Source organism: Myodes glareolus, chromosome X (assembly GCF_982192425.1).
Source record: "Myodes glareolus chromosome X, mMyoGla1.1, whole genome shotgun sequence".
Classification (NCBI taxonomy): Eukaryota; Metazoa; Chordata; class Mammalia; order Rodentia; family Cricetidae; genus Myodes; species Myodes glareolus.
Window position 1 is genome coordinate 136146515 of NC_142053.1, and position 144179 is coordinate 136290693.

A 144179-nucleotide genomic window follows, 5' to 3' on the forward strand; every position below is an offset into this window, starting at 1 on the left:
GTGGGGAGGACTGAACTGAATGCTGGGAGAAAGAAGGGCAGAGTCAAGAGACGTAATGGATCCACCGCTGGAGATAGACGTGCTGAAACTTTGCTGGTAGGCCATGATCTCATGGTGATATACAGATTAATGGAGATGGGTTAAATTAATATGTAAGAGTTAGCCAGTGAGAAGTTAGAGCAAATGGTCCAAGCAGTGATTAAATTAAAAAATAATTTCTTTAGTCTTTTATGTGTATGAATAGTTTGCCTATATGTCTGTCTGTGTACCACATGCATGCCAGGTTGCTCAAGGAGGTCAGAAGAAGGCAGTGCAGTTTCCTGAAACTGAATTTACATGTGCTTGTGCGTCATCACATGGGCACTGGGAATCAAACCTGGGTCCTCTGCAAGATCAGCCAATGCTCTTAACCACTGAGCCATCTCACCAGCCCCCCAACTCCACCCCAGTTCCTCTTTTAAGAAGGGGGATTTGATATTTTCTTTGGTGCTATACAGACATTTATAACCTGGAGAAGGTAGATGTTAAAGCAATTTGCTTTAAAAAATACACTTATTTATGGGGAAGTGGGCATGCTCTGATGCCCGAGTGAAAGTTAGAGGACCATTTGTAGAAGTCAGTTTCCATCTGTGGGGTCTGGGATTGAACTTGGCTCATACAGGCTTGTCAGATAGAGTCCTTACCCACTGTCTTAGTTAGGGTTCCTATTGCTGTGAAGAGACACCATGACCATGGCAACTCTTAAAAAGGAACATATTTCATTGGGGCTGGCTTCCACTTAAGAGGTTCAGTCCATTCTCATTACGGTAGGTGGCATGGCGTCATGCAGGCAGACATGGTGTTGGGGAAGGAGCTGAGAGTTCTACTCTTGATCTACAGGCTGCAGAAGCAATTGTGTGTCACACTGAGTGTAGCTTGAGCAAAAGAGACCTCAAAGCCCAACCCCATAGTGACACACTTCCTCCAACAAGGCCACACCTATTCCAACAGGGCCCTACCTCCTAAATAGTGCTTCTCCTTTTGGGGGCCATTTTATTTCAAACCACCACACCTACTAAGTCATCTTTCCAGCCCTCCTATTATGATTTGAATATAAACCCCTAATGCAGGGGTTATGTATACACACAGGCTTATGTATTTGAACACTTGATTCCAGTGGGTTGCACTGTTTGAGGTGGGTGGAGAACTTTGGGGACTGTGACTTAGCAAGCAGAAGTAGATCACAAGGGATGAGGCCTTGAAGGTAAATCTGTTCCTGGCTTCTAGTGGGAGTTCTCTATTGCCTGTCTGTTTCATAGATGTGAAGGTCCCTAGCCACAAGCTCCTGCTGCCAGGGACTCCACCGTGCCTTCCCCACGGTGGACTGGGATTTCTGAAACTGAGCCACAATAATGTTCACTTACATTAAGCTGTTCTGTTCTATGATCAGGCAGTAACTAACAGATTTACTCACTCCCACCCAGATGTCACAATCCCTGAGTGTCACCGCTTTATTTAACATGAATGTTGTCTTCTGTCAAAGTGTTCCCATACCTAAGGGGGACCATGCTTGGGGATCTTAAACAGGCCGTGTTCATCTCTATAAGAATGAGTATGCTTATGGGTACACAAAGGGAATATTGGAACCTGAGACTGACCCAGGACACTGAGGCCTGCTGCATCCCTGCCCTAACCTTGGCTCTGACTTGCCGGTGACTGCTATCACTGTTGTGTCTGTCCTGCTTGGAGTCCTCTTGGTCTGAACCCTCTCCACCCTTCCTGAGGAAGAGGCAGGGCTACTACTCCTGATAAACAGGGGAGGAGATTAGGACTGGCAGGAATTAGGCTTCTCAAAGCAATCAGGCTGAAGATAAAACAGAGATTTAATGAAAATTGAAAATACAATCCATATTACGTAGCCATTAAAAATGATGTTTACCAGGAATTTGTAATAGTATGAAAAATGCTTGTATCACCACATTGAGCAAATTACCAAACTGTGTGTATGGTTGATCACAATTATGTTTTAAAAGATTCGGAGTCAAAAGACTGGAGCTAAATACGTCGTGATGCCTGCTTTCGGTGGGAGGTGCCCCTCCCCCATCCTCAACTTTAATCTCTGTCTTCCAAGCAGTTTCTAGAATGCCTGTGTACATCTAATTTAAATTAATATTAAAACTCAGAAAACAGAATGTCTGGACTTCATTTTGAAGATACAGTTTGGGGGCACCGGTATCATACGCGTGGCTGAGCTGATGTGTTCATATCTATCATGCGCATAATCAAACCATCGCTGATCCTCCCTGAGCTCCGGTGGCGAAACCTGCAGGGCTTCCCTCCCCCATCTCAGGCACAAAGTCAAAGCTTGCACTGCGGTGGCGGTGAAGCAGTGCTTCACCAACTCCCAAGGGCAAGCTCAAGGATCTGACACAGGCAGGGCTGATAAACCAGCTTCCTTTAGGCGACTCCGCGGAAACAGACTTCCTATCGTGATAACAAGCTCTGGGCCCAAAGATCCCAGTTTCAATCCTCTCTCGTACTCTGGCAGGCCCCTGTGATTCCTGTCCAGCCCTGGAGCCCATCGAACCTCTATCCTTTTGTATCTGGTGGCACACTCTTTTCTCCCCCAGCTTCTCCTGATTGACAGAGTCCAGCTGTCAATCATGGGCCCTGTTCAGTGGCCTTTGAGGACTTAATGCGGCCCCTTGGCCTGCATGCTGGAGTTAATGCCTGCCTTCCTTGCCATGGGCATTCTTCTGTTCAGGGCTAAGACCTCTCCCAGCCTCCCTGCCATGCCCCCACAGTGTCCTGCAGGCCTTACACAATGCCTGGATGCCTTCATTAGCCCTGTGGGTTTTTTGGGCCTCTTCCCAGTGCAAGGCCCCATTCACGCTGCTCCCCACCCCCAAATTCAGTGTTCGGCCACCTGACCTCTGTCGGGGGCAATTTCTGTGACAAGACCCAGTGTGGGAAAGGCCAGTGACACTCTTTCTAGAAGGAGCAGATCCCATGCGGCCTCCTTTGACCCTGTACCTCTCTCTTTGCCGCTTTCTGCTGCAGAGGCCAAGATTGCAAGTGCATATTCAACTGGGACTGCTCTCAAATTCTGGGTCCTCAGAGAACATTCCGGAAAGAGTAGCATCACTTGGGAAAAAGGTAAATAGAGGAAAATCTAATAAGGAGAGGCAGGTATTGTGTGGAATACACGACAGTCATGAGTCTGAACTCCGAGGGAGAGAACAGACGTTTCTGGAGGTCCCAGGTACCCAGGGACATCCTGCAGGGTCAGCCACACTGTGTTCTAGTCATTACAGTGAGTTACCAGGCCACCTGAGATTCCAGGGCAGAGGGCATGCTTGCCACCTCTCAATGGGAAAGGGGTCAAAGGATCCATACACAGACTTGTTTAAATCTGCTCCGGGCCCATGTCTCCTGTCATAACTATTCCTCTATTACACCAGAGGCTTTGTCTTGACTATGAAAAAGAAACGAATTTGGTGGTAGATGCCTGTAATCCCCAGCACTTGGAAGGCTGAGGTAAGAGGACTGTGAGTCTGACACCAACCTGGGCTGCATAGCAAGCTCCGGGCCAGCCTGGGCTATGTGGTGAGACCTTGTCTGAAAAAACAAGCAAAGGTGAGAGTGTAGGTCAGGTCAGTGGGAGAACACATGTCTAGCATGTTAGACATGTTAGGCCCTGAGTTCTGATGCTCAGCACTGAACCACCTTTTCCTGTAAGAACTCCTAATTGCTTAGCGTTTATTGTAGGAAAAACCTAAATTCATACATTATTTAAAGGACAGCGTGAAGCAGAAGAGCTACAGCCAGAGGTCTCTACAGAAGAAGCTAATGCGCATCACTCAGATTGCGTGTCTGTTCCAGGTTATGATGGGAACAACAAGCCCAGAGGGTTTGCAAGAGAGAAGGGGGTGGGGAGTGCAGAGCCAAAGGAGAGATGAGGGATGCATGTCACTGAGTAGAAGCATGAAGTACTTGTCATCCTTCAGGGTCAGAAATGGCTCCAGTTTTCAATTGGCCCAGCCCCACAACTTTGGAAAGGTCACTTGGGTTTGCTGGCCTCTCCACTGGAAGGTGAGGGGGTCAGATGAAGGGCTTTGAGCCCAGCCCCAGTACAAGGACTAGGCAATTTTGAATCTAGCTCAACAATGCTTTGCCAAGCCCACCTGGGCCTGTGCAGGCAGTGGGCAGAGGCTCTCAGTCTGGGATCAACATTGCCAGGAGTCAGCACCATGGCTTCACTCATGGCCATGGTGAAAAGCTATAGGCCAGGCTGCTGCTAACTGATATTAAAAAGAAGGAAAGGAAAGGAAAGGGAAGGGAAGGGAAGGAAAGGAAAGGAAAGGAAAGGAAAGGAAAGGAAAGGAAAGGAAAGGAAAGGAAAGGAAAGGAAAGGAAAGGAAAGGAAAGGAAAGGAAAGGAAAGGAAAGGAGAGATAAATCCTTGGGTAAGAGCACCAGCTGCTCTTCCAGGGGACCTGGACTCAGTTGCCAGCGCCCACATGGTGACTGACAACCTTCTGTAACTGCCGTTCCAGAGGATTTGATGCCTTTTCTGAGGCAAAATATTCATACAAATAAAATAAATCTAAAAGAGAAAGGAAGGAAGGAAGGAAGGAAGGAAGGAAGGAAGGAGGGAAAGTCCAGAAGTCCTAGATTTCTCTGCACTTGGGGTACCGTGGAGAACGGGACAGTTTGGTATTTACTCTAAGCTGGTACAAAGGCCAAATGGCAGATGTTCAAAATTCTGATGGCTCAGTGGCTAAGAGCATCTGCTATGAAAACTTGAGTTCAAGTCCCTGGCACTCATGTACAAAACCCGACATGGCTGCATGGGCCTGCAATTTTGGCATTGGGACAGGCAGCAGGCAGTCAACTAACTTAGCTGAAAAGGCAGCCTTCAGATTTGGGAAGAGACACTAAACTAAGACAATAAAGTGTAAGGCAATGAAGACAGACACCTGACACCCTGCCCTGGTCTCCAAAGGCATGTGCAACACACACACTCACCTGAATGTGCCACACACCCACAATTAAAATAAAATAAATTTCCGAATGCAGCTCTAAATAACCCTCCCAGAATCCTTGCCACAGGTTTCTTCCACAGCAGAATCGTCAGGTTCAGGACCAAAGCCACACGTGTGCATCCTGGAAGAGGTATAAAAATGTCCCCATGTTTAATGTAGGGAGAGGGTGGTTGGGTAACCACCCAGTGCACATGGATGGAACTATGACCCAAGTTCAATCCTCAGAAATCACACTTAAAAAGCTGGGCATTAGCCAGGCAGTGGTGGCACATACCTCTAATCCCAGCACTCAAAAAGCAGAGAAGGGGGAACTCCGTAAGTTCGAGGCCAGCCTGATCTACAGAGTGAGTTCCGGGACAGGCTCCAAAGCTACAGAGAAACTCTGTCTTGAAAAACAAACAAGAAGAAAGAAAGAAAGAAAGAAAGAGAGAGAGAGAGAGAGAGAGAGAGAGAGAGAGAGAGAAGGAAGGAAGGAAGGAAAGAAAGAAAGAAAGAAAGAAAGAAAGAAAGAAAGAAAGAAAGAAAGAAAGAAAGAAAGAAAGAAGGAAAGCAAGCAGGCTGGGCATGGCAGTGCACCCTTGTACTCCCAGTGTTGAAACAAGTAGAGGGTACCTGAGGCACAGCACCAAAGGTTGTCCTTTGGCCTCTACATTCTTGTGCACACATGTCTACTTTCACATACAAGTGTGCCCAGATATGCATCCATACTCAGTAGTAATACAATAATAATAATCAAAAAGACCTAAGAAAAATCTTAGGGCTGAAAAGTGGGGGGCTCAGTGATAAAACACTTGCCTAGCTCATGTGAGAACCTTGGTTCTATCCCTTCCCTCCACCAAAAAAGTAAACAAGTTCATAGAAGAGAAAGTGGGAAACATACTTGAACACATTGGCGCTGGAGACCACTTCTTAAATATAACCCCAGTAGCACAGACACTGAGAGAAACAATTAATAAATGGGACCTCCTGAAACTGAAAAGCTTCTGTAAAGCAATACCAGACGGCAACCTACAGATTGGGAAAAGATCTTCAACCCCACATCGGACAGAGGGCTGATCTTCAAAATATACAAAGAACTCAAGAAATTGGCCACCAAAAGAACAAATAATTCATTAAAAAAATGGGGTACAGATCTAAACAGAGAGCTCTCAACAGATGAATCTAAAATGGCTGAAAGACACTTAAGGAAATGTTCAACATCCTTAGTCATCAGAGAAATGCAAATCAAAACAACTCTGAGATTCCATCTTACACCTGTAAGAATGGCCAATATCAAAAACATTGATGACAACTTATGCTGGAGAGGTTGTGGGGAAAAGGGAACACTTCTGCATTGCTGGTGGGAATGCAAGCTGGTACAATCCTTGGATGTCAGTGTGGTGATTTTTCTAGGAAACAACCTTCCTCAAGACCCAGTAATACCACTTTTGGGGATATATCCAAAGGATGCTCAATCGTACCACAAGGACATGTGCTCAACTATGTTCATAGCAGCTTTGTTTGTCATAGCCAGAACGTGGAAACAATTTAAATGCCCCTCAACTGAAGAATGGATAAGGAATGTGGTACATTTACATAATGGAGTACTACATAGCAGAAAAAAATAACAATATCTTGAAATTTGCAGGCAAATGGATGGAGCTAGAAAACATCATATTGAGTGAGGTAACCCAAACCCAGAAAGACAAACATCATATGTACTCACTCATAAGTGGCTTTTAGACATAAAACAAAGAAAACCAGCCTATAATTCATAATCTCAGAGAACCTAGACAACAAAGAGGACCCTAAGAGAGACCTACATGAATCTAATCTACATGAGAAGTAGAAAAAGACAAGATCTCCTCTTGAGTAAATTGGGGGTATGGGGATCATGGAAGAGGGTAGAAGTGGAAGGGGGAGGAAGGGAAGGGAGCGGAGAAAAATATATAGCTCAATAAAAACATTTTAAAAAATATGTTTAAAAAGCCAACAAGTAAAATAGGTGGGGAATGGGGATTTTGTTCTAACTAGGTTGGGGAGAGAAACACTTCCCAGAGTTTTCCTGTAGCCACCCAGCTTCTCTGCAGAAGGTGATGCTTCCCAATGAAGGCCATGAAGCAAGTTTCCACCCACCCACTTCTATAGCATGTCAAGTGGGATCTATCTGCGTGTCCAGCTCCTTGAATGTGATGACTTGGGACTCTTTCTTTCTTTCTTTCTTCCTTCCTTCCTTCCTTCCTTCCTTCCTTCCTTCCTTCCTTCCTTCCTTCCTTTCTTTCTTTCTTTCTTTCTTTCTTTCTTTCTTTCTTTCTTTCTTTCTTTCTTTCAGACAGGGTTTCTCTGTAGCTTTGGAGCCTGTCCTGAAACTCACTATGTAGATCAGGCTGACCTCTAACTCGCAGAGATCCCACCTGCTTCTGCCTCCCAAGTGCTGAGATTAAAGGCGTGCACCACCCCCACCTAGTCACAGATTGTAGCAAGTTTCCTCCTGTTCTTTCTTCTGAATTTCAGTCCTAGAAGCTGGTGAGCATGCTATGAGGAAGTCCAAGACATGTGAAGAGGCCTACAGGTAGATATTCCGAGGAAGAGCCACAGCCAAAGTCCTCATCAATAGCTAGCACCCACTACTGACTGTGCGACCAAAGGAATTTTCAGAGAAGTATAGCCTCTAGCCCTCATATCTTCCCAACTGAGGTTCCAGACATTACATAGTTTCTTTCCAAATTTCCAACAGGCTCCATAAACAGAGTGAAATGATGGTTAGGAGATCTGCGACTATTTGTCACACAGCAATAGTGACAAATGCACCTCAAATCGAGTGCAAAACCCTATTCCCCAAGCCTACAACAGAATAGGGGAAGAAGTTGTTAAAAATGCAAGTCCTGGGCTAGAGACATGGTTCGGTAGTTAACACTATTGCTCTTGCAGAAGACTCAAGTTCAGTTCCTAGCACCCATATCAAGTGGTTCAGAACACCTGTAAATACAGCTCTACGGGATCCAATGCCCTCTTCTGGCCTCCTTAGGCACCAGCACTCATGTGCACATGCCTACAAACAGAAACATAGACACATGTGTCTGTAATTAAAAAAAAAATTGAAAATAAGTCTGATTCCAACTGCAGACACAAGGAATCAGAATTTCCAAAAACTTAATGTTTTAAGTAAATACCTCCATATGATTCATAGCTATAGTAAAATGGACAACACCCTTAGTGCAGGCTTAAGAAATGATCTTGAGGGGCTGGAGAGATGGCTCAGAGGATAAGAGCATTGCCTGCCCTTCCAAAGGTCTTGAGTTCAATTCCCAGCAACCACATGGTGGCTCACAACCATCTGTAATGGGGTCTGGTGCCCTCTTCTGGCCTGCAGGCATACATACAGACAGAATATTGTATATATAATAAATAAATATTAAAAAATATTTTAAAAAAGAAATAATCTTGATTGCGAGTCTTGATCATGACTTTAGCTGCAAGTTATGAAAATGTCTCTAGGTAACTTACGTGCAAATAAGACTTTATTGTTTGTCTTCAGTTCTGGAAATTAAACTCAGGGCTTTGTGCATGTAAAACAAGCACTCCACCTCTGAGCTATAGCCCTAGCCCCAAATCAGACGTTCGGAGTGAGAAGAGACTTAGAACACCCCGCCTCTCTTGAGTCCCTTATCTTAGTTAATTTTATTTTGCTATTTAAAAATGTTTCTTTCACTGGAAAAGTAACTTGGTTGTAGAGTTCTTGCCTAGCCTACAGGAGGCCCTGTGTTTCATCCCCTACACAGAAGTGAAAAAAAAAAAAGAAGGAAGGAAGAAATCCCAAAACTGGATTGCTTATTTATTGGGACAGGGTTTCATTATGTAACCCTGACTGATCTGGAACTCCTTCTATAGACCTGTGTTGTGGGAAGCTGCTTATTTGTTTCCGGCTGCTGAACCCTGAAATAATCACTTAGAAACTATAGTATTTGCAATACTGTTTGGCCAATAGCTTAAGCATATTTCTTGCTAATTCTTATATCTTAAACTAACCCATTTCTGTTAATCTGTGTATCAACACATGGCTGTGGCTTACTGGCAAGGTTCCAGCTGGTGGCTTGCGTCTTTCTCCTCTGGTGGCTCTATGGCATCTTGTGACTCTGCCTTCTTTCTCCCAGCATATAGTTTAGTTATCCCCCCCCCACCTTGCTCTACTCTGCCCTATCACAGGCCAAGCCAGCTTCTTTATTTATTAACCAATAAAAGCAACACATATACAGAAAGACTTTCCACACAATTTCCCCTTTTCTGTTTAAATAAAAAGGAAGGTTTTAACTTTAACATAGTAAAATTACATATAACAGGTATCAAGCAAGAATTAGTTACAATATTTCTATTTATTTATCTTTTGTCATAACTAAGGAAAACTATAACTATCTATCTATTCTTCAACTCCATCAAAGACTCCAGAAAGATATAATATTACCTAAGTAAACCGGAACTGCATTGTAAGCAACTTCCAAAACTCTAGAAATGACAGAGACATTTCACTGCCTGGACAGTCACCCAAAGTTCTTTTGTAACGCTGTGGGCACTCATCTTCAGCCTACTGGCCCATTGTATCCAGCAGACTTTCCCATGAAGCAGGAAATTTCAAAGATAGTTCTGCCTATATTGGCAGTTTGTCAGTAACTTTCTTTTGTGTCCTGCAGAATGTCTGGCAGACTCTTTCATGAAGCAGGAACCTCGAAGGGTTGTCTCACCTTCTTTAGGCAACTTCAGAAGTCATTTCTCTGTGGACCCTGCATGTCCAATTCACACAGCATAGCATCAAACAGTCCAGCCAAGAGCAGTTTCTTGCCCAAATGGCTAACCAACGCTATAAGGAGCCTCTTCAGTGCCCATCATCCTCTTGAAGTAGATTGGTGCTGCCAGGGGAAGATGTGTCTCACTGTCATGAAAAATCCTCAGTTTTTTAAAATATTTTAAATGTCATATTCTGAAGGTCTCTGAAAGATTTGAAGAATAGCTACCTAACTGAAATATATCTCTACATATCTAGAAGACCTAACATGCCTACAAGCTTGACTATTATAGATGATTATCTATTAACTTAATTTTCTTAATTACACATTACATTTTAAAATAAGCTGCACAAATATAATACCTTAATCAAGATCAGAAATATACATATAACAAAATTGACTTTAAATTTGTATCAATAGACCAAGATCCATACCAATGCAAAGTATTGATTTCTATATCATATCCCCCTTTAAATGTAAACAAATATTTATAAACAGTCATTTAGGAAATTTGGGCATAGTTCTCTCCAAACTGCTTCCTGATTTCTGTTGGGTGAAGTATTTTTTGAGATCTTCATGGAGACTTTTTGGGGTCTCTTGGTACATCAAACCACATTATCCTGGAAGGGATCCATAGGTTTTCTTCTTCAGTGGAAACAAAAGCAGAACCTCTTTTCCAAAGCAACAAATCCTTAGATCCAAATTTTGGAATCAAGATACCTTTAAAATATATATGCTGGTTTAGCTTAGCAGCCCATACAATGAAATGTCTCTCTGTACTTAGTGTTGAGAGCTGTGAACCCCCAGATCCTGAATTTCTTGTAAGCAACTTGTTTTCCCCTGATCTGAGTGCCTACAGCTACTCTGAGCATGAGACCCTCAGGAGTTCCTGATGGCAGGGGAGTGATTTCTGGTGCATTTAGCTGGGGCATGGCTATCCCTATATAGGCTGCCCCTGAACACGATAAAGGGGGCATTCTTGGGGCATTCCTGTTTCAAGGGTGACCCATGTGTCTCTCTGTCTGTGAGTCTTTGTATGTTTCAGTCTCCAGCCCCTTGCCTGGTTCATGAACTGTATGGTAGCACATAGAGGGCAGATGGGCATGGTGCACCGCAAGTGGAGGTCCCATCAAGATTTGAACTCAGATCACTGGATTCAGAGACCCTCAGGAGGAAAACAAGTTGTTTACAAAAAATTCAGGATTTGGGGATTTACTGCTCCCAACACTTAGCTTCTTTACCGTCACAAACACTCAAAGAAAACACAATATACATAATCCAGACTCTCTGTGTATATTCCATCTTTATGTGGCTTATTTTTATTACTCTATTACTTTTTCTACAAGTTTAATATTTATTTTATTACCTTTACTCCCTTAATCTATGACTGTCTGTACTCTTTTATATTACATTTACTGTCTCTTTACTCTTTTTCTTCCCTCTCCCAAGCCTACGTACATTTTTTAAACACACTGTGACCCATTTAGAAGCCGTTTTTATCTGAATATGTCTTTATTGTGTATCTGTAACCCTTTTCTTACCAGGACTGCTTCTTAAAATGGAAAGCCGCATTGCTAGGACTAACGATGCTTTGCCTTTTGGCTCTGCCCAGTCCAACATGTTGGAGGTTTATTCATTGCCTCTGAGAGCCATTCTCTCCACCCCAGGATCAGGTCACAGCAGGTCTGTTGTTGACATTAAGCAAGTTGTAGCACTCTGTTCACAAACCCCATTTAAATGCTCCATAGCTGGACCTCCTGAAAAAATTAGAGTTCGTGCTTGCAGCATGGCCCAGGAAGCCACCACACATTTTTGTTTGTTTTTCTGCTACCGCTGAATCAGGAAAACCTCTCTTAAAGGAGTCACGGCATTAAGCCGTGGTTAACTCTCTTGTTCTGTGTCTAGAATTCCTTTAAGCTTTGTCAGGTTTTCCGTGGATATAGTCAACCATGTTGGAGCACCAGACCAGGGTGGCCTTGAACTCACAGATATCCACCTGCCTCTGCCTCCTGAGTGCTGAGATTAAAGGCATGTGCCACCACACCTGGCTTATTTTAAGTCTTCACTGCATGTGTTTGTTTTGAGATAGGGTCTCTCTATATATCTCTGGATGTCCTAGAAACTCATCATGTAGACTAGGTTGGCCATGAACTCACAGAAATTCGACCACCTCTGTCTCTGGAGTACTGGAATTAAAGACATGCATTGCCACATTTACCACTACTCTCTCTCTCTCTCTCTCTCTCTCTCTCTCTCTCTCTCTCTCTCTGTGTGTGTGTGTGTGTGTGTGTGTGTGTGTGTGTGTGTGTGTGCCTGTCCTGATACATGTGTAAAAGTCAGAGGACCTACAGGAATTGGATCTCTCCTTCCATAATGTGGGTCCCATTAATGCAACTCAGGTTCTCAGGCTTGACAGAAATCACCTTTGTCCACTGAGCCACCTTGCTAGCTCTGGATAACTTAATTTTAAGATTTATTTTGTCCACTGTCTAAGATTGAGGGCCTTTGTTGGATCATAATGTGGAAGAGAGCAAAAGAACAAGAAAGCCCCTGGAAAAAGACAGGAACAAGGGACTGGACTCCTGGCAAACTGCTCTCTTGAGAATGAACATTTTGTGTGTATGTGCCTGGGTGCAGGAATGTGCACCATGTGTATGCATTGCCCAAGGAGTCCAGAAGAGGGCACCAGATTCCCTGGAAGCGGAGTTACAGGAAGGCTGGGAGCTGCCAGAAGTGGATGCTATGTCCTCAAGACAGAAAGTATTCTTAATCTCTGAGTCATCTCTTTAGCACATTATTTTAAAGTTTTGTTTGTTTCCTTGCTTTTAAAGATTTAGATTTTTTTTGGCAAGATCTTCCTGTAGCTTAGGTTGCTGTTGAACTCACTTTGGTGTCAAGGATGATTTTAAACTCCAGATCCTCCTACCTCTAGCTCCCAAATGCTGGGATGTCAGGTACCACAACATCCAACATCTAAAGATCTTTCCACAAGCCATAGGGCTATTGGAAATCTTGAGGACATGCTCTCTCTTGGCTCTCAACTCTGAAGGGAGTCAGATACCCTCTAAGAAATGCAGTCAGCTAGGTTCTCTGGACCCAGGAGATATTGAGAACTGGAGTGGAGTGCTGTGAACTTAGCTTCAAACTTAGGTTTGTGGCAAATGTTTCATCAGGACTAAACTTTTGTCTAATTACTCCATATTTACTCATTATGTTAGATGCTGATATGCTAAGTGGAGTGCTCACTGCTTAGATAGTGGACTGTATTGGGTTTCAAAGCAAATAATAAGATCTGGAAGAAGTGAGGACTGGGGAGGTGGGTCTGTTAGTGAAGGGTTTGGCTTGCAAGCATGAAGACAGAGCCATGTTTTTGTTTTTAAACACTGGGCAGAGTGACTCTGGCTGGAGTCTGTAATCCCAGACCTGGGGAGGCAGAGATAGCAGAGTCCCTGGGATGTTTTGATCAATTAGTCTAGTCTAATCAGCAAGCCCCATGTCTCAGTGACAGATCCTGTGTCAAAATACAAGGTGGACTGTTCCTGAGGAGCAACATCTGAGGCTATCTTACGGCCTCCCCATGCATGTGTGACACTCAGATTCTCTCCCCTGCCCCATGGAGGAAGGGAGGGAGGGAGAGAGAGAGGGAGGAAGGGAGGGAGGGAGGGAGAGAGAGAGAGAGAGAGAGAGAGAGAGATCAAAGAGATATCAAGTTCACAGGGTTAACAAGTGCCAATGTTGGGACTTAGGCCCAAGTTCCAATGACTCCAAAGCCCAGTGGTAAAACATCTGGGCGATTTTTTAAAAACCAAATCTTTCTTCCATTCACTTCGAGTTAGGTCTTTGAGTTGACACACCTTCCTCTCCCAGGAGGCAGAAACCTGGGACACTCCCAGAGAGTTGGCAACTTCTGTTTTGGCAAGGATCTTTAGCATGGCTATGGAAGATAAAAAAGAACATGCCAGAACAGGCTCTGGCAAGTGGGCAATGCCCCTGGAAGGGATTGGTAAAGGATTGTGGGTCCAGGGCTAGGAGAGGTCTGGAGATAATGTGCTATTATTGGTCCAAAGCCACAGAAGCCACCTATGAAAGCAAGTCAGGTGTGCTTCATTCTTAATGGAGCTCATCTGACCAGGGTGACTGTCAGATTTCCTTACCCTTAACAAGGAATGATCATGAATTACTCATTCCAGACAGCTAGAAGGCCCTGTATACCTTCACCTTGACCTTCACCCCACTCTCCTCTTAAACTTTCTGACTTGCAAACCACCAATTAGGAAGCAACAGAAACTACTAGCTGTTAATTAATCCTAATTAACAGACTACTTAAAGTAAATGCTATTTAAAAAGCCAAGAGTGGTTCCCTATTCCCCTAGTTAAGCTGAGAGGGCCATGTGAAGGTCACTCAACTGTCCTGTTGTCTCCTTCCCATTACCTTTCTTTTTAGACTCTTCCTTCACCCCTGACCACTGATGCTACTGTGGAAAGCACATTTAAAAAGTGTTCTATTTATTTATTTTGTATATGTGTGTGTGAATGCATGCAGCCTTGTGGGGGTCGGAAGAGGGCCACGTGCTGGAGTTGGTTCTCTCCTTCCACCACATGGGGTCCCGGGGATCAAACTCAGGTCATCGGGCTTAGTGTGATCTTTCTCTATGGCCAGTGTGTGTGTGTGTGTGTGTGTGTGTGTGTATGCGCATGTGAATGTGTGTGGCGTATATGTATGTGTGTTTATGTGTGTGTGATGTATGTGCATTTGAGTGTGTGTGTTTATGTTTGTGTTGTGAATGTGCACATGTGTGTGCACATACCTGAGTGTGGAGGCCAGAAGTTGAGTGTCTTGGTCTATCACTCTTCACCTATTCACTTAAGGCAAGGTCTCTCCCTGACCCATGAACTAACTCACCTTTGCTAGACTGGCTGACTCAGCAGCGGGGTTACAGGTCTTTACATGAGTGCTGGGAACTCAAACTTAGGCCCTCATGTTTTCATACTAACCTCTCTTACCCTCTGAGCTCTCTACCCAACCTAACCCTGCCTTCTTGATTGTTGCTTATCAGCCTTGTTCTTCATCATATTTGGGATGATGCTCTCTCTAGTGGAGGCAGGGGACATCCCAGTGAGGAATGTTTGTGTGTCCAGAACCTTTGCAGGGTCCTCTGAAGGCGATCTCAGGGCTCTGGGTTTGGACATCTAGACTGGGCCCCCTCCTATGCATCCATGCTCTGTGGAGGTCAAATCAGAGTGGTCCACCAATGGTCCCCAGCTTTCTGCTCCCAAACACATGGCAGAATTGCATTTCTCGGCCTCCTGTGAGCACCAGATACCCTAACCCCAAATGTGTGTTGCCGGGGGGGGGTGGGGAGAGAGGAAGAGAGAGGAGGAGTAGGGGAGAGAGGAAGAGAGAGAGCGAGCGAGAGAGCAGTCTTTGTTAAGTTAAATCACTAAGGAACATTTTTTGTTTGTTTGTTTCTTTGTTTTAAACTGGACTAGTCTAGCACTCACCACAGTACTAGTTAACCTCTCGGTTTGGGGGCAACTTTCCAAATGGGGAACTCTTGTCGATAATTGAATGGGTTAAAAGTCTCATACAACACTAGGCAAGTTGACAGTGTGCTTAAGTCATTGCCTACAGCAGGTTCTGAATAAATTCTCTGCACCATTGCACAGTTCTTAGTACCCATAGTGCTGGAGAAGCCCATCAACCCCAGAGGTTAGAGCTGGCTCGCTGGGTGCCACAGCTCTTTCCCATGCTTCTAAATGCAATGCCTCACTTGTTCAGAACAATGCCAGGTCTGACATGCCATCAGCACAGTCTTGTCCTGGATGGTGACTCAGTTATCACCTGGGAACTCACCTCCATGCACCAGTGGCCTCTCAGGACACTCCCAGGCAAGCTAACCTAGAAATCCCAGAAGAGAAAGTCGGGAGAGAAAAATCTTGATGGCTGTGGGCAAAATTGATTGAAAGCGTCACACGCTGGAGATAGGAACCAGCAGGTAGAAACACAGAGGCTGAATCCTGGGGCAGAATGTAATCCCTGCTTCCCTCTGCTGCAGCTGTCTGCCTCCCCACTGAGTGTGTCCATGACGTCAGTGCTGACGTCTGAAGTCTGCGGATGTTTGGAAGATGCCTCTGGCCAACAGCGCACATGAGCTCTGTGGGAGGGATGCAGGAGGAACGAGACTGCGTGGCCACAGCTGTACATGGTCAACCGAGGAGCAGCCAGGGATGCTATCTGTATTTCTCGGGGGCACATGGCGGTAGAATGAGTGTCACCAGTGGGGTGGGGTGGGATGGGTATTGAGTGCCTCCTAGGCCTCATGTTTATTTAGTTCATCATGAATATTTAATGCCTCAGGTGTCTTAAATACATTGGTGCCTCGTGAATATTTGGTGACTCTGGAGTATATTTAGTACCTCATGAATACTAGGGCTCTCCTGAGTCTCCCACCCCTATCAGTGTTTACACATAGGCTCTTCCATGTAGGCCTGGCATTCTCCTAGGGAACTAATGTATTTATTGATGACAATATTTAGCAGCTTCACTAGTCTTCTTGGTTTCTATGACAGAATCAAACATACACAGTACTGGGAATGTGCACTGATTTTGTCACTTGAAACAAAACTGGAACAGGACATTGTTGGCCTTGATTTCCTGCACTGCTGGACTCCATGCTGGACTATTTCCAGGAGTCCTGCACAGCAGCCTGAGACAGACCAGCCAGCCTTCCTTCTTTCTTCCTCCTTCCTTGCTTCCTCCCTTCTTCCTCCTTCTCCCTCCTTCCTTCCTCTCTCTCTTTCACTTTCTCCTTTTCATCCCTCTCTCCCTTGTCCCTCTTTCTTTCATGCTCTTTCTCCCTCTCTCCTCTACTTTCTTACTTGTTTTTGAAACAGGGTCTCACCATGTATCCCAAACTGGCCTGGAGCCCACTCTCCACGCTCAACCTCCTGCATGCTGGGACGGTAGGTGTGTGTTGCTCCTCCTGTTATCCTTTACTTTTTATACGAGGACAGCAAAATGCAGAGAGGCTTAGAACTGGCCGCAGCCCATACAGATACATGCTAAGAAGCATGGTCAGGGTTTGAAGTCAGACCTGGTTTTAGGTCTCCATTATGTCATGTTTGCTGGCTCTGTCCCCACTGGGAAGTGAGTGACATTTTGCATCAGCTTAGTGCCTCCCATAGTTTCTACTCCGCTGTAAGAGGTAGAGCCATTTGCCTGGACTGCTGCACTACCCACTTCAGCCTCTTCCTCCACTAATCCAGAAATCTGATCACACTTAAACCCCCCAGTGGGGCTTGTGGACGTAGCTTACCTAGAGCACTTGCTTAGCATGTATGACGCGCTGGACCAAAGAGATAAAAGTAAGAAATAGGCTTTCCGGAGGACATCCTTTGCTCCTTATATAAAGACGTAAATCCTCACTAGAACTACAACTGCCCATCAGTCTGTCATCTGTTGACAACCCTAGCCTGTCTCCTCAGTGTCATCTGGCACACGGTTGGTTCCCACACCAAAACTCTTCAGTCACTCCTCAATATGCCACGCTGCCTCCTGCCGCCGCATGCTCGCACAGACCCGTCCTTCCGACTGCATTCTTTCCCCTTCTTTCCTCACACAGCTAATGCCTATTCATTTTACAACTAAGTTTCAGGGTCCCCTCCCCTGACTCTCCACGCTTCTAGTGCCATTTTTCTAGTTTGCGGAGCTCTGGGATCTTCTTGGAATCTTACCCACAGTGCTGTAAATATTTACCAACCCCTTCAGTGACCCATAAATGCTCTGAGGTCCAGTCCTTTGCTGCCCTTGAAAACTACGCAACTCTTGTGGGTTCTCCCTAAGAGTCTTTGTCATTATAGATTCCTTTCCTAAGGAAGTTGCTAGAACCTCTGCACCAGGAACACCCTTGCCTCTTCTCCCTTGCTTCTCTCCTCTCTTTCCCTCTCTCTCTCTTCCTCCCCCACCCCTGCTTGCCTTGCCTTGCCCAGAACTAAAACTGATTGCTACTTGTGTATGTGGCCCCAAACATACCCTTCCTCCCATGGCTCTGCTAGGAAATTTTCCCATGACAAAAATCATCCCCTTAGGATAGACTCTCCCATGAAAATGCAAGTCCTCTTTGAAAGGCTTTTGACAACTCCATTGCTTGGTTAGAATCAGATTGCAGTCACACACACATATTAAACACTGCGGTGGTTTATAATGTGAACTGTCCCCTACTCTCGGAGAAGATTTGGTCTCCAGCTGGCAGCACTGTTTTGCAAGGATGTGAATCCTTTCAAAGGTGAGGCCTTGCTGCAGGTGAATAACTAACCGGAGGCAGGGCTCTGAGGCTTGCTAGCCCAGGCCCACTTCCTTTTCCCTTTCTGATTTCTCACTGTGGCCTCCACGTAAACAGCCATCTCCTGCTCCTGTCACCGTATCTTCCCATAGGCTGCTTCTCAGCAGGTATTTGGTGACAACAGCCAGAGAAGTGACCACCAGAACCCTGCAGGGTCCCGGGGACAGTGCAAGTCTTTGCTGCCCACAGGCATTAGCTGTTTTATCACACTGTACCATTTAGCGCCAGACTCAGCAGCTTAGGAAACACATGTTTGTCTGCCGTTTCCCACTTTTCTTGGGTCAGGAGTCTAGGTGAGGATTAGCTGTCTCTCAGAGTGTGGGATCACAGCCGCCATCATTCACACACCTGCTGTTAGCAGGCAACATCCGCTTTTTTTTTTTTTAAGACAGTGTTTCTCTGTGTATCCTTGGCTTTCCTGGAACTCTCTTCGTAGACCAGACTGGCCTCGAATGCACGGAAATCTGCTTCCTTCATCCTCCTGAGTGCTGGGATTGAGGCATGTGCCACTGCTGCCTGGCTGAGACACCTGCTTTTTGCCTCATGAATCCTCCATAGGGCAGTTCACAGGAAGGCTCTGCTTCCCTCAGAGCCACTGACCAAGAGAGCAAGACAAGGTCGACAAGATTAACAGGACGCCTCACATCCTGGAAGTGACACACTGTCCCTTCTGTCTGCTTTCTACTCATTGAAAGTGAGTCATTCAGCCTAATCCACACTGATGAGGAAGTGCAGGCAGCTGCAGGTGGCCTCTATTACTCTGTGGCAGCCTTGGGAGAGCAAGGCTGATTCAGAGAGGCCGAGTGAGTTTCCCGACTCCCACATGGCCCTTTGGCTGGGCTGCAGAGCCCAGCTGTGTGTTCCAACACTTCTCTAGACTGTGTGGGTGAGGCACTTTATGTCTGTCCTTTTTATCTATAGGCAATTGACCTGTTCTGAGAGACCATCCTTCAGAATGTGGGTGAGCCTCGTCTGAGCACCTCAAAGCCTTGCCCAGAGAAGAAAAAGTTCTCTCTCAAGACTAACTTCTAAGTCATGACTGAGTTGCCGGCCTGCGGATCGAGGCAAGAGTACAACCTAGAACACACAGCGAGACACTCTCTTAACTTCGGTTTGAGTCTCCAAGCTGCGCTATGAACTTGAGACTTAACGCTGCAGCATCGACGCCTGTCTGAGTTCCTAGGCTACAGCTTGCCCAGACAACTTCAAGCTTGCCAGACCCCATAACCACATGCGTCTTTTTTCAAATACATATTTATGCATGTGAACTTGTGTGCATGTGTGTGTGCCAGTGCCCTCAGAGGCTACAAGAGCTTGTTGGGTCCCCTGGAGCTGAAGTTGCAGGAGGCTGTGAGACACCAACATGGGTGCTAGGATCCAAACTCGGGGACCAAACTCGGAGCAGCTTGTGTTTTTAACTGCCGAGCCTTCTCTCCAGTCCCAAGTACATATTTCTCAGGAGGATTTAGCATTTGCAAGCACAATATGCTGCCCTGGTACAGTATTTAAGTTGAGACAGGTCAATTGCAGGAAAGACACTGAGCTCTTTTTGTTTCCTTAAAGCAAGTCAGAAGACCCTCATGTGGGAGATGCCCCCTCCCATCACCCAGGATACGACCCCCTCCATCTCTCAAGATGGAGGGTCATCCAGGGGAATCCAGAGCAACAGGACTTGCTGTATCCCCTGGTCTACCCACAGTTCACACTGCTTTGTTCTAACACATTTTCTCACCATTTTCCAACCTACATCAAGCCTAATATAAAATCCTAGTTTTAACATTTTCTTTGGATCTTCATTTCTTCATGAAGGCTCCTATGTTGTGGTAAACATTTTTACACTTTTCTTTTGTAACTTGGTTTTTTTTTAAAAAAAATAATCTAAAACTTATTTTTGAGGGAAGACGCTCTTCAGAGGATAACTCGCAGGAATTGATTCTCTCTTTCTAACATATGGTCCTAGGGGCTGAACTCAGTTCTTCAGTTAGCATCTTTATGTGGTCTAAATGCCATCTCAGCAGCCCAAAATATTGTCAGGTCCATCTGTAGAACTCATTTCTGCTACTTTTAATTTGCTTTTATTTTTTATTATGGAAGGGTACATACTCCACAGCACACAGGTAGAGACCAGAGGACAACTTTGTGGGGTCAGTTCTCACTTTCCACCTTTACGCATGTTACAGGGATCAAACCAAGCTCCCCAGATTTATACATGGGAAGTGCTTTAACCACTAGGCCATCCTCTTAATTTGCTAAGCCACTTCATGTTAATCTCATTTATAAGACTACAGTCAGAGAATCTAGAAGAATAGAGTAAAATCTCTGATTAACTTTCCCCAACACACACACATACACATACACCCTGGAAAATCTTGACTGCTAAGTCTCCTAAGTCATGTCATTGATAAATGGCAAAGCAGAGAGTTGGAGAAAGACTGTGAGTGTAATGTAGACCTTCAGTCAGTAAGCACACACTGAGTAACACAGCAGATAGTACTTCCAAAGATAGGGGCCACAGTACATCCCAATCCACACGCTTTTCTTATTATGTGACCTTAAGGGCTTTTCCACCAGGAGGTGGAGAGGTCTGTTTTCTCTCCCCTTGAGCATGGTTGTGTGTATGACAGCAACATAAGTGATACTATTTAACACTATTGTAACTCTGTGATAGTTTGAATGTGAAGTGTTCCCCGCAGGCTCATGTGCTTGAACACTCCTTCTCCACCTGGTGGCACTGTTTGGGGAAGTTTGTGAAACTTTTATGAAGAGGGCTTACATGGAGGAAACAGGTTGCTGGGCAGCTGCCCTTGAGTTTTACAGCCTGGCCTCACTTCCTGTTCCTTCTCTGTGTCCTGTTCTGTCCTAGATAGGCATGGAGTGGAACTGAGTGCTACTCAAACCATCAGCTACAGTCAGCCCTTCTTCCTTTATGTTCTTTCTGCTCATAGCAAGAAGAAAACAATGGCTACAATTGCCAAGTCTTGGGTTTAGAGCTAAGCCACAACTTAGTGGTACCGAGGCAGGAAAACGACAGGGGAAACTAAGGGACACAGGAAGAGAAAGGGTCCCCTTATTCTGGGATCTCGATTTGAGTCAGAAGCTCCAATGCAAATGACCAAGTCAAAGTTGCCCATAGACACTATCCCAAAGCCATCTCGAATAAGGTTAAAAAACAGCAGATGCACAAAGCTTAAACACTTAGGGCCAGAATGGCTAAGATCTTGATCATAACTGTATTAGCATTCTTCTCTCATTCCTAAACTCAAACACCTTCTACAAGCACCTTTCAATAAGAAGTATGGCAGGAGAGATTGCTCAATGGGTAAGGGTGCTCGCTGCCAAGTCTAAAAAGTTAATCCCAGGAGCTACAGACACCTGGAAGTTGTCCTCTGACCTCCACAGGAGTGCATGGGCACTCCTGCACCCGTATGCATACATACTAAGTAAATGTAATTTTTTTCCCTTAAATTTCAAGAAAAATGAGTGGGGCTGGAGGCTCATTGGTTAAGAACATGCACTACTCCTCCAGACGACCTGTGTTTGATTTCCAGCGCCCATGTCAGGTGACTCACAACCACCTGGAACTCTTGCTTCAGGTGCATCCAGCTCTTCTGGCCTCTGTGGGCACCTACACTCAGGTGTACATACGTAGAAACAAATATATACACACAATTAAAAAATCAAATCTTTAAACTATATTATAAGTTTCATCCCTTGAGCAATAACTTTAATAAAAGCCACAGATTTGCTGGGCAGTGGTGGTGCACACCTTTACTCCCAGCACTCGGGAGGCAGAGGCAGGCAGATCTCTGAGTTCGAGGCCAATCTGGTCTACAGAGTGAGTTCCAGGACAGCCAGGAGTGTTACACAGAGAGACCCTGCCATGAAAAAACAAACAAACTAAAAGACCCAGATTCAGATGCCCAGCCGTTACAAAGACATCGAAGCCTGCCACTCTCCTGAGAAGCCTACATCTTGGAGGTGTGTGCTGTCCCTTCATATGTCTATCTCTCTAAACACTCATGCTGAGATCTGAACTGTGCCCTGTCTCTTATCTCTCCCTAGCAAACTTGCTTGCTGCTTCACTCTGCTCCACTGAAACTCTTCTATGTGGTGTAGTCAAGGACCCGGGATTACCTGAGGGGAAGTTCCTCTGCTTCAGAGCCCTGCACTTAAAGCATAGGAGGCACTCTGTTCCGTCTTCAGCACGGCAGGAAAGAAACAGGAAGTAGTTGGATTTTTCTCTGGGCTGCCAGCTCACAAATGACGACACAGAGATTTATTATTAATTATGAAAGCTCGGCCTTAGCTTAGGCTTGTCCCATTAGCTCTTATAACTCAAACTAACCAATCTTTATTAAACTACATTCTGCCACGTGGCTTGGTTACCTCTACTCTGTACCATATGTCCGGCCTCTTCAGTGTTTCCCTGGTGTCTCACTGTTGTAATCTGAGCACCTAGATTCATCCCTCTAACTTCCTCTCTCTCTCTCCGGAAGTCCCACCTATTCTCTCTTGCCTAGCCATTGGCCATTCATCTTTTTCTCTTACACCAATCACAGCAACACATCTTCACACAGTGTAAACAAATATTCTGCAACACTAAGGTTTCTATTTCTTTTGCGATATCCACACTTGGAGCTCAGCAGCCATGCGGTGAGGCAGGCCTCACTAGCCTGTGTGAAGAGGTCATCTGTAGGTGTGCTAGTGGATGGCTAGCATCAATCACTAAATTGGCAAGTGTGCAAACCCCCAGATTATTTCCGCAACATCTTTGGCATCAGGCTGCTTCCCGGACCTTGTCCAAGTGTAGAACGTGCTATAACTCAATGATGCTGTTTAAAGTCACTAGATTTGGGGGTGATTGTTTGCACAACATTCACTCTCTAAACAGTCTAGTCAAACGGATACAATGGTGAGCAAGATGGATATGGTTTAATGCTGTTTGGGGTTACTCCACTGAGGCTGTAACAAAATATCATAGACCAATATGTTTAACCAACAGCAAGGCATTTCTCACATTTCTAGGGTAAGAGCCGAAGCTCAAGATGCTGGCAGAGTGAGTTCACAATGGGGATATGTTAGTTTCGGTTTCTATTGCTGTAAGGGGACACAATGGCCATGACAATTCTTGTGAACGAAACATTAAATTGGCTGACTTAAGTTCCAGAGATTTAGTCCTTGTCATCGTCCCAGTGGGACATGGCAGTGTGCAGGTAGACACGGTGCTGGAGAAAGCTGATAATTCTACACCTTGCAGGAAACAGGAAATGAACTGAACTGGGCATGGCCTGGGCATATTTGAGACCTCAAAGCCCACCCCCACAGTGACACACTTCCTCCAACAAGGTCACACCTACTCCAACAGGGCCACACCTCCTAATAGTGCCACTTCCTTTGGGGGGCATTTTCTTTCAAACCACCTCATTTCTGACTTGCAAATGACTATCTTCTCCATGTGCTCTTGCGCGCACACACACACACACACACACACACACACACACACACACACAGAGACAGCTCCTATCTTATAAGGTCACTGAAGTCCTTCACCACCGACCTAACCTCACAACAGCCAGCTCCACTTGGCTAATAAACTCTCAGCTTTTTGGGCTTTTTGCTACAGTATTCACTGGAAGCCCTCCCAACTCTGTCTCTTGTTTTATTTCTTTCCTCAATCCACACTCCTCTGGAATATACAGACCCACCAGACCCGACAGATGGTGCTTCTACCTGGGACCCCAACAGCTTAGAAAAGAGCCCAGAAAAAGCCAGTCTGTTTTGCAGTTAAGGCCGGGCTGCATTTGGTCAAGGTGACACGGTAGGCGTGGGAGATGACAAGGGCCAGGGAGACGTCTAAATCCTCTTCATGCAGTCTCCCGACTTCCAGCCTCCTGAGTTCTGGGCTCCCGGACCTTTCTGCTTGCATTTTACATCCCCACTCTCTTGGGCAAGTCAGGCTGGAAATGTTTCAAGGAAGGAACTTGCTCCTCGAAGGTCCTGCTTGGAGACTGAGAGAACTTCATTCCTTGACTCCAGGGTGTTCAGACACATACCTTCAACCTGCACACTCCCATCCTGAACAGGCAGATCACTCATTGTGGTAGAATCACACAATGGACTCCCACACAGTGATGAAAAAGAAGGAACAACAGACCTCTTTTCTAGACACCTTATCCAGGGAGAGAAGACAGACGTGACAATGTAAAAACACTGGATTCTATTTACTTAAAGTTCAAGAGCACCTTTTTGTTGGGTTTGAAAAGGATTTTATTTTATTTTCAAATTTGTATATATATGTGAATGTCTCTGTGTGGAAATGTGCCTATAAGTGAGGGGCCAGAAGAGACCAGAAGAGGCTCCTTGGATCCCCTGGAGCGGGGGTCCCAGGCACTTGGGAGGGCCTGCTGTGGGTGTTGGGAGTCAAACTTGGGTGCCCTGGAAGAGTAGTACAGACCCTTAACTGCTCAGCCATCTTGCCTGCGTACATTTGCTGTTGTAATTGACGTTGGTATAGGAATTTTGTGAGGTATTGTTGAGTTTAATGGAAGACTTTTCTGTCTCCTTAGCTTGGGCTAAGATTCTGGAAAACTCAACAACCACCAAAGAAAGCTACCTTGAGCCAATGGCTTTTCAGTTTCCTCAAGAATTCAGAGAATTTAACTCATAGACCACAAAGGGCTATTTTAGAAGGGTTTTTTTTGTTTTTGTTTTTTTTTTTTTTTCCTTTGGTAGATTCATTAGCAGGAGCTTAACCGAGAGAAGACAGGTTAATGTAGCAGGAATGGGGTACAGCCTAGCTGATAGTTTGGGGCATTTTAAAGGACTTAAGGCAGAAACTGGGTGATACATGGAGAGGGGCATGAGCTGGTCAGTCTGGTTGGCAGAAGCACAAGGTGGGCAGCTCCCTCCTCTCACTTCCAGTCAGCCATCAAGTAGAGCTTCCAGAGGTAACATGGAGCCAAGAACTAGAACTTTCTTCTGGTGTCCTGGCCTTGGGTAAAGACATTCTTGGAGCTAGCTGATGTTTTGGGGTGCTTGCAGCACCTGACCAGTTTCTTGCTCCCGTTCTCATCAATTTGACTATTTTTTTTGTTTGTACCTCTGACATCCTTCCTCCTTGAATTAAATGCCCCCCTTGCATATAACTCACCCACCACACCCTCCCCATACACATCCAGAGTGGGAAGCACACTTTTTAGAAGTGATTTCAGGCAGATTTGTTTAAGTGCAGCTTAGGAAGGCGTTGGTGCTTTGTGATTGATTGATTGATTGTGGGTGGGGGAACACATGTGTCATGGCATGTGTGTGAAGGTCAGACGGCACTTGTGGGCATCAGTTCTATCATATGGGTCCTGAGAGCAAACTCAAGTCTTTAGGCTTGGCAGCAAGCTCCTGTATCTATGGAGACATCATATCAGCCCATTTCTTTGTATCTGGAAGTTAACAGCAAAACAAAGACTAAAAATGAAAGCTGGATGACCCCACATCAGCCCTAACAGCAAAGACACAGCTAGGACGAAGGAATTGCTTGGAACTGGCCCAACATTTACAAGGGCAGCAGCCATCATCAGTGCAGGGCACAGTGGAAAAGCATGGAAGAGCTGGGCATCCTTCTCAAATGCCCCTTCCAAACTGATCCTTCCAAACTGATCCTGAGTCGGCTCACCATTATCAGTTTGTGTGAGATTTGCTGCAAATTTGTATTTGCTGTGGAGAGCTACCCAAGGAATGCCAGACACAGTTCCTCTTGCTGGGAGCATCTCAACAGTTACTGAATGAAAAAAAATGGATAGATAATTTCCAATTAGCCATGGGATATTGAGCACTTATGTGCCCCCATTGTATGCCCCACAGCTCTCTTTAAAGCTGCAGTAATGGGATTTTTTTAGGTTCTAAATACATTAGGACAGAAATAAAAGTGAGAGAGAAAAAAATGCAGCCAGTGGAAGACATCATTAACATTTTGGCAACCAGAAAGCAAACAGACAAAAGGTAACTGACTTAACATCTGGAAAATTCTGGAAGCTGAGGCTAGGATGAAACTTGATGGTAGGGTATTTGCCTAACATGCTTAAAGCCCTGGATTCCATTATCAGCACAAGAAACAATCCCCAAAACCAAAACCAAACAACAACAATAAAAATCAGAGAGAAAATGAAATGCTACAATCTAAGTGTGCTGGTTACTTTTAATTGTCAGCCTGATTCAACCTAGAATGACCTAGGAAGAGTCTTAGTGAGGAATTGCCTAGAGCAGATTGGCCTGTGGTCATTTCTTTGGGGATTATTGTGATTGTTAATTGATGTGGGAAGACTCAGCCCATTGTGGGTGGCACCATTCTCTAGGCAGGGGTTCCTGAACAAAAGAGAATAGAAAACTAGATGAGAGAAAGCAAGAAAGGATGGCTGCATTTAATCTCTCTCTTTGTCTCTCTCTCTCTGTCTCTCCCTTGGCTCCTGACTGTGGCTGTGATATTTTAAGTTCCTGCCTTAACTTCTGTTGTAATTTGCTGGCCTGGTCTGTCACCTGGGTACCCTGTCCCTTTAAGAGACAAGCTCTGCCAACTCCCAACCTCCCCTACTTCCACTGAGGCAAGCAGATCTCCTGCCTGCTCTCCAGTCCTCTCTCTCTCTCTCTCTCTCTCTCTCTCTCTCTCTTTCTGCCCTTCTTCTGGAGAGGCAGCTTCTGCCTCTCTCTCTTCTCTCCCCTCTTCTCTCTTTCCCCGCTTCCTCCTTTCCTTTCCCCCTCCATAACCCACTAAATAAACTCTATACCCAAACTCTCTCTGCATGGTGTATCTCTCTGTCTCCCATGGAGACCTCAGGCACCCACCAGGGGACCCATGGAGGCCTCAGGTGACCTGCCGCCACCCTGAGTGAGACCAGTCCCCCACCATATCTTTATAAATTATAACAACTTCCCTGCAATGATAGACTTTAACCTAGAACTGTCAGACAAACAATACCCTTCTTCTCTAAGTTGCTTTTTGTCAGGGCATTTTTATCAGAGCACCAGAAATGAAACTAAGACACTAAGTGAGTGTACGCATGGAAATGGCAAGAAGCAAGCCAACTCAATAAGCAGAACCCCAGAGAGACAGAGGGCTCACAAGGTACCAGGTATCAAAGGAAGGGTTGGAAGCCAGATTGTTAAAAATTGTCAAAGAAGCACTGGGACTCTGCCACCTATCCTAGCCAAGTTACTGTGTCTCTTCTGCCCAACCCATATGACATGGGATTCACTTCCTGAAGAAATTGAATGTAAAGGGCTCTATACTCAAGGACAACATGATCTACTACCCATAAAGCTACCATACAGGAAACGGGGTGCTGCTTTGGAGCCAGAGTAAATAAATGATCCTCGCCATTTTAAGCCACTAAGGTTTGGAGTAATTTGTTACAAAACAGTACAGTGGATAACTGATAAGAAGGTGAACTCTAAATGTGGAAAGTGTGATGTTAATCTTTCCATCGCTATAACAAAAGACCTGAGAAAACCAGTTTACAAAGAGAAAAGGTTAGTTTTGGCTTCCTGCTTTGGAGAAGGCAGGCTGTAATCAGTTGGTTCTACTGGTTTGGGCTGGAATGAGGCAACCCATGGTGGGGCATTTTAGAGAAAAATTGCTTATATCATACCCAGGGAGGGAACAACAAGAAGAAAGAGGTTGGGGTCCCACAGTTCTATTTAAGAGCACACCCCCAGTGTTCTAAAAATGTCACACTGGATCACTGGGCCTTACTTCTTAGGGTTTTGTCACTTCCTAGAAACATTATCTTAAGGAGCAAGCCTTTAACACATGGGCCTTTAAGAGACATATTCAGAGGACTGACCAGTATCCCAGAGTGGGACCCAGGTAGTCAGAGCAGCAGGAGACAGGGTTCTGGGATAAGGGTCTCAAATTAAAAATCAAGGAAGTTGAGGGGTGTAGGTGGAGATTTTCATCTGGACCTCGATCAGCTCTGTTCCTCCAGCCACTTTCCCAAAACCACTCAGAGACTTATTATTAATTATAAATGTTCAGCTGATAGCTTAGGCTTGTTACTAACTAGCTCTTACAACCTGAATTAACCCATATTTCTGATCTAGCCTCTGCCAATTGATAGAACCTTCTTTCAACACAGCACCATTCATCTTGCCTCTTTTGCATCTCTGGCAACTCCTCTGACTCTGCCCCTCTTCTTCCCAGTGGCCTTTGTCTGGTTTCCCACATAACCTTATCCTCTCCAGCTATTGGCTAGTCAGCTTCTTTATTAAACCAATCACAGTGACATATATTACACAGTGTAAAGGAATATTCTGCAGAGGGGTTTACCTGCACGCACTCTGGAGAAACACCCCTTTCTTCTGGAGTCCAATCTAGACTATGTAGGCAGAAAAGGCAACAGAAAAAAATAGGGTAAGAGATAAATATTAACTCTAAAGCAAACAAAACTTAGTTCTGCAAAGGACATGTATTTAAAGCATTCTGCACCAGGCGATAGTGCATACCTTAACAAGTTATTAACACTGACTATCGACTAATAAATAGTGACCCAATTTCACTGACATAATAGAAGGGACTAGGTATAGGTGTGTACTCTGGTTTGAGTGTGAAATGGCCCTAGCAAGCTCAAGTGTTTGAAAACTTGTCCCCCAGTTGGTGAAGCTGTTGGGAAATCTTTAAGAGGTGAAGGAAGTGGGTCCCTGGAGGTGAGCCTTAATCTGGTGTCACTTCTTGTCTGTCATGTTTTCTGACTGCAGACACACCGAGCCAGCGGTCTCAGGCTCCCCTTCCTCCATGTATTCCTGGCCATGGTGGGCTATGCTTTTTCTTAACCTGTATGACGAAATAAGCCATTCCTCCACAGAAGTTGTACCTTGTGAGGTGTTTGTCACAGCAAAGAGAAAAGGAGCTGAGATCATGTTCTGGTGTGGGAGGGGGTGTTCAATTTGATTTTGAAGGGAAAAATTAGTCTCTAGCAAAGCCATGACAAACCCAATGGTTATAAGTGAATTTGTTCACATTTAGAGACTAGAATCCAAGGTCAGATGTCAGAAGGCCCTCTTCATCTAAAGGCACTAGAACAACCTGCTCTAGGCCTATCTCCTAGTTGCAGATAATTTTATGCCTTGTAGTAATATTGCACAAATCTTATTTTTTTATGTTTATGAATGTTTTTCTTTCATGTATGTCTAGGCACCATGTGCATGCCTGGTACCTGTGTCTGTGGGAAGAAGACATTGGACTCCCCAGATCTGGAGTTACAGATGGTGTGGGCCATCATGTCAGTGCTGAGAAATGAACCTGGGGCCTCTGGAAGAGCAGCCAGTGCTCTTAATGAATGAGTCACATCTCCAGCCCAGTGTACAAGTTTTGTTTTGTTTTGATTTGATTTTTTTGTTTTTTGTTTTTAAACTGTGTAGACCAGGCTGGCTTTAAACTCACAGAGATGTGCCTGCTTCGGCCCCCCAAATTCTGGAATTAAAGACATGTGCCACCACCTGATAATGCACAAGCCGTATGGGCAATCTTCCTATTGGCTTAGGACCCCACTTTATGTTATTACTATGACCTCATCATAACCTGATTCCAGTGATCCCAGTTCCAGACAAAGTCTCATTCCAAAGAGGTCAAGTGTTCAGCATCTTTGGAGGTGACATCATCTGATGGATAACATGCAAGATTATCGAAACGATAATCGAGGTTACCACATCAATATGTTCTTTAGAAATTAGAAAATAAAGATTGGAGATACAGTCCAGTGGGAAAGAGCAAAGCCCTGAGAAGTCCAGTGGGAAAGAGCAAATCCCCCATTCCAAAAAGACACACGCACAACAGCAATTTCAACCTGTTGCAGTGGCTCACAGATGTAATCACTAGGTAGACAGAGGTGAGAAAATTGTCCCAAGTTGGAGATCTGCTTGGGCTACTTAGAAAGACTGCTTCAGAAAGCCCCAAACCAAAAAACCTTAAAACAATCCAACAAAAACGCAAAGCAAGAAAAAGCAGGAAGAAAGAGGGGAGAGGGAACAGGAGAGAAGACAGGTAAACGAGAAAAAAAACAGTAGATCAGACAGATTCTTCTGGGTGCATCCAGTTGATGTGTTTTCTTCAAAAGCCTGAAAGGACTGCTCTCGTGTTTAAAATGACCGCTTCTCACCTTCCTTGATGATCACATTCATTCCATCACAGATCGCTCATCTGTGATCTGCTTGGGACCCTCGACTCCTGCAGGCTTATGTAGACACAAGGACCGTCAACTCCTGCAGGCTAATGTAGACATAAAAGGACAGGACCAAGAGTCAAGTTACTAATTCAGTAACAACAGGCTATGGCTACTTGGAGCCTGACTGTCCCCCCAGGGACTTGTGAGGTCTTATACAAACATGTATTGCCTAAATCCTAATGATTCGCAGTGCCCTACCCGATGACCTCTAGAACGACAACTTTCACTGTGAACTTTACTGCTTAATGACACAGCAATGGGACTGGAGAGATGGCTCAGTGGTTAACAGTGCTTGCTGCTCTTCCAGAGGTCCTGAGTTTGGTTCACTTGGGAGCTGCCAGTAACTCCAGATCCAGGAGATCGGACATCCTTTTCTGGCCTCTGTGGCCTCTTAGACATACGCATACATATGTCTTAAAAAAACACAATGAGTGGGATGGCGGTGGCGCTCACCTTTAGTTGCAGCACTAGGGAGGCAGAGGCTGGAGGACCTCTGTGACTTCAAGGCCAACATGGTCTATAGAGTGAGCTCCAGGACAGTCAAAGCTACACTGAGAAACCCTGTCTCAAAAAACAAAACAAAATAAAACAAAACATAATGAACCACCTGTCTATCTAGATATGGACACCCCCCCCCCCCCCACACACACAAATGACCGATGAGATAAAACTAAGTGACTTCCACTTTAATGATAAAAAGAACCCTCTCAGGAGCCATGATGATCCCTCTCAAAACAGCTAATAAACGGAGTCATGCTCCCAGCCTGGCACTAAATTTTTAATTTTATTCAATTTAAATCTATTTGAATTTATTTTTATTACCTTATATTAGTTGTACATAGTAAGCAGTTTCATTATGATATCTGTATATACCAACTTAAGGTACTTTAATCATATTTACTTCTTTGTGTTTGTTTGTTTGGTTTTTCGAGATAGGGTTTCTAGCTTTGGAGTCTGTCCTGGAATCACTCTGTAGATCAGGCTGGTCTTGAACTCACAGAGATCTTCCTGCCTCTGCCTCCTGAGTGCTGAGATTAAAGGTGTGCACCACCACTGCCTGGCTCATATTTATTTCTTAGTATTCTTTATTATTCCCATTTTCGGAGACTAAGTCTCACAGTGTAGCATATTCTGGCCTTGAGTTCACAGCGATCTTTCTGACTCAGCCTCCCAAGTGCTGAAATTACAGACGTGAGGCACCATGCCTAGCCTTTCAAAGAAGCTGTCTTCCACATGTGAGTGAACACATGCGCTATTTGTCTCTTTGTGTCTGGTTTATTTCACTTATTCCAACCATCTCCTGTTTCATCCATTTTGCTGCAAGTGAATGTCATGATTTCATTCTCTCTTGTGGCTGAATAAGTATTGTGGTAGTTGAAAGAAAATGGCCCCCATAAGCTCATATGTCTGAATAGCTGGTCTCCAGTTGGTGGAACTGTTTGGGAAGAATTAGGAGGTGTGGCCTTGTTAGAGGAGGTGTCACTGAATGTGGGCTTTGAGGTTTCAAAAGCCCAAGCCATTCTCCCATTCTCACCTCTCTCTCTCTCTCTCTCTCTCTCTCTCTCTCTCTCTCTCTCTCTCTCCCTCCCTATCCCTCTCTCTGTCTCTGTCCCTCTCTCTGGCTCATGGTTATTGTCTCAACAAGTAAGCTCTCAGCTATTTCCCTGCAGCCATGCTCCCTGCCATGTGGTCACGGACTCTAACCCTTTGGAACTGTGAGCCCCCAAATTAAATGCTTTCTTTTATAAGTTGCCTTGGTCATGGTGTCTCTTCACAGCAATAGAAAAACAACTAAGACAAGCATCTACCATGTTTTCTGTACCTTTTACTGTGGGTGGGCATCTCTGGGCTGGCTCCGTCTCCTGGTTACTATGAATAGTACAGGGATAAACATGGATGTGTATGGCTTTCTGTGGTCTGCTGAATTAGGTCCCTTTGAATATATACATCTCCCAAGAGTGGTATGGCTGCTTGTCTAAGATTATTTCTGGGCTATAAAAACATAACAAAAACAACCTAAGGAATACAGGTTTTATTTTGCCTCATAGTTTTAGAGAACATTCTCTCATGGTAGTGGAGTCAGAATGGCAGACACCCGAAGAAGCAGCAGGTCACACTGCATCCGTGTTTAGGACACAAAGAATGATGAACACTACTGCACAGCTAGATTTATCCTTTTCCTTCAATCTAGGACCCTGGCCCAGGGAATGGTGGCATCCGGTTTGGATGGGTCCTCCCACCTCGGTTAAAGGAATCAGGATAATGTCTCATAGATGTACTTGGGATCCTTCATCTGGGAGGAAATTGCTACTCAACAGCTAGGTCTTGGGCAAGAAAGAAATGAATCACTTCTCAAAGCTACTTTGCAGGACTACATTTCCCAGTCCTACTTGCAATTAAGTGTGGCCACATGACTTTGTTTGGACATTGGTGTGGGAGGAGGAAAGGTGGACATTGCATCTGCTTCAACATCTCGATAAGAATGAATCTACCAGAGCTACAAGTTGGAAGGAACCAAGTTCCTACACTCCTTCCCTGCACAGAGAGGAGAAAGCCCTTTTCTTCAGGAACACCAGCTTTGGGCTTTATGTCAATAATAAGTAATCTGTTTCAGGAAGTCATTGGGCCTTGTTGAATGGCCAGTGTCTCCCTAACTGCCACACCTCCTCCAGAATGGATTCTTCTTCTGAGCATGGTGAGATCTGAGGCCATTTTGACAGCGCAGGGAGGGAGCATGGTCTCATGGGTTGCTATTTAAGATGTCACAACTAAAGGGTGACACCCACTGGTATGGGCTTCTAAATGATGAAATCCAAATGAGACCTTCCGCTCCGTCAAAGCCTGTTTTCTGCAGGGCGTGTCTTGACAGGCGCTCGCTCCCCACAGCTCTCTGATTGCTCAGTGAAATGGTCCTGACGGCCACGACGGAACAAACGAATCTCTCTGGGAGGGCAAAGGCCACAGGAGCAATCTCTGGGAGGAGGTGAGAAGTTCAGCCTCCCCATGGATGGTCCACAGACCTCAAGGGGCTTCCCCCAGGTCCACAGACTGGGTCAGTGTGTGTCACCAAGACTAGCAAGAAGCGCCAGCATTAGTGCCAGCATGTTCAGGCAACTCCTGACGTGAGTAGCAAGGAGAAAGTCAAGGAAGGTGGAACTCTGATTTGAGTGAAGACCACATGGGTATTTCCTGGCAGAGGGATGGATGAGGAACATAGCCAAAATTCCCTGTCAAAATTCCCCAGTTTCAGCATCATGGATGAAGGTCACAGAGACTTCTTGTTTCATTAGCACAACAAGGAAACAAAAAGAGGGGTCAGACTTGGAAGGAGAAATATGGAGATAGACGACTTTGGGGTACTCACATAGAGGCTTCTAGTAGCTGACTGGGAACAAGGGACCGGCAAGACCCAAAGCCAGGCTGGATCTGGAGCCCCATGATGGGAGGACATGCCTGGGCTCCTGGAACAGCAAAGACGCTGAGAGGCTTCTGGAGGAAAAGTGAACAGTTCTGTAGCCAGGAGATGTCGGCAAGAAGACAAAAAGCAAAGGAAAGAGGGAGGAAAAGCAGGTGAGAAGGGCAGTCCCCAATGGCAGCCTGGGAGGAAGGAAGAACATTTTAGCCACTTGGGACAACCAAAAGTCGAGAAGAAGAAGAAGAAGAAGAAGAAGAAGAAGAAGAAGAAGAAGAAGAAGAAGAAGAAGAAGAAGAAGAAGAAGAAGAAGAAGAAGAAGAAGAAGAAGAAGAAGGGGCATGGAGAGGCCATCAGATATGTGACACTGGGCTACTGGTGGCCCGAGAACATGTTAACCCAGCAGGGCAGTCCCAAGTTGGCAAAAGGAAGCCAGGTGGAGATTGAAAACTGAAGACAGAGTGTCTCCAAAAATGGTGAAACTGCCCTTCTGGGATTGTGAGCTGACTATACCACGTGGGTGTCTCGTTCACACGTGACCAGGAGCACAGTACAGGAATACATTCCCATAGTTTAAGCAAGAAGGGGAAATCTATGGGAAAATCGTGAGACTACCTCAGAGACCCGAGGAGGACAGGACAATGCATAGGCCCTCTGGGAGCAGATGCAGCCTCTGGGGAGCCAAGAGGGGCTCGGTGTTAAGCTAAGGGACCTGATCCTGCTGCCCTCCCAACTCTGCCACTCTACACAGACAGTGGGAAATGGCTGCCTCCAGAGCCCTCCCTATTCTGGGCACAAATGCCTCCCCAGTGTCCAAAGCTCCACATGGCACAAGGTCTTCTCTTAGTTCAGGCAGCTAACAAACTACCCAGAACCAAGCATCCCAGAAACACACTTCCTCCATTTTGGGTCCTTGCAATGTGCATGGTAAACACTGAGGTCGCTTTAACAGTGCAGGGAAGGGACATGGTCTCATGGGTTGCTATCTGGATGTCCAGCTTCAAGCTAAAGGCAGTGACGCTCCACTGGTGTTGGGTTACTAAATGACAGAATCCAAGTAGGTTCTTCTTGCTCCATCACAACCTGCTATCCACTGAAGCAATGAAAGACCAAAGAGAGCCTGACTGGATATTCTTCCTGGAGAATCTGATTGGTCCACTAGGGTCAGGTGCCCACCCCTTATCCAATCAGTCATTGCTACGGAGAGGTTCATTGGGCCTTCAGGTAGAGGCTTGAAAGGGAGAATCCAAGACAGATTTGGGCGGCTCTTATCTTGGTGAACTCGACAGGTTTTCAGGTTGCCGTGAGGATAAACTTCTGGGCATCTGCACAAGAGTTTCTAGAGAGGTTTAGCCGAGGAAAGGTGACCCACTTCAGAAGTAGGGGCCCATTCTACGGACATGGATTCTGAATGAATAAAAAGGGGAAAAGGAGGAAGCAAGCTGAGTCGCGGCTGTCGCCTCTTTCTGTTGCCTGATTGTGGCATCAGGGTGGCCAGATGTCTTCTGCTCCTACAGCCATGTCTTTCTGCCATGGTGGTCTATCACCCCTCAAAACTGTGAACCAAAAGAAACCCCACCTTCCCTAACTTCTTCTGTCAAGTACTTTTACAAATAATATTTGCATTGTTCGAGAAGTTCATACAATGAACTTTTTTATCTGAGTATGTGGGGGCGGGGCATGGAGAAATGAGTGTTAATGCCTGTAGAAGTCAGGAGTTCCCTGGAATTGGAGTGATAGGCAGTTGGGAGCTGTCTGATGTGCTGGGAGCTGAACCCAGGTCCTCTGGAAGAGCAGCCCGTGCACTTTGCGGAGCCATCTCTCCAGCATGCACACAATGAGTTTGGATCATGTTCACACTCCCTTAACTCCCACTCTCTGTGACGGCCCTCCCCTGGGTGATGAACTTTGCGCACCCCCGCAGGCAGGCATGAGACCAGTGTGTGCTGTCCAGCTTTGGGACTGGGCCCTGCCCTGGAGTGGCATCTACCGGGGATCACGTTATTAAGGAAAGGACTCTCCTCTCCCAGCAGCTGTCGAATGGCAGCGTTCCTCAGTTAGCAGCAGGATTTCATGTTTTCCCCACCATCCAATCGCGTGCTTGGATTTTGTCTGACTTGAGCTTGTGGTGGTCCTGGGCATGTTATAACAATCACTGTGAGTTCACATGTGCGATGACCCTGTTGTGTCTGGGAGATTCTGTTTCCTTGATGTTATCCACCACGTCTGGTTCTTACACTCTTTGCCCCAACTCATCTCAAAGGCCTGGAGTCTTGGAGGGCTGATGGCTGAATTTCATGCAGGCCTGGGTACTCTGAGGCCTCTTCTTTAAAACAGTTTGTCATACTCTGACTTGACAGACATCCAATGGCTTTGCTGGGACAAAAAGAAGCGGGGGAGGTCAATGGTTGCTTTAATGGTGACCAACAAAGGACTCACATGGAGGCCAGGAGAGGTAAGCAGTGTGTGGTGCCTGAGTTCTAACTGGTCTTAATAATAAAAACCCAGAGCCAGATATCAGGGTAAATGCTGAAATATCAGAGAGACAAAGGTGCAAGCCACTGTCAACTCTTACCTTGCTAACTCCTCAGATGACAAAAAGGCCCAGCTCCTGTCTCCTCCCATCTTAGATCCTCTCTTTGCCCAGCTATATACCTTCCTGTCGGTCTGCACAGCTCTCCAAACCTCTATGGTTAACTAGTGGCTAGCTCCACCCTCTGCTCTTCAGGCAAGCTTTATTTGTCAGAGCACAAACAAAATCTCACTACAAGTGTGCACCCACATATAAGCAGTGTTTCCAAATAAATTGCCTGTGCATTTCTCCCCAACCTAGGCCTGTGCAGGGATACTGCCTGAAGAATTCATGGGGGCCTATTGCATGATGTTACCTCAGTCTCAGACCTCATTTTCTTGATGTAGCCTGACTCATGTGTCCCTTCAAGTAAGCCTTTGAAGGAGAAGAGGACAGAGGGATGGGGTGGACAGGGGCTGTGAGGCAGGGACCGGACGCTTACCTTGCTTGGATGACCCTCACATACCATGTGGCGCTCAGATTAGGTAGGCTCCTGGTCTTAGTATGGTTTCTGTTGCCATTGTAAAGTACTATACGCTGAATAATTTACAAAGAATAGAGGTTATGTCACTCGTGGTATAGAGTTCGGGAAGTCCAAGAGTACAGAGTGTCTGTTGTTCCTCTGGTGAGGGTCTGCCTGCTCCATCCTAACACGATGAAGGCGACACATGCTGAAAGTGAACGAGTGTGCCAGCTTGTGTCTCCCTTCCTCCTATAAAAGCCACGGATGCCACCTTCACAATCTCCTTTCATTTGAATTACTGCCCCGCCATCAGTCACGTTTCCAATTGTTGTGGCAAACAGCCAATAGCTTCAGTTTAAGGAAGGTAAGTTTGTATTCAGCTCACAGTGCAAGAATACAGCCCATCATGACAGGGAGGACACCGAGGTGGGAACAGCTCTGCCTGTGGCCGCAAGACTGCCAGGCCGCTGCTCACATCTCGTCCGCAGGCAGGAACTAGAGAGGGGTGGATGGCTTCCTCCTGTCACTTTCTCATTTGATTCAGTCTAAAACCCCCATAGCATGGATCTGCCCACATTCAGAATGGGTTCTCCCCCAACACTTAAACCTCTCCAGAGTGCTCAGAGGTATGTCTCCAGGAGATTCTAAATCCAGCCAGTTTGACAATCACAATTGACCACTACACCCCCTAGGGTCCCATCTCTAAATATCACCAGCGTATGAACATGAAGATTAAGTTCTGGGGAGCTGTCCCAATGGGAAGCAGTTCAGATAGGTGGGGAAACATTTATTTTCATGGGGGCCATTACCAAAGACACGACATACAAGGGCCAATATCCACACTTCTAAATAAAAGGAAACTATTAGTAGAAGAACTGTGGCCACCGCAGGGGCAAGAGATGAGAGGAGGTTGTGGCTACTTATTCTAGATTTATTTCTGTTGCTGTGGTAAAAATCTTCTGACAAAAATCAACATGGGACTGGAGAGAAGGCTTAGCAGTTGAGAGCACTGGCTGCTATCACAGAGGACCCACATCATGTGTTTCATGATTGTATGTTAACTCCATTTCCAGGGAATCTGATGCCCTCTTCTGGCCTTCTCAGGCATCCATACAAATGCAGCACACATACATATAGCAGGGGCACATACACACACAGAAAAAAATGTTTTTCTCAAACAACATAAGGGAGAAAAGAGTTTATTCGACTTACAGTTCCAGGTTCCAGGCCATCTTTTCAGGGAGTCAGTGCGGAAACTGAAGCAGCCGGACACATCACACCCCCAGTTACGAGCAGAAGAAACGAAAGCATCCACGCTGTCTCTTTGCTAGGCTGCTTATGGTCAGCTAGCTTTCCTCATTTACAGTCCACAACTACCTGCCCAGGGAATGGTGCCACCTACCATTGGCTGGGTCTTCCCACATCAATCAACAGTCAAGACAATCCCCCACAGACATGGTCACAGGTCAACTTGATCAAGGGGATTCCTCAAATGAGGCTTTTCCCCCAGGCAATCCTAGTGGCAAGTTGACATTTAAAACTAAACAGCACGCTATGTAAACTTAGAAAGGGGCAGAGACAAGTAAAAGAGGGAGCCTTATAAAGAACGGGGGGCCCTATGTTCAAGAACCAGTTGCCTAAGCAGACATCTCTTAATGCAGTTGGTATTGGTCAATGGGAACCAGTAACTAGGAGCCCTTTGGGATGAGTGCCAGAGGTCAGCTTCCTGGGGCTCAGGGAAAAGAGGAGAGGGAGTGGAGGTGGTACTATACTGTAGGCAGACTTTTCCATGTCCTGCCAGTCAACTCTGTCCTGCTAGCCTGTTCCAAATAACCACAGAGAGACTTAATATTAATTATAAATGCTCAGTAGATAGCTTAGGCTTGTTACTAACTAGCTCTTACAACTCAAATTAACCCATATTTCTTATCTATGCCCTACCATGTGGAGGTGAAGGTACTTTTTTTAGTACAGCAGATTCATCTCCTGCTTCCTCTGTGTCTCGCTGGCAACTCCTCATGACACCAACCTTCTTCCCAGCATCTTTTCAATTTGCCTCTCCCCGCTAACTTCTTCCTGCTTAGCTATTGGTCAGTCAGCCTTTTACTAAACCAATCAGAAGGCACCTTGACAAAGACACGTCTTCACAGTACACAAAAAGATTATTCCATAACTCTGCATCTCGTGGGCTCCTCTGGGAAAGCCTCTTGGTCCTTTGGCTTTTTACCTCTACTGCCCAGCCTCAGAGCACAGCTCACACGTCAAGTGACACTTAGAATGCGTGTTCCTTCAGCAGTGTGTTGGCATGCCATGACACTGGCCGAAGCACGAACTTTTCTTAGGTTGGAGGGTAGAAGAGAAAAAAAAGCACCAGAAATGCCCCCAAAGACGCAGGTAGGCTGGTTCTGCAGCTACTTTTAACAGGAAGTGGGGATAACGGGTTGTTCTTTCTTCTTCCATCTAAGAGCAGGCTGGGACATTTACTAGCTTGTAACATGTCCTGCTTCATCAGAGTCTTAAACAGTCTCATGAGGCTCACTGTAGCACTGGCCTTTTATTTAATTTTAAGTTTCCTCATGATATTGGAGATTGGCCCCAATCCTCCTGCGTCAGTCTCTTTACTAGCTGAGATTCTGAGTCTGTACCACTCCAGCATCCCCCCCCCCATTCACTCAGCTGTGTTGTCCAGCCCAGCCTTGGATTCCTGGGCTCAAGCAATCCTCCTGCATCAGCCTCCAAAGTAACTGTAACTGCAGGTGCCTGCTGTTATGATTGAGCTCATTCCAACTTTGTGGACCAGGCTCAGAGAGGCTAGCTGGCTCAGAGAGGCTAGCTGGCTCAGAGAGGCTAGCTGGCTCAGAGAGGCTCGCTGGCTCAGAGAGGCTCGCTGGCTCAGAGAGGCTCGCTGACCCGAGGCCACCCATCAGGTGTTGCTGGAGCCACCGCTAGGACCTTGAGGCCGTTTCTACTGTCACTTGTGCCCTGCTGCCTTACTCATTAGCCTCACATTTGAAAGTCACATGTCCAAGAGACTAAATGGCAGAGCAAGTCCTTGAGCAAGCAGGAGCAGGAGGAGGGAAGATCTCCACAGAGCAGAGCCCTCCCCATTGTTGTCTGCTGCCACCTCCTGTGTCATCTACACCCTCAAAGAACCGTGCTATGATCTGGGATTAAGAAACAAAAAACCAGAGTCCACTTTTAAAGGAAGGAAATTCTGACACATACAACAAAGTATGTTTTGTTTGTTTTCCAATGACTCATTTTATGATTTTTATTTTATGTGCATGCCTCCTTGTCTATATGTGTGCTACACATGTGCAGATCACACAGAGGCCAGAAGAGGGCATTGGTTCCCATGGAGCTGGAGTTACAGACTCTGAGCAGCCTGGTGTGGGCTTGGGGGACTCGACCCAGGTCCTCTGCAAGAACAGCTAGTGCTCGTAACTGCTGAGCTGTCTCTGTACGTCACAAAGTGTGTCAGAAGATTGTACACTACATGAATGTATCCAGTCACAAAAGGGCCAGTGCCATGTGACTCCCCTCCAGGATGGATGTAGAGTAGACAGACAAACTGAAAGATGTAGACACTGCGGTGACACAATGGGGTAGAGGGCAGGTCATTTGATGGGAGCCATTTTCATTCATGAAAGACAGGGTGCTCAAAGGGCCAGTGAGGTGGCGCAGTGGGCAAAGGTGCTTCCCGACAGCCAGACGACATGAGCTTGAGCGCCAGAGTTCACATGGTGGAGGAGAAAACTAACTCCTGCAAGTTATTCCCTGACCTCCACAGGCGTGCTGTGACACACTGGAGTGTGTACACACACACACACACACACACACACACACACAGTGAGAGAGAGAGAGAGAGACTATAAATAAAAATGTAAAAATCTTAAAATATTCTGGAGATGAAGTGATGGTTGTTGCATAAGAATATAAGTTATCTTTAATGTCACTGTGACTAAATGGTCAATTTTATGTTAGGGCTTACATATTACTTTTTAAAGAGATTTCTTTCTTTTCATTTCCTTTTTCTTCTTCTTGTCTATCCTTCCTCTCCTTCTTTTTGTTTGTTTATACAGGGTCTCACTGTGTAGTTCTGGCTCTCCTGGAACTCTCTATGTAGACCAGTCTAGCTTGTAACTCAGAGTTCTATCTGCCTCTCCTGGGACTAAAGGCTTGGGCCACAACACCCAACTATTTCATTTTTATTTCTGTATATTTGTGTCTGTGGATATTGCAAGAACTGTGCCCTTAGAGCCTAGAAGAGGGAGTTGAATCCCCTGGAATTGGAGTTCCAGGCAGTGAGTTGCCCCAAATGGATACTGGGAACTGAACAGGGACCTTCTGCAAGAGCAACAAGTACTCTTATCTGCTGAATGCTCCATGGTGCCCAGTGAGGTTCCCTTACCCAGCTACGGAGTTGGAGCAGCACCTCACAGGGGTGAGGTCTGGCTGGGTTTCTGGTGACCTAGGGGTAGAAGCCTTCAACAAGGACATAGGATTTCCAGGAGATGAGGTGACAGGACTAGAAGTTAATGCAGGATATCTTCCTAAGCACAGAACCAGCAGGAAGAAAAATCTAGAATTGTTAACAGTTGCGAAGCTGCCTCTCCCTAAAGCACTTCCCCTATTGTCCTCTGATGGCAACAGTGCTTCTCGGAGCCACTGGTGGGGACGATCAGAGTGTCCCCATCACAGACTGCTTCTGTATTGCCTGACTATTCATGGCCCTTACTGAACTCATGGCGCTGGTGACTCACAGTCGAAACTCAAACTTGGTCTGTTGGTCCCTGTTCAACAGGGCCAGGATGTCTCCACTGTCAAGTAGCTTTCAAGGTTTCGGCACCTAGCTCATAGTGGACCAGAAGTGGGTCACAGAAGCTCTGGTCTAGAAGACAGTGGTGACTCCCTTACAGGGAGGAACTGTGTTTCTTTTTGTGCCTGGTCCTTTTCACCTTGTGTACATTCTTTGTAAAGCCACCCCACAGCCATCTCTCTGTCTGAAAGAAAGGGAGGTACTTGTTAATCAGCCAGTGTTTCCCCAGTGTTTTGAAGAGCCAAGGCACTGCCGGGATTAAAGCTAGTGTTATTATTAGCCTCGTGTCCACCATAGTGGGTGTCACTTAATTAGAACTCTACAATAGCTAAATCTGCCTTAATTGGCTGGGATGTGGTGTGCTCTATTCTGTGGCCATCACATTGCCTTCTCTGGCTATGGGTCATTTTGGAGACCTTGGGTAGGGTTCGTGGAAGGTTATCTGGCTACTGATTAACACTTAATTAGCACCTTTTTCATGTAGCGCAGCAGTGACTTTGTAAATTTAAAAATTTCAGGGGACCACTTAATGTGGAATTAAAGTACAAGAGCAATATTTAAGATGCATGAAATTGTTTTACGCATTACAGCATTAACGAGCTCTTAACTTATGCAGCGCATGCCAGCGATGGGTAATTAAAGTGTGTGTGGGAGGGGGAGGGGGATGTGGATCTCTGCGCCGTCCTGTCTTTTCCTTTACTGAGATTTCCAAAGGCTTTTGTTTCTCAACTGCTCTTCTCGACTGAGGGGTAACTGGTAGGGTCTCAAATTTAGTTTTCGTACTTCAATTGGCATCAATTGCAACCTGAAACCATCTCCATCCAGGATCTAGAAGTCCTATCAGCTTCAGTGATTGGTCTAGAGACAGGCACAGAAACCAACTAGAGCCAATGAGGAGTCAGAAGATATTTGCAGGGCCTGGGACTGGGGTGGGGCTGGGACTGGTTCTATGTTCTCCTTGGTAGCTGTCTGAAGGACTTTTCTTCTGCTTGGTTGGTAAGGTGTGAGAGCTGGAGCCAGGTCGCCATTTTGGAAGCAGCATGGAGTGGCAGGGGAGTCATTATTTGTTTGGGAGATCAATACAACACCTGTGGGAGGTCACATGGCCAGATGAAGAGAAACCATTGCTGTCAGAGATTCCTGGAAACATTGATTGGGACTTGTTTAGAAGGCAGTCTGACCTGTAGGCTCTTGAATTAGGTAGGGACCCACAGATACACTGAACATCCAATTTCCCTGTCTTTAAACGTACATGCGCCTCTCTTTTACCTCAGCACCATCTTTCCCTGTTCTTAAAGGTTGAGATCAGGTGGCACGCAGTTAAGGAGCTTGCCTTGACCTGAGGAGCAATCTCCTCCTCTGGGACATCCATGCTCTAAGCTTGAACCCCTTCTTCCTGAAAAGTGAGATGCTGCCAATGGGACCCTTCCTCCTCCTCCAGGAAGACCTCTGCTTCTGTACCCAGCATTAGAGTCACATCCAGTGCATTGAGTCTGCAAGGGACCCGAGCTCTTTTTCCATGGGGAGAGGACCCCGTGAGGATGGTAAGGAGAGGGAAGAGAGAGGAAGTGCCGTCTCTAGTGACTGCACAATGGCAGCCCAGAGTGCATGAGGACCATGGGGAGGAGGGAGAAGGAGCCACAGAGGTGACATACACTGTGTGCAGGAATTAGAACGCTGAGGAAGTACAAGCTCCCCTGTCACCTTTTCAACTACCTGAGACCTAAGTGTCCACTGACAGACATGGGGCTGAGCTCCTGTGTCTTCCTTTAAAAAAGCATCTTTTGGGGCCACTCCATGTGTGGTCAGCCTTCCCAGGTAGCTCCTGGGCAATGAAAGAGAAGTGGTACTTGGCACTGGCCATTTGTGTCCTTCTTCTGAATGATCACTCTTCTGCTCCAAGTTCCACTTGGGGGTCTACTATGGGACAATGGTCTTGTACCCAGTAAAGATTTGTCACTTGTATTGGTTTAATAAAATGCTGATTTGCCAGTAGCCAGTCAGGAAGTATAGGCCGGGCTTCATCAGTGACTTGAAGATCTGTGTGTTGCCTGATGTCTCCCACACCTTCACCTTGCATGGTTGCTACTTCCAATCAACTCTTGACATTCCCAACTCTACCCTTTTCCCTGATTCCAGGAAAGCCTCACCTTGGAAGTCTCCATAGAAGTCGGAACTCCCAGTTCCTAGGTATAATTCTGAAACCATTTCCCCCCGTTCATTTATATTTATGTACTTTCATATACCACCCGCATATCTGTGATCACTCTTCTTGTTTTACATAAATGAGACCACACAGGGTGAATGGTTCTGCAACTTTAAAAAGTCCTGGCACATCTTTGTGAATGGCAAATATCAATGCAGATGGGGATGCCTTCTTGTTAGCTCTGCAATATTCCCCAGCACAACACAGCAGCTCTTTGATTCTTTAACTGATTTTCTCTTTTGCAGTTCTGGGGACAAAATCTAGGGTCCTGAGACAGTAGGCAAATAATTTATTGCCGAGGTCCATCCTCAGCCCCTGCCTAGCTTTTATCTGAAGGAGATGGTGGCTACTTGAACTGCTTCCACTGTATTTTACTAATACTGCGAGGAACACATGGCCGGCACCAGCCCCACATGGTGAAGAAGGTTAAAGGAGGCCTGGGCTAGCAGTAGCTCTTATTTTCTAGGATCATGATGCTTTGGACCCTGGAGCCTCAATAACCCCCTTACCTGGTTAGCTCTTGCTTCATACACGTTGTAAATAACTCATCTTTCAAATGCTAGCCAAATTGAAACAGAGCCATGCCTCTAACCACCTTATTTACAGGATTTCCAAACTCCTAATCCTGCCCCCCCAACATACCAAATAGGCCAGGAGCAGGCACTATACCACTGTATTTAAAAACAGGACCTAGCAAAGGCAAGGCAGAATGAACATCCCCCCCTCCCCCCCACACACATACAAGGTTTCAGAGTGCTTTTGCTCGTGAACCCTTTCTTGCTAAGTATACCAGGCCAAATGGGTTGTTGTTAGCAAGTCAGACTAAGAAAAGAATTTTTTGCTGATAAACAAGCCTACGTAAATTCCCTGATTTCTGGGGCATCGTAAAATCTTCAACAGCAGCAACAACCCTTGATAGCTGACTCCCACACAAAGCAGAGATTGAGCCTTGTGGGACGGCCAGGGTCTTGGGCCTTGGTGGTTCCACCTGAACACCAGGGCAAGGCCCACACTTGCTGATAGAGGCTTCCAGATTCCCTTGGGGCTGATGTCATCTTCACCTGAGATGGGAGGAGGGACTGACTGCCCTGAGGCCCAGGGGCCGTGATGTGGGTCTTCCTGAAGCAGGCTGGCCTGTGTTCACAGCAGCCTGCCCGAGCTGGAGCCTGTCAGTTCAAGCAGTAGTGAAGGAAGACGGTTCTGACACGAAAGCCCAAGGGAGTCTGTGAGGAGCCAGGCTGTCATTACTTATTAACAATAGGCCTGATCCCCAGCCGGGGAGGCCCAGGGAAATGGCCTGTGGGGAGCACTGACTCTCCCTATGAGATGGATTAACACTTTCTGAGGGGGAGGGAGCTGTCTGAAGGGTCGACTGTCACTTTTTTTTCCATATGAGAGGGACCATTCTTCTCTGAGAGGCAGGGATGCCCTCTTCCTCCCTGCCTGCCCCCCCCTTCCATTCTTCTCTAGGGTTCTCTTGATTGCTTCTGGTTATAAGCAGGCCTACTACAGGATGTGGGAAACTGTTGAGGGAGAAATGGGAGGTTTGAGAATACACACAGCCAATAATCTAGGTCCAGTGAATGGCTCCCAGCTACTGGGGCAGGAAGAGAAGAAGGCAGCCAGCAATGGGGTGGGGGAAAGAGCTGGACATGGTGACCACTAACTCTGCTCTTGCCCTTCTCCGGCCCCTGAGGAGTTAGGAGCTCAGCTGCAGCTGGATCTGCTCAGTCTGTCTTGCCTAGCAATGGCTAGTGGGTGGCCTAGGCCATCCCAGCAGCCGCAGGCTAGTTTCCCAGTGTCCCAAGGAAGCAGAGGCTGAGATGGAGAAGAGGCACTGGCCATGCTTTAGTGGATGCTCTTCAAATTAGCCATGGAGGGTGGGGAGGTAGGAGAGGGCAGCTGGAAGGGGACCGGTGGGGGGGGGGGGGAAATCCCATGGAAAGCCCACTGTGCCTGTGCTGGTGCTAGCAGGCCACAGGGTGAAACTTCAAAACTTCAAATACGGGAGAATGGCTGTAGACTCATCTGGGTCAGTGCCCAGAGGCTGGCCAAACCGAAGCCAACCAGTTTCCCCAACCTGCTGCCTCCCTGACCCTGGCTTCCTTCCAGAGGAGTGAGTACAGTAAGGCCTCATGGAAAATGCTCAACCCAGGAGCTCTGGGCCGCCTTGAAACATTATGGGACCTTTGTCTCTCAAGGTGACCCTGCCCTCACAGAGCAGGGCGTCCCATGCACAGGCAGGATGCCCACACAAGCCAGCCGGCCTCAAGGCTAGCTGCTGCTCACTCCTTTTCCCATCTCTCCTCTCTCAGCCTTTTTGTTCTTCCTCACACCCTTTCTGCGTCCTTCCTACTGTGACTGAAGGGACTCTGACCAGCCCAGGGCCTGACAGGCATGGCTCAGGCAGGACTTGCCCTTCTCCCCAGTCCCTCTACCTCACTAAAAACCATTAGATTACTTTCTTAAACCTAGCTACCAAGGTCAATTCCCTCATTTGGCCACTTCCTCCTGGGGCTGATTACCAAAGTCCAGCAAGCAGAAGTCCCCTTTGGATCCCCTAATTAACATGTCCAATTAAAACTAAACACCTCATCCAAACATGGGGTCCCCCTTTCCCTTTACAAACTGCCATTTGCCTATGTGATTTGCCTGACTCCTCTCTGTCCAGAGGTAGTCCTTTGTCCTTCTGGGACAAGTATCCCTGTTCTTCTCTCTTGCTCCCTACCCCCTCTCCCTTGTCTTCTATCTCCTGTCTTTGTCTCTATTCCCTGCCCTTTGTCCCTCTGGGACAAATAAATCTCCTTTATGCCAAGAACTTGGTCTTGGGGTGTCCTTTCAGTGGCTCCTCCCACTTTCCTTTCCCCCTCCTTACCCCTCCTCCCAGCCTTCTTCCTGGAGGGTCTACACAGAGTTTCTGGAAGCTGCTAAGGCAGTACAGTCTTGGATCACAGGTTGCCTTGGTTCTGCCCACTGCTACCATTCTGTCAAATACTTTGCCCATCTGCAAAGAGCTGTCTGAACCCAAGCATGTCCTCCACTCCAACCAGGTGCCCAAACTCTGCCTTGCACCTGGGCTGAGAGGCCACCGGTAATTATACACCCCAGCATGGGCAGGAAGGTTGCCGTTGTTCTGCAATCTATGATTTAAGTGCCTTGTGGGTCCTGGGGGTGGGGCTGGTTGTTAACTTTGGAAGAAGGTGATAGGCCGCATTGGGAACATGGGTTTAGGAGTGAGCAGCTGACCTTTCAGGAGTAGTCTGGAGTCACCATGCCTGTGCTTTGGTGTGCTCTTGGAGGTGGGCTCTAGAGATTAGAGAAAAGTGGCTGGGTTAAAAACCCAATCACACTGCATCGCACACGTCACATGATCGGACAATTCTGACACCCCCACGGTTGTACCCACAGGAGTGATGCTTCAGCCATGACACCTGAGTCGCACTCTTGCAGCTGCTGATTTGAGAGGCCTTCCTCCCTCCAGTCAAACTAGAAGGTTAGAACAACCTGCTGCAGGAATACTGCTTCGTTCGCCTCAGGCAAACTTTCCTATGAGCTACGGCAGCTGGAGTTCTTAAAAGGACAGAGCACAGAATGTCACCGAATTGACAGAACAAGTTATTTGACTGCTTTGCTCAGCTTGCTCAGAGCTGGCCTGAAGACTTCCTGTCACTCCAGCCTGGTGCCCTGCCCAGTGTAGAGAGGGGACTCATAATTATGGAGGCAGCAGAGAATAGTTTCGCACTACCAAAATGAGCCTGAGCTGGGGTCTTCTGTAGAATCATAATCAGCTGTATTATGTATCCCACATCCATGCCCTCAGTTGCTGCCATGTTTCTCATCTGTACAGTGTACCCTTAATGACAAGAACAGGACCTATAAACTGGTGAGGCCATTTAGGGAAGGAACCCTAAAGGCAGTTGTTCCATTTTTGTCATTGGCCAGAGCAAAACTGTCCTTGATTTTTGGCCAGGAATGCCAAAAAAAAAAAAAAAAAAAAAAAAAAAAAAGCTTTGGTTTGGTATGTTTCCTCTCCTAAGCAAGCAAGCATGCTGCCCGGAAGCTATGTGTGAGTGTGTGGCTGAAACTCGAATCGACTCCCTCCTGGTCAACAGTTTTGGAGCTGCTCTCTTGAGTTCTTATGATGGAAATGGGTTATATCTATTCTCCAATTTCAGTCCATCTCCTAAATGATTTTAGTAGCTCATCTCTCGAGGAAGGAATTCTGGTTATCCAGATAAGGACAGTAGCCTTGAAGGATGAACCCCTCCTTTGCAGCTTTGGACCCCACTGGTTATAATAGAAAGAAAAACCACCTATCCCACTCCTTAGGACTCCTTGTCAAAAAAAAATGGAATACCTTTGGCCCTGGATATAGACACCACAATCCAATCTGCTCCAAAGATTAGAACAATACACACTATCATTTCCTCCCTAAAGAGTTAATATAGATTCACCTGTCAATCACCTAGCCAGGCGCACCCCCCCCCACACCCACATACTCAATCCCTAATGAAAGCTGATTCACCTAAAGAAGACATGCTGAGGAGATGGGAGGAATAATTATTCCCTTAATGATATAATGTATTTATAAGTCCCAGAAATTCCTCCCCCTATAGCCACTTACACAGACCCTTTGCTATGCTGTCCTGAGCTACTCAGGAATCTGTAACTTCCTTTGCCTTCTATTACTTTTTTTGCATACCGGACAAAAGCCTGGGCACACGTTGCTAAACCAACTTGGATTAAATTTCCCTACAGCCAGGTTTCAGAGAATACAGTAAATGTAAGTGGCGAGATGGATGGGTCTTAGTGAACGAGAATAAAGGCAGGACTGCTCCAAGGTAAGACTGAGGAGAAGGGTTTTAGTGAAGATAAAAGGGAGAGGATAGCCAGAGGTTTCTGGAAGGGTCCAGACTGAACATGGCCAGCAGGCTGAATCAGGCCATGGGGGTGCAGGGAGAAAGAGGGGAGAGGGCAAATGCACCAAGAAAGATCCAGGAGCAGAGCCAACCAGGAGCCAGGAGCATCAAGAGAGCATGTAGGCAAAATGGCTGAGTTATATAGGAAAGAAACTGGAGGAAGGGAAGCAGAAGTCCAGGAGGGTGTGGGGGGCGCTGCCGGGAGAAGCATGGGTACCGAATGAGACTTGGTCCTTATTTCTTTGGGACCTGATGCTTAAGAGCTATAAGGTGCCACCTGTGTGAGATACTGAGCACCTTATGGCAGACTAAAGATTTGTTTTAGAGATGCCCTTGTCCTGGACAATATAACCTATCAGAGATTCTGGTGGCAACTTTAAGCACACACTACTCTCACTCTTGCCAGCTTACCCTTTTCCCGCCTTTGAATGCTGCCATAAGGACATGAGGTGTTAGACTAGCAGCAGCTACCCCATGCCTATGGTGGGGGGATATTTTTTTTCTGTTAAAGATGACTGGTCCACTAAGGGCCAACAGTCCAGAAATCTCCCCAACTTTGCACTAATTCTTTTCAAACCAGCCAGTCAGGGAAGACTGCGGGATTGACTCCAGCCAATGGGAAAAGCCCAGCACCTTTGTTAGAATAAAGCTTGCTAGCCTGGTTTGGGTTGTGGCACACCCCTTTTATAAAGAAGGAAATCACCTTGGCAAGTTCCTTCCGCTTTGGTTGTGAGTTTCTCACTGAGGAAATTTGTTTTCAACACCCATGGAGGGAATGACACAGCAGAAAGGCAGGAAAATCTGAGTCCTTGGTGATGTCTGTAGCCAAATAGGTATGGGATTATTATAAAGGTAATATAACCCTACTGTTTAAATTTTTTGTTTCCATTGAATCACCTGCTGAGAGCAACCTAATTGTATAATCTGTATTTAACTGTTGAGAGTTGAGAGTCAAACAGGTTGGGTCATAAGTGAAGTAGCAGAAGAGAGAAGCCTAGAGTTCAGAGGTCCCAATTCCATGCAGAGTATTCTTCGTCATCCCCCCAAAATGATAAAGTCTTGAGGAAGTTGGATCCTTTAGCAGAGGAGTGTCAATGATTGGGGCGGGGGGGGGGTCTGTTCTGGTTAGCATGAACTAGCAACTTGATACAGTCTGGCAGCATCCAAGAAGGGAGTCTCAGTTGAGGAACTGACCTGTGGGCTTGTCTGGGAGCTAGTTTTATTGATTATTAATAGATGTAGGATCCACTGTGGGTAGCATCATTCCCTGGGCAGGTGGTCCTGGGAAGTATTAAAAAGCTAAGTATGAACCTGTAAAGAAGCCAGCAATCAGTATTCCTCCATGGCTTCTGCTTCAAGTTCCTGCTTGAATTCCTGCCCTGACTTCCTACAATGATGTGATCTGTGACCTGGAAGTGTAAGCAGAAAACAAGACCCTTTCCTTCCCTATGCTGCTTTTGGCCAGAGTATTTTATCACAGCAACTAAAAGGAACTTCGAGAAGGATCTGAGCCCCTGCCTCCCTTTCCCCAAGCACACAATGGAGAGTGCCTTTTCTCCTTCTTGGAACAAATGTTTTAAAATCTGTCTTACCTCTAACCTTTCCATTAACAAAGACTGTCAGCTCTTTGCTTTACTGAGGCACTGCCGCAATCCCGGAAAGCCTGGAGCAAAGCCTTACAAAATTAGCGTGCGAAACAAAGAGAAAGGCTGGGATGCCCGCCACCTCACAGTCAGGCAGGCCTACTAAAACAACAACAACAATGACAACAGCAACAAATCAGCTACTGGTACAGGAGCATAGGCACTCTAGAGTATTTTGAAGGTGTGTCTCTTTACAATACTAAAAATATACACCTGGGAGGAAATACAAAAGGCTAATGAGACACACATGAAGTTGTATGTAGAACTACATATCACAGATGGAGCATGTTGGGGAAAGCATGCACTATGCCAATGCAATGAGCTATGGAAGCCTGCCTCAGTGCAGCGGGGCCATTAGAGCTGCTGTGCGTTCTCCCTGCTCCAGCCTCTAAGGGCCTCTGCAGCACATCTTTCTTCCATAAACTGCCCCTGCTGCTGCGGGGCCTGTGCCTCTCTGCTCAGTTCTTTGTTCAGGGACACAAGAACCTTGAACCTTTCCAGGTGTGCCCTCTGAACCTCCTTAGGTGCCAGGAGGGTACCTGTGGTGAAATCCCTCTTCTAGAGAGCTGGATTTCATCTGCAGGTGTGAGCACAGACAACTTAGTGAACTGCTCATGCACGCACCCTCCAGACCCATGCATCCAAGCACACTCTTGAAACACATGCTTTCCGACTGCGGCTCTCTTTGTTTCGAGCTCTCTGGAGCTCTAAGGCACAGAGACACAATGAGGTTAGTGCAGGTGTTGAAGCCCCTGAGATCTAGCGACAGCAACATTCCACTTTGGTCCTGGAAATGGCAGCAGCTATGACCAGACTTGTCACCTGGTCTTGTCTTTGATTGTCCCGGACTCCAAAGCCACCTCTGCTGTTGATGTGTAGCTGATGTCCCTCCCTCTTCCCCTTTTCTTGCCTCTTCCTGGCTTCCCTTCCTTCGTTTCTTCTCTTTCTCATTCAGTTTTCAAATTACCCTAATATTTGGTGCTACACACCAAGCCACCTTCAAGTACCGTGACAGCAGCTCTTTTATTTTAGGTGGAAGCCCCTTTATCATAGATGTGGGGGCTTCAGATTTCAGATTGGGGAATATTACATAAGCCTAATGAGGCATCTTGGGGACAGGACCCAAGTCTAATCTTAAAGTTTATTTATGCTTCTTGTATCCCATGCACATAGCCTTAAGGTCATTTTATGCAATATTTTAACTAATTTTGTGCATGAAACAAAATGTATATACGTATGTTCAGATTTGTAGTGTGGTATGGGCATTCAAGTTTCAGACTTGGGTGTGTGTGTCCATGTGTGCGTTGAGGCCAAAGACAGCCTTGGGTGTCATTCTTCACATGCTTCTGCTTTGGGACAGGCGCTCTCGCTGGGCTGGTACTCACTACCTGGGCAAAAGTGACTGGCCACTGAGTTTCAGGAATCTGGCTGCCCACCTCCTCAGCACTGGGATTACAAGCAATGGACACTAGACATTATACTTGGCTTTATTTTTTTCCCTTTTTAAAACATGGGTTCTGGGGATCAAACTACCAAGCACTTTACTGACTAAGGTATCTTTCTCCCCAATTCTCGGCGTTTGTGGGTTTCTTTTTCTTTTTCTTTCTTTTTTTTTTTATCAGATTGGGTCAGAATTCAGGTAGGGCTTAGAGGCATGCATGGCAGGCTGGCTGGTCTGGAGGGTCCAAGAAGGTTTGACAGGCTGACTCTGCCACCTCTTGTCACCTCAGGGCTTCATCACGATACCAGGAAGGTGAGCAGATGATCATATTCACTCTATGTCTCTCCTGTCTGTGGGGACTTGTGAGAGATGCTGTTGCAACAGGGATAAAATGCCACAAACACTGTCACTTGCTTCCCTTTTGACTTCACTGTATGATATTTATCTGGGGGGACCGTTTTTGTTTTTTTTTTTCATCTCCTTAAGTTATGGGCACAACTGTTTGCCATTCTAATGGGGTGGGTGTCAACAGAGCTGGGAGAGAGAGATCATGGGGGTGGGATTGCTCTCAGGGGATTATGCAGGATGGGGATGAGATGATGGGAGAAACTGCTGGTCACATGACTGGAGCTAGATGAAGTTTGCCACCCTGGGAATGAGAAAGCCCCTTCAGAAACGAGATGAGTCTCAGAGATTCCCTCTGACGTCTTCTAAGGCTTAAGAAACACAGAAGCTCCTTGACCATCACACTGGCTCAAAGTTACAAGTCTCCTCACGCTGCACCAGTGCCATGTTGCCAAGCAGCCCCTAACCAAAGCTGTCTTGTCCACATTGGCTCCCAAGATTTGTGGGCAGCACTAAGAGCACTGAGAACTCCAGATGAGAGCCCTTTCTCTGCTATTCCCTCCCAGCATGATCTAGAGGCAGTCAGCTGACTCCTTGCATTTGTGTCGTCATGTCATCATCCCCCCCCGCCCCCCCCAAGAGTCTCTGCCAGGACTCCGAGCTCTAGCAGGGGATGTCTTGAGACTCAAGAGGAAGAAAAGAGACAAGCATGTAAGTGAACTGAGGAGTTCTTAGTACTATACAAACAGAAGGCCATCAGCCACATGATCATGCATGGTGTGGAATTAAGCCCAGGGCCTTGTGCTTCCTAGTCAAACACTCCACTTACTGAGCTTCATCTACCTCCAGCCTTCATTTTACCTTTTATTTTGAGAGTCTCACTAAATTGTCTAAACTATCCTTGAACTCATTCTATATCCTAGGCAGATCTTCCACTTGTGGTGCCTGAACAGTGGGATCACAGGCCTGTATGGTGCCTCAGTATCCTGAGCAGCTAGGACCACAGACCTGTATGGTGCCCCAGCATCCTAAACAGCTAGGACCACAGGCCTGTATGGTGCCTCAGCATCCTAAGCACCTAGGACCATAGGTCTGTACTATCAGGCCCAACTCAGGTCTCTTCTTGCCAAATCCATAGTTTCACCCGTGTGCTCCAAGAAGTCTCAGGCTAGGAGTCCACTCAGCAGTGCACAGTCATATTCTCATGTACTTAGACTCTCTGATGGGCTGTCATATGTTGAGATAGGCTACCCTTAGTGGTCCTTCTGGTCTTAGTCTAGGGCTCCTTAAGTATTCTGGTGCTATATTTCCCCGTAGACACCCTCCTTGAGGGTCTAAGAGTCAGACAGATCCCTGATAGGCAGACAGATAGGAGGAAGAACCACGCTAGACAATGAAAACGATAAACTTCCAGGGTGACAAACTTTTGGTTCTTCCTCGCCTTCTTGAGCAGAGACAAAAACCCAGCACCTTAAAACAAGGACCTGGCAGGTGTTTTCTCCCACTAGTAAGGTTCCTCTTCTCATGGACCATCCAACAATTCAAGGCTGAATCAGGATAGATTTATTCCAAAATTCTGGGTCTGTTAGCCTCCCTGTCTGTTCAAACCGACCAATCCCAAATTAAAAGAAAAAGATCCCTTGAATACCCTTAAAACCCTCAGCCCTGGACTTCAGGCTCCAGAGTTTCTGCTCGCTCCATAGAGGGTCCTTCTGTGTGACTTGCTCTGTGTCTGTGTGTGTTTCTTCACCGGCTACTTCTATCTGCTGTGCCTGAGACTTTCCCTGCTGCTACTTGTTTGGCACAAGACCTTTCTGGTTCTTTAATTCTTTAACTGGCAGATGTTACAGAATATTTGTTTACACTGTGTGAAAATGTGTCATGTGATTGGTTTAATAAAAAACTGAACAGCCAATAACTAGACTGGAAAGCCTAGGCAGCACTTCCATGAAGAGAGGAACTTGGGGAAGAAGAGAGGCAGCAGGGAGATACCAGTGAGACATGGAGGGAGTCAGATGGAAGAGAGGTTAACAAGCCACGTACTAGAACATAGATTAATAGAAGCAGGTTAATTAAGTTTTAAGAGCTAGTTGGGAACAAGGCTAAGCTAATGGCCAAGCTTTCATAATTTATAACAAGTCTCCATGTCATTATTTGGGAGCTGGCGGTCCCAAGAGAAAATCTGACAGAAAAGACTCACTCCAGGCAGAGAAAACAAACCTGTTCCAGACCCATGGGTGGTACATCCTTAAGACCCTTTTGGCTGCAAGTAACAAAAACCCTATATTTAAATGCTAAGGGATTTTTCTTATTATATAACTACAAACTCCAATGCAGGAAGGATCCTGAGCTGGTTGCTTCTAGGCTCCTCCCCTATGATCCTTTGGCTCTGTTTTCCTGTATTGGTTTCAGCTTCTACTTGGTACCCAAAAGGCTGTTGCAGTTCCAGATGTCACATGCAGAGCCAAACCTCTGATCTTAGGTGGTACTCAAAATATTCCTCAGCAGGCACATCAAAAAGTTAATCAATAAGAAAAGCCTCCACCTTTTGAGATTCAAAACATAAAGGACTGCCCTTTATGTTTTGAATATCAAATTTTCCTCAAAGGCCCATGCTAATGGCTGGTCACCAAGCACTAGGAAATAGTGGGACCTATAGTGAAAGAAGTTAGATCACTGAGTCATGCTCTGGGATAGGAGAACTTTAACCCCTTCCTCTTTCTCTCTTTGCTTTCCGGCTGCAGGAAAGCACGCAGCTTCTCTATAGTACACTACCATCCCTGATATGCATCCCTTCCCCAGGGCCTCTGAAACTACAAGCCTGTTTTTCCACTTGGGAGCTCCCATAGTGCCCACTATGCTGACTATCAGTGTTTCCAGGATTGCTTTCCCAGGAATCGCGAGCCCCTCCATCGGCCTTAGCTCATTGGCCAGAACTAGATCACACGATGCTGCCTCCTACCCTGAATCAATTTCAGGAGGTTTCCTGAAATGTCTCCCATAAGCTCGTGTGCTTGAACAATTGGTCTTCAGCTTTGGAAGACTCTGGAATCTTTAGGAAGCAAAGCATTGTTGGAGGAAGTGGGTCACCAGGAATGGACCCTGAATCTTCACAGTCCAGCACCACATCCTGTTCACTCTTTGCCCCCTGATTGTGGATTCAGTGTAGCCAGCACCTTCATGTTCCTGTTGCTGTACCTTCCCCACCATGATGGACTGTAGTCTCTCAAACTACAAGCCAAACACACCCTTCCTCCCTTAAATTGCTTCTTGTGGGGGTATTTTGTCAGAGCAATGAGAAAAGTAGCTAATACAGTTGGGCTAGAATAGGAAATATTTGCCTGTGACTCAGGTGTGGAGCCCCCTCTCTTGAGTCTGATGTGAACTGGATTTGGGTTCCTTTAGTAGGCTGGAGGATGGAAAAATCATCTCTCCTGTTCTCCCATCCTCCTCCAAAATCCCAGGTTCCTTCATGCTTGACTCAGATTGCTACTAACTGCCTGAGGCCGCTGGGCTTGGCACCCTTTCTGCGTCAGCATTAAGCATTGTGGCTTTTTAGGAAATTTATCTTCATCATCTCTGCAAAGTATGAAATGAGTGCCCTTCGCTTCAGTTAGGCCCATTTCATGGATGGACACACTAAGTGTTTTTGAAATGAGCCTAGGAGAAGGTTAATGGAGGAGAGCTAGTGACAAGACAAGCAGTTAGTGCTCTATCGCGTGTCTCTCTCCCTCCTTCTTACTCACACCCCCAGCCCTTGGCTTAATTGATAGGCCAATTATTGAGTCTGTGGCCAGGCTAGGGGCCAGGAAGCTGTTTATAGCCTGCAAATCTTGCCTTTTCTACCTGGATGAGTCTGCCGGCAGCCATCAGATACAGGCGTCTTCCAGTGACAAGGGCATGATGGATTTCCCCCATTACTTACTCTCGATGCTTTTGTTAGTCTGCATTTTATGCAGTCTTATGTAATAGAAAGGAATTCTGCAAAGCAGGCACACTGAGCAAGGCCACTGCACAGAAACTGCATTCCTTCTGCACCTGCAGCCACCCTGCTGGGGCCCATCTGTGTTCTGCTGGCAACAGTCATGGCCCTTCCAGATGATAAGAGAGTGCAGGCAAGGGGGATGGGGGTGCAGCCGACTTTGCTGGCCTCCAGGGAGGCCTCTCTCTCTGGGTTTGGACCACTGGCTTTTAAAGAAGAATAGCAAGGACATTGAGAAAAAAGCAAGAGAAGGGAGGGAGCAAATGGATGTAATCCAAAGATGTCAGAAAGCATAGGAAAGGATGGTCAGCACCTGAGCACCGGAGAGCGCACTGTGGGTAGCACTGCCCCTCTAAGGGCAGTGAGGTATGACTGAGGACACTAAGCGCTAATCAATTTGTGGAGCAAGTGGAACTACACAGGCCACTGATGGGTGTGTGGCTGATGCAGTGACAACTGAACCTGAATAGAGCCTTGCTCTGTGACTCACCCATGGGGGTCCCACTCTTAAACATCCGCAGCTGAACACACATGTGTTCCTCCCCAAACTGGAGCATGGTCTCCATTATGGCACTAGTCATAGCCGAGCGTGTTAGCCCACACCTGTAATTCTAGCACTCAGGAGACTGAGACAGGTAGATTACTGTAAGTTAAAGGCCAGCTAAGGGTGAGACTTGATCTCAAAAACAAACAAAGCACTATGAACATTAACCTGACCTCGAGATGACCTTCCCAAATGATGCTAAGAGCAGAATGGATAGGTGAGTTGTGGTGTGGTTATACTGTGGAACATGCAGACACAAAAAAAACCAGAATGACTTGGGGAGATGGCTAAGGTTCTTGCCACTAAGCATGAGAACCCGAGTTCCAGTCATGGAAAAAGCCAGGCACAGCAGTGCAAGCCTGGAACTTAGTACTTGGCATGTGGAAGACACCTCAGACTCACTAGTCAGCCAGTCTAGACAAATGAATGAGCTATAGATTCAGTGAGAGACCTTGTTCCCCAAATAAGGTGGAGAACAACTGAAGAAGACACCCCATGTCAATGTCTAGCCTCCCCAAGCAAACACAAGCACATGCCTAAGAACATGTACACACACATACATACACATATGCACACTAAGGGCAGGCTGTCTTTAAATACAATAATATGGAAAAATTCCACACATGTTATGGAGGAAAGGAGACAAACACGGAAGTGAAAGGGTTTCAGTACCCCGATTGCATCTCCACCAACGCAATCAGGCCTAAATAATAAGAATGAATGAAAAATGAAATTTACGCCATGGCAATTCTGAAGTATGCATGAATAGCCCATATATGTTCTGTTGAACTTGTCCATATTGGGTCTAAGTTGATAAGGACGACTGACCAGGTTTCTTCCTCAAGAGGGCACCAAATCTCATTATAGATGGTTGTGAGCCACCATGTGGTTGCTGGGAATCAAACTCAGAAGAGCAGACAGTGCTCTTAACGGCTGAGCCGCCTCTCCAGACCAGGTTTAATCTGAGCAAAGCAATCTGGGGTGTGGGATATCACACGGCAGGTCTATGGGCTGGGCCTTAAATAATCTGCGCACGTGATCTTGACCATCTCATGGGGAGGAGTCGCCTCTCGGCCTGCTTTCTGAGAAGAGGCAGGGTTTAGAATGGGGGAGAGTAAGATTGGAGAAGAGCTTCCAACTAAACAGGAATGACTTAGGATGCTTATTTCACTTATCTACAGTTTAAGGCCAGGTTTAAACAACCTGTGGTTGCATCCTGACTGACGTTTGCCCCCACAGATTGAGCCTGGCATTGAAGGTGCAACAGAGTGAGTTCCTTTGGTGGGAGGGAGGACTCTGGTCCCCACTCTTCCCCTAGCTTCTGTTTGTTTTTTTCTGACCGTCTCCCGTACCCATTGGCCTATAGGTAAAACATCCTGTCTCATCTCATCACAAGTCTGTCTCTGTGGTCAAATGGTCCCTTTCTACAGCAACCCCAGGTATATTGGACCAGAGCCCTTAGTAGCCTTATGTTAGCTCGATGATTTCTATAAAGATCCTATCTCCAAATAAAGTCACTTTTCGAGGTATGAGGAGTTTCGAATTGGACACAAGTTTTTTCTTTGTTTGGTTTGGTTTGGTTTTTTTGTTTGTTTTTAGGAATGGGGAGCACATTCCACCCTGCCAAGCCCTGCCCACCCACCCCACTATGTCTGAGCACATCCGCTGCAGAAATCAGCTGCCTGTAAAGCAGACTCTGCCTGTTTCTACGCCGGAAGTGCCGCTGCAGGTGGCTGGAAGAAGATCAAAGTCCATCTGCTCCCACGCCCCACTTCCAAGGAGAAAGGAGAAGCTGCAGGAGCACGGGTGCAGGAGACATTCCGAGGCCACCCAGGGTCCCGGCTCTTGCTGTATGGCATTGAGTGTGGCCGTCCATTCAAGTTCTCTAAAGCCGCTGTTCGCACGTCTCCAGGTGCTAGAGGTTCGGCTTTCGCAGCGCGCATGGCAATGGGCAGAGCCTCTAAACTGGGCTTTCACGACTGTAGACAGAATAGACTTAAATTGATTAACCATGTTTTTCAATTGTTTGTATTACATAGTGTGGTGATTTGAAAGAAAATGACCCCCTAAGGGAGTGGCACTATTAGGAGGTGTGGTCTTGTTGGAGGAAGTGTGTCACTGTGTCTCATATATGCTTAAGCTACACCCAGTGAGACCGATTAAGATGGGTCAAGCTGTAAGAACTCTCAGCTCCTTTTCCATCACCATGTCTGACTCCACGCTGCCTTGCTTCCCACCAGGATGATAATAAACTAAACCTCTGACCTTTAAGCCACCCCAATAGAACGTTTTCCATTTATAAGAGTTGCCGCGGTCATGGTGTCTCTTCACAGCAATAGAAACCCTAATTGAGACACATAGGAACGTAGGTTGGGTTTTGTTGTTTTGACACAGTACTCACTATGTAGACCAGGCTGGCCTTGTGGTGATCCTCCTGACTTGATCTTCTGAACACTGGGATTACAGGTGTGCACCTGCCAGTCTAGCAATACAGTATCTTTTTGTAGTGCAATATGGCAGAAGGGTTCGTGGTGAAACACACATTTCCTCCACATTCTGCCCCAATCCTCTCAGCCCATGTTCCCAGAATTTTCCCAAACATTGGTCATATATACAAACAGTCTTACTTTACAGTACTGGACATAGAACCAGGTCTGGGCAAGTAAGGGCATGCGAGTGTGCGTGCGTGTGCACGAACAGGTGTGTGGAAAAAATAGAGAGCCTGCCCATGTATGATGGCTAAAGAAACTACATTTTGTGCTGGGCATCCATCTTAGTACCAAATAGCCATTTGTGTCTGACTCAAGTTCCTGAGAGGTAAGTTCCCGGGAACCCTGACGCCTTGACCCCCACCAAGAAGTATGCAGCTGAGACTATCTGCTTTGCTATGATGGGACTAACTGCTGTTTCGTCTGTTTGTTTGTTTGTTTTGGCTTCTGTAACTTGCTTAGGCAGATATTCAAGAATTCCTTGTGGGTTGCCTTTAAAAATCTTTCCTTCACCCACCTCTGGGTATAACACCTCAGATTTGGATTAGAGACTATGATCCTGCTTATAGCTTTAATAAATTTGCCTAATGGTGACATGGGTGTCTTTTTCCAGTGGTCTCCAGCTCCACAACCTATGCATCTGTATGTGGAAGCCTGAGGTCACTGCTGGGTGTCTCCCCCTGTTCCTCGCCACCTTCTTTTATTACTACTTTTCGTATTCTTGTGGGTGTTGGTGCCCCTGATGAGTGGGCGGGAGGCATGTGTGTATCACAGCATGAGTGTGGAGGTCAAGGGACAACTTTGCGGGGTCTGTTCTCTCCTTTAGCCTTTACATGGGTTCCAGAAATCAAACTCAGGTCATCACGCATGTGCCAAGGGCTTTGACTGTTCTTGGTTGTCAACTTGACTACATCTGGAACTAACTAAAATCCAAGCGGCTGGGTACACCAGTGAGGGATTTTTTTCCTAATTAAATCGCTTGAAGTGAGAAGACCTACCTTTTTAAAAGAAAATAAATTTCTTTTAGTGAAAATAGATTTTTTTCTCATATCCTGCTTATGATTTCCATTCCCTCTCCAACTCCCAGCACCCCTCACCTCCTCTCCCACCCAGATCTACCCCCGTCTGTCTCAATAGAAAACAAACAGGGATGATAATACAAAAAATACAATAAGATAAGACAAACACTAACACGTCAGAATAGGACAAAAGAAGCAAACAGAAAAAGAGAAAAAGTCCCCACCCCCGCCGCCGCAAAAAAGGCACAAGAAACAGAGACTCACTCTTTCTCACATTCAGGAATCCCATAAAAACACCAAATTGGAAACTATAATATATAAGTAAAATAAATAAATAAATGCAAAAATAAGATTAAAAAGAAAGCCCTGACCCGACGTCGTGAGATAGGGGCCTCCAGAGGCGCCGCTGAGCTCCTTTTCTGGGGGCAGCCGCTGCTGCTGCACGTGCGCACAGTCTACACTGGGCACGCGTTTGTGTCCCTGTGAGACCGCCTTGGAGGAAACCAAGTTTTCATTTGCACGTGGTTATCAACTGAAGACGGCTTCCGGCTTAGGGGTGGGCCGAGTGTCCACGTCTCCTTTCAACTCTAGGACCCCATCTGCTGCAGGCCCCGTGCATGTGCCTCAGTCCCTGAGTTCATCTGTGCATCGGTCCTGTTGATTTAGAGGGCCTTGTTTCCTTGATGTCCTCCATCCCCTCTACCTCTTACACTCTTCCCACATCCTCTTCCAAAGGGTGCCCTGAGCCATAAGGGGAGGGATTTGATGGAGGCATCCTATTTACAACTGAGTGTTCCAAGGTCTCTCAAGAATAATGTCTGGCTGTGGTCTCTATGTTTATTCCCATCTGCTGCAGGAGGAAACTTCTCTGATGGTGGCTGAACAAGGCACAGAATACAGCAGAATGTCATTAGGAGTCATTTTTTTGCTGTGCTCTTTTAGTAAAGCAGTAGTATCTGGTTCTACCCTAGGTCCCTGGGCTATCTAGCCTCAGGTTCTTGGTCACTCAAGCTGTGTCAGGTATGGGCTCCATCTCTTGAAGTGGACCTTAAATTAAAACAGGTATTGGTTGGTTACTCCCACAAGTTTTATGCCACCATTGTCCTAGCATATCTTGCAGGCAGGACACTCTAGTAGATCAGAGGGTTTGTGGCTACACTGGGGTTTATGTTTTTCATTTGGTACTGGGCAGAGTAGCTTTCTGTATCAAAGACATTAGCATGTAATGGTGAAAGCTCTATGTAGGCGCCAGCTGAACTTCTCCACGTTCAGTGAGTTGTGTAGGTGTTTGTGGAGAGCAACCTATCATCATCTTGGCAACAGCCTGATTTTTTGGGAGTTAGTATTGAATCCCTTTTGCCAACAACTCAATTAGATGTAACCCGTTCCCAGTACTCCATTCTGTGATAAGAACTGTCCAGTTGGGGCTCTGTTTCCCCATTATTTGGTGATTCCAGTTAGATTGCCTTCATAAATGTGTATATATTTTAAGAATCTTCTACTGTGTTAGGTTTTCATACTGCCCCTTAAATGGCCCTTAATTTTAGCTATCTTTCCCTGTATTCTCTCCCTCATCACCCTCTTTTTTTCCCTTTCCCTTTTGATACTCCTGGTCCAGCCCTGCCCCCATCCATCCATAACTATTTATTCTATTCTCTTTCTTAGGGAGATCCATCTGTTCCCCCAGTCCCTTACTCTATAGCTAACCTCTTTGGTTCTATGAATTGTAGCTTGGTTATCATTGACATAATAGCTAATTTCCACATATAAGTAAATACATATCATATTTATCTTTCTGAGTCTAAGTTACCTTACTCTGGATGATTTTTTCTAGTTTCATCCGACTACCTACAAATTCCTTTCTTTCTTTCTTTCTTTCTTTCTTTCTTTCTTTCTTTCTTTTCTTCATTCTTTCTTTCTTTCTTTTTTTTTGTTATTTGAGACAAGGTTTCTCTGTGTAGCCCTGGCTGTCCTGGAACTCCCTCTGTAGACCAGGCTGGCAGCCTAAATAAAGATGTGGAAGAAGGAAGCTTGCTCTCCTTGCCTGCTTGCCCTCATTCCCTCTGGCAAGTCCATTCCTTCACTGGCATTAGAGCCTACTTCTTCAGGATTCTGGTGTACACCAAAGACCAGTTGAGACGTCCAGCCTCATGGATTGAACAGCTACTGGATTCTTGGACATTCTGTTGGTAGACAGCCATTGTTGAACTAGCTGGACAACAACTTGTGAGCCACTCTAACAACCCCCCACCACGAAACTAGAACAGTCCCTACCATACCTGTCCATGTGCAGAAAGATACATTCACATGTAAATGGTCATGTGATTCTGAATGGTATAAAACACAAAGTAATCTTGCTGGTTAGGTTAATCAGGGTATACCCTGATAAAGGAACTATTGATGGTCCCTCGAGACCAATATATACATTACGTGTGTGTGTGTTTTATATGTATTTATATGTGTGTGCAAGATAGATAGATAGATAGATGATAGATAGATAGAGTCATTCTATCAGTTCTGTTTCTCTAGAGAACCCTGTAAATGGGGAGTGCTCATTCATTTCCCAGCCATTCAGACTGAATAATCACACAGAAACTATATTAATTCCAATACTGTTTGGCCAATGGTTTAGGCATATTCCTGCCAAACTCTTACATCTTAAATTAGCCCATTTCTATTAATCTGTGTATCGCCATGATGCTGTGGCTTCACAGTAAGATTCTGGTGTCTGTCTCTCCCATCAGTTACATGGCATCTCCCTGACTCTACCTACTTTCTCTCTCTCTCTCTCTCTCTCTCTCTTCTGATTTCCCACCTGGCTTTACTCTGCTAAGCCATTGGCTGAAACAGCTTTATTCATTAGCCAATAAAAGCAACACAGTTAAGTTGGGAGTGTAGACCCCAGCTCCTCACATCTATCCCAGCCCCTAGGCCTGAGTTATATTGGTCTGGACTCCAAATCCCGGCAGTCCAGAGTATTATATATTCCCACAGAGTATTTAAATGAACTCCCAAAAGAGCAACACGTGGTTCCTTTTCTTTCCTCCTGGTGGTGGCCTCTGGGTTCCCCCTCGGGGCCACCCTAGAGCACAGGACTCCCATTAAACCTGGATATTTCTTAATTTGGCTTGTTTTGATTTGGCTTGATTGGGATTTTGCACTGCTAGAGAACTCACCTTAGGAAAAATTCCTAACATCTTGGAGGTCCCACCAAGATAGGGCAGGCCCTTTCCACACGGCCCTAGGCCACGTGTTGAAAGCCCCCTAGTCTACAATCTGAGCTCTTCACACCACACTAAAACCAGCTCCTGGGCTACAGCAACTGCGTCTTGGTGAGTCCCTTTTTCTTGTCTATGCTACAGGATTTGGGGAGGGGGAAACCCATTCATCTTATTTTTGTCATTTATCAGACTCTTGTTGAAGCCACAAGCTCACGCCAAGAGTTTGATCATCAGCAGCCAGACTAGCAAGAATGGGCTCGGCTGAGGTGGGATTTGTTTGTTTTGGGACGCCAAGCATTCAATTTCCACAACCCCTTTGGGCCTAAGAGCCATTTTGGCGGATGCGATGGAATGGACTTAGGCCATGTGGTTAGGCATAGACTTTAAAATGGGCCACTTGCAGTTCAAAGCCTCTGTAATGCTTCTTACAAAATCCTTTTAAACTGGGCCTGTCCTAAATTCAATCTGTCCCAAATGGCTAATTTCCCTATGCACTAAGATTTGGCCTCCACTGTCCTCGGGACCTGGAAAATTTTTGTTGCTGTAAGGACAAATGGACAGAGCTTACATATGTCCATGAGTTTTGGGCTCTGCACTCTCAGCCCTCCCTTAGTAGCTGTCTCACCAGGCTACCAGAGGCACTGGCCCCTTCCCCACTCCCTCAAGGCCACTACCCAATGCTCTCCTGTGGAGCAACATTCTTCACATTCCTCTTCTTCCTGGTCTACCCCCTTCCTTGGTTCAAGGTCAACTTTCACCTTACCTACCTTTCCCTCCGTCCTTCCCCCCCCATCTCATTTCTCTACCCTCGGACCCCCTCTGTGCACTGGGCTAGCCCCTCCCAATCCTCCTCGTGTTCTCTTTTCTCTTACAGATCTCTCTCAGATAGAAAAGCAACTAGGTTCCTTTTCTAATAATCCTTCTGCTTATCCATTTTATCTCTTAGTCAGCACCAGATATTTATTTAGGAAAGAGTTAAGAAAGGTTCTCTATACAGGAATTGGTGAAAATGGCCTTTAAAGTTTTAATGCCCAAGAAACTGAGTCTTCCCGACAGACAAAGCTACAACAATCTACAGGCCCAGGCCTTAGCAGCTGCCCTAAGGTCACAGGAATGGGAACAAGGGAAGCCAACCACAAGGCTCTACCCTAATAGAGCCCAGCCTAATTCAGCCTCACAGGCAAACTGTTTCAAGTGTGGCCTAAATGGTCACATGGCATGATATTGCACTATGCCTCCTCCGAGGTTATGCCCTACGTGCCAGCAACCTGGACACTGGAAATCACAATGCCCCCATGCAGGCTTGTCCTCTATGCCACGCCACGGAGGTCCAGCATCACCATCGGCAAGTGAAACTGTGCCAGCCTTAAAACTCAGCCTTGCAGAGGATTGACACTGCCCAGACTTGGTTTATCACGTAACCCTATCCAAGCCTAAGGTGGCTGCAGGTAGCAGGTAAGTCCATTACTTTTATTCTCACTCAGGCCTTAAGTTTTCCTCACCAATTTCAGCTATGGGGGTAGACAAGACCTGTTCCTCCCCACTTAAAACTCTGCCACTGCCCTGCATTCTTGCAGGACAATTTTTCTCTCATTCTTTGTTAGCGATACCTGCTTGCCCAGCACCTTTACTGGGTGGCGATATCCTTAGCCACTTCCCCAAAGCTTTGTTCTGCTTCTTGGAGCCCCTTTTGACCCCACCCATCTCTGAGATTCTATTTTACAGGTTCACTCCTTCTGCCAGACGTGTGCCCAGGCCAACCCACAAGGGGCCCTGCACATACGTCAGTCACTACACCAGCTTTGCAGACACCAACCAGGCGAAGATTGGCAAGTTGATTTCACTCATATGCCTACTCATAAGAAAAACTCCATTATCTCTTAACACTTGTGGACACTTTTACAAGATGGATAGAAGCGTTTCCAGTCTCCAGGGAAACAGCGGATTTAGTGGTTCAGGTACTCCTGGACCACATCATTCCTCGGTTTTGTGTCCCACGAACCATCCAGATGGACAATGGCCAGCCTTCACTTCCAGGGTCATGGAGCTTGTGTCAGAAGCTCTTAACATCTCCTAGAAATTCCACACCCCCTACCATCCACAATCCTCGGGAAATGTGGAGAGGGCCAAAGGACTCATCAAACAATAGCTAACCAAGCTCTCCATTGACCTCAGGTTATCTTGGTCTTTGCCTCAGGGCCACCCCATGTTCCCCTACAGGCCTGAGCCCTTTTGAGTTGCTTTATGGCAGGCCCTTTCTCCTTAACCATCACCTCCCAGTCCAAACTCCTCCACTGGCGGGGTACCTACCCTACCTCTCCCTTTTAAGGTCCCTTCTCTGTTCACACACTGACAGTTGTCTACCTGCCCCCACACCAGTGGACCCTAATACCCCTAAACCTGCCTCACTCTCCCCAGGGGACAGAGTACTCCTCAAACAGTTAACTCCTAGGTCTCTCAAACCTCAATGGACAGGGCCTCACACGGTAATTCTCACCACCCCCTCGGCTGCCAAGCTCTTGGGACACCCATGTTGGTACCATCTCTCCAGGATCAAGTGGGCACCTACTCAGGATGCTTGGTCTGTCCAGCAGACAGGACCTTCCACCCTCCAATTTTCCAGGATGCCACAATGAAGGGCCTACCTACTCCTCATCCTGGCACACTCATCTTTAATATTAATATTTTCTTCCTAGACACCTTCCTTCTCACCTCCCCCAAGGAACTCCAGGATGACAGCACATGGGATGCCTTTCCAGCCACACCTTTCGCTGAACATGGACACCTAGCTCTCCCCTTCCCCACGCTGCCCCGTGCCCACAGGAAGTAGCCAGATTTGAGTCTACACCCTTTTTTCCAAAGAGATCCTAAATGTTTGTCATAATTATCACTTCAATTTTCTGTCTGTCATCCCTATATCCAAAGAGTTGTATTGGTCTGGACTCCAAATCCCAGCAGGCCACACCCGTAGAGTATTTAAATAAACTCCCAAAAGAGGAACACATGGTCCCTTTTTCTTCCTCCTGGTGGTCACATTTGTGGCCTCCCAGTTCCCACTTGGGGCCACCCGAGAGTGCAGGAATCCTGTTAAACCTGGATATTTCTTAATTAGGCTTGTTTTAATTTGACTTGACTAGGAATTTCCATCAGCAGAGGGCTCACATTAGGAATTATTCCTAACAAACACATATATAGAAGGACATCCCACATCAGAACCCTGGCTAATACACCCTCTGACCCATCTCCCCGGCTATTTACTGCATTTTTTTGAGGCAGGATCTCTCATTGGACCTGGAGTTCACTGTTTTGGCGCAACTAGTTGGCCACCAAGCCCCTGGTACCTACCTGTCTCTGCCCCCCACCCCTCAGGGCTAGGGTTACAGACATATACCCATATACCCAGTTTTATTTGAGTATTGGGAACACTCTACCCACTAAGCCTACTCTCTCCATCCCCATATTTCTTAAAGAATTTTTAGATATGCTCATAGGATCACAGTAATTGAGGCCTGGCACCCCATTTATGTCCTCATCCAGCTCTAGAGGTACCTGCAGGCATTTCATTCGAAAGCTTTCCTTGTAACTCTTCGTAGGATGCTGTTCGCTTGACCTTGTGGCTAGCTGGAAATGCCTGGAAATGACCCTCAGCCACTGACAGGTAGGAGGTGGGGGACAAATAACCCAGTTTACCACCTTAACAGCACCGTTCTGGCAGCTTCTCTGAGGGTTCCTGAGACATGGTGCCGCCATGGTCACAGTAGCAAAATGCTCATTTATATAGACAGCATTGGCTTTCCTCCCTGTTCTGACGCGTTTCCTCACCCCTCAATAGAGTTCCGGGTCTTCTTCAAAATGATGACTTGCATTTGGTCTTGTCTCAAGGTCTGCTTCTGGGAAATCCCACAAGGACAGGCATAGCAGAGTCACACAGGTGCTCTATCTGCAACTCTTTTTTCCAGCCAGTAGTCTGGCCTGCTGATCGTTCCCTAACAACGCAGCCTGAGGAACCATTAATCATTCCATTATCAGGGCAGACCCTGATTAACCTAACCAGCATGGTTTTGTACCACACAGCATCACATGAGCATGTACATGTGAGTATATCTTTCTGCACATGGACAAGTACAGCAGGGACTGTTCTAGGTTCATTCTGTTGCTATGACAAAAAAACACCCTGAGCAAAAGTAACATGGAGAGAAAAGAAAAAAGAGAGAAAAGAGTTTATTTCATCACACAGTTCATCATCATTGAGGGAAGTCAGGACAGGAGCTTGAAGCAAAAGACATGGAGGAGCACTGCTTGCCGGCTCCCTCGCAGGCTGATGTTTTCTTTGTTGTTGCATTTTTTGAGACAGGGTTTCTCTGTGTAGCCCTGGCTGTCCTGGAACTCGCTCTGTAGACCAGGCTGGCCTCAAACTCAGAGATCTGCCTGCCTCTGCCTCGAGTGCTGGGATTAAAGGCATGCGCAGCCATAGCCTGACTTCACTAGCTTTTTTATTCAACCGAGGCTGTAGGAGTGGCTGCTCACAGTGGGCACTCCCCGCCCCCAAGACATGCTCACAGATCAGTGTGACCTGGGCAAACCCTCAATTGAAACTCCCTTGTCAGGTGACCCTAAGCTGTCCAGCTGCCAGTTAAAACTAAAGGCAGGAATAAAGCGGGGAACGGCAGCACACACCTCTAATTCCAACATTTTGGAGACAGAAGATAGAAGGCTAGAGAGTTCAAAACCTGCCTGGGATACATGACAAGATCCTGTCTCAAAAATAAACAAACAAAAATAATTTTAAAAGGTTAAACAGCTCAAGGGAACAGCTGAACAGCTCTGATCAGGGCAGCAAGGATGGAAGGGCTCTATTTGGAGGTGACCGGAGCAGTCTAAAAAGCCAGCCTTGGAAGGCTATTCAAACTGGAGGATACTGATTACAGCAGGAGCTGGCGCGTCTGAAGAGGGCTATTGATATGGAGATTGCCACCAAGGTCCCTATTCACTTGAGGAGGGCTCTCTTGTGTGCTTGGAGCCACCCACTATAGCTGCAGAACCTTGCCCCAGGGTTGCTGGCCTCCAGAAGAGCCCCCTCACATAGCATTCCACGTGCACCCACTTCCCTGCCAATTCTGTGCCCCCAGAGAGTTGTTTTTCAAGCAAAAGTCCTCAATTTTTAGATGAAAAACAACTTGTTTTGAGAACACGCACTATTGAGATCTTCAGGCTCTTCCTTTGGGCTGACTGTAGAGGAGAAATTAATTTCTAGGGTGGGAGGAGATGACGAGGAGGCTGGAAGCAGACCCGTGAAAGGCACAGAGAATGTTTTCCGTTATTTGGTCTCTCTGCCCACTCATGAGCACTTACATTGTTTACCTGATCAGCAAGGAGCCTGCTCAGAAAACAAAATTTAAAAGCATCAAAATACTTCTCGGTTCTCCTTTCCAAGTTCCGTGCTACCCACTGGCTGTCTACTAGATCTGGCCTCAAGATGCGGAGAAAATGCTGCAGAGCCTATGCTAGGGACTTGAAATAGCAACAAGATGAGTCAAGGGCTTGGAGCAGCGATGGTGGCAAGCACCCAGAAAGTCAAGCTAATTGGCAGGGAGTAGGGAGGGAATTCTGCTTTCCCTGTCTTTCTCCCGCCTGTTGCATTCTTTTTATTCTTTTATGACTTGTTTTCTTCTCTTTGTCATCAGGGATGGAACTCGGTGGCAGAAAACCCACATACATGTCCTCACTAAGCGATTCCGGAAGGAAAGGCTGGTGAGCATTTCTAAGGAGTGAGTATTTTGTTGACTTTCTGTTTCTGCGCAGGTGAGATGCAGCCACCAGACTCCCTGCCCCCTGGCCCATCATATTCATACAGGCTTATACCACATCTCCCAGACTGGAGGGCTCGGGCTGGAGAGAGACCGGGGGAAGAGAGATATTCCTCTCAGAGACCTCAACAACCAGCTACTCAAAACCTGACTCTGCTGCAAAAGGTGTGCTGTTCCATTGAGGAATGCGGTTTCAGTGACTGCGGAAGAGGGGACCATTAAGCTTAGTATGCACTCCTTTGACACCAGGCTCATCAAACAACTTCAAGTTCTTTTTTTTTTTTCCACCTCAGTACTCAAGTGTCTTAGTCAGTGTTCTGCTGTGAAGATACACTATGACCAAGGCAACTCTTACAAAAGAAAGCATTTAATTGGGACTGGTTTACAGTTTCAGAGGTTTAGTCCATTATCATCATAGTGGGAAGTGTGGCAGCATGCAGGCAGATATGGTACTAAAGAAGTAGCGGAGAGTTCTGCATCTTGATCCAAAAGTAGAGCCAGAGAAAGAGAGTAGGACTAGCATAGGCTCTTGAAACCTTAAAGCCCACCCCCAGTGACACACTTCCTCCAATAAGGCCACACCCACTCCAACAAGGCTACACCTCCTAATCATTCTCAACTGATTCCATTCCCTGATAAGTAAGCAGTCAAATATATGAGCCTATGGAGACCTTAATCAAACTACCACATCACACTCCCTGGCCGCCATAGTCTTATAGCCATATCATAATGCAAAATGCATTTAGTTCAACTTTCAAAGTCCCCATAGTCTATCAACACTGTTTAAAAGTCCAAAGTTCAAAGTCTCTTCTGAGATTCATGGCAGCCTCTTAACTGTAATTCTCTGTAAAAATGAAAATGAAAAGTCAGGCCTCATATTTCCAATATACAATGTCACAGAATATACATTACCATTCCAAAATGTAGTGACGGGAGCATAGTGAGGAAATACTGGACCAAAGCAAAATCTGAATCTGTTGGGCATGGTGGCACATACTTCTGATCCCAACACTCAGGAGGCAGAGGCAGGCAGATCTCTGTAAGTTTTAGGCCAACCTGATCTACAAAGTGAGAAACCCTATCTTAAAAACCAAAAAATTTAACCAGGTGGTGGTGGCACATGCCTGTAATCCCCACACTTGGGAGGCAAAGGCAGGCAGATGTCAGAGTTCAAGGCCATCCTGGCTTAAAGAGTGAGTTTCAGGACAGCCAGAGTTTCACTGAGGAACCCTGTCTCAGAAAACCAAAAATCAAATCAAACCTAAAACAACAACAAAAAACACCCAGCAGGTAAACTCCAAATTCTGCATCTTCATGTCTGATGTCAAAGCACTCTTTGATCTCCACTCCTTTCAGGTCTGTTAACTGCAGCACACTTCTCTCTCTAGGACTGGTCCACACCCAGTCTGCAGCTCTCCTTGGCAGGTATCCCACGGCTCTGGCACCTCCAACATCTTGGGGATCTCCAGTGCAATCCGGGCTCCATCTTCACACCTTCACGTGTAATGGTTTCTCTGGGCCTCCATGCAGGAACACCCCTGACACACACCTGGCCTCAGTGACTTTCCTTAGTTAAGGAGAAAGATCCCATAAATCCTTTCTTCTATACTTGACTCTAAAGTCAGAACCATGTAGCTGAAGCTGCCAACTTCTGCTGCTTGCTGGGGCTGGAACAGACCTCTAGGTCAGTTACATTTGTATCAACTTTCTGTTGTTGATGGATTTCTTCACTGCTTAAGCTTTCCTTTAATTCCTTTTCCCACGTTGGAAGCTTAACTGGGTGGGGTCCTGCCTTGAGGTCCCGCCTCTCTTTTTTTCCATTTAGCTTCAGGCTTTTCTTTAAACTTTTGATTTCCATGGGCATTGGACTTAGCTCCATTACATTTCCTGGTGAATTGTCTCCTCAAACTATGTGTCTTGTATGTTTCCTTGCTCAGCTTGTTCCTTTCATTACAGAGGACCGCTAATAAGCACTTGACAGTCAATACTAGGCTGTCTTGAAAGCTCCTCTGCCAAGGCCATCAACCCAAAACTCTTCAATTTAGCCTCAGGAAGACTTTTTGGACAAAGATAAAAAGCAGCCACATTATTTGCCAAAATATCCAAAAATGGTCTCTAGGCTAGTTGATAATATTCTTCCTTTCTGAATCTCTTGATCTAGGCTGTCATACTTTATATTGCTCTTAGCACCATTGGCCATACTCCTGCTAGGATGGCCCAGTAAGCATTCAACCACTTTTCTAGCTCAAAGTTCTAAAGTTTTCCATAATCCTACAACAAAAAGCATGGTCAGGCATATAACAGTAATATCCTACTCCTGACACCAGCTTCTGTCTTACTCACTGTTCAGTTGCTGTGAAGAGAAACCATGACCATGGTTTACTTTTTTAAATTGAGTTTTATTGAGCTCTACATTTTTCTCTGCTCCCTCTCCCTACCCTCCCCTTCAACTCTCTCCCAAGGTCCCCATGCTCCCAATTTACTCAGGAGATCTTGTATTTTTCTACTTCCTATGTAGATTAGATATATGTAAGTCTCTCTTAGTGTCCATAAATTGTTGTCTAAATTCTCTGGGATTGTGGTTTGTAAGGTGGCTTTTTTGGCTTTATGTTTAAAAACCACCAATGAGTGAGTACATGTGATAATTGTCTTTCTGTGTCTGGGTTACCTCACTCAAAATAATGTTTTCTAGCTCCATCCATTTGCCTGCAAAATTCAAGATGTCATTATTTTTTTCTGCTGTGTAGTAGTACTCCATTGTGTGTACCACACAATGTGTACCACATTTTCCTTACCCATTCTTTGATCAAGGGGCATTTAGGTTGTTTCCAGGTTCTGGCTATGACAAACAAAGCTGCTATGAACATAGTTGAGCACATGTCCTTGTGGCACAGTTGAGCATCCTTTGGATATATACCCAAAATTGGTATTATTGGGTCTTGAGGAAGGCTGTTTCCTAATTTTCTGAGAAATTGCCACACTGACAACCAAAGTGGCTGTACCAGCTTGTATTCCCACCATCAATGTAGAAGTGTTCCCTTTTCCGCACAACCTCCCCAGCATAAGTTGTCATCAGTGTTTTTGATCTTGGCCATTCTTACAGGTGTAAGATGGAATCTCAGAGTTGTTTTGATTTGCATTTCTCTAATGACTAAGGATGTTAAACATTCCCTTAAGTGTCTTTCAATCATTATAGATTTCTCTGTTGAGAGTTCTCTGTTTAGGTCTGAACTCCATTTTTTTTTAAAATTGGATTATGTGTTCTTTTGGTGGCCAATTTCTTGAGTTCTTTGTATTTTTTGGAGATCAGACCTCTGTTCTATGTGGGGTTGGTGAAGATTTTTTCCCATTCTGTAGGTTGTCATTTTGTCTTGTTGACTGTGTCCTTTGCTTTACAGAAGCTTTTCAGTTTCAGAAGGTCCCATTTATTAATTGTTTCTCTCGGTGTCTATGCTGCTGGGGCTATATTTAGGAAGTGATCTCCTATGCCAATGTGTTCAAGTGTACTTCCCACTTTCTCTTCTGTAAGGTTCAGTGTGGCTGGATTTATGTTGAGGTCTTTGATCCATTTGGACTTGAGTTTTGTGCATGGTGAGCTAGCTTACAGTTTCTGGGGCTTAGTCCATTTTCATCATGACAGAGATCAGAGGCAGGTAGGCACTGGAGAAGTAGCTGAGAGATATATCCTGATCTTCAAGAGAGAGAGACTGGACCCTGGCATGGGCTTTTGAAAGCTCAAAGCTCAACCCCAGTGATACATACACTTTCTCCAACAAGGCCATACCTCTTCATCTTTCTAATACTGTCAAATAGTGCTTGTTGATGAGTAAGCATTCAAATATGTGAGCCTATGGGGGTCATTCTTATTCAGACCACCATGCCAAGTAAAGACCTTATGCATGCCATGGCATAAGTATATATACAAACACACCATGTACTCATGAACACATAATAACTAATAACGATAATGATGAGTGATGATCTAGCAATCCTGCTCTGAATGCCTACCTAAAGGAATTGAAAGCAGGGTCTCAAAGACATATTTACATACACATACCCATAGTAGTGGCATTCAGAATAGCCAAGGGATATAAACCACCAAGTTATTCATTGATAAATGAATAAACAAAATGTGACAGATGAGATGAAAGACATTCATATCAAAATGGAATCACTTATGAGAAGCTCTAACAAAGCAAACCAAGGTGACCACAAAGGAAGTGTCCTCAGTCATGTGAGTCTATGTAATATATAAGGAAATTGTGCAAGGAATTTCTTAAAACTACAGTGTCTCCAATAAGCCATGTTAGAAGGTCACTTGTTAAGGATGAGCTCACAACAACTTTAGCGACAAGTCCTCAGAACTAAGGATCCTTGTCTCAAGCAGTTGGCGTGAACTTCTTTAAGTTGGTGGAATTAAGTTAAAGATATTAAGTGAAGAGCACCTCAGATTGTTCAGTGCTGTGTGTGTGTTAGTGTTAATGTGTCAATGTGTGTGTCTAAGTGTGGATGTGTATGTAGATGCAGTGCCTGAGGATACCAGAGGAGGGCATCAGATTTCCCTGGAGCTGGAGTTCTGGGCAGCTCACCTAAGGCAGATTTTGATAACTGAGCCCTGGTCCTCTGGAAGAGCATGAAGCACTCTTAAGCACTGAGCCATCTCTCCAGTCTTGTGATGGCTGACTTTGGTTATCAACTTGATTATATAGAGAAGTCCCTAGGAGATTAGTAAAGTACTGTGTCTGCCCCTCTCTGAGTATATATACCAGTTAATAGTTGCTGGGGGAGACTTCTCTTCCGTACTATAGCCACATGGAAGGTACCCATAGCCCTGCACATTAACCCACCCCCACCCCCACCCCATGTTCCTGTGCGTAGTTCAGCTAAACTCAGCTAGGTCAACTTGGTTGGAGTCATTTATTTGGTCTGCCATTGGTTTCCTATCTAGGATAAATAGACATTTGTTCCTGCCTTTCCAGGACAAGCCATAGGTCTGTTTCTGTTAGAGTGTTTCCAGAGAGGATTAACCGAGGGGCAAGATCTGTCCTGAGTATGGGTGACATCACCCCTGAGTGTGAGTAGCATCATCCCTTAGGCTAGAGGCCAGGATAGAATAAAAGAGGAAAAATGAACCAGGTGGTGCATAACTTGTCCCTGGGAGACACAGAAGTAAAGTCTTCCTCTCGCAGCAACTATTAAGTGCTTATATATTCTCAGAGCTTCGTGCATTAGTTCCATGATGGAATGTCGATAATCAATCTTATGCAGATCTCATGCTGGTAATCACAGCTGCTTCAAGTTCTTGAGGACCATGGTCATATCATGCCTAGAGGATAGCATTCCACAAAAGCAGCCCAGTGCTGGCATCCCTTCTCTCTGCTTCCTGACTGTCAGGATATGACCTGTGCTGCTCTGCCTCATCCCCGCCCCCACCATGATGACTGAACCCTATGAAACCTGTTTCTTCTCTGGGATGTTGACTCAGGTGTTTGGTGGCAGCAGCACAAAAGCCTGACTCAGGTACACGCCCCAAGTCCATGTGACCAAAGAGGCAAAGCTGAGAGGAGATACGCAGGTTCTGGAGCCATGTGGCCACAGGGTAGGTGACAGCCATCAGAAGCTGAAAGAGGCAAAGAAGGGGTGGTGGTTAGTTCTATTTGCCAACTTGACATAATCTAGGATACTTACAAAGAAGGTCTCAATAAAGGACCGGCTAGGCGAGATTTGGACACATGAGGGGCGTGTCTTCAGGATCGTGTTCACTGATGTGGGAAGACCCCGCCTACTGCCACTCCCTGGGTTTGGGTCCTGGACTTCATAAGAGTAGAAAAAGTGAGCTCAGCAGTAAGCGTGTGCTCTTGACCGTGGTTGGGATATGACTAGCTGCTTTGAGTTGGCGTCTTGACTTCCCTGCTATGTTGGACTGCAACCTGGACTTGCAAGATCAAAGGAATCCTCCTTCCCTTCCCGAGTTACTGTTTGTCTGGGCATTTTATCCCAGCAATAGAAATGAAGCCAGGACAGAGGAACCCCCTTCTAGAGCTGCCAGAAGAAGCATGGCCTACAATTGGCCTTCTGACCTGTAGTACCACAAAAGAACTGGTTTCCGTTGCTTTAAGTTGCCCAATGCATGGTCACCCAAAGTCTCAGGAGACTACTATGCCTTCCTACAGCTCAGAGAGCTCCAGCTTCGAGGGTTTTAATCCCTTCCTACTTGAAGTATCAGGGGGGCTAACTCTGTTTCTTGTAAAGAACCCCAAGTAGCATGACTTCCTTCCTATAGGGAAATAGGATAAAGCAGCCAGGAAACATCTTATGAGACCCTAGGGTTGAGGCTGAAGCTGGGAACCGAGTCTCACAGGCGGGCACGGTTCTCTGGGTTTACAGGAAACCTTCATTATTGGTGCCTTGGCACCAAGCATTTATTTTTACTTTAAATTATTCTGTAGCCAGCATCGCAGCTCACTTCTGCCAAAGAGCCCTGCCACCTTGTTGGCCCAGGAGCATACAGCCAAGGAGGGCCTCTTCCACACTCATTACCCTGTGAAGTCCAATAAAGGGCTGGAAAGTGCTGGAATGTGATTGAGTGGCTTCATTCCAGTGCCGGTGAGATCAGTTCCCAGAGGGCAGCATGCGTTTAGTCTTTGTCTTTTGCTCACACCAGGCCCAGTGTCGTCATGGAAATGCAGGTGTGTGCAGAAGCTCATGAATGCTCGTGAACTTGTATGTACACAGGTGTCTCAGAGCTCATGTGTTTGTTTCAACTTGTGCTTTCCTGTTTGCATTTCCGTAAGTTTGTGTGTATGTGTGTGTGTGTGTGTGTGTGTGTGTGTGTGTGTGTGTGTGCAAGCACGCATGCATGCACGCACGTGATGAGAGGGTGGCAGGAGAGGAAGCAAAGTGGCTATGGTTACTGCTAATACTATAAACTTGAGCTATTGTTTTCATAAATAGGAGGCTGGAGGTCGCCACTTGCTGTTTTTCCCACTCACTGTGCTGTTGAAATTACAGTTCCAGGAAGGAATTACTCATTGCTTCAGCAAGCACAACTACTTAGATCAGCCTGGGAGATTCTGCTCCACGGAAACTCGGGTGCCACCTGCTTTATGTGTGCAGTCTAAAGCCAGAGAGTCATAATACCTGTATTGAACATCAAAACACCCACTGCCCTCTCAAGGAGGTGAGGTCACCAGTGTCACCTGACAAACTCCAGACAATTCTTCTTTCATGCATCTTTATTAAGGACCCATTTGCTGGCAAAGCCCATCCAGGGTCTAGTTCCGGCCCAGCTGGGCCCTCAAGGAGCTCCTGATGGTCTCACACGGTGCCATCAACACAGTAATGTTATGAACAAGCATGGGGCTGGGCCACTTTGGGAACAAAAATGAGAGCGTTGACCTCCAGCCAATGGAGAAGGGAATGTAAGCAGATCCCAGAGGGGATAAGGGATCTGAGGGATAAGTTGGAACTATCTAGAACAATAATAGCTAGCAGGAAAGAAGCTCTGCTTTTTCCAGGCTCAGGCAGTGGCCATTCTATTCAGGGAGGAGAGGAAGAATCCACACTTCATGAGCCATATGGTGTCACCTGCTGGCAAAGAGGCCATGACTAGCCCCTCTAGCCCATGCTCCCTCCTCGGCCCTCCATCTCCTGAGCACAGGCAGGATGCTCTGCCTCAGCTGGAAGTTCTTGGTCTCTCTGGATCTGCTTCCCACCCCTGGGTCCATTTGGCATCCCAGGAGCTGTGGCAGGAGGCTTCCTGGATGCACCTTCTTGTCTTTTCACCTTTGAGGATCTGGGGGCAGAGGGCTAACCAATCTGCCCCCACACTCCCTCTGACCCTACCATCCTGTATCACCTGTGCCTTGCTCCTGAAGGGTGTCCTGTGTTAACTCTTAATGGCAAAAGTCTTAATGGCTCCTTTGTGCATGCCTTCAGCCTAGGGGTGCTATCAATTTCCTGCCTCGATGGCCCTTACCAGCTTTGCTGCCCCAAATTGTGTTTTCTCCTATTCTGTGCTCACTTGCATTAATAATACCGTTGTGGTGTTCTTCTGCCACCTGGCTACAAAATGTCACTCTTCCTTCTGTAAGACTACCTGAGGACTCGCATACATGACATCTCCTGAAGGAGCTGGCAGATGCACACTACCAAGCTACCTATAGGTCAGGCCAACTCGGGTCCCTTCGACCTTGAGCCCAGGTCAGGGAGACTATCTTCTCATGGTCTTCAGGACAAACCCTCCATTTTGGACATAGGTTTTTGAAGGTGCCTCTGCATTTGTCTCTGCATCTGTCCTGGTGACTTCATCTCCTAGCTAATTCCAAAAGGACAGGAAGGCCACTGGATTCAGGTTTTCAGAGCCTTAGCATTGACCAAACCTGAGCCACTGCATTTGCTTTTACCAGGGACACATTCCTCCCACTGAGCAGGCAGCATTAGTTCTCAGGCACCTGTTCTCACTGGAGGCTTGGGGCTTGGGAGCTCACTTGCAGCCTAGGTATTCCTCAGCCTGACTCTGGTAGAAGTCAGCTGAAGACTCACATCCATCACCAGCATCAGACTCTTCAGATTCTTGCCCAGTAGACAAAGTACTCCTCCCAGGGCTGGGTTGCCTGGAAACCAGTTTCCACTGCCCAGGGCCGAGCGAGTACTCTGACCCTGAGCCAAGCCAGCATTACAAAAGGATAAGGAAGAGTAGGAAACAGAGACGGAGGAAGCAAAAGAGACAGGCAAGGCCTGTGGGGACAACTGGAGTGATGAGGATGCTCAGCCAGCCAGCCTGAGGGAGAGAGGCCCCCTGCCGCAAGCACTCAGCTCTGTGCTCAGATCATGTGGTCACAGCAGGGCTCAGGACATCAGGAGAATCTTCAGGACGTAGAAACGGCAGTTTGGGTGACTTGTCTAGGTGAAGGCTTGCAGGTTGGTGTCCAAGTGAAACAGCCACTCATTCGGGGGCATGTGCTAACTGGACATGGCTTCAGATTTCCCAGACTACCCACTGGAAGCCCTGGGCTCTCCATGCTTGTGATACAGGTTCCCAAACTGTCTGGAATGAGAGGTCAGCACTAGCAACCCATCCCTTCTCCACCCTTAGCTGGATCACCCCCTGGATCGTGAGCCACTGGTCCACGTGACTCAGAGCCCCATATAATGGCAGCCAGGGCCAGGGTCCCTAAAGCCTCTGGACTGATGCATCTTCCATCCCTCACAGTCATTCTATCATGATAGTTGCAATGAGAAACAAACATCCCCAGCCTTCTTTAGTGAGTCCTGTGGAATGTCATATGCAGGGGCAGTGGGTTCAAATACAAGCTGCTATTTCCCATCAAAGGGAGGACTCTGGAGGCACAAGGTGCCCACAGGGCTGTGTGAAGACACAGAACCTGTTCACTCAGTGGCCATGGCATCCCTCTACAAGTCTGTGTGCCTCAGTCCCAGGCCAGGTGAGCATGAGTCTGCTTCCATATCCTCGAGAAAACAGCCTTGTCCTTCTGGCTGCTTATCTGAGTACAAGGCAGACTTAGGAGATCCAATATTTGGGGATCCCCCAACACCTCAGCTTGACAGGCCTCTCTGGTTCTCAAAAGCAGAAACTTCACCCATATGGTAAATGGATTCAAGGGACTACAACAGTGTATCAGGCTTTTTCCATAGCCCTCTGCCCAAGAGCATTTTGAGATATTCTTTCTTGCTTCAGTCTCCATGCTTCTTGCTCAGGCCTTTCCTCCCCAGAGACTACTATTTAAATCCAATCTCATGCCAGTTCTTTACATTCTTATATGGATTTAAGTCAATGAAATGACTTCATCTTGGAGGAAGAGTTGCATCTAAATCTTTCCGGGTAGAAATCAGTGTGCAATGATAGATGTGTCCCCACTAAAAGAATCTCCACTCGTCATCCAGCAGGTCAGCAGTACGGTGGGAGGTGCAATGATTCTGGAAGATAGAAAAGACCACGCTATCTCCCTGCCCTGTTTCCAAAAGGTTTGGCGAGGCTCACTGCTCCCCTCCCCACTCTCTTATGCTCTGCAGCTTTTGTCTCTGAGTTCGGGGCCCTCGCTGCCTCACCTTTCTCATTAGTGGAAGTTGTGAGCTGTCACGGGCATGGGACCTTGATGAAATAGTCTCAATCTTTAGCTCTTAGATAAAAAGGCAGAAAGAGAGAGGGAGAGCAAGGCCTGAGATGCTATGGCTAATTAAGGCAGAACCCAGGCAGGCCCTCAGCTTTTCCCACTCTTTGGGTTTTGTGCCAAGTACAGGACATCTCTCTCAGATAAAGGCCAGCACTCTGTGCTTGGTGAAGGCAAGTGGAGGGAAGCAGCAGCTTGTGGGAGCCTGGAGACAGCGTTTCTAGAAGCTTACGGTGGAGGAAACCGGGCACTGGAGGCCCAGGGTCCAGATGTCCTAGAGGTGGGAAAGGGCTCGCTGTAGTGTTCTGTGGCGGCCAATTTCTTTCTTTTTTTATTTTATTGATATTTATTGAGCTCTACATTTTTCTCCGCTCCCCTCCCCCCTCCAATCCTCCCCCAAGGTCCCCATGCTCCCAATTTACTCAGGAGATCTTGTCTTTTTCTACTTCCTATGTAGATTAGATCTATGTAAGTCTCTCTTAGTGTCCACATTATTGTCTAAATTCTCTGAGATGGTGGTTTGTAAGCTGGCTTTTTTGGTTTTATGTTTAAAAACCACCTATGAGTGAGTACATGTGATAATTGTCTTTCTGTGTCTGGGTTACCTCACTCAAAATAATGTTTTCTAGCTCCATCCATTTGCCTGCAAAATTCAGGCTGTTGTTATTTTTTCTGCTATGTAGTACTCCATTGTGTAAATGTACCACATTTTCCTTATCCATTCTTTGATCGAGGGGCATTTAGGTTGTTTTCAGGTTCTGGCTATGACAAACAATGCTGCTATGAACATAGTTGAGCACATGTCCTTGTGGCACAGTTGAGCATCCTTTGGATATATACCCAAAATTGGTATTATTGGGTCTTGAGGAAGGCTGTTTCCTAATTTTCTGAGAAATCGGTGGCAGCCAGTTTCTAAAAAGGACTTTGGTTTTTGCTTCCTAAGGAGCCGCACTACGTCAAACTTCCCAGGCATCCTTCTTTCTTTCCTCCTTCCTCATCAGCTCACCAATCAGCTGGATTACTTTGTGTGGAGGAGTTGGGGGTTCTTTGCCACTGTTGTTTCGTTTTGTTTATAAGACAAATCTGAAGTAGCCCATGCTGACCTTGAAGCTGACGTGTAGCTGAGCATGATCTTAACTTGCTCCTGCTTGCCCTCACCACTAGTTCTAGAATTAAAAGTCTCCCCAGCTCAACACAGTGCTGGGGACCAAGCTCAGGGCCTGGCATGGTAGGCAAGCATTCAGCCAACTGAGCTGCAGTTCCAGGCTGTTCCGGTGACCTTGGCAGCAATGACAGAATGGAGGAAGGTTTTATTTGGGCTCATGACTTCAGGGTTCTCAGTCTGCTGTGATGGGGAAGGCATAGTAGTGGTGTGTTCAGTTCATGGCAATGGGAACTTGTGTTGGGGAACGTTCTGCCTAGGAAGCAGAGGTAGAATTCAAAACTGAGGTGGGACTAGCAAGCCCCAATGGCTCATTCTCAGTGACCTACCTCTGGCAGCCAGACCTCCTCTCCAAAAGATTCCACATTCTCCCCAAACACAGCCACCAGCTAGAAAGCAAGCTCCCCAGCCTGGGAGAGGCAACTCAGATTTAAATTATAGCAAGGTCCCTTCCCTAAGTGGCAGCGGCCTGGGTCTGAATTTGATCTGAATTTATCCTGGAACTGTGGAACAAACACATAAGCAGGCCACAAAAAGGCATGGCAGGCTGGCAGGCGCTGGACCTGGGCTCTGTCTTTGGGCTATTTGCCTAATCTCTCCATGCTTCGGGTTCCTCATTCATCAGAAAGGGATATGTCTGGTACCCACTTTCCAGGTGGCTGTGCCACCCAAATGGAGCCAGTGCATGACAGACACTTAGAATGGTGCAGAGATATAGGCATGCTTCTTAAAGACACTTCCGACACCTGAAGTATCCCCCTTCAGACCCTTCCAGAAGTTTCTCCACATCGTCCCCTGAAAGTAAGGCTATAAACTTTGTTTAAAACTGTTTGAGCCACAAATGGACATGGTGGCCCATATCTGTAATCCTACTACTTGAGAGGTGGAGGAAGGAAGATCAAGAGTTCCACGGCAATGAATTTGAAAGAGAGCAAGGAGGGGGTATGTGGGAGGGTTTGGCAGAAGGAAAGTGAAGGGGAAATGATGTTATTATATTATGATCTCAAAAAGAAAAGGGAAAAAGGTCCCAGGACAGCCTGGTTCCTTGGCAAAATCCTATGAAAACAAGGAGGTGGGGTGAAGGGAAGCAAAGGCAAAGGAAGAAAAAGACCCAGCTTGCAAGACAATCAAATGCTGGCTGAGAGTGTGAGACAGGCTAATGTGGTTCTTTGCTCTTGCTAGAAATGGACATCACTCAAGACTATGCTGACATCCCATTCCTCCCCTGTTCCTTGAGTCTGATAGCCTGGTTATCAGGAGTGCTGAGAAATAAAATAACAAGGAAAGAGAACCCAGGATGCTTCAAGAAAGCCAATACTACATTAATATTTTACATTTCAAACAAACCGAAGTTCTGTGCACACACTCTCTTTCATCTCTGCTTTAGATGGCCCAACAGGAAATCCATATAGTTCTCTTAACTGGCCACCAGCATGACCAGTTGAGGGGGACAGTGTGAAGAACCTTCTGTCTAAGATCCTTTTAGGCCCCAGCAGCCATAGTTCAGTGTTTATGGGTTCAGGGTAAGCTGAAAACCCATCTGTCTACAACAGGACAGTCTCATGGTGGGAAAAATATACTCCTGACTGGCCAGTACTAAATGCCTGGATTCCACCATTAGTAACGCATTCCTTTGTTGCAATGAATGCCAGCATTATGAGGCTGCAATGAATGCCACGAATCCGAGGCTGCCATTTTCAAGCGAAAATGCCCCAGAGGAGTAACATGTGAAGACTTGACAGCTTTGAAAAGTGAGTGCTTGGATCTGACTCAAGACAGGAAGTGAGCATTGACTCTCTGGTGGGAGCCTTGATGCCCGTGGGGAGGAGGATGGAGGGAAGGAAGAGGCGGGAGCAAACTTGGGCAGCTGGGCCATTGCTACCAGTTTCTTTTATTTTCTGATTTGGTGTTGGGAGTTGAAGCATGTGCTCTGCCATAGAGCTATATCCTCTCCCTAACCAGTTACGATGCTTTGAAAACATGACCTCATTTTTTATCGTGTGTGTCTTTGTGTGCATACACGTGTGTACGTGCGTGAGTGCTCACGTGCATGTGAGGGCACTTAGGACTGTGAGGGGGAGTCAGAAGCCAACCTCGGCTCTCATTTGTCAAGAGTCATCCACCTTCTTTTGTGAGGCAGGGTCTCTCACTAGGCTAAAGCTCACTGATTAGACTAGGCTGGCAAGCCAGTAAATCCTAGGGTCCTGCCTTTCCCTGACTTTCCAGTGCTAGGATTAGAAACCCCACAGCACCCACTTTTTTGTGTGTGTGGGGATCAGACTCGGGTCCTCATAGCTGCATGGCAGACACTTTACCAATTCAAGCCCTGGCCTCAATGTTTTGACATTCCTTCCAGTGACATGTGGGGTCTGGGTCTTCTCTTAAATCAGGAAAGGAGACTTGTGACTGCTTCAGCCACACGAGGGTGACCAAAGTGCCTCCTTGTTCCTGCTAAAGCTGGCTCACACAAGACCAGGCACCGCAGAGACACCTTGCTCCCTGCCTTCCCGAGAAGAGTTATGTGGCCGAACACTGCCTGAGTTCCTGACCGCTGAAGCCCGGAGACACTGAAGCAGTGTTTGCAGCTCTTTGGGGCTCGAGTACTTCAATTCCCTGAAGTACACAGCATCTTGACTTGGCGATCAGGTCCACACACTGCAGATAGAGATATTTCTGGAAACTGGAGATGGAAGAATCAAAGAGGTTGGATGCCAGAGGAGAGCAGTTACCTCAAGTTCCTGGAAGTCATACCATGCTCACTCGTGGGACCTTTTGACCTGTTCTGACCCATTAGTCTGCTAGGCCACAGAGCCCTCTGCATAAGCTGAGTTGGCAGAGGAAGGCCTAGAGGAGCCCTCCTGGCTTCCTCTTGAGGTGAGCACACTGAGACCCAAGGTGACTTGCAGCCCATAGGCACAAAGCCTGTTGCCTGGCTCTTTCAACCCCTAGAGGGACTGGGTGGAACAGTTATGCCGGAAGCCTGGAATGGCGTAGAGGCTACAAGACTTGGAGTGTGATCCAGTTTCTTTATCTCCTGACTGCTGAGATGACTGTTTACTCATGTAATATGAATTCCTGAGAGGACTTGCAAACACTAAACAGCCACTAGCACCCCTGTACCCACTCTCTCTACCTATTCTGCCTACCTCACTACAAAGAACACCATCCAACATGTTCCCTCTTGGATCTGTCTCTCTCTTTCTTATGTCCTGGGCTTTGGTCCAGAGACCAAGTGAGAATCCTTTAGAATCCTATGAATGAAGCCTAGGACCCCAACCAACCTCCCTCAGCTGCACGGGCTTCTCTTTGCCCTCTCTACCACAGTCTGGTTCTCCCAGAATGCCCATCCTAAGAAGGGAAGGTGGAAGAATGGCAGTGCTAGAAGAAGGGGTGGAGCACCAGGGGACCCTGGTTCCCGGGCAGGAGATGGTGGTTGAGCTCTTGCATTCTACGCAGAAAGGACATGGAAGGAAAATAGGGACAGTCAGGACAAGAAAAGGAACCTGTGGGGTGGGAGGAGAACAAGAGAATGCAATGGGGGAGGGCTTAATATAATCAAAATGATTATATACATGTATGAAAATGTCATAATGAAACCCATGATTATGTATAATTAATATCTACTAATAAAACTTGAGCGACTGAAAACCAGAGAGCAAGGGAAAATAAACCATGAAATACGGAACTCTGTTTTCAGCAGGGGATAGTCAGAATTTTCCATTCCTTTCCCAGACAGCCAGGGCACAGAATCGTCACATGAGACCAGGTCAGGAAATAAAGTCCTCTGAACCAACCATAGCCCACTCTGTCAGCTATCCCTTTGAAACACAACCTCAGGATTGCCCAGGACCACACATTCCAGATCTGAAATCTCATCTATGGGACAGTGGTGTGGTGTGGTGTGGTGTGGTGTGGTGTGGGTGGGGTGTGTGTGTGGTGGGTGTGTGTATGTGTGTGTGTGTGTGAAGCCAGAGGCTGGGCTGTCGAGAGCAGGTTGGAACTCTCCCAGAGGTTTGTCATCAGGAAGTTTTTCTCTCCCAGATGGACAGGTTCTGTCAGCACATTGTTGCTGTTCTGGAAAAACAGACAGGGGTCATCAGAGAGAGAGGGTGGAGCTGGAAGTTTGGAGAAAAGATGATGGAGGTTTGGTAGACACGAAGAGAGAATCCCCCTCCTTTCTCCCTCTCCTTCCTCCCCCTCCTTTTCTTCCTTTTCCTCCCCCTCCCTACCTCCTATCTGCCTTCCTCTTCTGTGGAAGTCAGCTTAGCCAGGAGGCTGGTTCCAAGCCTTGCTCCAGGCATTTTCCACACTCCCCCTTTCCTTGACACCCCAAGCCTCTCCTTCCAGTTTCTGACCTAGTTTAAGCTCCCTCGGAAGTAGCCCCTGAGACCAGTTAAATTTATTTGAGGGAACTGAAGTAGGGTGAACGGGGATGAGAGAGAATGGAAGACCAAAATGGGACTTTAACAAGGTCACCCCACTGGGGGCTACTGGGCCTTAGCCCCACTGGGCACCTCTGAGAGACTGGGGAACCTCAGAGCCTTGCACTTCAGAGTATGGGGACAGCAGAGCCATCTTCTAGATCCTGTGTGCCTCTGACAGAGACCCCCCTCGGGTGACAGAAAGTCTTCTGCTGGAGGGTCCTCAGATGCCAGTAGCTGGCTCTGTTGGGGCATGGAAGACATGTGAGCAAGACAATGCGTGTGTCCCCTGCACTGTCTTTCCCTTCAGACCTGCCACTGACTCTCTCCTTTCAGCTGTTTAGCCACACACCACCAGCTGAGCACATGCCTGGCATAAATGGGGGCCATGAGGCCGCCCCTGAGAACAACAGAAATAGCCCAGAAGAGAACCAGGCTTTTATGGAGGATAGTATACCTTTCTTTCCTACCTTGAGCTTTTAAGGGACATGCCCAGGCCACAAGCTCCTGCTTGCTATATTTCCAGAACATTTCCATCCAGATTTTCCTGTGAGTGTTTACCTGAAAGTGGCCTTGGCATTCCCTGGCCTTCTTTTTTGGCAGACCACAGGTCTCCCCTTACTTGCTGAGCTTCCGCGTTTCATGGTGTTGAGCCCAGCTGTCTACTCTATGACCAACCCATGACATAGAGCATGAGTTTGTTTGTATTTTCCCCGGCTCCCACTCTCCCAAGAGCGGGAGGTGCTAGGGAAGCTGTAATTTGCTAAACGGGTATTAATCTTCCCATCACTCCCGAGAGGCAGGTAGAGCCGCTCAGTCAAAACACATAGTGCTGTGATTAGACAAGGCTGGCAGCAGAACACAGGCAGATCTGTTTAGCCCTAGCCATGCCCCAGCTTCCCCAGGGCAGAACTATGGCCTTCACCTTGTCTATGGGCTCTGCAGACAGAGAGCATTCTCTTTGCAGAAGTGCAGCAAAGCCAGCTATCCACAGACCTCACTACATCTCCTGGGAAAGCCCTAACCCAGTCCTTCTTCAGGACTAAGAAGGACTTTCTTAGAAAAGGGCTTAGAGAGAGTCTATGGCCTGGGAGGAAGACAGACGTGGGTTTGAATTTTGCTGTCACTTTTCCCTCCATTTAACAAATATGAATGAGTACCTATTATGTCCCTGGCACTTTTAGGTTCTGGGCACATAGTGATAAATATCAGGGGTTTAGGAGGGTCAGTAAATAACACTCCCTTCGTCCCCTCCCCAAGCAATTGAGGAATTGACACAGATGTCTGAAAGTTGGAACTCAAAATGTCCTTTATTACACAAAAGGCTATATTGGTGGATGTGGCTTGGGATCTGTCACTACAAGTGTCCTGCTGACACTCATCCAGTATTGATCTCAGCCATTCAGCCCCAGGCAGAATGGAAGTTCTTTTGGAACTGTAATATGCTTTTTACTGCGCCAGGTCCCTCCCCAAGGAGAGTCCTGGGGGTGGAGGGGTAAACATGGGGATGGAGGCCATCCCCTGGGCCTGGATTCTCTGTCCTGACTCCTCTCTTGTATAAGAGATGTTCTACACTTTCCCCAGCACCCCTTCCCAAAGTATCCCCAGAGAGAAAGTGGCAAGCACAAGGGCAGTGTTGAACCCGGATCCTAGGAAACGAAGTGAACTGTGTAGAGAGGGAGCAGGCATGGAGAGTCAGCCAATAAAAGGAAGGTTACTGCCTGGGGTAAAAGCTCGGGTGATCAAGTGTTTGTCCCACAGGCATGAGAAACTGATGCCCTAGAACCCACACTTTTAGAAAACCAGGAGTGCCGGCAGGTACTTGTAACCCCAGTGCAGGGAAGGCAGAGACAGAAGTCTCCATGGGGCTCACTGGTCGGTCAACTTGGTCTACATGGTGAGCTTCAGGCCACTGAGAGACTGTTTCAAAAATAGAAGATACAAAATATGAGGTACAAAATACTAAATAAGGCTGAGGGCTAACAGCTGAGGCTGTCTTTCAGCCAACTCTGAGAGTCAGAGAAGACCTCACCCCTCAGAGACCTCCTACTCAAGGGATGCCGCTTCTGGGTCATTAGTCCCCAACTGCCTTAGGCTCTTGATTGAGGCCTGCTCCTGGGTGATGGCTTCCATTGGTTTCCTAGGGAAGTCTGCAGGCTCCAGAGTCAGGGGAAGATGTAAGATGGATTCCGACTCCTTTCCCACTCCTCAGGCAAGTGTGACTTACCCCTTCCGAAATGTGACCATTTTATCACCCCACACCTGGATGCTTGGTTAGCAGCCAGGGAGATGTTGATACCAGCCTCTATGCTGGCTACATTTTTGTCAACTTGACACAAGCTAAATTATTTAGGAAGAGGAACTTCAATTGAGAAAATACCTCCATCCAGATTGAAGACTGATGGAGGAGGACACAGTCTACTATGGGCAGTGCCACCCCTGGGCTGGTGGTCCTGGGTTCTGTAAGAAAGTATACTGAGCAAATCATGGGGAGCAAGTACAGCACTCTTCCATGACCTGTTGTACGAGGTGCCACGTCCCACCACCTGGCTAGTTTACACCAGAAATAATCACACAGAAATTGTATTAATTAAATTACTGCCTGGCCCATTATCTCTAGCCTCTTATTGGCTAATTCTCACATCTTAATTTAACCCATTTCTAATAATCTGTATTGCTACTTGACTGTGGCTTACCGGCATAAGTCTAACCAGCGTCCATCTTGGGCAGGAGAATCATGGTGTCTGCCTGTCTGTCCTTCTTCCCAGCATTCCCTTCTGTCTACTCTTCCCACCTAATTTCTGCCCTATCAAAAGGCCAAGGCAGTTTCTTTATTCAACCAACGAAAGCAACACAAATATAGAAGGACCTCCTACACCAATGGCCTCTGCACCAGCCCCTGCCTCAAGTGCCTGTCCTGACTCCCCTCAGTGATGGGCTACAAGCTATAAGACAAAATAAACCCTTTCATCATAGTGTTTTATCATAATAGAAACAGTAACTAAAACAGCCTCTCTTCCTAGTCAGTGACAAGGCAAAAATAAGGGTAGGAAGGGGAAAGTGGGAAGAAGGGAATCAAGGGGGATACCCTACTAGCAACTGGCAAGAACATTTGAGAACCTCAATAACTGCAGAGTGCACATTCTAAATTTACATATAGTTCTCAGGCTTTGGACTAGGAGCCATAAACACACACACACACACACACACACACACACACGCACGCACGCACACACACTTGCATGTTATATGCATACTCTCCAGCTTAACATAGTTTGATTTAGAATTCTTCGATTTTTGTGATGGTGCAAAATGATGCCCATGATGTGGGAAGCATACTTTGAAATTTGAATTTGGATCTTTTCCTGGGATTGCTGTGTGTTCTCTGATCTCTCCTGGGTCTAGGCAGTGGCAGTGATAGCCTCAATAAGTAGACCCCTGTAGACGGAGGCTGTTCATTCATTCCAGGCATCCCAGACCCAAAATAATCACACAGAAACTGTATTAATTACAACACTGCTTGGCCAATAGCTCAGGCTTCTTATTAACTAACTCTTACATCTTAAATTAACTCATAATTCTTGTCTGTGTTAGCCACATGGCTTGGTACCTTTTATCAGTGAGGCATTCCCATTATGCTTCCTCTGTATCTGGCTGGTGTCTGCAAACTGACCCTTTTCTCTTCCCAGAATTCTCTTATTCTGGTTGCCCTGCCTATACTTCCTGCCTGGCTACTGACCAATCAGCATTTTATTAAACCAATACAAGTGACAAATCTTTACAGAGTACAAGACCATGATACCACAATAGACCCCCATAATCATGAAGGGAAGATAACTAGTGCTCTACAGTGTCCCATGTCCTTGCTTATGTGTAGGCTGGCAAGGTTGATAATATTTCAGTTAGGATATTTTCCACCTACAGGGAGCAGTGTTGTGCAACTCTCTCTGTGCATGAAGTCACCATAACCATCTTGAAATCAGAGCACCTATGACTTTCCTTGGGAGACAACTACAAGATCCCTTATGGAAGGAGGGGAGGGCTCAGGAGACTTACAAAGCCCTGCTCTCCTTAAGGATGGTAAACAGTTGCTAGGGGAGACTCCTCATGGTGTATTACTAAACTGCCCATGGTCCTGTGAGGAACCCCAATTATATTCCTTGGTTCATTAAGTTGGACTCAGTGCTTCATGTGGAGCAGCAGGAAGTAACTATGTCTGCCTACCAGACATTTCGAAGGCATTGCTCTTCCCCTGGGGCTGGACTCTAGCTGTGGCCTTAGGACAGGCAAACACCACTGGGCACATGGCTCTTTTCATCCAATGGGTGACTCAGTTTCACTCTGTAAAGACCTCCTTACTCCTTGTTTCAGATTTGGCTTTAGCCAAGAAATGGATATTCTGGAGCCTAGGAATTATGTGGGCCGCCACGGGCCAAATGGAAAAGACAGATCATCACTGAATCAAAGGGTGCCGAAAGAGCCATTGCTCAGCCAGGGAGATGGCTGCTAAAAACAGAAATGAGGACTTGAGCGTGGGTCCACAGCATGCACATAAAAAGCTGGGAGCGGGGCTGGGAGGTGATTCTGGGTAAAAGCTCCGATGACTGAGCTCCATCCCTGGAGTCCACGATGGAAGGGAAAGACTTACTGCTGCTAGCCTTCCTCTGATCTCCACTGCGTGAGCTCTCTCTCTCTCTCTCTCTCTCTCTCTCTCTCTCTCTCTCTCTCTCTCTCTCATGCACACACACACATACACACACACACACACACACACACACACACACACGAGGATTACTGGGGCCTCGTGGGTTGCCAGTTGCCAGCCTAACTGAGAAACCAACTTCAGTGAGAGACCCTGTCTCGAGGAAATAAGGTAGAAAGTCACAGAAGAAGGCACCCAACATCCTCATGTAGCCTCCACATGCATATACCCACACACATATGTGTACATACATGAGAGAGAGAGAGACAGTCTGAGCATTACATCTCTTGGCCTGCTGCAATGAAACGCCCCTGTGTTTTCCAGGTGGCTGTGAGCAGAGAGACTCGAGAATGTGCCAAGTCAGGACACCTGAGGGATCAGGCTCATCGGCTCAGCCTGGGCACGATTCCAACACCCAAGGCAGAGGGTCTGTTCTACATGTTGCATTCAGCTCAGCCCCTGCACAGGCTTCCCATCCATCAAAACAAATGGCACTCTGGAGACTGACCTCAAATTACAAACAAAAAGATTAGAGAATTTTGTGTCCCTTTCATTAATCCCATCAAAACAAACAAAAGCACAATGAGGACAGAAAGTGAATTGTGCTTTACTGGCACAATTGGGTCAATGGGGGGCCTTGCCCCTGCCTGAAAACCAGTGGTCTTTCTTCATCACAAGCCATTCTCATGAGGACTCACACCAAGAGACCAGCATTATCCTGCCTGAGGGCAGTGCCCCAAGACCTATATTTTAAGAGGTTCTGCCTCTTAGAGGTTCTACCACTCAGCACTGCCATGCTGAAGCCTAAACTTCCAACACATGAGCCTGTAGGGGACAAACTATATCCAAGCCATCCCACTGCCCATATCCAGCCCTCAGTCCCCAGCCCCCAGTCATCCAGAAGGCTCCTCTGGTTCTTGGCTATAGTGATTGTACTAATGGGTCCCAGTTTGGCTCCCTCGGGTTCCAAGAACAGCAAGCAGACAAATACAAATGTATAGAGTGTCTCTCTCTCTCTCTCTCTCTCTCTCTCTCTCTCTCTCTCTCCTCTCCTGTGTGTGTGTGTGTGTGCGCGCACACACACACATGCATGCACCTGTCTGTGTATATATGTGTTCATATGAGGGGTGCGTATGCATATAGAGGCCAGAAGTTAATGGTTGCTCTCTGCCTTCTATTTTTCTACATTAACCAAGGTTGCTCTCCGCCTTCTATTTTTGCAACAGGGTCTCTCGCTAAACTTGAGACTCACGGGCTCACTAGGCTGAGCGGCCATCAGACCCTAAGAACCCTCCTGACTCCATCATCCCTGCACTAGAATTCCATGGGTGTACTTGCATGCCCATCTTTTTATGTGGGGGCTGGGGATCCAAACTCGGTCCTCATGCTTGTATAATAAGCACATTATCCACTGAGCCATGTCTTCAGCATGGCCACCCTGCCCAGCAAGGAGAACCTGCTGGCACAGTCAAGGGGAAGACTAAGCTTTGAGAAACATCTTTGAGCAGGTACAAGACAGATCCATGTTGGTCATCCACCCCAAGCCCCAGATCCAAGGACCCAGAAAACACATTGAAGGACTTTTGACCAGCATGTATTGAATATGACACAGTGTCCCAGCATGCCACCTCAGTGAAGCAGGCAGCGAGAAGACCTGAGCCCCACTGTGACTCTCTAGGCTCCTCTATGACCTAGGAGCATCATTGGGTGTCCTTGTTACACACAGGGGACACCTAGGGCCGGTGTCTGCAGTTGACTGCATTCACTTCTCCATTTTGACAAATGGTCCGTGTTTAAGGATTCATCAAATTCAGGGAATGCATGGCTGAATCTATAACACCATGAAAAACCCATGTAGAGAACGACTTAAAAAGAAGATTCATCAAACTAATAACTTCTCCTTACACCCCCAGTCATGCTCCCACCCCTCTTTCCACCTGGCCTGCTCAAAAAGATGGACAGCCTCATTGCCAGGCTCCTTTGAAGTCAAACTCCTGACGGGCTGGTGGAGGAGGGGCAGCGAAATGCAAGCACCTCCATATTTCTTCAGCTTCCTGTAATGACAAGACTTTTTCCTGCTGATTCATCTATTCAGGGACTGAGGCAAGGCCAGAGCCTTTGGCGGGGATGGACACTTGGTATGCAGGAAGGCTCCCTGTCACCAGCTCTCTGAGGCGAATTCTAAGCAACTCTGCATGCACCTGTGCCTTGCCCTGCATTTGTTTGTGACATCGGTAGTTCCTTAGCTGAAGTCTGTCACCCTTTGAAGGTGGACACTTCAGTTTTGCATCTGTAGATTTTGAAGGTGTAGTGATATTTTGTTTGTATTTTCACAAATAAAGCTTGCCTGAAGATCAGAGTGCAGAACTAAGCACTAGAAGCCAGGGAGTGGTGACGACACACATCTTTAACCCCAGGATTTGGGAGTCCCATGCCTTTAATCCCAGCACTAGGGAGGTGGAGACAGGAAGGAATATGGTTGGGCAGAGAGAGGAACATAAGGTGGGAGGAGACAGGAGCTCAGTGCAATCTGAGGCAGCAGTCTGAAGCAGTCAGTCTGAGGCAGCGGTCAGTCTGGAGATAGTCTGAGAATGAATGCAATCAGAGGAGGCAGTCTGAGGAGACAGTCTGAGATGCAGTCTGAGGATGCAGTCTGAGGAGGCAGTCTTAGGATGCAGTCTGAGCATGCACTCTGAGGACAGGATCGTCCTTTTGTTCTGAGGATTCGGTAGAGGTACAGTCTGTCTCGAAGGCACTGCTTCTCTGATCTCTTAGCTTCACCCTCTAATGTCTGACTCCGGGTTTTTAATTAAGAACAATTAGAATTCGGGCTGCATAAAGGTCCACTCAGAGCCTGTGAAGGCTCTAACTAAGTGAAAGGGGCTTGGCAGGCTGTGTGATGATGGCTCAGATGGTTAAGAATTGCATGTGCAAGTATGATTGTCATTCCCAGCCCCACATTGAGGCAACATCTGAGTGTGGTGGTGAGGACTTGTAATGCCAGTGATGGGGAAGCAGAGACAGGTAAGTCCCTGGGGCTCATTGGCCAGAGAGCACAGCCTACACGGTGAGCCCTGGGTCCCAGTAAGAGAACTTATCTCAGAGAATGAGATGGGAGACTCCGCCTCCCCTCCTGGTGAATAGTATGCAGGTTTGGCTTCTGGCTGCTACACAGCACATACAGGTACATCTGCATCCACATGAACACACACACACACACACACACACACACACACACACACACACACACTTTACAGACACAAACCAGGCCCTTAAGATGAAATCTTCCTGAATTACTCAAATTAGCCCCAAATTTAAAAGCAATTATTCTTTAAGAAGAGTAGGCAGCTAGGCCTTTGGTGACACACACCTCTAATCCCAGCACTCAGGATGTTGAGGCTGGAAGACTGTGAGTTTGAGTTCAGCCTGGGCTACTCAGAGACCTACAACACCCTAATTCCAGGCTTCTAGTCTCCAGGAATGTGAGACCCTCATTGGTGACCCGTCACTCCAGCAGCCCTGGACATGAACACAGCATTCCTCAGATGAGAAACTCTACTGATGCGGAAGGAGAGCCCGGTGCCACCGGAGCAACTAGTGCGTTTGCGAACCCTTGATAGAACTTCTTCCCCTCCCTGTCTTGTATCCCCAGTACTCTACTGGGGTTTCCTGGCAACATCTGCACCCATGTCTTTATCTAGCTTTGAGAGGACATAGTCTAAAGGCGCACCTGCACACCACCTTCAGAGAGACCAGTGTAGTCCAAATAATGGGCCTTTAAGATATCAACATCCTAAGGTTTTTTGTACAGTTTTTGTTTTTTAAAGATAGTATCTCACAATGTAGCCCAGGTTGGCATCACACTTGTGACCCACCTGGCTCTGCTTCCCAAGTGCTGGTATTATAGGCATGTGTTACCATATCCAACTCCAGGTCCTAACTCTCAGCAATCATGAACATTACATTAAACAGCCAACAGATGCGAGTTGTGATTAAGCTGAAGTTCTTGAGATGAAAAGATCCTAGCTAGTGGAATGGGCCCCATGTCATTTCAAAGGTCCTCATAAGAGGGAGGCAGAGAGGCAGGGAGGCAGAGAGGAGGCAGAAGGGCAGGGATAGAGAAGAAAAGATAGCCACAGAAGCAGAAATTGGGATGAAGCAGCATGAAGCAAGGAATTCCAGAAGCCTGCAGGAGCTGGAAGAAATGACTAGATTCTCCCGGAGTGTCCAGGAAGGGCCAGCTCTGCTACCATCCTGACTGCAGCCACAGATGTCCAACCTCCAGACCAGGAAGAGAACAAATTTGTGCTGTTTGCAGTCAATTTATTATAGTAGCAGCTGGAAGCTCATGTTCTGTACATTCAACTGTTTACTGGCTGAGGACCTTGGGTAAGGCCCTCGCCTCCCTAGGCCCTAGCTCCTCACTTTGTTAAATGAGGGTAGTAATGGTTGCTATGGTGCTGGGATGTGGATAGAAGGAGGTAGCACTGGGTGAGTAGGCACAGCTATCACTGGTTGAATATTTGTTATAAGCTAGTCTCTGTGCTCCACCTGTTGGAATAGACGGTCAAACATGATGCAACTGTCTTTGGACGCACTTAAAAAAAAAAAGCGTCACACTATGTAACCCTGGATGGCCCAGAACACACTATGTAGACCAGGCTGGCCTTGAATTCACAAAGATATGCCTGCCTCTGACGCCCACGTGCTGGGGTTAAAGGCTACATCTGCCACCACAATGCTTTTTTTTTTAAAGATTTTTAAAATTAATTTTAATGATGTGTAGTTATGTGAGTACATATGGAAGCCATAAATATTAAATCCCCTGGAGCTGGAGTTACAGTTGTGAGTGCTGGAACTGAGCTGGGTCCTCTGGAAGAGCAGCAATGCTCTTAACCACTGAGCCAGCTCCAGCCCACATTTTTTTTTCTTTTTTTTTTTTCTTAATATCTTTCTGTGTCACCGGGGATAAAATCCCAGGGCCACACACATTTGTGCTAAGCAAGCACTCTACTACCACTGAGCTGTGTTCTCAAACCCCAACCCTAGTTGTATGATAAAGAAAATGTTGGTCCTTAAAGAGTTCTCAGAGACAAGGACAATTGTGACGTTTAGTCTTAGTTTTCAACTTGACTCCTAGCAGCTAGGTTACAAGCCTTTGGTTACACTTGTGAAGGATTTTATTTATTAGGTTAATTGAAGTGAGAAGACCCACCCTAAATGTGGGTGACAGTTTCTGGTGGTAGCCCAGATGTAAGGAGGTCCCCCAGATATAAGGAGCTCCCCAGATACAAGGACGTCTGAAGGAAAACCTTTTGCTTTAGGCCTTCTTGTTCTTCACATATTATTACCAAGTTCATCTACTCTGTTGCTGCTGCTGCTGCCACCACTATGCTTCACTGACATCAGGACCCAGATTCTTTGGGTTTCCGATATGGACTGAAGACCAAGGACTTCCCAGAAATCCCCCAGGCCTTCAGTACTGAAGCATGACTGCTGAGATACCCAGTCTTGTGGACTGAGAGGCTCAGCCTCTCCAATGTAAAGATAGCCTCTGTTGCAGGACCCATACCGTATTGTGAAAGAATGCAACATAATAAATCCTCTTTTAGTATGATATTCATTCTGTTGATTCTGTTCCTCTAGGGAATCCTAAAACAGCAGCCAAGGATAGTTAAAGGGAGATTCTTGACATAGACCCAGGATAGGATTAAGGTAGTTCTGCTGTCACAATCCTTAGGCCCTGGAAACTGGAGTCTCTCCACACTCTTATTGGTGAAGGCTTAGCAGTAATGAGAGAACAAGTTGCCATGGTAGCTGCAGTAATAGTAATAGTAGCTATTTTCACAGCTCTGGCCTGATGGATGCTCCACTTCCCATGTCCGAAACCCTCCTCATTGTTGTACAGTCGCTTGGAATGGAGGCCAAAGTCTGGGATCCCTAGAGCCCTAGAAACCCTGACTCAGCTGGAACATGTCCAGTCTGTGGTAATAAAGGACACAGAAGATTCTAGAAGCACCACAGAACTATTCCTTTTCTTCCTTTCTTCCTTTTCTAAACAGTCACCTCTCCCTGGCAAACTGGGTCTCAGATCTGGCCCCAAGAAGAGCTGGGATTTAGAAACCTTTGATAAATGAAACTCAGCTCTCATCTTCAGAGGGATAGATCTCAGGACCTTTGAACTGGCTCAGCTGGTAAGTCACTTGCCACCAAACCTGACAATCTGAGTTCGATCCTCTAGACTCACACGAGAGATGAGAGAACTGACTTTTGCAAGTTGTCCTCTGATTTCCACATGAGAGCTATGCCACACGTGTGTATGTGTGCACACACACAAATAAGTACATGAATAATAATCTTTTAAAAAAAAGAAGGAAAGAGAGCTCAGCCTAGAAGCAGGAATAAGGCAAAAGCGAACAGCAGCAACCTCTCCACAGAAGGGGGCCCAAAGCTACAGACAGGACCCATCTGTCAGGAATCAGTAAGGGCAGTGTGGAGGGCGTGGCATTGCCACTGGAAACCTGCAGAAATGACAGAAGGGGGTTGTGAGAAAGAACTCAAATGAGCAAAGGGAGAGACAGAAAGGGGTTCAAAAGGCCCTAGGAAGGAACAGGCCTGTGTAAACTTCCTATGTCTGACTAAATAGGGGACCATTGGAGGCTTGCCCTCAGTTATGGCCTCACACTCTCAAAGCCCTGGCTTCACGTGAGCTTCTTGATGGAACAGCTGCACAAACAGGCAGGTGGCAGAGGGGTGCCAAGGGGAAAAAACCTCGAGTTGGCCTACCGTGTTTGTTGGCGTTTTCTTTGTTTGTGTCTGGGTGGTTTGGTTAGACAAGCTCCCTTGTAATCTAGACAGTTGTCCTTTTTGGCTTCCTATTGCTGTGATAAAATCCATGACCAAAAGCAACTTGGGGAAGAAGGAGTTTATTCAGCTTACGGGTCCCCATCTCAGTCCGTCACTGAGGTAATTCAAGCAAGGTGGGAGCCTGGGGGTAGGAGCTGAAGCAAAGAGCATGGACGGGTGCTGCTAACTGGCTTGCACTCCTTGGATTGATCTGCTACCTTTCTTAAATCACCCAGACCACTTGCCCAGGCATGATCATGCCCACAGTTGGCTGTGCCCTCCCACATCAATCATTAACTGACTTGCCCACGGGCCAGTTTGATGGAGGCAATTCCTTGACGGATGTTTCTTCTTCGCAGATGACTACATCCTGTGTCAAGTTGATAAGAAATCCACACAGCACAACTGGCCTTAATTTGCTATGTAGTGAAAGTCTTGGTTTCCTGTTGCCTTGATGAGACACTCCGACAAAAGCACCCTAAGGGGAAGGGTGTCTTTCAGCCCTCCGCTCCAGGTCACAGTCCATCACGGTAGGTAAATCAAGACATGGCTGCTTGAAGGAGCTGACCATATCACAGCAAGCATCAGAAGAGAGCAACGAAGCCATGCATACTTTTGCCCCGACCGCTTTCTCTACTCTCACATAGTCGACGTCAGTTGACATAATCAAGATTCTGACACAAACGTGCCCAGAGTTCCTTCTCCCAGGTGATTTTAGGTTTTGTCAAGTTGACAACTGGGACAGACAATTACAGAGATCTTGAACTTCTGATCCTCCTGCCTCTACCTCATGAGCATTGGGAATAAAAGCCTGCACCATCACACCCAGTTTCTGATGCTCTGGGGACTGAACTCAGGGCTTGCTAGGTGAGCAGTCAGCCAATGGAGCTATATCCCCCAGGCAGGGGTTTCCCTTCATCCTTTCACCTAAAAAATAGGGGTGGAGATGGAATTCAGTAGTGCAGCACTTAAACACAAAGACTGGGTTCAGTCCAAGCACACACACACACACACACACACACACACACACACACACCAATAAGTAATACAATTAAGCAAAATGGCTTTGTAATTTTCCAAGGTCAGAGACTCCTTCCTTGTGTTTTCTCACCTGACACAGTTCCTGGATTCTTTCTGAACCTGCGGAAACTCCCTCAGAAGAAACAGCCCCAGTCGGGGGATCCCAAGAGTCAGCGTGGTATGTGTGGGATAGACTCCCAACTGCAATCACAAATGTCTGAGAGACAAGGCCAGGTCACAACTGTAAGAGGGAGTCCAGAAAATGGAAGATGGTCTGGGGCCAATCAAAACGTCATAGAGGCAGGCAGGTTTCAGCCCAGGCCCGCTATCCCAGCTGCTTAGGAGGCTAAGCTGAAGGATTTCAAGTTCAGTACCTGCCTAGGTAGTTTATTGAGACCTTGTCTCAAAATAAACAGTAAAATGAGGGTAGGAGATACAGCTCAGAGGTGGAACACCTGCCTGCTAAGCCCTGGATTCAATATCCAGAAGGGCAAGGAAGACACAGGGCAGGGAGAATGGGCCAGGAGCAACAAGAAGAAGGAAGCAAGAGCTCCTGACCACTGTACTCAGCCCCCCCCCCGGGGAACTGGACTCTTGAGCAGCCTTGTCGGCATGATCACTAAGAGACACTCAGCAGTATTTAAACTTCAAGTCCTAGGCAACTCTGGAATGAGAAAGAGGGTGTGAGCATTCAGCAGCTTCCAGTGGAAGCCATTCAGTGTGCAAAACCACATTTGTGAAAAATGGACTCAATTTGCTATTTGGAGAGCAATGAAACTGAAATCATTTCAAATGGTAAATGCCCAACATATTGAAACCCACCCTCTGATAGATCTTCCAAATTAGTTTGCAAGCTTCCCATGCCACCCTCCAGGAGGGAGTGTGCTTCCTTGCCAAAATCATTCCTCTATCTAGGCTGGAGAACAAGAGGCCCCAGGCTGGCAGTTCTTGCTTGCCCTGGCCCTCTGTGTGCTACCCAAGAGACTTCTTAAGAGGAGGAGCAGGAGGGGGAGGAGGCAGGAGGATGAGGTAGTGGTAGTGGTCTTCTCTTTCGTCATGAATTTGATCTAATGGGACTGCCTAAGTGCCCAGATACCACCATGACAGACACTCCATAAACACAAGATAAACAGGTAGAGATTTATGGAGGCAAGCATAATTTGCTTCTAAGTGTCTTTTTTTCTGCCGCATAAATAAAGCAAGAAAATAATGTTGTTGGAGGCATTTGCAATACTAATGGAAGGAGGAAATTAAGTGGTAATTACAGAGCTCAGGATGAATGAAAAGGCCCACACAGCCTGAGTGGGTGGGTGAAGTGAGAGAAGAGGCGTGAGGCTGGAGGACCCTCCTGGATCCTGGAGCCAATGACGACTCAGCAGCTCAACAAACAGGGCACCAGATCTTGTCGGCAGGTGGCTTCCTGAGGAGCATTGATCCCATAGGACAATGACCCTGGCTACCTGGCCTCTAAGGGAAGCTACAATTCGGATTCTGGGGTGTATTCTTCAAGTGTCTGTTGAGGGGACAGCAGAATCACACCCCGATTTGGGGGGAGTTTGTTTGTTTTTGCAGAGATAATGCAAACTTGCATTGACCTACAAACCTGTATTGACTTGGCCACGTCCCTTTGTCGCTTCCCCACTTCTTCTCTGAGTTTCCTGAAATCACCTCCCAAGTAGCTACTGAACTGAAGCCTTGTCAAACGGCCTGTCCTGAACACAGGCATCTCTGCACCAGCTGGCCAGTGGCCTTGTTGGGAAGTGCCACCAAGACCTGCGTGTAGGCTGGGCTCCGAGAGCACACCCAGTGTGCTGTAAGTGGCACGGTGCCTGCTCTCAGCAGAGTTCCAGACTTGGCTTCAGGCTCTGCTGTCTCCAGCTGAAAATTGTTAGTGATGTTTTCTTTTACTCTAAGCGTCATGGCTAGCCCCAAGTGTCAATTCGACAGGACCTGGACTCACCTGGGTAGAGAGCCTCACTTGAATTGCCTAGACCAGGTTGGCCTTCAGGCATGTCTGTGGAGCTGGTCTCAAGTCAACTGATATGGAAAGGCCCAGCCCACTGTGGGCTACACCATCCCCTAGGCAGGAGATGCCGAAATATGTTAGAGTGGGAACGCTGAGCTGAGCACAAGCAAGCAAATGAGCATGTATGAATTGCGTTCTGCTCCTGACTGCGGGTGTAATGTGACCAGCTGTTTGAAGTTACTTCCTTGACCTCCCTACAGTGATGGACTGGATTCAATCTAAAGTAAACCTCTTATCTCCTAAGTTACTTTCCGTCAGGGTATTTTATCCCAGCCACAGAAATGAAACTAGGACATGAGGTTGCCTAAGTTACATCTGATGGAGCCATGGAGCGTGTGTGAGCAGTATGGATGTGCCAAGTGGCAGCAAGCGCAGGGCAGAGTGCAGCCTTAGCGATTACACTGGCAAGATGGATGGCTTGGATCTGTTTCCCACGAAGACCGTGTGTTAAAGGCTTGCTCACCAGCCTGTGTTGCTAATGGGGAATGAGAGGAAACTTTACTAAGCAGGGCCAGGTTGGAGGAAATTGGGTCATTGTGGAGTGTGCCCTAGAAGGAACAATGGGATCCCAGGACAGTCCTCTCTGTCACTTCCCATTAGCTGAGCAGCTCCTGCAGCGAGTGTTCCCACCACGGTGTGCTGAGCTGCCACAGGCCCAGAACAACTGGCCAGGGATTGGAACCGGGAAACAGTGAGCCCAAACAACTCTCTCCTCTTTTGGAGTCAACTCAATTTCTTAGGAGTTAGCTCGACAAAGGCTTTGAATTTGCAGTCCTCCTGCCTCAGCCTCCCAAATAGCTGGGATTACAAGTCTGTACCACCAGGCCCAACTATCTCAGGCATTTTGTCTCAGTGATAGAAAGTTGATAGCTCAGAACACAGGCATCACCTTGCCAGTCTAGGGCTTGAGGGAGTCCCAGGCTTAGAACATTGAAGGCGATGGAAGGGGCCATTACCCCAGGAGTAGCAGGAGAGGGAGCAGACTTGGCCGGGGTAAGAGCTGGCTCCCAGTGTGAGAAACTAGCTTGACGATCCATCTTAGAACCCGTCCATGAAGCATCCACACCAATACTAACCTTCCAGTAGAAGAGCTAACACAGGACAGGGCCAGCCAGGACTTCCCCAGGAACACTGCCCACAAGTTACTAACAAATCAACACTCCTGGGCAGCTGCTGCAGTCAAGCACAGCAGAGAGGGTTTCCAGGTAGTTCAAGACCGGGGCAGAGTCCAGTTAGTAAGCGCTGGCCTTGAAAGGCCCCAGTTTCAATCCCCAGAACCCACATTTCAAAAGACAAGCATGGGGCCTGGTGCAGTGCACTTGCAATCTCAGCTCTGGGAAAGCAAAAGCAGCAGACACCGCCCCCACCCCAGTGGGTGGGGCTCACCTGCCAGGCAATTTAGCCTGAGGGGTGAGTTCCATCAGTGAGACTCTGGCTCAAAACACAAAGTAGATCGGCAGCTGAGGAACAACAACCAAGGTTGCCCTGTGGTTTCCAGTACACATACGTATGCCCATAGCACACACACACACACACACCCCTCCCAGAGTTTGGAATCTTGGGTTTTAAAAACCACTGCACTATTGCCTGACAAATACACACAGGCTTAGAAGCAGGAATTAAATTTAATGGTCACCAACTTCGAAAGGAAAGAACATGATTTTGTTACTAAGTGCCAGAGGAACCAATTATTAACAAAGAAGATAATTTCAAAACTAACTTTCCTTCTAATTGAACACACAGCAATAGAGAGCATAAGCAGGCATTTAGGTTGCACATAAATCACACAGCCATTCTCTATCTCTTCTAGGACCGCCAAGTTACAAGAAATGTCAGAGAAAATAATGAAATGCCATTGTACAAATTTACATTTAAAATTAAGTTTAGACTTACCCAAAACTGATTGTAAAAAGAGTTAATCTTTCTCTTTTTCTTAAGGGAAAAATTACAACATGAACATCATCAGCTCTGGATGTGTTGGAATCTATATTTTGAAATAATTGATCAGAAACTTACACTGGTGTCACAACCTATAAAAACACTGCTCACAGCTCTAGCTGTAGCTGCATCAGCAGAAAGCCTTCTCAAAATTAAAAATGACCATTTTTCTGCAATCTCACGTTTGCCCAAAGTGACTAATGTCGTTTTCAGTTTATATCGATAGAAAATGAAGTTCCTCAAAGGATAAAGTTTGATGACTTAATAAATGAATTTGCAGGAAAGTGAGCCAGATAAACGTTACGATCAATCACGATATCACATTAACGAAGTATTATTTATCACATTACATAAAATCATGATACCAAAATACCATTGTTGTGCAGTTTGTAAGTCCATGCAGTAGCTTATGTGGCACTGTCACCTCTGTTGAGTTCTGTACAGAATAGTTTTCCTCTGTTTAAGAAAGGACTTTCTAGTTTAGTTCCTTTACTAGCACTTTCTCTTGCTTCATGACCAATGCCCCCTCCCACACACACATATTGTAATTTTGTACTGGGTCCCACTAGTTATGTAGGTAACCCTGCCTACAAAGTTTGCTAACCAAAATTTCCAGGACAGATAGGTTAGGGCTGTGTTCTGGCTAGTTTTTATGTCAATTTGCTGCAAGCTAGAGTCATGTGAAAAGAGGAAAGCTCAATTAAGGAAATGCCTTCATGAGATTAGGCTGTAGACAAGCCTCTAGGGCATTTCTGATTTAATGATTGATGGGGGAGGGCCCAGTTCTCTGTGGGAGGTGCCACTCCGGGGCTGGAGGTCCTGGGTTCTACAAGAAAGCAGGCTGAGCAAACTATGGGGAGCAAGCCAGTAAGCAGCACTCCTCCATGGTCTCTGCATCAGCTCCCGCCTCCAGGTTCCTGCCCTGTCTGAGTTCCTGTCCTGACTTCACACAGTGATGAGCTGAACCTGGAAGTGTGAACAAAATCAACCCTTTGCTCCCCAATGCTTTTGATCGTGGTGTTTCATCACGGCTCAAAACCCTAAGCCAGCCTGTGCCCTATAAGCCTGACACTGAGGCTGTCTCTTCTTAATCCAGCAACCCCTCTACCTTTGCTCCCATGATTGCCAAGAGCAATGATGAGAAATAAATAACCTAAGACATTTCTCACAATGTTCTAATTAAGCTTATAATTGTGTGATGGACTGTATTCAAAATATTCAAAAACTATGTGTGGGTGCGTCATGTTGACGGCAGCACACACCTTAGACCAGATAAAGGGATTCAGCTTGACCTAACTGACAAGTCTTAACTGTGGTGCTTGTTCCTGACTAACCCTATTGGTGTCACCTCATAATCTCCTGGCATATTCTATAAAATAGAACCATCTGAGTGGTATATGGACCTTGATAATCCAGCCCCAGGGACCAACAATGCAAAACATGTGTCTGAGTTTAACAGCATATGTCATTCCCCCAAGCCCTTTCTTCTTTAAGTTGCTTTCTTCAGATAGTTTATTGCAGAAATGACACAACTAATATACATGGCCACAAGCCATGTGCTAGACAGCAAAGATGGCACACAATGCGAAACAGCTCTAATTGAGGAACTCCTTGATTAAGTGGGTCATTCTCATTCACCAGGATCCACTCAGAGATTCTCGGAACACCATTAGTCAATCAAATAGAGATGGGGCACAAATCCCACATTCTTCACATCATTGAAGGTAGCCCTGTCCTCTGCCATCCCCTCAGGTTGCTCTACTTTAAGTCAACCCCATCTCAGCTTGGAGTCTTCTAGAAACATCCACTTGGTATTTCCCAGTATGCTTATCTGATGTGGAATTCCCCTCTGTATGCTGTGAATACCATTGGTAATAAAGAAACTGTTTTAGGCCTGTACAGGGCAGAACAGAGGTAGACAGTGAAAACTAAACTGAATGCTGAGAGAAAGAAGGCAGAGTGAGGAGAAGCCATGTAGCCCCACCAGAGACAGATGCCATAAACAGACAAGCCAGAACCTTGCCAGTAAGCCACAGCCATGGTGCGACACACAGATTAATAGAGATGGGTTAGTTCTAGATGTAAGAGCTAGTTAGCAATACACTTAAATGATTGGCCAAGCAGTGATTTAAACAATATAGTTTCCGTGTGATTATTTCAGGATTCTGGGTAACCAGGAAAGGAACAAGCAGCCTCCTACAACACTTATCCTTACTCCAAAGGCCAAGGAACCAGTATGAATGGGGCTTCTAACAGAGAAGTACATCCATTTCAATTAGACATCCAGGGACCATCTGTTGTGGAATATTAGTTGAAGATGTATTACATTTGTTTATGCTATGGAACATTTTTAAATGATGCAAAGATGTGTTGCATTCTTTTATGTTGTATTTGTTTAGCTCTGTGAAGCTGTGTTACTTTGAGTGTCTAAAACAACCGGTTGGTCTAATAAAGAGCTGAACAGCCAATGGTGAGTCAGAAGAAAGGATAGGTGGAACTGGCAGGCAGAGAGAATAAACAGGAGGAGAAGTCTGGGAAAAGAAGATTGGGGAGGATTGGGGAGCAAGAAAAGGAGGAGAGGAGGACATGAGGGACCATATACTCAGTTACACAACCAACAATAAAAAGAGAGAGAGAGAGAGAGAGAGAGAGAGAGAGAGAGAGAGAGAGGAAAGGAGGGAGAGAGGGGGAGAGAGGGAGGGAGAGAAAGAAAGAAAGAAAGAAAGAAAGAAAGAAAGAAAGAAAGAAAGAAAGAAAAGCACATAGAATAGAGAAAGATAAAAGCCCAGAGGCAAAAGGTAGACAGGATAAATTAAGAAAAGCTGGCTAGAAATAAGTCAAGCTAAGGCTGGGCATCCACAAGTAAGAATAAGTCTCTGTGTGATTTATTTGGGAGCTGGGTGTTGGGCCTTCAAAGATCCAAAGAGTAAAAAAACAAGCAACAACAACCATCAACAAGAACTTTGGGAAGGTTCATGGACCCAACAGAACCAGGACTCCCTTGATTACCAGATCAGTACTGTGGTCTTGATATCAAGACTGACACCAGCAAGCCTTGGCATGTCTGGAAAGTCTTTTTCCTAATGCTGTTACCTACACCAATAGCCATGGGATTCTTTGGAACAGAAAGAGTTTCAGCTGTGGCAGTTGATGGGTGAACACAGTGGTCCCCCTTGCTGTGGGCTCCACATGCATGGATGCAACCAAAGGCCTATTGAAAACATTTTTCAAAGATTTATTTTTATTTTTTATATGCATGTGTATGTGTCTATGTATGGGTATATACATGTGCATTTGGGTGCCTATGAAGGACAGAAGCATTGGATTCCTTGGAGTTAGTGTTGCAGGCAGCTGTGAGTTGCCTGATATAGGTGCTGGGAATTGAACTCAGGTCCTCTGCAAGAGCAATATGCCCTTAACCACCGAGGCAGCTCTCCAGGCCTGAAAATATTCTTTTAAAAAATGTTAGCACTAGTGACTGGAGAAATAGGTCAGTGGGCAAAGTGCCTGCTGCCCTAGCATGAGAAGCAGCATTCAGATCCCCAGCATGTACACTAACAACAAAAGTTAACCCCAACAGTGGGAAGGCTGAGGCAGGAGAATCTTTGTGGGTTCAAGACTAGCCTCGTCTACATAGAGAGTTCCAGGACAGCCAGGATTACATAGAAAGATCCTGTCTCAGCACAGACAGACAGACAGACACACAGCCAGGTATAACAATACATCTGTATCCCCAGTGCTAAGGAACAAGTCAGAAACAGGAGGATTCTGGGAACTTGCTGGCCAAATTAATGAGTCCCAGTTTCAGCGACTGAGACCCTGTCTCAAAAACTAAGGTGGCAAGCAATAGAAGAAGACACCTGACATCTGCCTTTCCCCTCAACATGAATGCACACATGCATGTCCAGCCACTGTCTTAGTTAGCATCAACTGTTGACTTGCTACAACCCACAGTTTCCTAAGAAGGGGTCTCAACTGAGGGATTGCCCAGATCAGACTAGCATTTGAGCATGTCTGGGGGGGGGGGTGTTTCGATGATCAGTTGCTATGGAAGGGTCCATCCCACCACGGGCAGCACCAGTCCATGGACAGGTGATCCTGAGCTGTATAGGAAGGCTAGCTAAGCGTGGATCTGTAAGTGAATCAGCAATCAGCAACCATGGTTTCTCCCTCCAAATTCCTGCTTGAGCTCCTGCCTTGACTCCCCTCAATGATGGACTGTGACCTAGAAATGTAAGCTGAATAAATGTTTTCTTCCCCTAAGTTGCTTTCAGGCAAAGAGTTTTATTACATAGCAACAGAGACAAAACTAGAATGCCCACACACATGTGCAGATACATGAAAACACACATATAACACACACGCACAGTGTTAGCATGTACAGACTTTTTTCTTGTCTGTCGCCCCCATGGGACAGTATCGTGACTGTTTACATGGCATTTGCAGTGTGTTGCGTACCACAGATCAGTTAGAGCTGGTCCAGAGGGTATGTGGCGGTCCTTTGCAGATACCGCATCCTTTTATGTAGGAGACTTCAGCCCTTGCAGAGTCTGAAATCCATAGGTGCTGTGAGGCTAGACCCCAGGGGCTACCAAAGGACACCTGTACAGGAGGTTCCTTGTTCATCTGGGAGAACAGCTGTGCTTCACACTGTCTCCCAGAGAAGGCCTCAATGGGGCTGGGTTCCATTCACCCACAGAACAAGCCTGCAGCTTAAGATGCTCTCTACTGGCATCCTTGCTAGCCCTGTCTCACTTCCCCAGGCCATCCCTGTGCTTCTAGGGGTTTTTCTTCCCAAGTGAGCATCGGTACCCAACCCTTATTCTGGCAGTCCACTTCTGGGTATCCATACACTAAGGCATGAATGCGGAAATGAGAAGTTTTCTAGGGCTGTCCTGACCTTCAGGTACCTCCAGTCTCTGAACACTCCTGTCGCATACCCCTGCAGAGTTGTTCCACCAGCATCCATGTGAACTTGACTTGTCACTTTCAAACCTCAATCTTTTTTGCGGGAATTTAAGCCACTTCCTCACCTTGTGACTCGCGCCCCACCCTGCACCCTTGTTCTGAGACACACGGGCTCGATGAGAACACTGACTTTGAGTTGAGCCCCTCGCCACGTAACACAGGTGTTCATCTTAACTTCTCCAAGCTCAGCAGTCCCGGCCTTTTAAAGTTTGCCCATCAGGCCTGTTTTCCAGGCTTTCAATCATCTTCAGGGTCGTAAAGTGCCACCCCCAGCTGCTCGCCAAGACCACCAGATGTGAACTGCACCCAGAGAAGTTCATAGGAGGGAGGTGTCTGGCCGCCATAAATCACACTTGCTCTCGGCTCCACCCAGGAGCCTGAGACCAAGAACAGGTCCCAGCTTGCTGTTGAAGACCATAAAACTTCTGGTCTTTGAAGGCTCCTTTGTTGGGCATGTTCCTCGGAACAGGAGTGCAAGCCCACCATGGGCCCATAAAACTTCCCCAGGCTTTGTGCAGGGACCACCAGACTACACCCAGCCTGGCCCACTCTAGCCCACGGCCAAACTCTTACTGGGGTTTGACCTGAAATAGCCTGGCCTCAAATTGCTTTGTGACCTGTTAGCTTTACAAATGGCTTTTGAGGCCAAATTGCCCCTCGTAATCCTGAATGTATGATCTATGGGAGCTGAGAGGTTAGGGGCTGTGGGGAAGATGAGGGAACTCCATTTTCATAGAGATTTCAAAGCAATTCACTACAGAATAATAAAAACCCTGGTCAGTCATGGCCACCGCCAAGGGGGACCTGGGCAACTACCACCTTATTGCTCTGACCTATCCTAATCTCATCTCAGATGGGAAAGGATCTCTAGAAACTTGCCTTTAACGGTGTCACCCAAGATCATGAATCCTAAGAGGTCCTGGGTGGCCTGACCTATTCTCTGGCATGGACTACACTCTAGCAAGGCCATAGACCTTGAGAAAAATTCAGAACCAACCAGCAGGAAGGCAGGTTCCCCTCTTATGGTTGGGTTGTTACCCAATCCCTGGTCCATCCAGGAAATGAACATTCACACTGTGGAGTGTGAAAGAATAAAACACACGACCTCACTGGGTGGGTCACATATGCCAAGCGCAAAGCAAGTACTGGGGCAGGGATGATAGTCCTGTCAGCAAAGTGCTTATGGCAAAAGCGTGGGCACCTGAGGGCAATTCCTAGAAGCCATGTGAAAAAGCTGGCTATGGTGGCACACGCTTGCAATCCCACCACTGGGGAGGCTGAGCCAACAGAATCCCTGGGCCTACTGGCAGGCCAGCCTAGGCTACTTTCTGAGCTCCAGGACAGTAAGAGACCGTTTCAAAACAAGCAAAAAAAAAAAAAAAAAAAAACCAACAAGATGGATGGCACCCAGGGAGTAACACCTGAGATTGGTGGTCGATCTCTGATACACACACACACACACACACACACACACACACACACACACACAGACCACATACTTATGCACTCACCCCAAAGAGTGAGTACTGCCTGCTACTAGCTGGGTAAAGTAAAACAAGGGGAAATGGAAACCCTAGCGGTATGAGTCTTAATAATGACATGTCTAGGAGGTGACAGATGCGAGGGTATTGACTGGAAAGGAACATTATGGGAGTGCAAAAAAAGAGTCTGTATGTTGATTGAGTGGTGGTGACATGGATATTCACATAGAAAACAAGTACTCCCTAGTTTGATCAATAGAAATAAAAGGAATTTTAGTTCATTCAAGACTTCATTCAGACAACACACAAAAACTATATATATATATATATATATATATATAACAATCTAGATATAGATATTTCCACAGTTCATATCTGGAGACATTTCTCTGGCTGGGGAGAGTGCTGGGAAGCACAAGGAGACAGGAATCTTCCCCCAGCACGAAGCTGGCTCTGGGCACTGCTTTGCTACAAACGTCTTTTGATCAGCCTCATCTGACTCCCTTTGGGAAAATTCCAGGGAGAGAATGGAAACTACATGCACACGCACACATACGTACACACACACATGCAAACTCACAAACATGCACAGGGGTAATAAGCCATTTTCAGACGACAGCAACCATAGACCTGAGGAGGACAGAAGCATGGGGGAAGGACAGTTTCTCCCCGGCAGAGGTCGAGCTACAAGGATCAGAAGCATCCCAGGTTTTTGTTGTTGTTTGTTTGCTTGTTTTGTTTTTGTTTTTGTTTTTTGAGATGGGGTTTCTCAGTTTAACAGCCTTAACTATCCTGGAACTAGCTCTGTAGACCAGGCTGGTCTCGAACTCACAGAGATCTGCCTGCCTCTGCCTCCCGAGTGCTGGGATTAAAGACATGCACCACCACCACCACCTGACCCAAGGTTTATTTTTTAATATGATAATAATAAACTTGTCATTTACAAGCCACTTTAGAAGTTTCTATAACTTTCCATACATTAACTAATTTTACTTACACATTAATCCTGCAAGCAGTAAATAAGTTATTGTCATTAGCTGTGGAAGCTGGAGCTTAGGGAGATGCTTAGTGACGTGCTTGTGATACAGCAAACTTCAGGTTCAACGTTAGCAACAAGGCTCTATCTTTCTATAGTTCATTTGCTATTACTATCACACGGATACCTGAACATGGGTAATTTCATAAAGAAAAGGGCTCTTCAGCTCACAGTTCCCTAGGTTGAAAGGCATGGTGCCGGTGTTGGTTCAGCTGTGGTCAGGGGCTCACTGTGGATAGCATTCCAATGGGGGTGTGTGTAGAGGAGCGAGAGCTAACACCAAAAGAGAGGGGAAGGGCAGCTTTGCTAATTCCTTAAGAACTGACTCACGAGAACTGACCCAAGAATCTCAAAACAAGGACCTTCATCCCTTCTGGCGACATGACCTGGTGACATGAACGCTTCCCACTAGGCTCCACCTCTTAATATCACCACCGTGAGGACCTAGCTGCTAGATTGGGGTAATGGAGGCAAGGAGATCCACTACATGCGAATGACACTGCTCTGTGGGCTGAATCAAGAGGAGTGAGCAAGACGAGAACAGGCATTCACAGGTCTCTGCTTCCTGAGGAAGGACAGTGTCAGCAGCTACTTCAAGCCCCCACCACCGAGCCTTCCTTGCCACCATGCTCCCTCCGCCCCACGCTTCCATGCCAGACTATGTCCCTCAAACTGTGAGTCAAAAGAAACCCTGTCCTCCATAAATTGCATTTTTCGGGGACTTTGTCTCATCACTGAGTGAAGCAGCTAATTCAAATACGCATCTCCAAACTGTATGCCGAGTCAGCGGGTCAAAGTGCCCGCCCGAGCCTGACGACTTCAGTCCCATCTCCATGACCCACATGCTCACAGGAGAGAACCAACTCCTGAAAGTTGTTCTCTGACCCCAACATGCGTGCCGTGGCACATGTGCACCTCCACATATAAGCACACTCATACACTAAAGAAATAAATAAATGATAAAGTAACATTCCTATGTTGAAATCCGAGTCTTAGGTTAATGTTGGGAGGGTGCGGGGCCTCTGGGAGGTGATATGGCCGTGAAGGCAGAGGCCTCATCAACAGAATTAGTACCTTAAAGAGACTTTGAAGATGAGGATTGTCACTGAGTAATAGAGCACTTGTCTAGTACGCCTGGCACCCTGGCTCAGTTACCAGGACCACAGAAGGGCTTCGCCCAGAAGACCATGTTATCCTTTTTACATTCAAGGTCGAGAGAACCACAGCTTCTGGGAGTTAGGAAGCCCACCCCAACCCCACCACCACACACCAAATATTCCAGAACCTTGCTCTTCAATGTCCTGGACTCTGGCACTGAGAGGAATAAACCTCTGTTTCTTATAAGCTACCTTGTTCACGGCACTTTTCTTACAGCAGTCTGAATGGACTTAGACACTACATTAAATTCCTATCTGTTTAAAATACCTGGAGTGGGGGCTGGAGAGATGGCTCAGTGGTTAGGAATCTGGCTGCTCTTCCAGAGGACCAGGGTTCCACAGCATCCACTTGGCATTCAAGACCATCTGTAACTCCAGTTCCAGGGGATCAGACGCCCTCTTCTGACCTCCACACTGTGTGCGTGTGGTGTGCAGAAAAGGCATGCAGGCAAAGTTCCCATTCATATAGACTCAAAATAAAATACCTAGAGTGGTTTCTTTTTTTCTACAACTGGCCCGAGTATTGGTCAGAGATGATGGTTGAACCAGAGGACCCTATTTGGAATTCAATGGACCTGATGTGGTTTCGGTGGCACCTGGCAGAGATTGATTTTTTTTTTCTAGGGCTGGCCTGTCCCCTTCCTGAGGGTCATATACCCCAGTTGGACCCCTTCCTGGGCACTTGCTATCCGAGGTGGTAGCAGCCTTTGTGACAGATTGAGGAGGCAAGCAGAAAGAGCAAGTGGAAATAGCTGGGGGATCACAAAGTACAGTGGCTTACAGAGTCGAGTCTTTTAGAAGCTGGGGACCAAGTCCAGAACTACCTTTCTCTGGACTTCTTGCCAGCTAAACAGAGCCTTCTTAGGATTCAAGGCATTGTTTGTTGGGATTTGAGCTATATGAAGTCATAAGTCCTTCCTAACACATACGCCCAGCATACCCTGATCGCTCTTGGCTGGCTATTGACTTGGCAGGAAATGTGAATGCTTCCTTCAGCTCACCCATTGACACACAAGCATTCTCCCTCCTCCCCTCTGCCGCACAGCCAAGGCCTCTCATCAGCTCTGACCTTCATCCTGTGCTCTGCGCAGCCAGCCCCATGTCTGGCGTCTTCTGCATTAGGTCTTCTCAGTGTGCTTTTGACAGTTCTTGTCATTGCTGTCGCTCTAATTTTAGATTTGTTGACAGTGTTAGGGACCCAACTCGGCCTTACACCAACTAGGCAAGCTTTCTAGTACTCAGCCACACACACTCAAGCCTTTGGTTTCTTTCTTTCTTTCTTTCTTTCTTTCTTTCTTTCTTTCTTTCTTTCTTTCTTTCTTTCTTTCTTTCTTTCTTCTGGGGGGGGGTGAGACAGGGTTTCTCTGTAGCTTTGGAGCCTGTCCTGGAACGAGCTCTTGTAGCCCAGGCTGGCCTCTAACTCTGCCTGCCTCTGCCTCTGGAGTGCTGGTATGAAATGCACCACCACCACCCAACAAGTTCTTGGTTTCTTGAGACAAGGTCTTAATATATAGCCCAGGATAGCCTCCAGCTCACCATCCTCCCGCTTCAGCTCCCCTAGTTCTAAGATCACAGGGCTTTGCTACCATGCCTGGTCCCAGCGTGCACTTGCATCAGCGCCCATTGTCATGTGGACTGGACCGAGTGGGGATAACACATGTGACTGGCTAAGTAAATGAGTCTAACTGTTTCCTGTCTAGTGGCATGGTCCAGCCTTCCAGAAAAAAGCGCAGCAAGAGTGTGGGGCTTGGCCCAGCCTCCTCCCCAGGGGCACGCATGCCTGTTCTCCCCTGCAAAGCATTTCTTTCTTCCTGCTTTTTCTTATTTTCTTGGTCTTTAAGGCTTTTATGGCCCAGCATTTTGGCCCTGTTTTAGTAAGCTCTCATTATGATTGATGCTCCTTTTACTGGCTATTTACCCTCGGCACACAAACATGCTTAAGTTTTCCCTGTCTTAAACAATACTAGAAACTACGAGCCCTTAGCTGCTGTGTGCCTCTGGTGGCTGTGGGACAGCTCTCTGCTGTCCACCGCGAGCTCTTCAGAAATCATCAACTTGCTCGGTTTTTCTCCGCCCCGTGGATCCTTACCTCTCCTAGCAGACTTGCTCTAAGTGATGGGCAAGAGCTGGAAGCCTTCAAGGACTATGGGAGGAAAGGAGTGGGGAGCTCAAAGGGGAGGCACTTACAACTTCATCCTTGGGACTTTTCCCTTCTCTCTTTGGCATGTGGGACTTCTTCACACCAACTGACTTCCAACTGCTCCAGAACTTTCTATGAGCAACTGCTACCCTCAAGGAAGGTTTCTCCAACATCCTCTGTGTTGTTCCAGTTTGGAAACTTCAGGGAAGGGCTCTAAAGGGCTCAAGGTGCACCAAGGCCCACCATGCCCCAGGTATCTGCCGCTGGCTAACTCCTAGTGTAAGCCAGCTTTCTGTCACAGTAACCCAAGACCTGAGGCAGGGCTGGAGAGATGGCTCCGTGGGTAATGTACTCACTGCGCAAACACAAGAACCTGAGTTCAGATCCTGGGGCCCACAGGAAAGCCAGGTGTGGTGAAGTGTCTGTAACCCCAGTGATCAGGAAACAGGTGGATCCCAGAGGCCTGCTGGCCAACTAGCCTAGGTAAAACAAGCTCCAGGTTCAGTGAGAGACCCTGCCTCAAAAAATAAGGCGGAGAGCAATAGATGAGGATACCCAGTGTCAACCTCTGGTCTCCACATGTTCACACACACAAGCACCACACACACACACGTGCATATATATGTGCACTTGAGGTGGATACAGGAGGAATTCAAGTTTGAGGCGCACCTATTTTATATGAATCCTTATCTCCCCAGCTACAGCCCACTTGTCGGGCCCACTCCTCCAGCTGTGCCTCTCTCACCCCTGCTTCTCCTTCCATTGCTGCTGTCCCCAAGGCCCTTCCATCCCTCTGCTTGCCCAAGCACCCTGGATGACTCCAATCAATGATTTTAGGGTTTGGCATGTCCCCAGTTCTCTGCCTCTTACTAGGTCAATGTGTTGAATAGAGTCTAACCCCCCAACACTTTCCAGGAAGGATATGCCACCCCAGTTGTGAGCACACAGCCTCTACCCAGCACACAGCCTCTGCCCAGCACACAGCCTCTACCAGCACACAGCATCTACCCAGTACGCAGCCTCTGCCCAGCACACAGCCTCTGCCCAGCACACAGCCTCTACCAGCACATAGTCTCTACCCAGCACGCAGCCTCTGTCCAGCACACAGCCTCTACCAGCACATAGTCTCTACCCAGCACGCAGCCTCTGCCCAGCACACAGCCTCTACCAGCACACAGCCTCTACCCAGCACACAGCTTCTACCCAGCACACAGCCTCTACCAGCACACAGCCTCTACCCAGCACACAGCCTCTACCAGCACACAGCCTCTGCCCAGCACACAGCCCCTACCAGCACACAGCCTCTACCAGCACACAGCCTCTGCCCAGCACACAGCCTCTACCAGCACACAGCCTCTGCCCAGCACACAGCCTCTACCAGCACACAGCCTCTATCCTCTCTGGAGTTCTTCCTTCACTGGCAGCCCCACATCCAAGGACTGGCGCGTCTTTCTCCCATACAACTCTGACTATGTCAGAAGCTCCCATGGTTACTCGCAGCTTTGTAGGTGCAGATGGGCCAGTCAGCTCCCCTTCCCCATTCTTGCTTCTTCCCTCACCCTGCAGAAGTCCCTGTGAACTACCCAGCATTCCAAACTCCATTTCAGTCTCTGCTCTGTAGCAATGGGCTTCCCAGCACCCCTTGGAGGGCCCTCATGGGATCAAGTGCCAGATGCCTATGGGGTAGCTGACTGGCTGGAGCTCCCCTGTCTTGATACCCCACGCCCATGCTCAGGTTCTCAGAATTTACTAAAATCTATTCATTCTCAAGTCCTAGTCTATTTTAGGGACCATCCAAACCCAGCTACCAGGATTATGAAGGCTGTCTTGTTAAACCCCAATGTTTTGGGGGCCTAGGGAGACATCTCAGTCAGTAAAGTGATTAGCATGCAAGCACAGACCTGTGTTCAATTTTCGGGATCCACATGAAAAGGCCAGGTGTGATGGCACATCCTTGTAATCCCAGCACTGGGGAGGTGAAGACAGGCACATCTCTGGAGCTCCCCAGCTAGCCAACCTAGTCTAATTGGTAAGTTCCAGAACAGTGAGAGACCTCCATCTCAAAAAAATAAGATAGGTAGTGTCTGAGAAAGAACGCTGAGATTGTTCTCTGACCCCCACATGCACATGCGCCCACATGAATATATGCATGTACACATATGCACCCACACCAATACATGCACACTTGCTTGAACACACACACGTGAGCCACATCTGCAGTGTGCACCACTGTGACCCTGTGCTTGTTTTCAAGTGGCTTCCTCCCAGAGCTTCCTAGATCTCTGACTGCCTTTCCTGCTACTCTGTCATCTGTTGTTTTGCTTCTGCCAGCCCCCATGGTCACAGCATCCAGCCCAGCTCAGGACATCACAGCTGCTCGCTCAGAGTCTCCCAGTGGTGACCTACAGCGCTGCTCTCCTGCTCAAGTAGCTCTCCTGAGCTCCGGGCACCTTGCTATGCCTGACTGACTCCTCACATCCCTGCTTGACTGTTCCATAGGGTACTTGAAACCCCCCTGGCAACCTGGCCGCCTCTGTCTGAGCCAGCTTCTCCTCACAGTTTCCTTCCTGTGAGCTCTCCTGCATTCCAATACCCTCGGCAAACAGCACTACGATTGGCTGCCTGCAAAGCCAGGTATCCTGGAGTCACCCAGCTTCCACTGGGTCTCCTTTCTGCTCCTCCTGCACTCAACTGTCTGTCCCAGCGCAAGCCTACCTGTGATGACCAGTGCTGACTGTCAACTTTACAGGATCTACAGCTGCCTAGGAGACAGGACTCCAGGAACACCTCCAAGGGACTGTTTTGATTAGGTTAGCCTCTAGCCATGTTTATGAGGGATATTCTGATTAGGTAAACTGAGGTGGAAAACCTACCCTAAAAGTAGGTGGTGCCATCCCCTTGAGTGGGGCCTGGACTGCATGGAAAACAAAACAGAAAGTGGGCTGAGCACTAATGTTCGTGCTCTTGGCTTCCTGCCTGCGGATGCAGTGAGGCCACAGGACTCCCCACCATGATGAACTATTCCCTTGAAATGTGAACAAGATAAACGCCTTCTTAAATTGCTTTGGCTTGGGGTACTTTATCACAGCAGCAGAGAGCAGTGATTGCACACTCCCATCAGTATTCCCACTCTGAGGTCTGATCTCCAGCAGCCACTTGGCCTGGTATAGCCCATCTCTCCTCATCTTGGTCTCTGCATCTGTAAAATGGGTCATTAATAGCAATCCCCACTGTCCAATCCCTAGCATCACAGAAACAGCTGTGGTGGTGCATACCTGCAATCCCAGCACCCAGGAGGTGAAGGTAGGCTCAGAAGGTCAAGGTTGTGGACCATATGAAATCCTGTCTCAAAAAAAAAAGATAGCAGTATCTACTCTTTAGGGTTGCTGTTGGGTTTTAGGGGTAGTGTAGGTAGCAGGAGCTTAGACGAAGAGTCTCAGTACATTTTGTGCTGCTAGACCAGAATTCACAGGCTGAGTCACTCATAAAGAAAGACCTGAGAATTGCGTAGTGGCATTTCTTTTCTATTTTAATAAATAAAGCTTATCTGAAAGTCAGAAAAATAAAACAGCCCGCCACTGGCTCTTACCTCGACCTCAGCCCAAAATGATGACCCTGCCTCCAGAAATCTCAGAATGAGACTGAGTCTAAGAGCTGTCTCCTCCTGTTTTATAATCCTCTCTAGTGCTGGGATTAAAGGCATACACTGTCTGGTTTCTATGGCAACTAGTGTGGCTACTGGGATTAAAGGTGTGTATTACCACTGCCTGGTCAGTAAGGCTGACCAGTGGGGCTGTTTTACTCTCTGATCTTCAGGCAAGTTTTGTTTATTAAAATACAAGTGAAATGCCCCTGCAGAGTTGATTCAGTGGTCAAGAGCATTTACTGCTCTTGCAGAGGACTCTTGATCAGTTTCAGCACCACATGGTGGCTCACAAAAACAAAAAATAAAACATATTTCCCCTAGTACACCAGTCTTACCCACTCTTTGGGAAAGTGTGGGTACCTGGAGGAAGATGAAGACAGTGGCCATGGGTAGATGGACAGACAGATGAACAAGTAACCTCCTACCTTTGGGGATCTTGCAGAAGAGCGCAACTTCCAAAGATGGTGTGAGCACAGATGCAGTACGATATGGAAAGAGAGGGCCTATAAGAAGGATCAAAAGAAATGCCAGGTATACGTCCTTAATCACAGCACTCGGGAGGCAGAGGCAGTTAGATCTCTGTGAGTTCGAGGACAGCCTGGTCTACAGAGCAAGTTCCAGAACAGCCAGGGCTATGCAGAGAGACCCTGTCTAAAAATAAAATAAAGTAAGAGAAGATAAAGAAGGGTCAGGGGAGAGGCTGGGTAGTCAGCAAAGAGCTTGTCATCAAAGCATGAGGACCTGAACTGGCTCCCCAACCTATGGTTTTTGTTGCTGCTGTTGCTGCTACTGTGACTGTTTGACAGCCCATTAGATGGCATACACTCTAATCCCAGTCCTGGGTGATGTGGGATTCCCCTCTGTATGCTGTGAATACCATTGGTGAATAAAGAAACTGCTTTGGCCTGTTGATAGGGCAGAGTAGAGCTAGGCAGGGAAAACTAAACTCAATGCTGGGAGAAAGAAGGCAGAGTTAAGGAGAAGCCATGTAGCCCTGCTGGAGACAGATGCTGGAAATTTACCCTGTAAGCCACAGCCTTGTGGCAATACACAGATTAATGGAGATAGGTTAATTTAAGATATAAGTTAGCCAGAAATACACTTAAGCTATTGGCCAAACAGTATTGCAAATAATATGGTTTTTGTGTGATTATTTTGGGGCTGAGCAGCCAGGGAACAAACAAGCAGCCTCCATACAACACCTAGGAGGTAAAGACGGGCAGAGTCCTAGGGCCTGCTAGACAGTCAGTCTACCCTACTTGGTGAATTTCTTGCCAATGAGAAATCCTGTCTTGAAACTAAAAAATGGACAGTTTCAGAGGAATGACACCCAAGGCTGGTCTCTGAGCAGCACATGCATAGGTATACATGTATACACACCACACACTCAGGGTCACAAGAAACAACAAAAGCAACAATAAAGAGCTAATCATTGTTGAGTGTTGCATGCTGTGATCTGTGTTTGGAAACTTCAAGCTCAATGCCAAAGTATTGGGAGGTGGTACCTTTTGTGGAGGAGTTCGGTTTTCACTCAGGGATTAACATCATTTTTAGAAAGACCTATGAGAGTGGCTTCTTTCTCTTGTTTGTCTGTCACACAGGGACAGAGGGCTCAACCCTTCCCTGTGGCCTTCTTCCACATAAGGGCACAACATGCCTCCTTTCTAGAGGACACAGTAACAAGGTACCATCTTGAAACCAGAGACAGAACTTGCCTTCAACTTGGACTTTCCAGAAGCTCACAACTGTCCCTAACTCCAGTTCCACAATATATGATGCCCACTGCTCACATGTGGTACACATACACATCCAGGTAAACACACAATTATTTTAAAACTTTAAAAAAGAAAAGAACAGAACAGATATTTACTTCTCACAGATATTTCTTTTCTTTGAATGTTCTCTGTTTCTCCCTCACCACCCCCTGTGTGTATGTGTGCACATGTGTGTGTCTGTGTGTGTTTGACTTCTCTGCAGGAATTTTTGACATTCAACAAAGGAGAAGCTGAGTTGAATCTATATTTATTTTGGATGTAGCAGGATATTTTGTGTGTCCTTTTCCAACATCCCTAGCTATCTCAGTTGGAAACAGCTCTTAGGAAATTCTCACAGCCCCCCTGGGTCAATTCTCTAAGTCATAGAACTTGAAGCCCCTGGCTTTGAGGTATTTTTCAATGCAAGCTTGCCCCACAGAGCCCAGAACTGGAAGTTTAGGGGTAGTGGGGGACAATCTGGACTGAAAGACACAATCAGTTTTCACTCATCTGCTCACCAGACAGGAAAATTTGAAACATGAATCCATGTTCATCCATGCCTACACTAAACAGAAATTCTCTCCTGCTATAAATACATTTGAGATTGGGGCTTTAGGCAAGCGAGGAGTGCTTGCCCAGCCTGGGTTCCACCCTCAGCACTGCTTAAAACTGTGGGAGATTGCCCATGCCCATAACCCTAGCACTTGGGAAATGGAGGCAATAAGAGGATCAGAAGTTCAAGGCCAGCCTGAGCTACATGATACCTTGTCCTAAAGTAAATCTGTTCAGTGAAATAGCATAGATACATAGATACAATGTATCATATATCTCATTTATTTTAAAAAATGGTTCTTATATTTATTTATTTATGGGGGCACACACATCCACAGCATTTGTGTGGAGGTCAGAAGACAAGTTGAGGAAGTTGGTTCTCTCCATCACATCAGTTTGGGGATGGAACTCAAGTCACCAAGTTTGATGGCAAGGGCCTTGACCTGCTGAGCCCTCTCCTCAGGCCCACTTTTTCTTTTTTGATGGAATTCAGGTGAAACAGAATCCATCGGAACTCCTGGTTTGTAGGATGGAACAATGAACAGGCCTGTATGCCAGGTGTTTTCTCTTAGACCTGTCTTTGAGTACCCGAGGCCTATTGTCCTAATGGAATCTGGAAGGTCCAGATGAAATGACAGGCAAAATTGCCACCGACACAGCAAAATAGCCCAAAGAAACATATGTATCAATGACTCAATTTCTGTCCCACAAGGGTCATTCAGTCACATAATTATGTAGCTCAGTACAATGTAGAGGTGATTCAAGGAGGTGTCTAAGTTGTTCTCGTGTCCCCTCATCTCAGGGGACTTTGGATTTTTCACAGAATTATTGATTCAATCAAAAATCAACCAACTAGTCTACAGGCAAAATGAGAAGAGAAAAAGTATCTTAGGGCTGTATGAGGAAGTGAGTTGGTAAAAACATCATGCTCCAGTGTGAGGTTCAGAGGATCTTGGAATTCTTTTTAAGAATTGGCATTGTATTTCACTTATGACTGCTGTGTTGTGTGCATGTGTTGCACGTGGGTCAGAACACAAATGAGGAGCTGGTGCTCTCCTGACTGCCTTCATGTGTTTTCTGGACTCAAACTCAGATCTCCGGGCTTGTTGACAAGTACCTTTACTCACTGAGCAATCTCACCAGCCCCAGATTTTGTCTAGTCTTTTAAGTTCAGAATTTCTTGCACTCTTTGAACAGATCTAAACCCATCCCTGGAATCTTCTATTCTTTCAATTTAAAAGCTGAAAATGCCGTAACCTTTTTTTCTCACAAAACTTGTATTAACCTCTGCTGTTGTTTCGTGACCCCACATGTGCGCACACGCCACTCACACCATTTTCAGAATGGGTCATGCTTGGAGTTCTAGGTCTTGACAGATGGGAGAAATGTCCAACTCTAAAAGGCTGTCATTGTTCAGTGTAAACGAGCTGTGACTTGGAGTCCACAGTGGTGAAACAATGGGGTAATTCAATCATCTGCCTCTCACTTTGGGGATAGTTGGCAAACAGAAAAAAGTAAAGTGGAGAGGACCCATCCAAGCAAACTGCACTTTTATATTTAGCCACACGATGGCGCTGAAAGCGTGGTCGGTCACTTCAGACAAAAACTCATTAAGAGCTAATCAAAAGCAAAACTGTTTTTCCATGTTCCCAGCCCCTGCCTTCTCCCCTTTGCCAAGCCTCGGTGCTTTTCCTATTGTTCCATTCTTTCTCAGCTAAAGTCGCCATAAATCCGCTTTTCTGTTTGTTAAGTCAACTGTGGCCCACAGTTCGTCTTCTAGACAACTTTCCCTGCTTCTTCTAGTTAAGGATTATGTTCTTATTAACTATTATTAGTGGAATTTTCTGACTCAGAAGTTTCAGGACTTAAAGCCATAGTCTTAGTTTCAGAATCGTTTGGTTATTTGCCCTCAGCTCGCGTTTCATGTGTGTTTCTCGTGTCCCCAGTCAGGGCTCTGCTTAGCACTTTATCTGAAAAACCAGCCTACATGCCCACATGGCCAAGAGAGATATGGTCCCATCTGCTTTTGCTGGAGCCCTGAAAAGACTGAATTACTCCTATATTAGCTATAAAAAAAAAAAAAGCAACTCGGGACAGTGAGTCGGCTCAATGGGTAATGGCACTTCCTGTCGCCAAGTCTGATCACTTGACTTTGATCCCGGGGACCCACGTGGTACAAGGAAAACAGACTTTCACAAGTTGTCCTCTGACTCCACATATGTGGGCTGTGGCATGCCGTACACACACACACACACACACACACTGCAGAAATGTATTGTGGTGTGTAGTTTCTGTCAATGTGACACACGCTAGAGTCATCTGAGAAGAGGGAACCATCAACTGACAAAATGCTCCCATCAGATTGGCCTGTGGGAAAGTCTATAGGGCATTTTCTTGATTAATGATTGCTGTGGGAGGACACAGTCTACTGAGGGCTGTGCCACCCCTAAGCAGATGGTTCTGGGTGGTTAAGAAGCAGGCTGGGCAAGATAGAGGAAGCAAGCCAGTAAGCGGCTCTCCTGAATGGCCTCTGCCCCCATGCCTGCCTTCCAGTTCCCGCCCTGGCTCCCTTCCCTTCATGGTAGACTGTGATTGAGACAAGTAAGCCAAATAAGCCCTTTCCTTCCCAAGCTGTTTTTGGTCAGTGTTTTATCATAGCAACAGAAGCAAAGTGAGACATGTAGTATACGGTTTTTAAAAGATCAACTTGCCTAAGAGAGAAAGTGACGAAAGTAGAAGAATCAGCCTTCCTGCCTCCAAGCTTCCATTTTCCCAGCCAGCACTGGATGCTACCACCTTGGCAAACCCTCACTTCCATCACTGTCCTGGGCATTTAGGTCAGCATCACTGGCTCAGAGCACATGCCACCGAACCATCACCTTCTTGACCTCTTTGGAGAGTCTTTCCATGCAAGAGGGCCCTTAACTAGAACATGAACTTGGCAAATGGATGGGGGAGGGACTCTCTTGGTGGCAATTCACATTAATAATCAAAAGGCAAAACCCCATGAGCTGTCACAGTGCTTTTCTGAGTGTACAAAATGAGAAACTCTGGCCTCTCACGCAGGCGATGTCCACACTTGTCTTTAAGGAGTTATGGGCCTGTAACTCTATTGGCTGAAGTGCAGTTGCTATCTGTGGAAGAGGGCACAGTAAAGCTCCCTAGCCCACAGACCCCGGAGATCTGGGTTATGCCCTTGCGGCAGAGCCCTCAGTCCTCCAGCTAGTCCGTGGTGCTTTCCCGGAGAACAGTGCAATGTCATGGCCTATTCCCTCTGCACAGCATGCTCTGGCTTCAAATCCGAATACTGTGCCATGTGGAAGCACACTCCTCTGCTCAGCAGTTTGGGCCTACTGGCTGGGCAGAAGGAGAGGATGGGAGCTGAATAGGGAACCCAGTCAGCTATGCAACTGCTCTAGAAGGGTTTCCTGCCTTCAGGGAAGACCTTCACCAGACACCTGACCCTGGCTCTCAAGTCCTTTAGACACTCTGGCCAAGGGTCCGTTTTCTCCCAGGTGATCCTACATCCAGAGATGAACGGAAAAGGAGGTATGACAACTTCCCCAGTCGACTCCACCTGGGACTAGTTTCAAGGATCGGCTAGCTTTCTGACTTGTGCTAGTGGACTTCCCTAAAGACTATAGCACCAGGTAGCTTCTGCCTGCTGCTGTTTTCTCCTCCTCCTTCCTCAAGTGTGGGTTCTGTGAGTTCCCACTCATAAAAATCCTGCACGAGGACCATCATCTCAGAGTCAGCTTCCTGGGGGACCCAGTGTGATAGTGGCGGTGGGAAATGTGCAAGGCTGCCCTTCCTGAACTGTTGGGGGTGGTCATCCAAAGCTTGATGCCACCCCTAGGTGCCCTCTGGTATCCATTCTCATAGCTCTCTGCTGCAGATTCTACCAGCTTTTGACAAGACCCACAAGGAATTTCAAAAGTCCCCAAACCCAGCCACAATGATATATTCACAATGGAAGTGGCTGCTTGCTATGACAGGCTAGGGGACAGTGTTGGAAAGACTCTAGCTCTCTGATTGGCTCACAGAGGGCTGCTGAGTTGGTCACAGTAGTTTGTGCCCATGAACCCAGCTTCTAGCTGCAAATTCAAGCTAGCCTGAGCTGTTGTGGACTAATCTTTTTGTACACTGTGAAGATAAGTCACTCTGGTTGGTTTAATAAGAAGTTGAATGGCCAATAGCTAGGCAGGATTTCCAGGCACAGAGGATGCTGGGAAAAAGAAAGGTGGAGTCGCCAGCCAAATGGAGATGAAGCAGGATGAGCAGTAGAGAGTAAAGGTAACTGAGTCACATAAAGGACATAAATGAAAAGATATGGGTAAATTTCAGTTATAAGAGCTAGTCAGAAACAAGTTAAGCTAAAGCCGAGCTTTCATGAGTAATAATAAGTTTCCATGTCATTATTGGGAAGCTGATGGTCCCAACAAAAAAGTCTGACTACACTGAGATACACAGCAACCCTGTCTCAACACCAACAAAAACCAGAGTGCTGCTATATAGTTGGTGTCATTCACTGACAGGGACGAGTTTTGAGAACTGCATTGTTAGTTGATTTTGTCATTCATGCCACCATCATGGCATGCATTTTCACAGACTAAGATGGCTATAATATCTCCAGGCAGTGGGAATTTTTCAGTTCATATAATTTTATAGGACCACCACTGTCTATACAGCTTATTGTTCACAAAATTCCCACTCTGCACTATATGGCTGTACTGGGCTTCCAAGCCAACTTGCCAATTAATGGGGACAAAGGGCAGTGGGGGCCAGGGGGCCAGAGGGCCATCAGGTGTCTTCTTCAGTCACTCTCTAATTCAGCTAGACGGACCGGCCACAAGCTCCTGAGATCCACCCACCTCTGCCCCTCACTAAGAGCAATAACACTGCAGCTGGGCACCTCTGCACTCAGCCTTCTGTACTGGTGCTAGGATTCTAAGCTAGGTCCTCATGCTTGCATGGTCCCTCCAGTTAAACCATCTCCCCAGTCCTAATTCCTCACTCATTCCTTCTAACCCGGAGGCAGGCTGCTAGATCATCCTCCATCCTGCTATGCCAATATTGATCTTCTTCCCTTTCTTGCTATTCACCCGACAAATGGATTTTTAAGCTACATAAATGATGTTACACACACACACACACACACACACACACACACACACACACAAAGAAGGCTGTGAACTGTGGCATGCACCTTTAATCCCAGGACTCAGGAGGCAGAGAGAGGCAGATCTCTATGAATACAAGGTCAACCTGGTTTACATGCAAGTTCCAGGCCAGCCAAGGCTACATAATGAGGCCTTCTCACAAATTAAAGAAAAATGGTGAAAAGAAGTAGATGAGATTGATTGACATGCTGGCCTGTATTTAGCCCTATATATGCCAAACAGCTGGCAATCAAAACAAAGACTGTGTACCTTCCTTTTTTTTTCTTTTTTTTCTCTTTTTCTTTTTTCTTTTTCTTTTCTTTTTCTTTTTTTTTTTTTTTTTTTTTTTTTTTTTTTTTTTTTTGTCTTCTCAAGTTTTGGAAGTCCAGTGTATAAGTAGCGTGGTTTGGCTTGGACCAGTCACATATGACCAACCACTCATTGAACCAAACAGACATAGATCAATAAGCAACAAGAGTGGTGGAACAGAGCTTACAAGAGTCTGGGTCTTAAAGCCAAGCATTTCCGTTTTACTGATTTAGGAGTAATTCTGTAACAGCCTCAGACTTGAGGCGGCCATACAGGTTTAGTAGGAAACTGTCACTAGGGTCTGCTGAGACAGCTCTGCAGGCAAAGCTCTTGTCATGGAATGTCATGGAATCCTGGTGATATGAATTCAATTCCCAAAACTCACATAAATGTGGAAGGAGAAAACCCACCCCACAAAGTTGTTTTCTGACTTCTACACAGACACATATCATACACACATATGATAATAATAATTTTAAAAATAGAATGTCCCTAACACAACTGGCTTATATGCATTCCCTCTAAACAGTGGCTTTCTTGCATCACCCCCAACACCCTTAACACCCCTCAGGGGACCGAGGCTGGCAGTGCTGGAAAGCAATCCCAAAGGCATTTTATTTAGAAGCACATTTGTGCGTCTTTTACAAAGTCTCAACCTTGTTTCTATTCCCAATCTGGAAGGGAAGAAAAGTATAATGCTCTGTGTTCCTTAAGAACATAACCCATTTAATTGGATGCCAAGGATGGAAAGCCTTGATTCAGAGCCTGAAAGGGCTAATAAGCTTTTACTGTTGCTATTACTTCACAGGTTTCTATAGAACTTCGGGCTTGCAGAGTGCTCTCCAGTCACTTGAGAGGATTTAGCTTTGTTCATGGTGAGATGAAAAGGGGTCTATTCATCAGCAGAGACAACATACGTAACATTTAACTATTTGGGAATTAGGTTTTGTTGTGAGAACCTAGGCAATGCCTTTTATGTGGGTGCAGGAGAAGCTAGTTAGGGACCTAAACCACGAATGTCGGTACCAATGTTACCTTGCTGAGTCTACAAGGGGGAACTTCTGCAAGTCAGGAAATAAGGAAGTTTCCAGAATGGGCATTAGCAAACCCTAGTTACACACGTGGTGCTTTTGGTCCTCATATAACTTCGGAAGATTTTTCTAAACGGGCTTTTAAGCTCTGATGGATGGTCATATTATTAATCATTTGTACTTGGATATGGCTTAATTTGTAGACTTAGGATTCTGATGGGCTGCTGTAGTTGGAGAGAAATGGGACACCAATATCTCCACCAACATTACCAGTGGAGGCATTTGAAAAACCCATTTCTCCTTCGCAGGCCGACCAAGTGCAGACACAGGCCTTAGGTTTTTGGAGACACGGGGCAGTTTCTAGCATTAGGCTGTCTAGCATTCACTTTGAAGCCAGGGACATGCAACAGTAAGTGCTCATGTACTCGATTGCATTTGGGGATGATATGCGATCTGATGGTAGACCGAGGCTGGTCTCAACTCAGCCCTGCCTATGTTCCTCATCACGCAGCAAGCTAGCTGGGACATACAGTCCTAGAGATGCCAGAAGCCACAATACCTGAGCCACTTTGAGCTGCTATGTCACTTCTATTAGCAGCCCAGTAGCTAAAACAAGTCACATGGCTGAGCTAGCATCCCGAAGTGGGGTAGACTGACAGGCCTGCTGTGAGAAGGCACTGCAGAGTCTTAGGAAAACAGCATCGATGGGAGGAGGGGCAAGACTTGGGGCCATCTCTAAGCTACCACAGGCACGAATGGATTTCTCTTGAAAAGAAACAAAGGCAAAGACAGATGTTATCAATGCTTGCATTTATTTTGCTTGAGAAAACAGAAAAGAAAATAAGGATGTTTCCAGAACAAGTATTATTAGCTATCTCTAGGTAGACTTGCAGAAATTTTGACCCACATGTGACTTTTGAATATTCTAAAAGGACTCCTAAGGTCATATTATTAAATCATATATGATACCACGTTAAAGTCAACCCACCCCTACATCTTAGAATAGTTTCTAGGTCAAAGATCATGGAGAAATATTTCCTCAACTTTGCTGAGGTATGATTGACAGATAAACACTGTGTGTATTTAAGATGAGAGACATGGAGATTTGACATATGTATACAATCCTGTCTCTCACCTCTCAAAGCTCCTTTTGTGTGTACTAGGTCACTTACTATGATATTCTTGGCAAATATCATATGCTACATTAAATTCCACCGTGCTCCCTTTTTTCTCTTTTATTGTGTGTCTATGTACCTGTATCTTTGTGTAGGTATGTGCACATAAGCAGATATCCACAGAGGCCAGAAAGCAGATGTTGGAGCCCTCGGAGCTGCAGCTGCAGGCTGCTGTGAATCACCTGATTCGTGGGTACTGGGAACAGAACTCAGCCCACGCACTGATAACTAAAGCATCTCTTTTCACAGTCTACCCCGCAGTATCGTCTCAGCAACTATTTGTTTTTCAACTTCAGTTTCCTATAGTCCAGTAAAGTTTGATAGTATTGAATGGAAAATGATGGAAATAAACAACTTGTAAGCTTTAAATCGGTTTATTTCCTTGAGATAGTCTCTATGTTGCCCAGACTGAGCTCAAACTCACGCTCAAGTGACACTCCCGACTTCCTGGAATTACAGGCCTGTACTTAGTCCTTGCTGTCCAAGAACTCACTCTGTAGCCCTGGCTAGCCTTGAGTTCACAGAGATCCGCCTGCGTCTGCCTCCGAGTGTTGGGATTAAAGGCATGTGCCACCACTGCCTGGCTGTTATTAGTTTTTTGATGTTACCAATTTATAAGTTAAACTTCATGGAGAAACAAGAGGATCATGAATTTGTAGTCATTCTGGGCTACATAGCAAACCCCTATACATCCATGGTAGTTCAGGACTATTATTCTACTCAGGAGACTGAGACGGGATGATTGCCTTGGGTTTGAGTGGCACCCTACCTCAAAAATAAATACATCCGTGCTCATATAAATAGCACTAATCATAGAGTGCAGCCACAGCGGCCACTCACTTTCAGCTCACTCCATCCCAGGAGCATGACGTGGAAAATTGCTGGGAGCTGTAGCCCCACAGCTCCAAAAGAAGTTATCACCGACAAGACATCAGTCCAGCTCTAGTAATCACTGGGGGTGGGTGAGGGCTCCACCGGGGGAGAGGGTTTTGGTTTTTGGTTGTTTTTTTCTTTCCCTTAAGTTTTTTTTTTTTTATCAAACTCTTTGGAAGCCCAGAAATGGGGGCTTTAATTTAGGGATTAGATAGTTCTGGAAGACTCACAGTTGTCTTTTTGATTTTTTGTTTTTTGTTTTTTACAGATTACAGTTGGAGAAGTCGTTGTTAACATTCCTACTATTAGATTTAATATAGATTTGGCAACACACAGAGCTTTCAGCTTCAGGTTGGGACTTAGTCTCATGCCATACCGGAGATGTCATTGAGAGGGAAGTTGTGACTGAGCCTACCTTAGTATTTCCCAGTCCAAGTAAACTGCGACAAAAGAGGAGGAAGAGCGAGGCAGAGCCGTTTTTGTGCTGTCTCACGATTTTAGTGCTGTGAAGAGATGCCATGACCACAGCAACTCGTTCTTTGTTGTTTGTTTTGTTGTGTTGTTTTGTTTTTCGAGACAGGGTTTCTCTGTGGCTTTGGAGCCTGTCCTGGAACTCGCTCTGTAGACCAGGCTGGCCTCGAACTCACAGAGATCCACCAACCTCCCAAGTCCTGGGATTCAAGGTGTGCACCACCACCACCCAGCAACCGCGGCAACTCTTCTAAAGGAAAATATTTAATTGGGGGGTGGCTTACGGTTTCCGAGGTTCAGTCCATTCTCCTCATGGCAGGACAGGGCAGAATGCAGGCAGACATACTGCTGGAGAAGCTTGCAGTCCGACATCTTGACCTGCAGGCTGTAGCAGGAGTCTGTGTCCACACTGGGCATGGCTTGAGCAGAGATGACCTCAAAGCCTTCCCCACAGGGCCACTCTCCTCCAACCAGACCACACCTCCTAACAGTGCCACTCCCTGTGAGATTATGGGGGTCAATTACATTCAAACCACCACAGTGATGAAAAAAAATAAGTTGTGACTCCTTTGATAACAGCCTCCGGTCACCTGCCTGGGAGTGCTAAAAGTGGCAGCTATTCAGAGCCTCAGCAACAAAATGCCTGGATCTTAGTGGGTGGTGGAATGTCATTAGAAAGTAGATGGGGCAGGCAGGCGAGATGGCTCTGTGGCTAAAGGTAAAGTTTAATGACTCGCGCGAAATCCCTGGAACTCACAGAGAACCAATTCCTGCAAGTTACTTTTTGGTTTGCACATAGGCTCTGTGAAACAGGCCCACCCACACACATGCTAACAAAAATACATGTAAAAAAGACATTTTTAAGGCAACGCAATCACTCCAGCTCCTGTGAAACAAACATTACCCTACAGACACCCCTGGAAACAGGTGTGCTGCCCCTGCCTAGTTGTTAGAGCTACCTGGGCGCTCTATGTAGCATAAACTAGCCCTTGCTTTCCTGGGTTAAGAAATATGTTCTAGCCGGGCAGTGGTGGCACATGCCTGTAATCCCAACACTTGGGAGGCAGAGGCAGGAGGATCTCAGGGAGTTTGAGACCAGCCTGGTCTACAGAAGTAGTTCCAGGACAGCCAGGACGGTTACAAAGAGAAACCTTGTCTTGAAAAACAAAACAAACAACAATAAAAAAAGATACACGTTCTATTCATATAAAACTCTTATTCAAACACACTTAAAGATGGCACTCCTGGGGCCTAGCAGATGGTTCCATGGGCAGAGTGCTTTCTGGGTAAGCATGTGGACCTGAGTTCAGGTCCCACACCTACTTAAAAGCTGAGTGTGTCAGTGAACAACTGCAACCTCAGAGCTAGGAGTGGGGGAACCCAAAAACAGGTGGGTGCAGGGGGCTTTCTGGACAGTCAGGGTAGCCAAAATCATGAGCTGTAAACTCAATGAGTGGCCCTGTCCCAAAAGAAGGTGAAGAAGTCAATTTTTGGTTCTGACATACACACATGTAGGTAAACACACCTGAGCACACACAAAGGCATACATGCAAACACACACATACACAAACTACACTCTTGTTCAGGATACAGCTCGATGGCAAAATGATTGTCTAACATGTAAGGTCCTGAGTTCAATCTCAAATACACTACATATACCCACACACACACATACACACACACACACACACACACACACACACACACACACACGAATGCATTCTTGGGGGCAAAAATCCTCCAATTTTTAAAAATTCAATTAGTAGTTGCATCTGGTTTGTATAGGCATTAACAAATACATTCCCTCAGATCTAAAACTGTCCCCTTAAAATGGATTCTTTCCAAAGACTCAGTAGAATAGGCTAGGAACATAGAGTGTATTATTAAGTCTTCATTTGCTTAATTGGCTACTTTATATTACCCTGCTTCAGTAACTGATCCTTATGACAGGCACAAATACTGTTTTAAAGGTGGCTTACTTCACTGACCCCCAGCACCTGTCACTTTACAGTACTGCAGAGTTGTCAAAAGGATGCTATGCATGTGGACCTTACAGATTTGTACAAGAATCCCCAGGAATGTGGACCCAAAATTCCAGTTTGCCCAAGGCCACCTACTAGAAAGGTGACTATAACAACGTTCAAATTAAAACGTTGGGTCAAAAACTTGGGTCATAAATTCTACTTTGTATTTATGAAAATGCCAACATTGCCCCCAGAAGGCCTCTCTTACGTTTATGCTAAAACACTCAGAAAACATTTGAAATAATGTCTCATTTTGTTTGAAATAACCTACACATACATTTATTTATCTACACCGGTGAAAGTGAGAAGTGACATAGTAAAAACAATCCTAAATTATAGTTGATGAAATTCACAGCCTGATAGAGAAAACTTAACATTAAAGGGAATTGAGTAAGTAAGATGCGTGGATGACAGGAGATAGAGCCTACCACATACAAGGCCCCGCTTGCAATCCCTAATCCTGCCCCACCTCCCAAAACAACTGCAATAAAAGCTTCATTATGTGGCTGGGTATGCAGCTCAGTTGCTAGCATGCCTACCTAGTGTGCACTAAGTCCTGCTTTCAATCCCTCGCCTGCCTAAACCGAGTGTGGTGGTGCATGCTTGGAAAGTAAACACAGAAGGATCAGACATGTGGGATCATGCTCAGCGGAAAAGTGAATTGATTACACTTTATCATAGATACCTGTACGTAGAAAAAAATGCAGTGTAGACACAGTTGGGTACTATCTGCAGTTTGAGGAATCCATTAGGGGGTCCTGGTAACCAACCTTGTGGTTTAGAGGATTTCATTTTACATTGTTACAAAATTAGAGAAATGTTATGGGAAATTTTCGACTCTGCTGAAACAGGCAGTTTCCAAGAGTGTAAAGAAAGTGTTCACCTTTCTAAGCTGCAAAGGGTGGGCAATGCTCGGCACTTCTGCCCACTTCCTGACAGTCGCCTTCATGGAAGGCATAAGCACCTCACTGAACTCTGCCTCAGAAGGCAGAAGATGGAAGGCATATGCTCCTGTGGACACACCTTGGCCAGGTGTGGATGGTGGTCACGTGCTCGAGCTATGGAGAAACTTTTCTCTCTGCCATTTGGCTAAGAGTTAGCTGGCTCTGTGCCTGGCTAGTTCTAGTGCCCATCTGCCAGGGTGGCACCTGGCCCTCTTGCAGAAACAGATGGTTTCAAAGGATCTTTCCTTGCTAGCCTTCCCATAATGACGCTGTAAAGAGGCCCAGTGTCATTAGGGGCCTGACGAAAGTGAACCAGCCTCATCCAGGGCTTGATGGAATCTTCACTTGCCCTCTTTTCTGTTATCTTTGCCCCATAACCAAATTGCTTTACTTTCTTCTTTTCATTTTTTTGTCTTTTTTTCCTGACAAAAAAAAAAAAACAAAAACAAAAACAAAAAACCCAACTCTTTCCCCAGGCTTGCAAGAAGGGAAAATGCCGGCCACAAAGCCTGCTGACCTGAGTTCAGTGCTCCGAACCCACATGATGGAAGGAGAGAACCCAGTCCGGAAAGTTGTCTTCTGACCTCCGCATGCGCATCATGACAACATCTGCCTGCCCCCACCACACACACACACACACACACACACACAGAGAGAGAGAGAGAGAGAGAGAGAGAGATTCCTCTAATGATCTACTTGTGCCTGCCAGGCCCACCTCCTAAAGGTTCTATGGTCTTCTTTTGTTGTTGTTGTTGTTGTTTGTATTTTAAAAAAAGGCTATTGTGGGAGTTGGGAAATACGATCACAATGTGCAGTATACATGTATGGAACTGACAAAAAAATTAAATAAACACACACACACACACACAGAGAGAGAGAGAGAGAGAGAGAGAGAAGTTCTGGTTTGAGACAGCTAAACGCTACAGATACCCAAAGGCAGGCCCTGAGGCTCCAGTCTGGAGGGAACAGGTGACCTTGGCGACCTCGCCCAAGCATCACAGGGCAGCTCCCTCGGTGCTAGGATCTACTGATACCTGGCTAAAACCCGGTCTGCAGAGAGTTTAGGTTTGAGCAGCAAGGCTTCCCAGCAGCACCCAGCAATGTGCAAATGACAGCCTGGGCTGGGCACTGCAGGCCTGTGCCTCACATGGCAGACCTGAAATGAATGAGGGGAGGGGAAAATGCAACGGCCTGGCCAGTACAGCTACAATATAGCCCAGTGACTCGAGGCGAAGTGTTCCAACAGCCGTGCCTTGTCAAAATGGAAAAACAAGTGAAACTAATTTTTACTTAACCCAATAGATCCAAAATATCATTTCAACCTGTGATCCGTGCAAGCCACTACTAATGAGACAATCTATTTGCTGCGTGTGTCCTTTGAAATCTGGCTTGTATTTTACATCACAGTTCAGAACAGCAGCAGTTTCAAGTGCTCACTGGCCACATGCTGGCTATTAGTTCTCGGGGAGGAAAACCCAAGCTTGGGTTTTAACCGAGGCTACCTCTAAGAAAGGCATCTTCCTTTTAACCATCAGTGCATTTGACTTGGGTTATGGCCCAGTGACAACTAGGCAAATTCGGTGGCAGGGACGGCAAGCCAAACCAACAAAAGGTGAATTTCCTTCTGGAACACTGGCCCCTTTCATCCGGGCTGCTAGCAGAAGGTGCCACCCACAGCAGGGGGCGGGTCTTGCCACCTCAACCAAGGCAACCAGGATAAGTCTTCAGGGCGGCTCCCCATACAGGTGATTCTAATTTGTAGTGAGGTGAAATTAAAAACAAATAAGCAAAACCCAGCAGCATAATCAATTGTTTATTTAAACAAGCAAACCTAAGGAAATAATCATTTTAAAAAATGCATCCCCCGTTGAGGATGTAAATTGCTTGCCTGGTATGTATGAAGTTCTGAGTTCAAGCCCCTGTGCTGCATAAAACTAGTCATGGTGGCGCCTGACTGTAATCCCAGCACACAGAAGGCAAAGGCAGGAGGATCAGAAGTCCAAAGTCATCCTCTGCTTTATAGTGAGTTCAAGGCCAGCCTGGGCTACACAAGATCCTGTCTCAAAAAGCCAAAACAAAACATCTGGATTAGTTTTGAGGCATCATATGCAGTGCTGGGAAGAAAAAGAAAAGCAGCCTGCCCCATACTACTGATGGGACTGCCAGCTGGTGCCAATGTTCTGGGAGGGGGCTCGGTACCACCCCACTAATAAAGAGAGGCCTTGACAAAACACATGATATATTGTGACTTAGAATACCCACCTCAGCCTTGTACAGAGTCCTTACTGAACCATCGAAATCACCAGAAGTCTTGGAAATAGACGAGCAGTTAAACCACACCCTCTGGAGGGCATGGCTTCTAAAGACAGGCAACTAGAGGAAATCACCAATAGTCAAAACTGCTCTTGAAAATGTGGGACTTGGAAGTGTGGTGCCCAGTGCACACCTAGCGTTCAGGATGCCTTGAGTTCCTAACTCGGGGCAGAAAAAGAAAGAGAGAGATAGGGAAAGGGAGGGGGAGAGAGAGAGGGAGAAGAAGAGGGAGAGACAAAGAGAGAGAGACAGACAGACAGACAGACAGAACAAAAGCCAAAATTGTAGAGTCAGGCTAAACCCTCTTGCTTTTTCTCAAGGGTGTCCCAGATGTGGTAATTTCTCAGCACATAAGGGCCATACTGTGTGGAAAAGATGGAACCCAGATGCTAGTGTTACTATCTAGACTGGAGAGATACAGTTGGGTCGATAGCAACTGTGGAAATGGAGACTCCCGCTGCCATCTTGCACCTGTGGACAGAGTGACCTGCACTCTGTAGACGTCCCTTCTCTCTCCCTTTTCAAAGTGTATTCAGTTCAGCTGACACTTTAGCCAGGCGCATAAAATGCGCACACTTCATACTGATGTGGATTTAGAAAGGATAACGTATTTGGGCACTCACCCCAAATGTTTTGCCTTTATCTCTCCAGGTGTTTATAGCCACATACATAGTCTCTCTTTTTTCCTTTTTGTTAACATACATTTATTTGTATTTTTTCTGTGTATTCCCAATGGCGGTTTCAAAGTGACTTTTTTTTAAGGGGAGGCAGTGAAGAGATGGCTCAGCAGTTAGTTAGGAGCCTGTACTGTTCTTGCAGAAGACCTGAGTTGGATTCTAAGCATTCACATCTGGCTGCTCACAACCACCAGGCTATCCACCACGGCTTCAAATCTCTCTTCCAGACTCTGTAGGCACTGTTACAATCTATGGTGCAGGTGACCCTTGTGGATCCCACAGAGGGTGGAAGACAGACAGATACGCCATGTAGAGAAAGTTTGGGTATGGAGAATTTATTTAGTGGGTATTGGGAGGGTATAAAAGTGGGGTGCATGAAGGAAAGAGAGAGAAATAGGGAGACAAAGAGAGAGAAGAAGAGGAGGAGACGGGGAAGAGGGAGGCAGAGGGCTGCTGCCTCTTCAAAAGAAGAGCAGACAGAGGGAAAGAAAGGGAGGAGGATAAGAGGACAGAGACCAACATGCCAGGAAGGAAGAGATTGGGAGTGGGTGGAGCTTACCTCTTAAAGGGACAGGATACCCAAGGGACAGAGCAGGCCAGCATAATTATAATTATAACAGGCACCAGTACTCACACCTGTCCACATAATTTTTACAAAATAAAAATCCTTTTTAAAGTTGTTTTCAGGTCATGTCACTTCAGTCTAGGCTTGACCTCCTGAGCTCTACTTCTCAAGGGCTGGAATTCCAGGCACGTGACAACATGAACAACTAGAAAATGTTACCTCTGCCGTAGGAAAATAATGGTCTGAGCTGGTGTTCATCCATCCTGAGGTGACCTGCTCAGGCCAGGAGAGTGACAGGTCCCGCTAGCCCCATTTGCGCCTCCTGAAAAGAGGAACTAGGCGCCTCTGCTTCATGCTCAGCTGCCTTCTGGTTGTACCACATGTGCTTGGGAGCAGTAGAGATGGTGCTGGTTCTTAGAGAGGCCAGGGTAACACTGTGCCCACCCTGAGGACAACAGTTCCCCTGTCACTACCTCCCAGGGCTCAAAAACCTTAGAAGTGCCTCTTGCAGAGAAGCTTCCTCAGCCTCAGGGACTTAGGCCTCCCCATTCTGTCCTTCAGGGTTGTGAACCACTGTTCCATGGAGCTGACCCAGTTGAACTAGCAGCCATGAGCAGCGGGAGACTCTGGCTTATATCAGACACCTTTCTAGATGTGTGCACAGGCTAGGAATGCTCAGTAAGGTGTGCTCTTTCCAGTCATTGAGCCCTAGCATCTGGGCCTGCTGATGAGCACCGCACCAGGATTGGCCAGGAGGCTCCCTGGGAACTAGACTGTGCCTATGGTGAATCAGTTAAAGTACAGAACAAGCCCCAAGAAGGTATTGCCTCTCTTACTTCTCAGATGAAAGGAGCTGGGGTTTGGTAGATAAATTAACTTGCCTGTGTCTTTCAAGTTGGATTACCTGAGAAGGAAGCCCTGCGTCAGGGATGAGTATGTACATCTTAGTTCATTTTCAGTTACTGCAATAAAATGCTAGAGACTGGGGAATTTACAAAGACTAGAGCCTTATGTAGTTCATGGTTCTGGAGGCTGAGAAATCTAAGATCCCAGTCCTGCACCTGCTAAAGGGTGTCATGGTGCATTATAGCATGACACAGAGTATCCCTTAGAACAGACCTCCCGGGGGAATTCCCTCTTGCTCTTCTTATAAAGCCACCAAGGATGCCCTGTCCTCATAATGCCCTATGATATTACTTTCCAAAGGCCTTACCTCCAAATATAGGGATTTGAGGAACAAGTTCTCAACACAAGAAGTGGTTTTGTCTTGTCTTGAGTCGGGGGTTGTTTGTTTGCTTGTCTGTTCATTTGTTTGTGACAGGGACTCACCATGTAGCGTGGACTGGCCTCAAATTCTTGGTTTTTCTGCCTCAGCTCCCTGAAAGCTGGGATTGTAGGTGTGTGTGTACCTATATGTATTGAACTCCAATAACACTAGAGCTTTTGGGAGACACATTCAAGCAGCACTGGAGGTTAGTGAAATATCCTTGGAAAGAGGAGAGGGAAGAGGAAAAGGAGGTCAGATGGCCATGATACAAACCCAAGGTCAGCCCTGGCCGTCCCCACAGGAAACTATGGAGAGAGAATGGCCCTTCACAGCTTCCCCAAGATGTCTGGACTTCTGTGCTCAAGCAACCATCAGTCAAAAAATAGAGACCACCCCCCAAAGGCTATGATGTAAATGACCCGCTCTCTGAAACTGAGGCAGACCCCCAAAGGTACCCACACCTGACAGCTATCTGCCAACAGCTCTACTAATAGCAGCCAAAGCAGCCACTGTCCCTTGAGGGCGACCACCGTGTCATCACACCAAATCCTTTCAGCTAATGAGTAGTGTAGGCTCCATTTGGAGAGTAGGGCCCTTAACTTGTGTTTCCTGGTCTATGGTAGAGCTCCACTGCCTCCTGTAGATGTCAATTTTCTCAGCAGCTCTGCTTCTCCTGTCTAGACTGGGTCACTTTTAGAGCTTCTATAAGAGAACAAGCTCTTTGGGAGTCTAAATGCCGTGCTGCTCCTGCTGTGACCTGAGTCATGTCACCAGGGCTTCCAGACCAGTTCCAGTTCCTGAGGCTGTGGATTCTCTCATTTCTGCCCCAACTAAACTAGACCTGGGGACATTAGCTCCAACCCCAAATGGGACTATTGTGCCTCATCCCATTCATGTCACTTCCATGACCTCTAACAACACACTCGCTTCTATCACATTCTTTAGTGTTTAAAAAACGGTGTGTGGGGCTGGCAAGATGAATCAGCAGGTATAGTGGTTTGAATGGAAAAATGTCCCCAATAGTCCTGGATATTTGAAGTCTTAGTCCCCAGTTGGTGGCACTGTTTGGGGCAGTTTAGGTCATGCTGCATTGCAGGAAGAAGTATGTCACTGGGGATGGGTTTTGAGATTAAAAATCCCCTCGCCATTTCCAGTTTCTCTCTCTCTTTTGTGTTTGAAGGAAAGGATGTGCGCTCTCAGCATCCTGTTGCCATGGCTGTGCCTGCCATATACTGCCTCCTCGCCATGATGGACTCTCCCTCTGGAGCCATCAGCCCGAAGAAACTCTAGTAGTTGTATTGGTCACAGTGTCTTATCACAGGAATAGGAAATTAACTAGTAATGCAGGTAAAGGTGCTTGCTGCCAAAACTGATGACCCAAGTTCTGTTCCCAGAACTCACATGGTAGAAGGGAGAACTGACTCTTAAATAAAATTGTTCTCTGACCCCAACATGAGCACTGTCCTGCATACTGTATCACACACATATACAATACAGTAAAGCCTTGAAAATGTGCTTAAAATGACTGAATAAGAACAGCACATAATTAGCAAAAGGAATTTTACCAAACCCTAAAGAAATTCTCACAGGAGAAGCAAAGAAATTGGAAGGACACTGTGACACTCGAGACACTTACAAAGAGAGTGTTCTCACTACAGGGTAACCAGGCTGTGTGTTTTATGCTCTTCCCTCCCCAGCCTCATGAGGTAGGGATTAGCGAGCCACCCAGTTCTTCAGCCTATCTGGAGTAAACAACACAGATGACAAGCCACATAGGTAAGGCTCAGACATAAGCACACTTCATCTCTCCTCAGGGGAGGCAAGTATCATGGTTTAGATAAAGCAGCACAGTTCCCCGAGGGCTAGCGGCAGGCCACAAGGGGTGGCGGGTCCCAGGTGGGGATCCGTGGTGCACAACAAGCCACTGCGGGTGGTTTAGGGCAGTGTCAGGTGGGAGACCATGACAGGCCACGAGGAGTAGCTGGTCCCACAACCTGAGGCTTCTGTGGGTCCAAGGCAGATAAGAAGCAGTGGGTGAAAGACCTCAGTGGGTCAGCAGGACAGCTGGTCCCATGAGTAGCCGCAGTGAGTGAGAGACAGATAGGCACATCATGCAGAGAAAGTGGGTATAGTTTATTTAGTGGGTTATGGAAGGGAAGGAGAGAGAGAGAGAGAGAGAGAGAGAGAGAGAGAGAGAGAGAGAGAGAGAGAGAGACCTGACAGTGCTCCATTCCCACCCATTAAAGACTCCCAAACCCCCAAAATGAAAAGGTGGAATGTTATGATTCCAGTCACACAGTGGTAGCAGGCACTTCTGGGTTCCAGGGCCCCACATGTGCGGACAAGTGCTCAAGCAAAATACTTAGCCTTCCCCGGGAATTTAAAAGGTCCTGTGTGACCTACATGCAGCATGGTTGTGTCACCTACATATGACATAGCTTATGTAAGCCCTTGCGTGCATGCTTGAGCTCCGTCATTTACATATGGCTTATCTATTGTAATGGTCTGTCCTGTCTCTTTAAAAGACAAGCCATGCCCACTCCCTCCTCTGTCCCTGAGGCAAGCTGATCTTCAGCTTCCAGCCTGAGTTCCTTTCTTTTTCCATCTCTCCCTTCTCCCCCACTCTCTCTGTGCCTCTCTCTCTGCTCTTCTCCTTCTCCCCCTTCCCTTCCATAACCCACTAAGTAAATATCCAACCTCAATCTGCATGGAGTGCCTATCCATGTCTCCGTCTCCTGCCTGCCATGTGACTCCCTACCCAGGTCCTGTGGTGTGGTCTGGTGGCATGCCTGTTTGTCTGTCTCTCCTCGTGGCCTGCTGCAGCCACTTGTGAAACTGCACCATCCCTGCGTAGGACTGGCTGCTCTCGGAACCTGCTGCCCACTGCCGCCGCTCAGAGACCTGCAGTGTATTTGCCACTGTAGCCACTGGAGATCCTGCAGCATTTTACTTTTACCATTACAGCTATGTCAACCCTACCCCATGTGCATGTGCTAGGTAACCCTTAAAAGCTGGATGCACCAACTCCAAGCTCTCTTTCTCCATACCAACTTCCTCAGGCCTGCGTACACGTGTCTCTCCTCTAATAAACTCTTAAGTGGGTTTTGTTGTGTGTTCCATTTCCACTTGCGCCAGGTAATTTCAGAAAGGCCATTCTTTTATTTGGCAAGAGCACAGTTCTGAGACTCAAGATAATACAGCAATGGCTTTGGGATAGACTGGAGCCTGAACAGCCATGAGTGGATTGGAGACCAACACTGATGTGTCCATGTGTGAGCAGAGACCAGCAGTCAATGTCAAATTTAAGGACAAAAGAAATAGAAGTGTGTCAGAGACAGAGAAGAATGAATAGCAGCTTTTGTCAGAGTCCCATACTGTCTAGCCAAGGTTTCAGCCTACTAGAACCAGGACAAACCACACACTGGCTGCCATAAACAACAGACAGGCACCGATTCACTCTTGTAGAGACCTAAAAATCTAAGATCAGGGTGTCAGAAGGTTTGGCTGTTCTTGAAAGCTGCAAGGCTTCCTTGCTTATCCCCCAGCTCCTGGTGGCTTGCTGGACATCTTTGGGATTCCAAATTTAATGGGCATTCTGATTTTCATTAGTTCATCAAGCCTGACTGTCCTCTTCTGGTAAGAGACCTTCTCTTCCTGGAGACTGGGTCCTCCTTCCAATATGGCCATCAGTATAGGACCCAGCCATGACAAGCTCAATAGAGGCCTGAGTCTCAGTAGTTTACCCTGAGGCAATACCTGGTTCAGATGAATCACAAACTGAGACCACCCAGGCACCACCCAGAACAGACCATTCAAAGAAAATTCCTAACATTCCAACTGTTGTAGATGAGATCACCTGCCAGTAAATACCTATCACTTTTTACCAGCACAACCCTAGACAAATGTTAGCCAATCAGGGGTCCTAAACTAGAAATCCCTCACCCCAACCTCCACTATTATTAAAAAGCCCACCCCAACTGAATTCAAGGCTCTCTGATTGTGCCAATGCGTTGGACACACAGAGAGTCCAAGTTTGAACTTGAATAAGAGCTCTTTGCTTTTACATACAGGGCTCGGTCTCCCAGTTGGTTTTGGGGGGACTCTGTGATCTGGGCATAACAGCCACAGTATACCCCCATCCTCTTGCTATAGGATTAGGCATGTAACCCAAGCTAGCTTGTCAGATTCTCCTTCTGTCTTTCTCTGCATTTTATCATATCAAAATACTTTTAAAACAGACTGGGGAGCAGGGGGTACTAAGGTTATGCCTGGCTAGGCCAGTCTGTTCATAGCAATTAATTCTTCTGCCTGAGACTCCACACTGCTAGGAGTACAGGCACAGGTCACCATGCCCAACTTGTGTTTTAGTTTTCTGATGAGTAAAATATGATAGTAGCAGGGATATTTATCTCAGGGCCTTTTGTTAAAACTAAATTAATTTTATTTTGAGATGGGTTCTCCTGTAGTCCAGGCTGACCTTGAACTTAGAATGTAACCAAAGCTGGCCTTGAACTCTTGCTCTTTCTTCCTCTGCTTCCCAAATACTGAGATTATGGGTGGTACATCACCATATGTGAGTTGTTGTTATTGTTGTTGTTGTTATTATTATTATTGAAATTACCTGACAGGAGTGAGAAGGAAACACAGAACATGCAACAAATCCTCTTAGGAGTTTATTAAACGGGGCATGTACAGGTCTGGTGAGGTCAGTGTGCAGAGAGAGAGAGAGAGAGAGAGAGAGGGAGGGAGGGAGGGAGGGAGGGAGGGAGGGAAGACGTTGCATCCAGCCTTTAAAAGCTGCGTAGCACATGCACACAAGGGGTTGATGTGGCTACGTCATATGCAGATGAGGGAGTTCATGCATGTGTTCAAGGACTTAGCTGAGTCGTATGTTGATGATGTGACCACACATGCACAGAAGGGCTTAGCTGAATCATAAGTGGATGATGTAATCCATGCAGCACATGGGTCATGGGGGGGGGCTTTTAACATCCCCGGGGCCATTAGGCACTTCTGCCCGAGGGCTTGTCTGCACCTGCATGACCCCTAGAAGTATTAGCCTTATGTGGCTGAAATTATTATAATTATTATTAGACAAAGTCTCACTGAGTAGACCAGGCTGGCCTTAACTGCTTTATCCTCCTGCCTCAGCATCTAGAATGCTAAGATAACAGGCATATACCATTTTTCTCAGCTTGTTAAGGTCAGTTCAAATGGAGACAAAGCCTGGAGAATCATCCTTGAAGTTAAGTCTCACAAATGACCTCAGCTTTACTCCGTGTGCAGACAGAATTGAAATGTAGCTTGGGTTGTATCTTACTGTGTCTCCCTTGATATTACTGAGTACTTGAGGCTTCCAAAAGCAGGACTGGCCAGAGTGAGGAGCCACATGTGGAGAGTGTCTTTTGCTAGATCATCTCAGGGTAGCATGACAAAGAAAGAGTAAGAGAGGAAGGGTCCAAACTCATCACTCTTGTCTAGGTCCCACTGACTGAATCTGTTTAGAAGTACTCTCTAGAAGATTCCCCATTCCCTGGTGTCTAGTAGTTTGGGCAATCTTTAGCATTCCTTGGTTCATAAATGTGTGTTGAAGATTAAATTCCAGCACAACTTTAGAGACACACTAAGTGCTGCCACCTGTTTATGGCGTGTGTGTGTGTGTGTGTGTGTGTGTGTGTGTGTGTGTGCACGCACATGCACATACATCTGCCTGTGTGTGTGGAAACCAGAGGACAATGTCAAAGAGTCACCCATCTCTGCTTCCCCAGTGCCAGGATTATAGCCATGTCTCACTGCATCCAGCTTTTACAAGCACACTGGGGGTCCAGACTAGGGTCTTCATACGTGTGCACCAAGTACTTTTCTCACCCAGCTATTTCTCCAGCCACATAGTTCTTGTAATTCTTCATATTAAAGAAAAACACACACAGTGGAGACTCAAGTAACCAGACACAAACTTGCATAACGGGTTTTTTCAGATGGGGTAGATCAAAGAAAGGAGCTGTATAGCTGTGTCAGTTACACAGTTCCTTTGTTCTCTGTCCCTATCCAGTCCATGAAAGCCATTCCCTGGACATCCCCAGGTGGAGCTCCTGGATCGCCCCTGGTAAGAACCACCTAATTCTTGAATTGCTGCTTACATAACTGTACTGGATAGTTTTATGTCAACTTGACACAGGCTGAAGTCATCTAAGCAGAGGGAACCTCAATTAAGAAAATTATCTCCATAAGATTGGGTACTAGGCTAGCCTGTAAGGCATTTTCTTAATTAGTGATGGTGGGGGAGGCCAAGTCCATTGTGGGTGGTGCCATCCCTGGGCTGGGGGTCCTGGGTTCCATAAGAAAGCAAGCTAAGCAAGTCATGGGGAGCACGCCAGTAAGCAGCTCCCCTCCATGGCCTCTGCATCAGCTCCTGCCTCCAGGTTCCTGTCCTGCTTGAGTTTTTGTTCTGACTTCCTTCAATGATGAGCAGTGATGTGGAAGTGTAAGCCAACTAAGCCCTTTCCTCTCCAACTTGCTTTTTGGTCATAGTGTTTCATTGCAGCAGTAGAAACCCTAACTAAGACAGTAATGGTTTAAGTAAAATGCTACAGATCCCTAAATGACTGCAGAAGGCGGCAGGTCCTCAGACCATGCCGCAGGTCTCTGAAGTGACAGCAGGCAGTGGTCTCAAGAGCAGCCAGTCCCAGGCAGGGATGGTGCAGTTCTCCAAATGGTTACAGTGGGCCATGAGGGGCAGCGAGTTCCAGGCAGGGAGCAGCAGCCCCAGGAAGGGAGCTGCATGGTGTGTGGGAGACCTCGATGGGGCAGCCAGTACCACAAGGAAAGACAGAAGGATGGGCACACCACGAGACCACCCCTCAGGTCTTCAAATGTGGCTAGTCCTGGGCAGGGAGCCACGTGGCAGGCAAGAGACAGAGACATAGATAGGCACACCATGCAGAGTGAGGTTAGATATTTATTTAGTGGATTGTGGAAGGGAAAGGGAAGAAGGGGAGAAGAGGAGAGAGAGAGAGAGAGAGAGAGAGAGAGAGAGAGAGAGAGAGAGAAGAGGAAGGGGAGAAGTGGGGAGAAAGGAGAGACAAAAGTTGCCTCTTCAAGAGGGAGCTGGAAGCTGAAGTGGATGGGGGGTGGGGGGTGGGGAGTGGGAGGGAGTGGACTTTGTCTCTTAAAGGGACAGAGCAGAACATTACAAAGACCTTTTAGGTTTTTATTTTATTTGTTTACTTTTTATTGAGGAGATGTCTCATGTAGCTGAGGCTAACGTTCAATTCACTATGTAGCTAAGGCTGACATTCACTTCCTGATCTTCCTGCCTCTACCTCCCAAGTGCTGGGATTATAGGTATGTACCAATACACTCAGCTTCAGTTCACCCTTTCAATAATTCCTTCAGGCATGATACATGGAAGAATATTATGCATGGAAGAGAATCCTATGTCAAATATTTGTCATTATTAAAAAGACAAAAAAAAAATCTAGGACTGGGAGAACCAGCGAGAAGGTGTCAGTATTTCAGCCAACTTTGCTTTAGAGAACTTGTATCATACCTTCCAGCCCCCACACTTTCCTCTGTCTTGCAGTTGTGCAGGGTCATGTGGTTGATTCTTCCCACTAGGTAGTGAGGTGAATTGGCATGTTGCTACTCCCCAATTTAGAGTTAGTGTGGAAGGGACTGCACAGGGTATCAGAGACCTATCAGGCTCAGTAGGGGCCATTAGCGGCAGTATACAATAGGTCAGTCTTCCCAGTAAAGTGAATATGCTCTGGGGATAAAAAGGTGAGTAAGTGGGCATGGGAAATCTGAGCCCAGTCCCTCGCAGAAGAACCTGGCTTTCCCAGCAACAGTATATACCACCATGTTGAGCCAAGTTCAGCTTATTTCTGCTTGGTGACTTTCCCAAGGCTTCCCATGTCCCTTCTATGGTAATTAACCCCTACCAGGGCTGTCTCAAGCCACTAGAGAAAGGAGAGTTTGCAAACATGAAGGGCTAAGGTTCTGATCCATGAAATCCCAGGAATCTCTTTGACACCCCTCCCCCTTGCCCTGAAATAGCCACTGAACACCAAGAGTTTCTAGGAGAGGTATTCCAAGCAGGCCTCAAGAAAGAACTTGTCAGAACCTTTCCCCAGCAATGACCACTTTTAAAATTACTATAGGTAAGGCAGGAGGACCAAGACCTTTCCCAAGGTGACCTGCTACCAACTTGTGACAGTTAACCTTGATTGTCACCTTGACAGGATCCAGAATCACCTAGGAGACAGAGCTCTTGGGTATGTCTGTGCAGGAGTTTCTAGAATAGGTTAACTGAGTCAGGAAGACCCACTCCACCCTGAATGTGGGTGCACCAACCCATGGGCTGAAACCCCAGACCAAATAAAATGAGAAAGGGAAAGTAAAATGAAGAGCTGTCTTCTCTCTGCTTCCTAACTGCTGAGGTATGCTCCTGCTGATGTGCCCTCCAACTATGATGCCACACAAACCCTTCTTTCCTTAGGTTGCTTTTGTCACATATTTTGTTGCAGCAAGAAAAACAACAAACACATTCCTCTTAGACAGGTGTTGTCCTCCTGGTTTGCCCTTCCTGGTTTGCAGGCAGTTTTCTGATCCCAGGAGCCACTTCCAAATACATAAGCCACACAGAGGCTTATATTAATTGTAAATGCTTGGCCAATAGCTCAGGCTTATTACTAACTAACCTTACATTTTAAATTGACCCATATTCCCTATTTATGCTCTGCCATGTGGTGGTATCTTTATTAGCATGGCACCTTCATCTTGCTTCTCCATGTCTCCTCTCAACTCTCTGACTCGATTCTTCTTTCTCCCTGTATCCTGTTTGATCATCCCACCTATACTTTTTGCTTGGCTATCGTCCAACCAACTTTTATTAGCCAGTGAGAGTAATACATATTCATAGTGTACAAAAGGATTGTTCCACAGCATAGTTTTGGTTGTTTAATTTTTAAATTTTGTTTATTCATGTCTTTGTGCAAGTACTGTATTTGCATCATTCAAATTTCAAGACAACAGGGGCTGAGGAGATAGCTCCGTGGATAGGAGCACTTGCTAGGTTTAGTCCTCAGCACCCACACTGGGTGCTCACCTGTAACTCTAGCACCTCTTCTGGCTTCACAGGCACCTGGACATATGTGATGGACACATATACAGTTAGA